At 34.6% G+C, this 144179-nt stretch overlaps 1 protein-coding gene across 1 annotated transcript; it reads right to left on the reverse strand.

The window, feature by feature from the left end:
* Positions 1-55025: 55025 nt before the first annotated feature.
* On the reverse strand, positions 55026-104856 carry LOC150107235 (prominin-1-like). The gene is made up of 25 exons (XM_090391091.1): positions 104739-104856; positions 104025-104145; positions 100810-100879; positions 98835-98924; positions 91662-91867; positions 86075-86137; positions 85425-85488; positions 83505-83590; positions 80716-80786; positions 78236-78388; positions 77732-77864; positions 76864-76934; positions 75049-75118; positions 74512-74649; positions 71030-71164; positions 68338-68391; positions 65816-65884; positions 65158-65226; positions 64177-64263; positions 62539-62648; positions 62391-62417; positions 61280-61306; positions 60922-60957; positions 57684-57719; positions 55026-56205 (listed from the first exon to the last, which is right to left on the reverse strand). Exons 1-25 carry the CDS (start codon positions 104762-104764, stop codon positions 56148-56150), a joined length of 2070 nt encoding a protein of 689 aa, XP_090247217.1. The 5' UTR covers positions 104765-104856; the 3' UTR covers positions 55026-56147.
* Positions 104857-144179: the final 39323 nt, after the last annotated feature.

The raw sequence follows: 144179 nt of genomic DNA on the forward strand, positions 1-144179 counted from the left end.
AGATTATTCTTAGATTCTTGGATATAATCTGAATTGCTCTGTATTTCCATTAAATTGTTGATATGATGATGATGATGATGATGGCGGCGGTGGCGGTTATGATTAAAGACATCGCTGACGTACAGTTGAATAAAATACCGGCGATAGCGGACAACCAGTTATGCATTAGACAATGGAAGAATAGCTGAAGACAATCAGTAAATAATTCATCCTAACTTCTATAAATATATCTCTACATAAATTTCGCCCTATGATCAGCCCAAATATGTTAAATTATTTTAAGACACTTTCTAGGAGATAAATTGTCCATTGATCTAAAGGGCCACAATCTTTCTAGATACAAATGCTATGGACTTTAGATCTATTAATAATTAATATGGATTAAGATCGTGTGGAAACAAATGAAATAAAATGGGACAGCAGAAGATTTAATAAAACCTAAAAATAACGAATTAAAGAAAGAAATTTAATTAAATTAAGTAAGAAATAACTTAGGTCGCCATATTGTTTATTGTTTATAGAAGTTTCCAGCGTAGAAGAGACATTTACAAAAATAATAACTCTGGAATAAGGTGGATTAAAAAAAAAATTCAATTTCTCCTCCATCAAAAATATCTCCTATGCGCATGACAGTTGGATTATGGAGTATATGGGTAATTTGTCTGACTTAGCATAAACTCTGTGAAATCCGTACTGTAAATAAAACATGCATTATTTCTTTTGATAAATAAATGAGTGTTTCAAATGTATTACGTGCTGTGAAAATCAATCAGCTTTCTCATAAAAACAGTGCAATCAAAACAGCCCTTTGCAGTTGAGAGACGTTTTATTGCAGAAAATAATGAAGACATCTTTTAGAAATACTGCTAATTGAATATTGCAAGTAATTCTGAGCCATCACTGTCTCATTTCATACAACTTTTAGTTGTCATTAATAAATATTTAAAAAAATTTTAAATTAAAGATATATTTAAAGATATTTACAAAATAATCTATAATTTATATAAGCAATCAAAATTATTAAAATTATTATAATTCAAATAAAATAATTAAAGAAAATAATGAAATTAATTTCTTTATTAAACGGCTTATTATAAATCAAATAGTACATATTTCAATTGCTAAAGCTATGCATCTTTTCTTCCTGCATACAAAATGTAAAAAAATAACTTAAGACTTGAATATGGGATTGTAGTGCGTTACAACAGTTCAGAACAATGTACAAGATGGGGACTGCTGTTTGTAATGTAAGCCAAGCCAAGTAAGGCAGGTGAAAATATTATGTCTGTAACTTGAATGTGTTAGCTGGTTTTTTGCAGGGAAAAAATCTTTCACCTTCCACACGATATCAGTGACATTATAAGAAAATATTATATTTATAGAAGAGTTTGAGTAGCCTCAGAAGTATGAAGTGCAAGTTAGGTAGGCGACCTGTATGACGAGGAAAGCAAAATCAGAATATGTAAGAAGACTGTGCAACTAATAGATTTCATCTATCCCCGTGTGGTGGCCTGGATAAGAATAGTTCCACTGCAGCCCATGCATGCCGTACTAGGTGACTAAAATGGGTACCCAATAATGGTAATGGATTGCAGTACTGTAGCCAATGAAGTTCTAACTGAGGTTCGGCTATTGCTGTTACCCTCCTGCCATGATAAGAGCTCATAGCTCAATAACACCTTATCCTTCCACTGTCCTCTACAGATAACGGGGAATGTGAAAAGCATTCTTGCTTCGCCCATCTAGCAAAAAAAAAAAAAAAATTCATCTAACCCCGTGTGGTGGCCGGGATTAGATGAAATCCAATCCCGTACGAGGCGACTAAAGTGAGTACCCAGGTAGGGTAATGGATGGCAATGCTGTAGCCAATGAGGTTTTGATTGAGGCTCCGCTATTTCTGTTACCCTCCTGCCATGATCAGAGCCTATAGCGCTCTATTACCCTATCCATACATTTTCTTTACAAATAACGGGGAATATGAAAAGTATTTTTGCTTCACCCATCTAGCCAAAAAAAAAAAAAAATAAATATCTACCCCCTTGTGGTGGCCGGGATAAGAATAGCCATTCTGTAGCCCATGCATGTCGTACAAGGTGACTAAAATGGGTACCCAGGGAGGGTAATGGATGGCACTCAGTATGACCAGTACTAATACTTTCGCACTAGATTTTTAGTGTTCTAGTACGTTCACCAACAGATCTAGTACTTTCTTCCTTCCTTCCGAATAACATTAATAACAACATGAGAGTTAGACATATGAGTTTAATATTTTTATGTTCGTCCCACCAACCCATATGTCATTCAGTGACATAAGCATGATTTCTCTTTTTTCCCTTCCTCCTCTCACTGTTCGCTAATCTCTTCCCACGATCCCATACTCACGCAATGTTACTGGCATTAGCCAGTGAAAATATATTCTTCGCCATTTCAAACGTTTCTCGCGCGTTATAAGATCAATACAACAATGAAAACAAATGGAAAGATTAAATATTTTAATATGAGTAATCACCATTTATTGATGCACAGCGTAATTTGGACCCCATTATGAAGTTGGAAATTTTTCTCCACAATGTGGAGCAAAATTTCCTGTCTTGAGTGTCGCTGCGGGGTGGTGGAAGAGCAGCTTTTGCTGACCCGCGGTTCTTTGAGTGTGCGATGCACCCCTTGTAGTTGGCAGGGTGAGGTCCTCCGCAGTTAGCGCATTTAATATTCTGGTGCATGTGATATTCTGGTGGCCCTCGCCGCATTTTAGGCATTTGAAGTTGGCCTTGCATAGTTTTTGGGCATGGCCAAACCTTTGGCACCTATGGCACAGCTCATCTGACGACTTTTACCTTAGCGGCTCAGTAGAAATTCTGAGGCCACAGATAGCAGTCAGTTCGTATATCTTTTTCTGCATCTTGTCAGTCAACGTACTAGCATCAGTGGCATAGGCTGTTTATCTGACGTGAGCATCCAGCTCACTTTGACTGGGGTCAGGCCCTGTCTCATAAGGTCAGCAGTGATTTCTTCAGGATGACACCTTCGGTGACCCCACGAAGTATCACCGTCAAATTCGTATCACTAGGTAAAGTCAATGTATGGTAAGGAAGACGTTTGTTGTCCATTAGCTTTGTCATTTGTCTATAGTCAGTTACTGAGGCTGGCCAGCTAATAGCCCTAAATTACGAGGCTTCGTGATGTATAAAATAGCAAACTTACCACCAGTGGAGGTGGCACAGCTGTATACATCAAACATTATTTAAGCCATAACGTCCTGACCAACCCCAAACCAAGAACCTTGTGATAAAGGTTCTTGGTTTGTGGTTCAGTATTGAAGTTCATACTAACAATACCGGCAGCATCAAAATCTACGCCGCATACAACCCACCTAACATCCCATTGTTGGCATCTGAATTCCATTCTCAGCTCTACTGACTCCATTATTATGGCTGGAGACTTCAACTCTAAACACACAGCTTGGTTCAGCTCCACAATCAACAATAAAGGTCGTACACTGAACAATTATTCAACACAAAAACTCAATAGCTATAGCCGGACCTACAGAGCCCACGCTTCATAGCCCTGTTGGAAGCTCAGACGTACTTGACATAGTCATCCTAAACGAACTGTTTTCTGACCACAACTCCATCCTTCTTAAGTTCGGTAAGCTCGAGCAACTCACTCCTCCGCACTCCTTTATACCTTGGGATAAACGCTCTAGAATTCTCCAAGAACACATCGGCCCGTCCCCTGTTATTCACAATAAAGAGGAGATAGACTTTGCTGTGAACAACCTAACCAGTCAAATCAAAAAAGCAATAAAGTTAGTCACCCAAACTACAGTCTTTCACCCAATCAGTAGGATACCCGAGGAAATCATGGACCTAATAAGAGCAAGAAACAAAGCTCGAAAAAGATACTGCAACACAAGATAAAACAATTCTGAACTGATTAAATCGGCAAGTCCGTGAAGCTCTTCAAAAGCACCGAAACCATGATTGGGAAACTAAATTGACTAGTTTAAACTAGAGGACAACTCCACCTGGAAATTCTTGAGATCTCTTCGCACTAAAAGGCAATTTATACCCTCCAATACAGACCAAGATGGGAATATCCCATACAGACCAAGAAAAAGCTGAAGTTCTAATAGATAACCTGGAAACACAATGCAAGCCCTCTTATGAAAATTTAAACATCAGTCTTCTCTACAAAATTCACCGCCGTGTCAAGCAAGTCTTAAGGCAACAAAAGGATAATTCAGAATCAATCACACCTACTTATCCAGCAGAAATAACAAGTATTATAGCCCATCTGAACAACAAAAAAGGCTCCAGGTCCAGATGGCATCACCAACAGAATAATCAAATTACTACCCAGAAAAGCTATGATTCCTTTAGTGAACATAATCAACGCTACTCTCAGATTTCAGCACTTTCCCACAGCATGGAAGACTGTCGACATCATTCCTATCAAAAACTCCCAGAAAGCTACAGACCTATCAGCCCTTCTACCCTGTCTTCGTAAGGTCGCTGAAAAAGTTATACTCACAAGGCTTTAATCTGAAACAGACAAGTTAGAAATCATTCCAAACGAGAAATCTGCATTCCGTAAAGACCAGTATACTGCAGCAGATACATGGACTGGTTGAGCAAATCACAAAAGGCTACAATTGGAACCTCCATACAGCTGCAGTCTTGATAGATGTTGCAAAGGCTTTTGACAAGGTGTGGCATCAGCGCCTGCTTTATAAACTCATATAATTCAACCTACCAATTAAGCTAATAAAAATAATAGATGCATACCTCAAGGACAGATGCAAGTCAAAATAAATGAAGTTGCATCAACTAGTCGCAAAATCCTGGCTGGTGTGCTTCAGGGTTTTCTCTTGGTCCCCTTTTATTTTCAATTTACATAGCTGGCATTCACCAAAACCCTAGTAGAACCATCACTGCATTATACGCAAATGACACCGCTCTACTAGCAACATCATTCATCCCCCGACTAGCAATCAGTAGACTCCAAAGCAATATTCATATACTAGAAAAGAGGCTGATGGACTGGAGGATACAAGTAAATCCCCAAAAAAGTTCAGCTATAATGTTTTTCAAAAATAAGATCCAGAGCAAGAAGGACATACACCTATTAGGAGTCAAGATTCCATGGCAGATTGAAGTTAAATACCTAGGCGTGATGCTTAACAAAAAACTTCAATTCAGCAATCACATGAAGCACATTGGCTCGAAGTCATCTAAAGCAATCGCGCACCTCTACCCCATGATCAACAGCAGAAGAAAGCTGGATGTACGTAACTACTTCTATATAAGATAGTAATACGCCCAGTCATCACTTACGCATCTCCTGCTTGGAGCCATATCTCGAATACAAATATTCAAAAACTGCAGAGGATACAGAACAAATGCCTGAGGATGATTCTGGATGGTCCATGTTTCATAAGAAACTTCCAGATTCACGGAGAAGTCAACGTTCCTTATATTTCCTCCCTTCTCCACGATCTAGCAGAAAAGTTCTTCCTCAAGGCAAGTAATCATCGAAACTCGCTGATCAAACAAGCTTTGGACTACAATGAAGCGGAATACTACAAATATAAAAGACCCAAATCAATCTTATGCTCAGCTGAATGCAGCTAATCTCAATGCCCTCACAGGGCGAGCCTAGAGCTCAATAATATTCTACTCAAAGAATCTCCCTCACAGACAAAGGGGAATATGAAAAGCATTAGTGCTTCACCCATCAAACCAGCCATGTTCTGAGTTCCGTGAGATTTCATCTGTTTTTTTAATTTAATTTAATAGCTATAAATTGCGAACATTTATATTTCCTAAAAGGAGAATCAGAATTTTGATTTGATCTACTTTTTTGATGACAAAACATAAATTCTGTAATTCAGTTGGCTGTGCTTAGCTGAATAATTCTGGAACATTGATATCTGCTTGACAATTTTGACATGTTAGAAAATAGCCATCTAATAAAGCGGAAATGCAAGAAACATTTTTTGAAAGCTTCATAATATGGAAGTGAGCTTTCCATTTATTTTTTTCTACTTGTCAAAGTCAGTAACTACTAACTGCATCGGAAATATGGAAGTGGAAAGGATATGACGTCAAAATATGACGTGAGACTAGTCGGACAAAACTTGATTACTGTTAGTTTGTGTCAAAAATGAAGAATAGATAAGAAACGAGATTTTAGAGGGACAAATAGAGGAGCTCATTTGAGGGACTAGGAATGAATACATCAAAACATCTGATGAGCACTTTGACGCATTGTAAGTTTATAAAATCCGTCACATCCAAAATACCTCGATAGCAGGCAATTTGTTACTACTCATGATATATCTGCAACGGGCATAACTTCTTGTTCTGCCCATTAAAACAATAATAATTTCATATTATGAAATAATTTTAATAGGTTTCTGCTTATTTCTGCAAATCGTTTATTATTACCTTAAAATCATTTCTTTTTAAATATTTACATTTTTTTTGCAAGTTATTTTATCTTCAAATTACGTCAATCTTAAAATTCGTGTAGGCATTGATTCTGATATCTCCATGGTAGCTCAACTGTTTGCAGATATTTGCACCGACAGGGATGTTGATAAGCAACCACATCGCATGGATTAATTAATTACCTAATATTTTATAGAGCAATCGGAATAGATGACAAAGTTAAAGTGTATTCTCAAAGATAGAACAAATAAGTTCCTCATCGAGGCGAAGCATTTAAGTAAACAACAAAGTATGCTTTTTGATGCCTTTTATTTTGATGAAAATAATTAATTTTTAATAAAAACAGAAGAATGTTATAATATTACTAATAATTGTTATATTCTTACTTCCTCCAAATTAATCTGTTATCTGTCAGTACTCCTATATTATTCGGTATAATATTTCTGTCTTCTGGAGCACTTCTGGCATCACAATCTACAGTACCTAAATCTTGATCTTATTATGAGTTTTTGTTTTCCTTTCCCATTCGGTTTAAGTAAAACCACTTCCTCAGATTTCAGCTGCTCACACATTCTAGAAAGCTAACGATGCCGAGTTGCCTCCTAGCACCTTCATTTTGTATATCTTCGTTTTTCACAAAACTCTGCGATTCGAGTCAACGATCTGTCGTCTTTCCCTAAACTGCTTTTATTTCTAACTCAACTCAGATCCGTAACTTAACATTGGTTTGAACACTGTTTTGCATACAGCTAATGTAGTGCTTTGACTAATGTCTTTCTTATTCAATGTCTTATCACCTTCTTCCATAATATGATCCATATAGATTAAGAATAACATTACATATAATGTGTTAACCCTTGCTTTTATATCAAACCATCTTTTAGCTCCTTCTTCAGTTCTACCTGCTGACTTAAAAGTAAAATATAGACGATGTATTTCTTCATATAATATCCTATTTACTTCATATTAATGTAGCGTTCTGCATGCCTTTATTTTAGAATCTTATTGTATGCCTTTCCCGGATATAAGGTAAAAAAACCTTAAATATAATGTCTTATTATTTTCCCATGATTTTTCAACTATGAATTCAAGTGAAAATCTGATTCTGACATCTTCGTCGTCTAAGCCAAGACAGAATAAAATCTGATAATATTTATATAAGCATCTCATCTCATCTTATCTCATCTCATCTTCCTTTTCTCTCTTTTACCTTGCAGTGTCGAGGGTTTATTAATCATCGGACCTCAAGCCGTTCACAGGATAAGATGGTCAGCCGTTCGCCCCAGTGTATTCTATTCTATGTCCGTAGTGTTGAGTTCTCAATGCCGGTTTGCCTGCTTTGCGGGATGAAAAACCCCAGAATAAACTGGGGAAAAAACCCTACACTCCACGCTCAAGACCGGCAAACTTGCGGAAGATCCTAAGCTCCTCACGTCACCGACAGGAATCGAACCTAGGACACTGCTTCCCCAAGGCATATGGTTGCGAAGCTCACAACAACTAGGCTAACCGCTCGGACTTATATAAGAATTTATATTAGATAAAATTAAATAAGAAAGTTGAAATGGAAGGATTAATGATTTTTTTTTCCATATCGATAATATTTGTTTCAGTACAAACGTTTGAATGAAAAGACAGAACACAACGATCTAACCACATTGAGGAAATTCACCTCTTTTGTCTTTGTTATAATGTTTGACAACACGTAAATCACAATAGCTGTGTAGGTGTCACACTGTAGAAAAATAAACTAATACTATTCTCCGGAAAAAACCGTTTAGTGCCGCTTCCTTAACAATAAGAAGTTGGATCTCTCCATGATGACCAACTTAATTCAGAAAGCATTTTGATGGGTACAAAAGAAATATGCGAAACATAAAACTGGTGTTTACACAAGGATGTTAGCTATTATACCGGACAACGAATTACAATCTACCATCTAGCACCAAATGTCATAACACTTGGTGCTAGATGGTAGATTGTAATTCTAAAAGATGTGGATGACGTGTCTCCATCTCTAACTGCATTGGTTTATTCTTATATAGTTTCTTCCAATTAGATGGATTAATGGCTGCTGGCTGGCATATATATGTCGGGCAACTAACAGGTCCACAAATTGTAGGTGTAGGTAGAGATGAGTTAACAATCCGTATATTTTTGGTAATCTGAACATTATTTATATTGCTGTTTTCAGGTTTCAAGTGTCCTGTTTTGATACTCATTCACACTTTACATTTCTTTGATCCTTCGAGGAGCGCGTGGAACCTTTCTGAGACAAAACGATAATGAAGATATTGGATGAGAGCAACTACGGAAAGTAAAATGAAGAGAACTAAATCAACACAAAACAGAAAATCTTTGTCATCTTTTTACGACTAAAAAGAAAACACTTTTTGAAGTCCCCATATCATTACTCCTCATTGTTTCACCAAGAGCGTATTATGTGGCTTCGCACCCACTCTTTGTCACATTAGACGGGTTTCAGCTTCATTTTTTTTTCGATACATATCGACATTTCATCTTTTCTTCGGAAGTTCCTTAAGGAAATGTACGATGGACTAACGGCGACATTATCTATAAAACCACGCTGTGTATTGATGGTCGTCTATTGATTAAATGCCATAATTCCTAACAAAGCATGTTTATCTCTTTGTACACTAAGGGAGAGATGGCGTTGTTATCAAGTCATGCTCATCCTTGAATTATATCGTGCGTGTTTTGAAACACTCAATGGAACTTTGCTTCCGGTTAAAAGGCTTATCGATGTAGCTATTATATTCGTTACGACTAGCTTAAGACATTTCTACACCCTTCCTTAATTATTAATTGTGCTTTTATTTTATACATTCAACGCACCGTGGCAGTATAGGAATCCGATATTCCCTAGTGTGTTGTATACGACTATTCATCAGAACGAACAAGAGGAAAAACAAACACAATTTTCATTTCACAGCGCGTAATGATGTTTGTTTGTGCTCTGTTCGAATGTTGCCTAGCAATGAAAACGCACTTTCACTGCTTCAAGCGAAGTAAAGAGGATTCCAATATCAAATTAATAATAAGCGCTTGCATATAAATCGTAAAAGCGAAAAACTGTAAACAGCCTAGCATCCAATGATTGTTAACAACCAAAAGATAATTCTGCAGAAATAATTGGACTGGATCACATTGTTGTCTGCATTGTTAGAGAAAACATTCTCTCATTGAATTGTGTTTTGATAAATTAAGTGCGCATCAAAAGCACATAAAGAATGAGTAAAACGAAGCATTTTAAGGAATATATTAGTAAATATCCCGTAGGCTATATATGCTATATTAGAAATTCTGAAATGGTTGTTAAGTATCCCTAATTAATAAACTTCGATGAGTTATAATGCCAAACTATAACGACTTTCTTGATTGTTATTTCCTGATTTTTTTTAATTGTTGGATTCTTAAATTGGAATTTATAAACGATCTCCTATGATGCATTCTATTAGACTTCATGTTTAACGAACAAATTCATAATAAACTATAGATTTTTAAGAATAGATAGAAAATCTTTCTACTAAAAAGGGTAGGCGGTTACAATAAGGTCACGCGATAATCCAAATTCACCAGAGTTCTGACAGTATCAATAAAGAGAGTTTTAGGTCACCGAAAGTCATCCGTACGCGTCACCTGTCTGGTGATGGCGCAATCCATTAAGCTTCACACGAACAGTACAAATATTGAAAGAGAATCCTTACTTTATCTCTGATTTCTTGAACACCTTATGAGATTTTTATACAAGAGCAGCGCACTACCGTTAGGCCAACATCATCATGGAAGTTTAAATCCCCGGAAGCAATCAACGAATTCCTTCGGAATATACCTGTTTGTTTTCTTTAGTTTTCAAGGAAAACAACGCGCTCTTCCTCTGCTCATCTTCTGGCTGGCTTTAATTTATTCCCATCTGGTAACTATTTTTAGCAGACTAAACCACGACTTTCACACACCCGCTGAGATCGTTTCGTGGAAGTGACGGAAAATCAATACAAGCAGACCTCGTTTAATGCTGACGCGATCATACGATTCTGACATTTCCGCATATCCTTAAGCGCTCCTAAGGAAGAATTTTACTGCAAAGTTCTAGTCTAGCGAGTCCTTTTTTTTTTCTTTTTGATATATTTCAATCCATGAGACAGAAAAATTAAAGATGAAAGAGGGAAGGGAATAATCAGCCAAGAATGCCACTTGGGGGCATTTGTAGCAAAACATCGGAGAATTTTAATTAAATTAAAGCTTTCTGTTCATGCCAAGAGCAGTGGACACTGAAATTACATGCTCAGACTTGAAAAATTACTTTTCTAACAGAGAATCACTCTTATCGAGACATCCCCCTCTTATCACTGTCCCTTTAACTGGACCGCTATCTTCTGATGAAATGCACGTACCAATTCGCATAGAGTAAGTGATTTTATCAAACAAATATATATATTGTTGAACTATTTTAGATAGGTGATTATATTGTGCTACATTCTTTCACTAACAATGCAACTGCGTCATTGTTTAAACATATGCAACAATGAAAGTAATTTTCAGAATTACTAGAATCCGAAGTAGTCGTTTTGATTCCAGCCTTGTCAGCTAGATGGCACCACTGACGTTAGTACTCAGTTTCGCCAATAGGTGTAATTCTTAAAAATTCTTAAATTTTTTTTTAATTCTTAAATTTTTTTTAAGAATTTTTTTTTTTAAACCTTTCTCTCTCCCGATTTGTATATTGCATTAACAAGAAGTAATGTCTTGGAAAATGTGAGTATTGTGCCTTTTCAGTTTCTTAAAAACTCTGACAGAGTTCAAATACTTGCTCGGATGCATTAGGTTTTCTTCAAACTGGGAATAGCTACCAGAAATCTGCGGGGTATTTAATCTCGTTCTTTGAGAATATATAACGATCAGAATGCACACATTTCATTGTTTTTCCAAGTTGAAATTGAAGCGACATCTATTTTTGTGGCTTAAAGTTATTAAGAGGTGGCGTTCCTCGATAATCAAATCAGATGAAAATGTGACTCTCATCAAGAATGTTTTCAATGGAACAGGCATCACTAACTGCAAATTAACCGATCAGTTGGGGATTCCATTTAGATAATAAAGTACTTAGTTTATCACAAGATCTAAACATGCTAGGTTATCAGCGACGGTTCACTTAATTGATGCCAAATCGGCAGGGCTTTCCTCTTTACATATGGTGTTCCCATTTCAAAAACAAAGTTTATTTAATATTTAACAAAAACTGTTTAGATTTTTTTTCTTTCGTATTAATGAACTACATTTCTTCCACCAAAATCTGTTTATTAAGTATTATTACCTAAACTCTAGAGTCTAGACCTTAGTTTATCTGCTATTCGTTTTTTAAACAACTTTATAGTGAAGCATGGCTTTTGTATTTCTGTGCTGAAGATAAAGCTGATTTGGAATATCCACTCCCCTCCTCCCACTCCTCTTGACTATGATCACCAATGTTTTTTATCCTGATTATTAATGAACGGAAATATTTTGAAAATTTGAATCAGTAATTGATTAGCATGAAAAGACGAAACTTTATTTTTACATCATGAAAATTTTCGCCACAGAATGTCACGTGGTTCTTCTGAGAATATATTTCTGTGTGTTTGAGTGAGTCTCTGCCGTTCATGAAACTTAATCATTTAAACAGATTTACAAAACATGGTATCTGAGCAAATTGCATTTATAAAAGTTCATTTTCACAGTCCCGAGAAATTTTTATTTTATTTCTTAGTAATTACTAAACACTAAAAGTGAGATTTTCAAATGATCATAACGAAAGCACTGAAATTGTAAAACAGCACATTTATCTTGAATTAAAAAAAAAGACGTTGAAAGAAATACTTGGAGAAAAAGATACACAAAGGAGAAAAGAAAGAAAGAAAGGCACAAGCAAGTTATCTTGATCGGTTGTTTCCACGAAGGGAAGATTCCAGACATTAATTAAGTGACTGACAAGGCAAGGGAAGCCGCTAAAAAGCCAAAAGAAGAAATTAGAGAGCCGGCAAAGTAACAAGATTTCGCGGACACAGAAATTAGAGAGCGAAAGCTGTTGACAGAATCAATTATCTCTTCAGAGGGCAGAAGAATCCTTACGTCCGTGTCTCCAAGGCCCACGGATACATAAGAGAACGAATAAAAATTCCAGAGTAATTTGGAACAGGGATCTAAAAACGCACGTGCTGCAAGAGACTGCGTACGGTGTTGCTGATGCGTGAAACAGCGGTGGTAATGTAAGAGATTAGAAGAAGGGTCAACTTTATTCAGAGAGAGAGAGAGAGAGTGAGAGTGTGAAGCAGCTGGGGAGTCTCCTAGGAAAATGGTGTTCGAGGGAATTTAAAATAAAACATCGGTGAGGTCTTCTTTTCCTGGACTAACAAATTTGTCCATCAGGAATAAAGAACTGCTTGTTTTATTCCGAATACAACATTTTTACTCATCAAAGGAATCGCTTACCTTGCTTTAAAACGAGTCTATTGGCACACTCGATCCACTAATCTGCATTGCAGCACTGGCGCTATTCATAGTTAAAGCAAAATCCTTACAGGCGCAATTAAATATCTGGAAAGTTAAAATATTATATCATATTATCATCGTTATGGATATTTTTTTATCTCACTAAAATTTTAAATTCGTACAGTGATGACATTTTGACCAGTTTAATGATAGGAATTTTTTTTGTACAGCGATAGATGCACTTATGGATGCTTTACTCTTTACATTTGTTCATCCTGCTCTTTGGTAAGGCAAGAAAAACAAATGAAAATTAAAATTGAAAATCAATGAGTGATAAACATGATATAATTTATTGAAAATTTTCAATCACTCAGATTAAAATACTCATTAAACGATTGCTTCAGACTAAACATTCGTTTTATTCTCGCAACTCCTATCACTGTGAATTCGTAAGCATTCGATTCCCTTTGGTTATTCTTTTCTATCCGAAACCGAATGCTTGATGATATTGCTGTGTTGCCAATAGAATCCAACGAACACAGAATCCTAGTAACTACGACTAAACCACTGCTAGTTGTAATTTCATGTAGTTTGGAAAGATGATGACACTCATTTCAGAAAATAATTAAATAGCAGCTATGTTACATTAGCCTGAACTTGCTACTTAATTTATGTCATGAGGGCAACACAGCCAAAGAATTAGTCGTAGAGGGAAATGACAAAATGGCATCTTATTTAGCAGAATAAAAAACACTCCCTTCTCTTCGTAGGCGACAATTTGTGTTGAATTTTATTATTTGCAGTAGTAAAGCAAAAGCATGTTTCTCCTCTTTATGCAGGCAGTGACTAGTTTATTACAGACACACATCTGATAGGTATCGGATCCATATTAGCCTTCAGAACGCCACGGGTGATTGATGCAATTAATCCTTTCGATAAGTTCCATCAGTCACCACATTTCTGAAAGACAACTGCTCTTTGATGATCATCTTGTTAGCAGTGTCTCTTCCCCACTCACCTACAAGACAAATGATTAACATGAATCTATTCACTTGGTGATCAATGATATTCACTTAGGCCTTTTTCTACTGGTAGCAAGAGGTCTAAAAGTGCCAGGAAACATTTTCCAGCCTATCGCTCCACCATAGTTACGATTAAGCATTATGAATCCATGGATTCGTGTTGTTTTGTTATACAAGGATGAAATTGTGAGTGCCCACATACGTTTATATTTCATTCAGTATTCCTGGCTATACCACTCAATCGTTTGATCAGTTTTTAAATAGTAAAGTCAACTGAACTTTACCATCCTACATATTGCATCATTCATCTGTTTTCGGCGACATGCAACGTTAACGTTCTACTTATCTTGACACCGTTTTTGCTATATCAGTGACAATGTCACTCATGATCGTCCCAGCATGGCTACTCTTTCAAAATGCCAGCTATTTGCTTCCATCATCCCGCATGATATGCCTAGGTAACGACCTTTGCTCATTATGCACACGCACTTGAACGCGAATGTTATCTTATGCAATCCACCTCCAATTTATAGTTGGTATATCACAGTAAATTACTAAATGTAATCTACTGTGTCTCAGCAGATTACATTTAATTGTAATCTATTGTAACTTCTCTAATAATTTGGTCATTGAACGTATATAGGATTTTGTTTACTAGTTTAAGGTTGGTGGGAAATCACAAACATCGCTTGTGAAATTCTCAAAATAACAGTGTAACGCATTTTAAATATCAAATATTTCAATATTTTATACTTAAAATGTGAAATATTTAAAAACTATTCACGAAACAAATCGCCCTTCTCGAATTTTGCGTCATAAGTCCAAACCAACTCAAATATCACGTGGCTATATTCAAAGCTATCCTTCAGTTACTGCAATCCCAGTAGCTGAGAAAAAGTTCAAGTTACCTCGAAGGCAATCTTGAGTCTTATCTACATATAAAAAAATATTTCCATAAAATATTTCATCTTCGATTTCATCTGTTCATGTTTCCATTGAAGACTTCAAATTGAGTCAGTAGCATCAAATACTTCATTCAGATAGGTAATACTAGAACCAGCGCATATGATGTCAAAATCTACCGTATTGCACTGATAAGAAATTTATGATATCCTGAAAATATTTCTTTATTTCAAAGTGGCAGCAAGGTACTCAAGAATGAAGGCATGCAAGAATTATAGGACTATTAGTTTGATATCTCATGCAAGCAAACTTTTATTAAAAATCATGCTAAATAGGATTGAGGCCAAAGTTGAAGCAGAGATGCCCGAGGAACAAGCAGATTTTACGAAAGGTAGGGGCATCCTTTGCCTTAGATAGATCATAGAAAAATATAAAGAATTCCGACTCCCTCTGGTAATGTGTTTCTTAGACTACTCTAAAGATTTTGACTGTGTTGAGCATGTGAAACTTTGGTAAGTAATGAAAAGAATGGGTTTTCCTCAACACACTATCAGGTTGATAGCCAACTTGTATAAGGAACAAGAAGCCACAGTAAGAACAGGTGTTGGATTGACTGACTGGCTTCAAGTTGGAAAAGAAGTTAGACAAGGATGTTTACTTTCTCCTCACTTGTTTAGTATATATGCAGAGGACATCATGTGTGAAGCATTGGATGAGCTCAAGACAGGAATTAGGATAGGAGGTAGATTGATCAATAATCTGAGGTATGCTGATGACACAGTACTCCTTTGTAATGACATGGAAGAACTAGGACTAATTCTTAACAAAGTTAACAAGATCAGTAATAACAGAGGACTTCAACCCAATTCTAGCAAGACAAAGATCATGGTTCTCAAAGGAAAAACAAACAGAGAAGCTCTTGAGAAACAAGTGTACCTTAATGGAGAAAGAATTGAGGAAGTCAGCAAGTTTGAGTGCCTGGGATCCATTATTAATGTGAAGAATTGCTTTTCAGAAGACATCAGAAAAAGATTAGGAATGGCTAAAACAACAGTCAGAGACCTGTCTAAAATCTGGAAGGATGGATCATCTCCATGGGAACAAAGTTGAGGATTTTAAATGCAGTTGTTTTACCAACAGTGACTTATGGATGCGAGACTTGGAACCTAAGAAGTCAGATAAGAAACGGATATCTGCTTTTGAGATGTGGTGTTACAGAAGGCTGTTGAGGATATCATACACTGAAAGGCGTACAAGTGATTGGGTGTTAGAAAAGATTAGTAGAACTTTAAGGATCCTTAAGGATATGGACAGAAGAAAGTTAGAATATTTTGGACACATAGAAAGGATGGAAGGAGGACTTCTCAGAAGCGTAATAGAAGGTAAAGTTTCTGGGAAAATAGGCAGGGGTAGACCGTCAATCAGATGGATGGATGGCGTGTGTGGAGTGACTGATCTTCAGAGAGTTGAGGCTGCCAGAAAAGCAAACAACAGGACTACATGGCGAGGCCTGGTGTGGAACATTACCGAGCATCGGAGTGACCATACGGCATCTGTAGATGCCCAGTGAACACAGAGAAAGAAAGAAAGGTACTCAACAAAAATTAGATTCTGACTGTTCCATATTTAGACTAAATCTTATCTTAAGAATGGGCGACGGAAATATGGACAGCAGAGTGAGAGGAGAGAGAGAGGGGGGGAGGTGAGGGTTGGGGGTTTGGGATTCAGTGATTTGTATTGTATTTGTTCCACTGTCTTGTCGGGATTACCGACAAGACAGAGTCCTTCTATATATGGGTGGAGATAAAGATTAGCATTCTTTCTACACTCTACGTATAATATTAAGTATATATATTCAACAAATGAACACATCACAACTTGAGTATATGTGTGTGCAGATTAAAGCTGCCTAATGTCATGCGATTTTTTTCATAAACTTCATACGACATCTTTTATACTGCTGTAACCTTTGATGGCGCAGTATGACGTCTGGTGTCCTTGCGCCCATGAACCATAAATCACCAAACCAAACTCCATACGATTTTCTCTATAAATCTGCCTACCTTCGTACGATTTTCGTTATAAATACACATAAGATCGTGACAGCAAGATGAAAAACAACAAATGGCGTGGTATTAGATTGACATTATTCTCATATACTTTTCGAACTTCATCCTTTGACAGCTTCTCTTGCAGTCAGTATACGTTGGAAAGCTTCTGAAGGTGAAAGTTGGAGAGGCAATGAAGCATCACTTTGAAACCTGCCAGGCTATGCAAGCTTGATTACATTATAGAAGAAAATGGCGGAATTCCTGTGACTACTGAAGATGTTCGTAATCTGTAAAAGTGACAGGTTTATTGCCTCTGTCAACGCTTAAGCCGACGGTCGGTCGCCTAATTTTCCAATCCTTGTCGCCACTGTTTCATACCGTGAAGCTACGCAAAGGTAGCCTCCACTCTTTGAATTAAACATTTGATTAGTTTGTTTTCAAGGAAATGAATAAAATACTAATTACTATTACACATCCGAGAGAACAAAATATTTTTTCTATTAATCGACTACAGAGTTAAAGAACTATTCATTTCAAAATATTATCACTCCCTTAGAAACTGTATTTTACTCATTACTTACAACAATGTTAGAATTACCGAACTGGTGATTTTTTAAGTTAAAATTATTACGTTTAACATATGAAGATCGAACTACAATAAAAATATAAGTATCAAGTGAACAATGTCTTTATCGAACAATGGCTTTTTTTTTAATTGTTACGTCACCAGAGGTTAATTGTTTCAAATGAATTAATTAGAATTTCGAAGTTTTATGATAATTTCCTAATGGTTACATTTAAAAAAAAAGGAAAAAAAAAGATATAATATATATTTCTTAAAAACATTAAATATATCATGAGAAGAATGTTGCTATTTAAATATGATATAAATATTTAATTTTCATCATAAATAATATTTCTACAACGTTAAAATTCTATTCGCTCTCGCGTTTTTCTCTGCATTAATTATTGATAAGTTTTCAGTCCAATAATTCTTCCTTCTTTTTCACTAAATATTGCTTTACAATGATGATGATGGCAAAACATTTCTGAATTAATTTTTCATAGGTAGTTGGTGTTTTTTCACACGCACATAGTGTGTGTCCTTCGCACACACATTTACACCTCTTCTGCTACAACTCTGCGCTGAAAATCGTCCGAGACTTTTACGCATAGAAACAGACCGTGACACGGCCTATGTTGCAAACTGCACACTATGCGAATGACAGGATTGCTAGAAATTGAAAGTTAATGGTGCTGCCATCTATGGGACATCTAAGAAATGAAGCAACTTTTAAAATATGTTTTCTGTATGTGTAACATTCGTGTTGAAATAAAGTTGATAGAATTCAGTTCCGGAAGGCATTCCGCTTCTGATAATATCCAGAGTAGGAATATCATAAGTGAAGATGAATATGTTCACTTATGAGTAAGAATATCATAGTAGGAATACAGTAGGAATATCATCAGATGAATGTGTTATTCATAGAGAAGTTCTATAATCGTTTAGTTAGATCACATTGATCGAAGCGTCCTTCACCATTAACTAAAGGTAAATTCTCATCAATATCTCTACATACACCTAATATACTTTGGTTTACAAGGAGGGGATTGATGATTGGGAAGAAATCATCGTGCAAATATCCTCTATTTTTATCTTCCTTAAGAAGTTCGAAATTCTAGCACTTACTTCAATTCCATGTTCGATCCAGTTTCAACTTTGATTCACTTCGGTTCAGTTCCATCTGTGGGTGAGTTCTGTTCCATGCTCAGTTCTAAATTTAGTTTAGTTCAGGTCACTTCACTTTCATTCCATGCATAGTTCCATATTTGGTTCAGCTCTCTTCCATGCACAATTCGAGTTTGATTTCAGTTCAGTTCCGTGCTTAGTTGAATGTTTTGCCTCTAGAGCGGGATTTCAGAATTATGTAAATAAATAATAGTGGAAAATACATAAATAAATGAAGTGACAAAAAGTTATAAAAAATTCTTTGGCCCACGCAGGTAACGATGTATTAAGGTTTACACGTTTTGTGGCTGGGAGACAAAAAAAAAAAAAAATTATAAACATAGACACTCATGTCCTGTCCCTTCAGCGGTCTCCCATATCATGTGTTTCTTTATCAGACATTTTGTCTCAAGTGGTAAGCGAACAAAAAATATATCTTAGACTACATCTTATCGTTTTCAGTCATTTATGCACCAAAGCGATTCTGATTAACACCGAAAGTTTTCAATAATTTTTTTTTTAAGTTCTCAAATATAAAATTTCATTAAAATCTATTCAGTCAAAGATTCTCTTACACAAAACAACGAACTCTTTGAGAAAACTCTAAAACGTACATAAAATAGTATTTTAAAAATGCAATTTTCTTTGAAATATCTATGATTTAAATACTTCCATATAGTAGTTCGGAATAATTATTTGGAATCAACGTAAAAAAAAGCTTTAATAATTATTTTCTATTACTGCTTTTTTAAAGTCTCATGTTATTCTGTTGCCGGTAAAACTTTTTCGTTTATTTGCTTATAAACAACATCAAAAAGTAGTCAAAAGACGAATGCGTGATGTTAAGCATGTGAACAAAGCAGAATACAAATTCGATTTGTTTCAAAAATACATACCGTATATGTCGGCATATAGGACGACCGGCGTATAAGATGAGGCCTAAAGTTTAGGCTATTTTTAGGTTTTAAGCTTATGTCGGTTATAAGACGACCCCCCCCCCCAATTTCTTCTTTCTTGTATTAATGCAACGTTAGGTATTGTTGTTATATCCGTTTTTTTTTTGCATAGCATGGCTTAATATAATGTATTTACACGAATTACTCTAAATAAAGGTGATAAACTCTAATTTTAATTAATTATTAATTTAGCTTTTTTTTAATTTTAGGATTATTAAAATTGTTATCATTTAAAATCATGGAATCAGCAACAAAACTAAGAAAGTATGAAGCTTGGTTTAAAATAAGGGTAATTGAGATGGCAAAGCGAAGTAATAACTGAGCTGCTTCAAGAAAGTTTAACATTACCGAGAAGATGACAAGAGAATGGAGGAAGAAGATATTTAAAAAAAAAAAATTGCGAAAGAAAAAATCTGCGATGAGAACGGAGATCACCTGATGACTGCAACTGGAAAATCACGTTGGTATTCGAGCAGAATGGTTATCTTGTTACAAGAAATATGATTAGAGTATTTGCACTAAAGTGATCAAGATTGAATCCGGATGAAAGTGTAGAATTTCAAGCTACTTCAGGATGGTGTAATCGTTTTATGAACAGACGAAATCTGGTAATACGACAAAAAAACGAAAATTGCTCAAAAACTACCAGCAGATCTTGACCACAAACTTACCAGTTTCCATAATTGTATTATTCAATTGAGACAAGAACATAAATTTCTATTGTCAAATATTGGGAATATGGATGAAACTCATATGAGCTTTGATAATAAGCATTAAAACAGTGGAGTCTAAAGGTAGTAAGAGTTGTGCTTGGTTCGAAGTACAGGTCATGAAAAAACAAGGTTTACGGTTGTGTTTTCATGTTTGGCTGATGGAACCAAGTTAAAACCAATGATCATCTTCAAACGTAAAACTAAACCTAAGATAAAATTTCCTTCAGGTGTTTTTGTACATTTTCACGAAAAAGGATGGATGGACGAAAAGGGTGTGAAATTATGGATAAATAATGTGTGGAACACGAGACCAGGCGGCATAATGAAGAAACGCAGTTTATTAGCATGGGATATGTTTCGTAGGCATTCAACTGAGAATACTAAAAATCTTCTAAAAAAATAAACACAAAAATTGATGTTATACCAGGTGGTTTAATTTCTATATTGCTACCACTAGACGTCTGTTTGAAGAAACCATTTAAAGATCACATGCGAGAAGAGTGGAATAATTGAATGTTAACTGGTGAAAAATCATTTACAAACGGTGGATCTATGCGCGCTGCATCACTTGATATGTTGTGCAATTTTGTAATCAAAGCATGGAATAAAGTAAAAGTAGAGACTGTAATAAATCATTTAAAAAGTGTGGTATCTCTAATCTTATGGATGGTACGGAAGATGATCTGTTGTGGGACACTGATGACGATGAAAACGAAATCAATTCACCGGGTTCGAACTGGGAACCATATGGCGATTATTTAAACAAAGAATCTGAAGAACTATTTTCAACAGATGATGAAGAAAATTAACATGAAAATCGAGGTTAATAATTATTATTTGTTTTTTGAGACTTACATCTATGGTAATATTTTAAATAACTTTATGTAACAAAAACTTAATTTGATTTGTTTATAAACATTGCCTATTTTCTTATATAACGATGTATTATAACTACTTAAATGTTCATCCAAGAAATTAAGCTTCCCTTTTTATACTCGCCGTATAAGACTCGACCTGATTTTTCGAGGAGTTTTCTGTAGTATTTTGAGAGTCGTCTTATACGCCGACATATACGGTAAATAAATACAACTAGAATATCAGTCTAATAAATCGTTCCTATGAAGTTCTTAATTATATTCATAATAAGTTGCAGAATAAGTCTCAGTATCCATTAGTCTCTACAAACTAATGGATACTGAGGATTTGAGAGAAAAAGTTCTACAATCAGGGAATCAGATGCATTTTGAAACATCACTCAAAAGTGGTAAAAGCATATATAAATGCGAACAGACTATTTCGTTTATATGATCGAGTTCCTTGATGATCTAAACTTATACCGAATACTGTGAATTCAGTACTAGTTTGGTTCGCTCCAAGATTTATCGGGGAAACTCATCGTAACGAATGGAAAGACCTGAGTTCGAGTTCCATCTAAGACGAGAACCATTTTAAAGGATTTTCAATCGAATATGAGTTAGTCTCATCGACAGTCGAGGGATTTAACTTTGAGAAATTCCCCTCCCCGCAAGAAAAAAAAACAGACAAACAGGTAAAAGAACATAAAAACATTGGCTTCACAGTTTTAGTTGCTTCTGGAACTTTTACAATAATTACTTTTCAGTAATTATTATAAAACTGTAAAATACTTTTCATTATTATTTTCAAATTATTCGTGGGGTTTTACTGAATAACGATGGGAATGAATGCCTACATTCGGCAGCTATAATTTTCATAGCCATGAGGAATTTTTTGGACTCGTATATATAAGGCGTATGACCTATTGTGTATGTGCGTGTGTGTGTGTGTGTGTCCTAACCTCCCACTGTCCTGCAAATATTGACCCGTTCTCTCTAGAGCAGGAAAGAAAATATTTCGATGTGATTTCCTCTGTGGGTTTGGGGCTTAAGGCATAGTTCGTGACGATCCCTTCTTGTTTTACTTGTGTACAAAACCTCTATTGCTAGAAAAGTTTTTGTTTTACTTTCACAGAACAGAAAATTTAACACATGCGGTAAACAGCTTAGAGCAATGAAAGGATAAAAGCTCACTTCAGAAACAAGAGCTCGATATGTGGTTCATTATATGGTGGACCTAACACAATTTGGTCTTTATACATTGTCATTCCAGTTGCTAACAGTGGATATTCATTTAAATAACATTTTTATGAATATCACGACTAGATTGCGTATATATGTTAGGTGGACTTTAAAAAAACTGTTCACTTCCTATATTTAAAATAAAAGAGACATAAAAAACAGAATTAGGTCAAGGAAAACATTACATCGAAACAGAGTACAAGAAACTGGTCGCGATGGAGTACAAATCCAATGAGACTCTTGGAAATAAAACACTCACAACAGATGAGAAAATAAAATAATGGATCTCAAGAATAGAAAAAAAACAGGGTGGGTAGAGGGGGGGATAGAGCAAGTCCGAAGGAAACAAATGTTCAGGGATTCTATTTCGGTGGATAGTTTTTGTTTAATTTTGATATCCACTGGATACATTTAACAGCATTGTTTTCCTTCTTGGCCATTTGGCTCGTAAAATAAAAATAATAAAAACCTTCCAGACTATAAGCACCGAGACATAGGCACATTATGAACATTTAGCTGCATTTGGTCATCAGGCCTTGGAGTACATAATAGGCCATAAAAACCCAGATCCAATTTAAGAAAATCGTAAAATGAGCAATAGAATCTCGTTTTCTTACAACGCCCGCTCTTATCTATCATATTTAAAGACAAAACTTGAGAGGTGCTCTGCTCAATAACGCTACATACTCCACGGTTGTCCTTTGTTCTTCGTTCCCAAAGTGCTCTTACGTTGTTATTAAATACCGTCAAAGCCAGTAGCAAATTTAGTTAGGACTTAAACGCACGAGAGAGTCTTGCTGTGTAATGATTTTACACATACAGTATTCTAGCTATCAGTAATATAGACACATAACTTGTTGAATTTTAGCACTACAGAAACCAGTCTACATAAAACAAGTGCCGGAAAAGATGATGGCTAACCTTACCGTTATATGTTGCGGTGGCTAATTATAGTCAAGTGCTGCGCTGGTTTCCTTTAGATGTACATAAAAATTAAGAGCGTAAACTTGAAATGAGATCTGAGATCAAAAGCACGTGTGCTATAAATAGCATTTTTTTTTGTCATAGTACTTTCCTAGGGTGGCTATTAAAGCGAAACAGTGTTACAGTTGTGAACTAACTTGAGATTAAACAGTGGTAGATTATTCGTTTTATATTCATGAATTCTGTTATAAATCCAAACCGGAAAAGAAAGTCATTCAGTTGAACGAAGTCGTACGAAATTCAATACTAGGCACAACGCCAGTTGTCTGTTCATTTAACAGTTTACTTTTTGGGTGAGAGAAAGCTGACTTTACTTTTGTAATTTAACAGTAGAATAATTATTGAAGAAAAGAGAGAATTCGTTAACTGTTGTAGAAATGAACTTTTAATTCATTCTTAAGAAATAAAAGTAGCATAATTGTTGAAACGAATTCATTAGAATAACTATTTCAGAAGTGAACTCGTATATTTCATTGTTGAAAAAAGTTTCATCGTTATATTTCATTGTTGAAGAAGTGCACGATAAATTTATTATTGGAAAAGTGAACCCGTCACATTATTGAGGAAGAATGCATCAAATTCATTTCTGATTGAACAAGTGATCTAATTAAATTCATTGCTAAAATAATCGTTGAAAATGATTTCATTAGAATAATTGTCGCAGAAGTGAACTAATTATATTAATTGTTGATGAACTAAATAAACGGTTTGCAAAGGAGTGAACAGGTAAATGACAACAATTAATTTCTTTGGAAATGCCAATCAAAAATTGGAACGCTGAAAAGATTTTCTGCAATCTTTCCACTTTCCAATGGCAAATGGGTCACCTAGATTAACCCGAAATGGAACTGACAACTGTACGTATCGGATCAACTGTGGAAAAGCAACCTAAGATACAACATGTCATGTAACGATAAAACTGCGATTCTCAACAACAGCCGCACACTTCCATAAACTGGGTTTTGACTTTTTTTTTTTATTCGTGTGGGGTTTCCCCCATTCCTCAACCGTCCCTCAGGACTGGTTGAGCCCTCCTGATAAGGGATAGTACTATATCCTATGACTGTAGCCTGTGTGTTCATGGGGCCGGTTTGCCTATTTGCGGGATGAAAACCCCCAGATAAAATGGAGGAAAACCCTGCAGTCCTCGCCCAAGACCAGCTAACTTGGCTATGTCTGAGAAAGATCCTTAAGCTCCTCGCGTCGGGAGGGGAATCGAACTCAGGACACTCCTTTCCCAGGCATATGGTTGCGAAGCGCATAGCCACTAGTCTAACCACACGGACAGCGGTTTTGACCAAAGTGGCCAGATACCGTAGTAATCGGGCCTGTAGCTAAGGTACGTATATTTAATGTATTAACAGATCTTATACGGAGTAGGAAGGATATTTCTCTTCCCACAACTCGAGTTTTTATTCCTTAAAACAAGCAAACTGGTCAGAAGTACATATCCGATTTGCAAACACAAGACACTACCCATCGCTGATCTGATTTGGTTGTAATCAAACAAATCTGGTTTCTCAACGTCGGCCAAAAACCACTTTTTTTTTTTTTAAGAAGAAGAATATTTTCTCTATGTTTTTTAACTCTCAAGGTGTCTACTAGTCCGTTTTAAGGTCATAAAAACAAAGTCGACTTTTGTATATTAGAAACACCATTATCATCAAGTGTATTCTTTAGATTACTGTCTGTTCCCCTTTGTACTACTTCTGACTAATGTGCGTTAGCGGTAGTTTCCACGTACGTGCCACTGGGACTGGTGCAACGCAAAGGCATCGCGCCCTTTCTCTACCCGTATGCGATTAATATTTAAATACCTTATTATTGTGTAGGAATTTACGGTAAATGCTACAGATAAATTATTCAAAATACTACGCTGCATTTTCTGGATTTTCCGTGAATTCGTGGATCCTTTAAACACTACTTTTATTAAGCATAAATCTTCATGCACATTTCAATCAGAATTTTTTATTTTTTTCATTCTAAACGCAAACTGCTGAAGACCCAACAAGGATTTTTATTCTATTGCACTGTACACGTGCTTCACTTCTTTTAACTGTGTTTAAGTCTCTAACCCCACAAGTATTATCTCACCTTTCTCCCCCTTTACGATGTACTATTTAGAATTACACCTTTTTAAATAATAATAATATAAAAAAAAGTTGGAAAGTGAACGACTCTTATTGTAATTTTAAGCAACTCACCAGTCAACCTTCTAAGTCACGAAAAGGCGAAAGAAGTTTGCGTGATTATAACTATTGCATAAGTAGACGAAAGAAATTACGCTGAACATGGATTAAAAATACGGTAGAACATAACTCTAAAAAAAAGAAAATCATAATGACTTAAAAAAGCAGAGAAATAAATAAAAGAATCGATTTTTTTCCCTTTTATTGAATAGTTATGTTAGTGAACCGAATCTTTTTAGTGATTTAAAAATCCAGATAACGAATTCTCTTTTATGCTTTTATGTTTATGAAGTGGCACTGACGTCACACAAACTAAATTAGTTTGTGTGACGTCAGTATCACTTTATAAACATCTCTATAAAAATCATCTCCAATATGGTGACCACTCACATATTGGAGATGATTCTCTGTTCCATTTATAAAGAGTATCTTCACATAGGCCATAGTTTGTCTGAATCCTATTTAGTATTGTTCACATTTTGCGAGGTAGATTCGCTTCTGTAACGATTTGATCACCTTTAAAGATGCTATGCAAATGTTCTTCCTCCCACTTTGATAATGGATTAAAATGATTTAGAACTAGTTCTTTTGCTGTTAGTAATGGATGGCAAGATTTCAATCTATTGACGTTAAGAGTTAGGAGATCCTGTTGAATAGGTAGGTTTGGATTACCAGCAATTTTTTTGAAATTCACGGACTAAAGAATTCAATCTATGTAGGTCTGTAGGAATAATGCCTGCGAAAAGAGGCAACCAATAAGTTGGAGTCGATCTAATAGAGCCTGTAATTAATTTTAAGGTATTATTCAATTGAGAATCGATAATCCTTGTGTGAGGGCTATTTAGCCACACAGGAGCACAATATTCAGCACTTGAGACTACCAGAGCAAGGGCTATTGTCCGAAGGGACAATAGCCCTTGCTCTGGTATTCTCAAGTATTCTCGGGTATTCTCGCGGAACACCTATTCACCTTCAGCGGAACACAGTTTGAGAAACCCTGCTTTAATCAATGGAACACTACTACCTAGTTTCCTAAGAAGGCTCCAAGCTTTACGGCTGGAATGAGTAAAGTCCATACCTTTAACTGTATTTACCCATTTTTTCCTTCGGGATATATCCAATTTTTCTAGAAGTTCGCTGCTGTTATCGGTCGTTGTTAATTTGATATCTACTTATATATATAATAATAAGCCTTTTTATGTAACGTTTCTGTGTCACGTTTTTTGTCAAGTTATTTGAAACGTTTTGAAACTCAGGGGCTACCCTGAGTGTCGAGTCTTCAAAATTCGCGTCATCAGAATTCAAAGAGAACCGGCCTACCAGTCCGGAATCGGGGGAGAGGGGGGGGGGGGTTGGATGCTGTAGGCTCCAGGGGGGAGGAGGAAACCCCGCTTTTGAGTTTTCAAAATTCGAGTCATCAGAATTCAAGGAGAACCAGCCTACCGATCCGGAACTCGGGGGGGGGGGGGGAGCCATAGGCGCCAGGGGACGGAGACCCCCCCTTTTGAAGACTCGACACTCAGGGGCTACTCTGAGTGTCGAGTCTTCGAAATTCGAGTCATCAAAATTCAAGGAGAACTGGCCTACCAGTCCGGAACACGGGGGGCGCTGTTGCGCCAGGGGGAGGAGCCCCCCCTAGTTCATTATAAAGTAATTCACATTCTTCGCTAAAACTATGTATATAGTTATGCCTAATTCCGCTAGTAATAGTTTTCTTGGCAGTAAAGCCAAGAAAATTATTGTTTCCTGTGTATAAACACCTATAAATCGATTAAAATTACTACTTATTGGAGATATCCAGCAAATACATTTGCCAAGTTCATTTGCGTATTTATTCCAGTTAGTCTTTTTAAAATTGAAACATGGAAAAGGCATTGATCTTACAAGTTGAATAGAAATACCAGTGTCAATTAATGCCGGTCTATGTTGACTATGAGGAAGGTCAGTTAACACTTTTCTCAAATTTTGCATAGGGTGACCTAAATGATTTTTGCTCACAAGACATAAATTTGGGTTATAGTCTCTTTTCCAGACCGCAGATCTAAAATTTACTTTGTCATCAAGGACTAAATGAAGATTAACAGCAAGTTTTTCACCATTCGTTGTTTCGAGCATAATTCCACTGTTCATAGCGACTATTAAAGTCCCCAATATAAATTGTGGGATGTTCAGCAATAGGAATAATTTTTTCCTGCCAAGATGATCCAGGTGGCTTATAAATATTCGTAATTGTAATATCTTGAACTTTTATCAGCTACTGTATGTATGTTTTTTTCAATATTTTGAGATAGAAGGAAGACTTTTTTAAAACGATTTCGTACATATGTTGGTATATACTTCGTGATAAGTTGCACTAATAGCAGTGTAACCTGGAATGCGACCTTTTTTAAGGCGCTGTTCAGGATCAGCAGCAAGGGAGTTAACCGAAAGCGTTAAGTGGAAAAAACCTCCAGATTACGCACCACCGCAATTGGGTCCTTGTTATTCATATATCATCGTATGTCATCATATATAATTACTATTTTAGAAAGATTAGGATATATCTTGTTTTTTTTATAATTTTAAAAATATATAAAAAATTTTAAATTTTTACACTAAAGTGAAAATATAAGTTACATTTATATTTCATAGAAATATTTAATATATTTAGAATAACGAGAGGTAGGTATGCATAATATCACGTTCATGTGAAACTACTATCCATAGCATTTTTATGCAAAGAAAACAAAAAAAGAGATTTCCTGGGAAAAAAAAAATTAATGAAATGACAAAATAAACACTGCTTATAAATAAATCTCAAGTGATAATTTCACTGTGCATTTTTTAATGAAAATAACTAAGTCATTAATCCTGGCGAAATATGAAACTAAACATTGGTTTTCAGAAATAATTAAATGTAAAAATCATTAAAACTGGAATGCAACGGCTCCAATTGATCAAGCAATGTAACCGAGTCATTTTATCTATGCACAGGCAGCGAGAGAGAGAGAGAAAGAGAGAGAGAGAGAGAGCAGCAATATTTTTTATTCAGACAAAAAACAAATCAGAAAAATACCAACCTTAATCAATTTTCCACCACAACACAGTGCTGGAGAAACACATCTTCTTTCGGTCAATAGCCTCGTGCGACGTATAGTCGCTGATTGGATATTTCTCAGTGCAAGGTGACGGAAAATGCCCGGATGTTTCGCTTCCTGTAGAGAAGAAATGATCCGTTGAAGCTGTTGAATACCAACCCGAAAGTTTACGTATTCTTCTGCAAGCTGCCCCTTTCCCGATATTCAAGGGATTATTACACATCACTTAGTGGGAGGCAGTGGATGTACAGCGGAAATGGCGATGCATTATCTACAGACGGGTACACAATTATTTTATCTCAAGGAAACATGCTTCTAATGAAACTACCAGACTAGACTAGACTGCAAAGAAATATTGACGTCTGGCAGTAAACGTAATTTTAAAATTGTAGATTACGGTCGTAATTATTACTATTCCTTGTTATTTTTAATGGAGTGAAGAAATCAGAAATAATAATTATTAATAATAATAGCTATTTCGTTACAAACAGGAATACGTCTTCTGAATAAACTCTTCTGATGGACACGACTGGAATTTGATAGATTATTTCATTTGCTGATGCCTTTGAACTTCGTTCAAACAAATTCACCAAGTGGTAGGATTAAATGCAAACACGATTTCTACTAGTTGTTACAAGTTTTACGTATAGAATTTTAGGTATTATCTTAAAAGAAAAAAAGGGGGGAAATGGCCATAGCGTGAATATAGTGGTTTCAGCCGCAATGACTAATTACTGGCTTGGGTGTGTAGTTTTGCCATGGGAATGGGGTTTGACGATAGCAAAGAAATCAAACATGGAACACTGTTGACAGAAGTAATTAGTTCGTCATGCCAATTGAGCCGCCTACTTCCACTCTCCTGGCAGGTGTCCAGAATGCCAGTGGCAAACGTGTGCAGAGAGCTTAATTATTTCCACCGACAGAAACGTGGATATTTCTGCCTACTGCAAAGCTATTTGAGTAGGGCTTCCTACAGAAACTTCATCACCTCAGAGTATTTTCAAATAATCTAGGCTCAAATTACTGTGGCGAACTGTGAGATAATGATGTTTTATGGGGAAAAAATGTTAGGCCATTCTGAGATTTCTCAGAATTTGTCTTACCGAAGTAACTACAACGCTTATATGACACACATTTGATTAATATTTATATAATATTATGTTACAACTTCAGTCCATTTTGTTTTATTGTGCTTTTAAATTCTATAATATACTATCATATGTATTTTAACAACAAAAATAATAATAATAACATAAAAAGTACACGATGTAACAAGTTATAAATCTGAATTAAGAAAATATCGGATGGATTCATTAAAACAATAATAATAAAGCAAGCTTCATTTCGAATTATTTAACCTAATATTACTACCATGTATTGTCAATTTAAACCAAAATTAAAATTTTAGTATAAAATCCAGTACCAAATTTCATTAAAATCTCTCTGATAGTTACTTTTTTTTTATTTTTATGAATTATTGAATAATTCCCTGTTTGAACGAGTTTTATTTCTCGATAAGTTATAAACTATATTAGTTATCAAAATACGGACAATCTCGACTAAGTTATAAGTTGATTATGAGGAATTTCATATCAATACATACCAAAGACAAATAGAATGCATTTAGAATGACCTCTTTCAACTGCCTTTTCTTTGCTTGCTCCGAGTTATATGAACTAAATAATTTCTATTTAGAAGTTTACTCATTTACAATTTTTAGAAATAACCCAAATTTTTAATACAGTCAACTATGTTATCAGTTTAAACTTGAAATGAAGTGTCGCCCATACCCCTGAGCTATGGGCGACACTTCGTTAACAGCAATGATGTACGTTCTATAGTAACCAGTTGCATTACATCAGACTCGTTTTAGTTAACAAACGAAGCTCTTTCATTATATGGAAACAAAATAAATAAAAAAAAATAAGCCACACAACTGCATGCTGACATTCAGTTTCTCTACGTATATTGGCGGAATTCTGCCAAATGTTGTTAATAGCACTTATGACGTCATTGTTGCAACTGCTTTCATCGCTGATAATGAGCTGGGTTGGATAGATTTTACGACGGAAACAACTAAGGCTTATGAGGGAGTAATGCGTCTGGAAATTGTATGATGTGTTCTTCATCTGGACAATTTCATTCGAGGGGAAAAATGAGTTTCCAAGAGGAAAAACATTTCCAATCCAGTATGAGACAAGATGACTTAGTTTCATCTGAAAATCCATTATAAAGGTTCCTCCCCTGACGGGAACATGTGCCCTTTAAATATCCTCAGTGGAGTACCTTTTTAAAGGGATTTTGCAAAAAGCTTTTAGAGGGTCTTTTAAGAAGCTTAAGGGACCCTCTAAAAGCTGAGGAGTCCTTGTACAGTTTGGATTATCCTTTGGAGCGATGTATAGAGTTGATGTTTAGCGAATCAAGAATAAAATAGAAAAACTATTATGTTATGTGAATTTCATTTCCGTATCTCCATTAATAAAGTTTTATTAATGTATTATATTTTTATCGATATTTATAAAATATTTTTTGCCTGGATTTTATGAAGAATAATTTTAGAATTGTTTTCAGGTACCCAAAGTCATACCCAAAGGTTTATATATACAATATTTATACTGCACCGTAAAACCTTTTCATATAATTATATGGAGTTCATCCTGGACTAGATGAGGAAATATTCTTGTCCTCCTGAATGCGGCACATTCCAAGTATAACCTGGAAGGATTGTACCAGAAAAAATGATTTCAAGTTTTTTTTTTAATTATCTTCAAGTTTAGTTTATTTTGTAATGGTCTATCATTACTCCATCAGGATGTAAAGAAAACTTCTAACAAATTAAAGTAGCATTAAATAAGCAGTCTGAGCATTATTTTAACAAACATCTAAAACAGAAGTAAAATTCAATTGTGTAATTCATCTGTCAGCTTTTGTGTTCTGTGACTGCAACAGCTTTTAATTATTGTAAGTCACTGAAACTCAAAAGGCATCGGAAGGTGTTTTATATAATGTACTCCAGCAATTGATTATAGAAGTATTAAAATGTGTTCTGAAAATTATACCAAACACAAAAGCGACACCAGGTGACTATTAAATCAATAAATCATGATATACAGTAGAAGTACAGTTTCGCAAACTTCAAACCAAAACTGGAATATTCTTCTTTCTCTTTGACTATATTAACTTACCGTAAAAGCCATCGTTTCTAAATTTTGTAACCTTGGGAAAAAACACACCAATCGCTTTTTATTTTTGCTTTTTCAATCCAATCGGCATTCGGGGAAATTGTTTTTACTTTGTAGAGAAACCATTTCCTGAAGAATTTGTGAAATCCTTGCGAGTGGGTTTTGGGGGCATATTTAAATCCTTTTCTAGATTTCGCTGTGATTGCTGTGATTGTTTCTGTATTTGTTTCTCTTCGACACACACTTCGCTCCCCAAAATCTGGTCCTTCCTATCTAAACTTTCAATCGCTAGGTGAACCGTCCCTCCCTCTGAATGATAAACTAAACAACACACGCACACAAAAAGTGTTAGTCACGAGCTACGTCACTATCCATCAGTTACCTCTGTACGAAGTGTTTCTCAACGAATCTGGAAGCGGAAACAAAATTTTAAAAACAGTTCATTTTCTCAGTGCTCGCGAATTGCTTCGAGAAACGGTGTGACACGTGAATGACACGCGGGAGAGGGGGGGTGGAATACTGGTGGGGAGAAGTGCATCACATTTGCTCGCGGAAGGGAGAGGAAAACTAAGTTAGCCAATATGGAACAGCAGGAGTTGTTTTTAGATAAAGGTTTAGCGACCTTTCGCCCCTCTTGAACCTTTGCTCATCGGGATGGGATTCTTTCAGTTATGGAGAATAAATTGAGCTCACCGCCAGCAAGATAGCCCTTTCTTTCCTCTCTACCGTCACTTTAAATTCTCTTTCTGCTGTATACCATTAGAACGGCACTGACAACAGGTGCAGTTTGCAAGAAGGGTTCTTATATGGGCAGTAACTCATCTGGTGAAGAGTCGAAAGAGCTCATGGCTCATCCACGAAACATGATTCTGTGTGAAAGTGTTTAAATCCTTTGTCATTTATATGCGCTGTTGATTACTAAATAAACTGAATGGGGAAATAACTGTATTACTAGAAATGCTGTAGTCAATAGAATACAATGAGATTTCCTTGACATATTATAACATTAAAAAATGTGTATTGTTAATTTTCTTTTTCATATAAATAAGGCTTTCTTCAGGTTTCCAGAATGGCATTCTAACCACTCAGCCCAACACGTGGAAGGATCGATTGTATAGAAGCTCATCAGCAGAGCAAATGCAACTCCATTTATAATTAGAATCGCCTCTGATGTTGCATAACACATCCTTTAATTATTTCGTTCTGCTTGTGAAAGGTAGACAAGATGAAATTATGTGTTGTGGATGTTGAGGGTCCTTACCATTAAGTTACTTATGGATTGTTCATCAAACAGTTAGCTGTTAATAATTGGATTAGTAATAGCGTCCACTAAATGCCTACAGCATCAAGGAACTAATGACCAGAAATTCAGGATGGAATGGTGTTAAATTATGTGGTAATAGATTGCTTAGCAAGTTCAAAATGATTCCAGAACTCAATTTTAATTAGCGATTGAATATGTCACAAAATAGTTGTTTTGGGCAGGAGGAAATCTATGACGAAATCATTATTACAGCGATGCTTGAAGAATAGGTTTCAAAGCACTACAAATAGCTCAGTAAAACCAAAAATTGCAATTACAAAGATATGCTGAACACCACATGGATCCAAAGTTTTGTTTTGTGAAAATCTCATTCCATCAACTACAAGAACACATACAAAGCTTTAAAAGATTTGATAATGCAATTTTGTTATAAGGCTGTTCTAACTCACTTTACAAGCGGTTGATATTTCGGAGCACAAAGATCCTGAATGAAAGTAAAATTGCCAACCACAAAATCTTCTGTGGTTTTTATGCTGAACTTAGCATGCGAAAAACGTGCATGCTTTCCATTATAGTGCATACAGTTTAGTATGATGACACTTAGTGTCCACCCTGATCTGAGTTGTCTTTGAGCACTTTATGATCATTAATTTTCTACACCAAAAACTGTTATTGAAATGAAAGTCAGAAAATGTATATCAGATTTGAACTTTATTAATTGATATATTTGATTAATTCCTTAGAAAAACACTACATGATTAGTAACTACTTTTTCATCATTTAGCTCTTAAAATTACAAACTAAAAAGTCAGAGCAAAATAAAATAATAAAAATAATATGAAAATGTTTCGATATAATTATATAAAATAAAGGCATGAATAATCTTTAAAAGGAGTTTTGCTCAGGCAATTACTGCTACCGATGCAGAAAACAACTCTTTCAAGAGACTTTTGAGGGATTTCTGAATCTAAATGCATTTGGTATCAGAAGTCTTGAGAAAGTGTTGTTTTGTTTACCGAGAGTTTGGAAGTTTAAAGTCAGGGAAACTACAGTGTTTAGGAGATGCAAGTGAGAGTAGGTCCAGGCAACCTCACAGAGGTTAGTAAGTGGTAGAGCGATCAAATGGTTCGAAATGTTTCACCCTAGGTTCTTAATTTTAGTGGGCTAAGTAACATAAGATGTATGAGAGGTTGCGGGATGAAGGGGGATATTGCAGTTGATGTATACTAATGCCAGACGTATTTGAAATAAGAGAAGGAATCTGTGGCATTGGGTTGTGAAACTTGACCAAAAGCTATAGGCATTGGTGAGACGTGGCTGATATGGGCACAGGAATAGAATGCAAACGATATTTTCAGAGAGGGCACAAGGAACTGGGTAGGGTTGGTTGCTAATGATAGCAGAGGAATGGAAGCCAAAAAGACTACAAGTATATGGAAAGGTCAGAGATTCATACGACAGTTAATTTCAGGCTATCTGGTGAGACAGAGGCTAACAGGAAGAAATATGTATTGGTTGCTACTATAATGCAGAAGGTTTACGGGAGAACGTAGATGACATGCATTTGCAAATTAGCATGCTGATTGCATGTCGAATAAATATTATTGGAGATTTAAACTATGGGAACATAGATTTGGAGGAAAAATGGTCACAGGAAGATAAGGAAATGGAATTTATACACCTGCTTAGAGACAATTATCAGAAGCAGGAAGAGAGGGGACATGATTACATGAAACCTGGGAGATTACAAGGTATGCAGAATGTTCTATGAATATGGAATATACGTGGAATTACAAAGCATGAAATTATGATAAGCTGAGGAATCAACTTTCAGTAGTGCCATGGCATAAGAATTTGCAGGTAGAGTTGGTGTTGGTGCATGGGAGGTAGTCAAGAGATGTTTGAAGAATAAAAATAAAAAAAAAATAAATAAATAAAAAGGTTGTGGAAGGATTATTAAACATCAAGAGGGCACGATTAAAATTTTTAGGAAATCACTAATAAAATTGCAAAATTACATAAAGAATTTCAAGTAACCCTAACCTTAACTTCTCACATCAGACTATTCCCATTTTTGCAATGTTTAATGGAAACATAAACTGATACGAATCAGCGCATGTGTTGAGACATAAATAGGATAGGCAGAAAAATCATTGAAAATTAGACGAAAGAAACACCTAGGAAATGAAAAAGCAAAACGTATCCAGATGTAAAAATTCCTCAGTGGCCAATGCACATGAAGTGAATTTTTCCTTCAGCTCTTCAATCAGTCTGATACAAAAGGCAGGAGCAATGATTTCATTACTAATTGCATACACGCCATTCAAGCATTAAGAAATGTATATATATCGACCGTTTCAAATAAAGACGAAACCCGTCGCAACCCTCTCTTTGAAACCCTATTTATCATTGACATCTTGTAATGAAATACAAAAGAATAATCAAACCTATTTATGACAGTAATTATTTATTAATATTTTCTAATATGCATACATATAACATAAATGAAATTTTTAAATCAATGAGACACCTGAGCTTGGCGTTGTTCCATTATGTCGGTTGTGCGAAGTCTGATTGTAGATAGGCATACCATCAAATCTTCTTACAAGGTAGCCGCGAGCTGTTCTTGTTTTTTATAGTGTTCATTGCAGAAAAGTTCTATAGTTTTTTAGTGTTCATTGCAAATATCAAATGGAGAAAGGAAAAAGTGCTTAAATTGCCTTTTTTTATGATAATGAAATATTCACTTCGAAGAGACAACCAGAATGAAATAATATCTGTTGTTGAATGTTTAAGTTTCAATCCTCTGACATTCCTTATTTCTGTTGGCTCGTCGTTTTCTGTAGTGCTTAAATTTGCCAACTGACACGCTCCTAAGACAAATGGATCTCTTACCCAATGTAAGGATGACACATCATTTGAGGGAAAATATTCAACTTCGTAAAATCGGATCTATAAGATTTTTATCCAGTCTCCAAGCTCTTGTCAGCTCAAACATTTCTGCTATGTTTACTCTTCTGATTCTTGCTTCCCAAAGTTTTTCTTTGAAAGCGTTAATTTTGTCGATGCAAAGAAGAATATTTTCCTGCTCTCCCTGCATATTTTTATTAAGAATGTTGAAAGATTGAAAAAAAAAATCAGCAAGGAATGCAACCCTATTGTACCACAGGTCATCGCTAAGAAAATCAGCTAACTCAGATTGCCGAATTGTCAAAAAAGTTAGAAGCCCCTCTTTTAGTGTTCACAGAACCTTGAAAGAACTCGCTCTCGAGATAACCACCTCACTTCTGTTTGCATTAGCAGCTGCGTGTGAGAACTTTCCATTGAGGACATAGTGCCGCAAACAATCTCGATTGTAACGGTCTACTTTTGATATAATTAACGATTTTTACCTCGACTAGTACTCTTGTCAGCTCAGGTAATGATTTTCAAACCAGTACTTCTCCGTGCAGAAAGCATTGAGTGAAACAATTCTGGGGTTATTTTGTTGAGCCAGCGTGACAAATCCCTTCACTTCCGACATAGAGCTAGCAGCATCCTTACCAATATTAATACGCGACTGCCAGGATAAGTTGTGAGAATTGAAATAATTATCAACAACATAAAAAATGTCTTTGTCGTTTTTTGTTTCCGGGAGTGGTTGGCAAAATAAAAATGTTCTATGATATCAGTATTATAAATAAAAGTAATGAATGCTAGAAGTCGAGCTTTTCCAGTGAGTAAGTTGATTCATCCGGCTGAATAGCAAACATATCGACTTCTTTAATGTGAGCTATCCCTTGCAGCTCAATATCTTGAGACATATCCTGAATACAGGGCGTTATCTGACATAGGGATTTTTAAAATCTTCTCTTTTCATATTCCTCAACAAACATGATATTTACGATTTTGCCGCATGTCGGTATGCCGGTAAAATTACAGATTTGGCGATTGTGTGAGATTTCATCTTTTTTGGCAACTATTACAGCGTCAACGTAACTTGCTTCTTGCTCTTTCTCTCCGATATTGTCACACATGTCGTCCATTTTTTTTCCTAGCGAGTTTCATCGAGTACAAGTCTTTTGAAGTATTTCTCGCACAAGCGGGAGCGTTTTGACTACAGATATTTCTTCATTTTGTTGGGTTTTTCGCCACATACAACACGCGTGGGACGTGGCGGATTATCTTCACTTGAAATAAAGCTGAACGACAAATAATCTTCATTGTACTAGCAGACAATGGTTTTAGATGGATTAACAGCTCTTACTACTCCATTGTCATCTAATTTTTGTTTTTTAAGTAGAAACGTGTCTCCATGTCGAATGGATTCTTATAAAAAAAATAAAAAATCAGCCAAAGTCTAAAAATATTAATGAATTAACTCTTACCAGTTAAAACAGTTAAAAGAAAATACGAGTATCGCTTGAAATGACTGGTTTCGTAATACTTTAAAAGAGCAGCACTCATAGTTTCATTAAAATTCAACAGCGTTGAAGCACAGTGAAACAAAGCTTACAGAACTGAAACCGATTCAGCTGTGTCGGCGAAAAATATACTCAAAGATTTCAGTTGTCCACTGATTAAACCAGTCTCTTCTTTGTACGGCCCCGACGCTACAGTGTATGCGCAGCGTATGCTATAATTGTCGCACAACTGGAGAAAAACCCGTACTCATATAACGATGCATATCTATTATTAATAGGTATAATAAATCTATATTATACCCATATAATCCGAAATTTTATTCATTCTTAAGAATTCCGTTCGATGCAATATAAACATTATGACTTCTTATACACTTTGTAGGTAAAATTCGCAAAAAAACTTCTCTCACATCAATTTTGTTTTCCTTTATAATCCTTGCGGCACGCTGGTTGAAAATCGCTGTGTTAGCGTATAACAGAACTTTGGAATCTAATATCGCTGGTGATGTGGACACGAAGGTGGCTGATGGACAGATATACCAAATAATATACTCGAAGAAAGAGATGAAGCTGGGATTTTTGGACAGCAGTAGATAGGGAGTTGAAGTTTAGAGAGCATATTGCTAAGATTGTCGAGGTACTTCACAAGATTAGTTGGTTATTGAAGAACACACTAACAAGAAGAGATAAAGGAATTATCATTCCTCTTTATGAAGCCTTGATACACCCACAACCTGATTACTGTGCTGAAGTCTAGTTCCCTTGGTTCCTGAGAATGAGGAAGCGGTGAAGAGGATTCAGAGGCGAGTGACCAAGATTGTGAATGGCCTGTGGAAAACACACTTTCAATCTATGAGGATAGATTGAAAGTGTGTGCATTGCAGAAGATGGTTGATAGGAGAAAAAAGAGGGGATAGGATAGAAACATATCACCAAAAGAATTTTATAGAATCGATGCAAAAGAAATCGTAAAAAAAGCGCCTCCGTAACTAGAAAATAATGATATTTCTATTAGTGGAGTAAAGTAACCTAAAAGCTAATTTCATCAATCTTCATTCTCGCTGGATTTTCATTTTCCATTACAACTAAACTTCGTTGAAAATTTAATTTTTATTTGTTTGTCTTGTGAAACTGAAAGAAAAACTCTAGTAAGAGAACAACCGTTTCACCCTTTCTACTACTTGTACACTAGTTCATATAATTCGTAAATGCCGAGCAGAGAAAGGCTATATCTTTTCATTTTCTGTTTTATACATTAAAATATTGTCCTATTTTGTTGTTTTAAGGATACTTGCGACATAAGACTGAATGATATAATCACGTAATCACAAGAAAGATATTTATTTAACCAAATATTTCGGTCTGGAAATAGCAGACCATCGTCGGTGGTATTACAAGAACAGTTTAAAAAAATATACAAGCTAGAATACTAACAATAGATCGTTGAAATTAGAACTAATTTCAACGATCTATTGTTAGTATTCTAGCTTGTATATTTTTTTAAACTGTTCTTGTAATACCACCGACGATGGTCTGCTATTTCCAGACCGAAATATTTGGTTAAATAAATATCTTTCTTGTGATTACGTGATTGATATAATCACGTATTAGTTCTAATTTCAACGATCTATTGTTAGTATTCTAGCTTGTATATTTTTTTAAACTGTTCTTGTAATACCACCGACGATGGTCTGCTATTTCCAGACCGAAATATTTGGTTAAATAAATATCTTTCTTGTGATTACGTGATTATATCATTCATTGTCCTATTTACCATTACTATCTTGGACAAACTGAGGTTTAGAAGCATGTTTCCTACCATTACCGCAAATTATATACATACCAAAATTGCCTCGTATATTTGCAACGTATAATCATTTAGCAATAAGGTGCTTACTTGTTCGGGTAAGCATCTATATAATGGACACATTTCTCATTTGGTGGAATTTGCAGTTGGCTAAACGATGTGTGATTGAACTGCAGTGGTCGAATAAGAATCTTTGAAAGAGATTACCTAAACTATTGAGCCTTGCGAGATATATTCTGCTAATAGATTATGATCGGGACTGTGGTTATTTGTTGAATCGAATCGATATTTACCCATCTCGGACTTCCGTAGCACTACAATTGCACTTTTCCATGAAAACTACAAATTAAATCGTTCGTTTCGGCTTCCTTCTTTCCTTCCTTAATAGTATAGGAACCTGGAAAATCAGTTCTAAAGATAGAACATAAATCTAATAAAATATTACTCTTGAGAAAACTTCTAGAACAGAGCAGTGGAATATGCCGCCCTTTGATATTGCTAAAGATTAGTAAGAATCAGTTGCAGAAAGTTTTTCATTTATCAGAATATAATTTCTTGTTAAGTAAGTATAATTTACTTTGTAACCTAGATTATTTTAATATGGAGGAGAGGGGTGACGATTACTGAGTTTCTGAATTGTGACTGCCGAGGACGGACGTGATCATTTCTCTCCGCTGGATAACTGCATTTTATTAGGCTTTACAATTCCACTATGGGAGGTGTTTCGTGATTCTTTCATTGCATTGGCTCCAACCCAGCTTAAATTCCTACTATCTCCCCCTCTGCACGAAGAGGGGGAGATAGTAGGAATTTAAGCTGAGAGGACCAGAGGTGGATATTTGGTTTCTAGTGTGCTGAGCCAAGTAAGATCACGACATTACTCCTCCCTCCTCAACACTACTACACCTCTTGATTTCTGCTAGTAGACTTTCCCAGTCTACAGAATTGTACTGGCGCATCCCCTTATGGATTGTGCGAGTAATTGCGCTATCACCATGAGTGAACTTGATCCAGATACCTTCATAGAGTCACTCGATAATGGGTTGGCGCTCTGCTGAAAAGCTTCTAAAAAGGTTCGAGCTCAAGTGGCCGGGTTTCCGCAACTTATACGCTTTGTCTAAAGATGAAGACGAGGGAGAAGACACTGCTCAAATGGAGGAGAAACTAGATTTGGTGGTCTCCGCTCCCTCCGACAGCGGAGAGACCCATGCACGCAAGGAGCGCAAAACTATTTATAAAGAGCCATCCAAACACATTGGAATGGAAGAAGGCTGTCCCATCTCCTATTCCTCTGCCTCTCCCAAGGAGAAATTGCCGATCATTCTCCGAGAGAAACAAAGATGGACATCATTAAGGTGTACCACGACTAATGTTCAAATACAATACACTTCAGCAAAGAATATGGAAGACGGCATTAAGATCCAGCCCGCCACCGTTATGAACTAAATTGGAATATGGAAAATATGGAAAACTGAAAAAGTGTTAGACTCAAGTGGTTTGCATACCACACCTTCTTCCTCGACTAGGAGAAGAATCTGAAAGTAGTCCTCCGATCCTCCGAGGTGTGTTACAGAGGATATAACTGGTGAAATAACTGCTGATCTCTGCTACCTATTAAAATCAGCAGAATGACTTAAGCTCACAAGAGCCCGATGCTACTAGCCCTAGTGGAGATCCATAATGCGTATAAAAGCATTTATAAGTTAAAATCAATTTGTGATTTTAACTTCGAATTACCCCAGGACCTCTGAGAAAATGAGCCTCAACTGGGCAATGCGACCGCTGCCTGAGGTTTGGCCACTCTCAGAAGTTATGTAGAGCGGAGTACAAATGCCTAACATGCGGTGAGAGCCACCCCACTCACACCTGTACCAAGCCAAAACCACCCCACTTAGGTGCGCTAACTGCGGTGGCCCTCAGCCTACAATCTATAGCGGATACACTCATCATCCAAAGAATAGACGGGTTGAGCCAAGCAAACAATCTTCTTTTTTATCCATAACGAGTTCTTCTAGATCTTCGACTCCACAGCCCTTCATTAGACAGTATAGAACTACAGATGCTCATCTACCACAGTCTGAGACTTCCAAGAGATTGAATTGTCATCAATAGACAAGGAAATATGCTGACGTGGTCCGCCCAAAGAAGACATCACAGGAGTCGAATCAGTCAACAGCACATTCAAATCTTACATCTGTCATCACAGCCTCTCTGGCAAATATGTTAAGATTTCAGCAACTTCAACCCTTCATTGTCCTCAACATAGAGATTCTGCACGAAACTCAATACACCCTCACTGCACTCATCGATGAACAGACTTACATTCACCCCAGCTTCTCTGCAGATCATCGGGTGGAAAGAGAATGCCTTCAAAAAAATATTAGAACTTCAAGAATTCACTCAGCGATACAATCCAGATATCGTATTGATAAAGAGACCGACGGACAACCTCAGACTCAAAGGATATCAACTATATAGAAATGATAGGTTCAATTACAGAGGTGGCGGCACTGCCATCTTCATTAAAAACTACATCAACCACCATACATTAACCAACCCTTCAACCACCAATCTCGAGATTACAGGAGTAGAAATTTTCGCCAACTCTGCCGGTAAACTAAAAATTTATGCAGCGAACAACCCACCATTAAAAACCTTGCTACACTCAGATCTGAATGCCGTCATGGGCACTCGTGAACCATGAGTCATTATTGGTGAGGACTTAAATTCAAAGCATCCCGCATGGAACAGTAGAACTATCAACAAGAATGGAAGCATCCTTTTCAACTACTCAGCATCAACTTCGCTGTTATGGCAGGTCCTACTGAACCAACCCATCTTTATCCGATTGGCACTGCTGACATCTTGAATATAGTGATTCTGCAAAATATTAAATTTCAGTATAGCCTTAAATTATTGAATGAATTATCATCCGACCATAACCCAATTCTGCTTCAGCTGGGAAAACAGGAACAACTGTCTCCTCCCCTAACTCCTTCATATCTTGGGGAAAATTATCAAAAGTACTCCCAGAACACATCGATCCTGTTCCTCATATAAGATCAAAAGAAGATGTCGAAACAGCAGTCAATAGTCTCACCCAACAAGTTAATTCAGCTATAACGGCAGTCACCTCATCCACAACTATCTCAAGCCTGGTCGTTTGCCAGAAGACATTATGAACTTGATTACAGAAAAAAATAAAGCAAGAAAAAGATACCACAATACTCGCTCACCACAAGACAAAATAATTCTAAACAGATAGATTAAATAGTACAGTGAGAGACGTTCTCAAAGCTCACAAGGATCAACTGTGGGAAAAAAAGTTAGCCTCTATCTCACCTGCTGACCACTCTATGGAAACTACTGAGGAATATCAGAAACAAAAGGAAAACTCTTCCCCCCCCTTCTACAATCAGACCTTGGCCTTGTACATACAGATGCAGAAAAGCCAGAAGCCATAGCAAAAAGTCTAGAAAAGCAATGTAAGCCTGCATACAAAAACTTAGACCTCAATCACTTGTACAAAATTCATCAACATGTCAGATACTCATTAAAACTCCCTGATACCTGTGCTAATTAAATCGCACGCACTTCACCAGCGGGAAGCAATTTCATTATTTTCCTTCCACTTGGAAACTTACAGATGTAACTTGGAAACTGGCATCAATATATTGAAGCTGTTTTTCTTGACATAGCCAAATCATTTGATAAGATTCGGTACTTTTGATTGCTGCACAAATTTATCTCAGCCGGCATCTGATTGAAAATAGTACACCTAATCAAGTAATGTCTTCAGCATAGATGCATGCAAGTCAAGATAAATGGGACGACTTCAACCCAGCGACTTCAACCGTTCCTTGGCTATAGTTGCACAAGGATCCTTACGAGCTCCAATGGTGTTCTCAATATATATGGCAGCTATTCCGCACAACCCAATGCCATCTATCATGGCACTCTATGCAGACGACACAGCAATACTAGCCAGATCTCTTTGGCCACATCTTTTTACCAAAAAAAAAAAAAAATCCAAGAAAACCTTCTAAAACTAGAGAAATAGTTCTCCAAATGGAGATTACAAGTAAAACCCAAAAGAGCACAGCCATGCTCTTCACTAGAGGATCGATATCTCCCACAGGGGACGTCTTCCTGTTTTTCTTGGCAGACAGAAACAAAACATCTCGGTGTAATACTGGACAAAAGACTAACTTTTAACATCATATCAAGACCTCCTGTGCAAAGGTGTCTAAAGCCATTGCCCAGCTCTACCCCCTAATTAACAGGAATAGCAATTTAAGCATCAGAATTAAACTGCTTCTATATCAGCTGATGATTCGTCCAATTATCACTTACGCTTCTCCAGCCTGGGGCCATACCTCCAATACTAATATTCTCAAACGGCAATGTGTGCAAAACAAATATTTAAGTATGATTCTAAACGTTCCATGGTTTGTCAGAGACAATCAACTTTATCGAGACACAAATATCCTTATATCTACCTATAATATCCCTTCAATCTCTAACAACAAGGTTCTTCCTAAAGACGCCTACTCACCCCAATGAACTGGTTCAGCATGCTATAAACTATGACGAAATGGATCTATGCAAGTACAAAAGACCAAAAGTCATATTAATTTCTGTAATGATGCTTAATCTCCATGCCCCTTCAGATCGATCAAACAGCTCATAAATGTTTACCCTCATTATTCCCTATCAGATATCGGGGAACACGAAAAGCATTAACTTCGCTCTTGAAATCAGAAGCGTTATGCGTTATATATATATATAGGAGAATATGGGAAGTATGATAATTCTACAGTAAACATCTTTGGTATCTCCTCCCTATGCAATCAGATCAGGATTTAGCGCGCGCGCGCGCACACACGCACGCACACACACACACACACACACACACACACACACACACACACACACACACACACACACACACACACACACACACACACACACACACACACACACACACACACACACACACACACACACACACACACACACACACACACACACTTTAAATCTGATTAACCTTACTTCGCCAACAGAAATAATTAACATCATCAAGTATCTCAACAACATAAAAGCCCTATAGGTCCGGATGGCATCACAAATTGCTACCGCGAAAGCTATAGTGCATCTCGTCAACATCATGAATGTAATCGAGTACAATATTTCCCTCTTTTCTGGAAAATTGCTGACATTATACCAGCTCACAAGACGGACAAAGATCCGCATTTGTTTCAGAATTTCAGAATTATCTTCCCATCAGCCTGCTATTCAATCTAGGAAAAATTGCCGAAAAAATTATCCTCTCCAGACTTCAAGAATCAACAGACAGATTAGATATCACAGAATGCGAACAATTCTGCTTTCGTCGGAATCACAGTACAACCCAACAAATTCATCGTTTAGTAGAGTATATTGCTGCGGGATACAACTTGAAGCAACACACCGGTGCTGTATTCCTTGACGTTGTGAAGGCTTATGATAAAATTTGGCACTGCGGTTTTCTTTACAAACTCATCACCGCCAACGTATCAATGAATATGATGCGATTAATCAAGTCATACTTTACGATAGAAAACTGTAGGTCAAAATTAATGGAACAAACTCTACCCAACGTAGAATTTTGGATGGAGTTCCACAAGGATCCTTACTGGCCCCGCTATTATTTGCGATCTAAAAGGCAGTATTAGCTATGTCACCCCGTCTTCACGTTGTAATAAAAAAACTTCAAATAGTATCTCTTAATGTTATAAAAATAGTTTTCAGACTGGAGACCAAGTAAACCTCTCAAAAGGTGTAACCATACTCTTCACCAGAAGGCTAATATCTCCCAATGGGAACATTCATCTGTTTAGTACCAGAATCCCATGGAAAACAGAAATCAAATATCTTGGGTTACTACTAGACAAAAAATTATGTTTAAGTAATCATATCAGTCACATCTGTGTGAAATTATCCAAAGTATCGTTCAACCCTATCCCTTGATTAATCGACGCAGCCAATTAAACAGAAGGAGCAAACTATTAGTCTATCAGATGGTGATTCGTCCTATAATTGCCTCTCCAGCTTGGAGCCTTATCTCCATCATCAACATACTAAAATTGCAACGAGTGTAAAACAAATCTTTGCGAATGATACCAGATATTCCTTGGTTCATCAGAAACGAACAGATTCACTATGATTACCAAAATCCCATATATTTCTTAATTTGTTTGCTCTCTAGCAGTAAAGTTCTTTTCAAATGTGGCGCTACGTGCACCCTCATCAACTGATACAAGCTGCAGACTACAACGAATATGACCTCTACAAACATATTTTACTTTCCAATAATAGGATTTAATTCCTCAACCCCCACAGAGCGAGCTAAATGCTCATAAATTATTCCTACCATGGTTCTTACTCAGCTTCAGACAACGGGAAATATAAAACGAGTTAAGCTTCACCCTTTTGCAACAATATCGTGATGCGTTATGCACCTTTGGTATTTTATCTGACACCCTTTTCAATTGAGGTTGAAAAGGGTGTTTATAGATTTATACAAGTAGCTTAGACGTGAATATACTTCAAGCGCAAACTTTGTTTGTTTACATTGGATAAGCGATTCAAAACATGTTATTCTTGTCAGGTATAATTTAAAGATTAGGGATATTCTGTTATGAATCTAATAATAATTATCACTTTTTTGATTATAATAGAAACAGTATTTAAATATGTATGTTCTACTCTGGAAGATTTGTGCGTATCTGTTACTAACACTCCTTCCACAATAGTAGAAGACTCCAGGATCTTGTCGTACCTGCTTACCAAAGAGAGAATGAAATATTTTTCAAGATTTTTCTTCATGAATATTGAGTTGGATAATCCCTGGTGAAAAACAGCTGTCTGATTGTTTATTCATGAAAGATGAAAAGCAGAGGGAGTCACCCAGCTAGAAACCGACTCCGAGATCCAAAGTTCAAAGATAAAGTTTATCTGAACATCATATCCTGAGTTGTGCTAACATATTGCGGATCTATTTAATACGACATATAAGAGCTGAAAAATCAAAACCTAGTTATTTTTTCCTTTAATTCATATAAGTTTCACTTTGGCTTAATTCAAACAATATTTCTAATATTTGGTATGTATCAGAAAAATGCATCATACTTATATATAGCACTGAACATTATGCGTGATGGCTGATTTGTACAATTTATCGAAATAAAACAAAATAAACTATACATATATAAATCCTAACTCTGCCATCTATTATAGGTTATATCTATTTATCTCAAAGGAGAAAGGAGAAGATCTGAAGTTTCCAGAAAGAAAATCTTGCAACCTTCTTAAGGAACTGGACGATTCACCCTTAATTGAAAAACGGTAGATGGAACGCAAACCTTTGTCTTTATCCCAGATAGTATGCTATATTTTGTGCTTTATAGAACCGATACACATTCTTTAGATGATTTATAGCGTTAATCCAGTGTGCTACTTAAATCATAGCACAAAATGGAATGTTTAGTCAAGCAAGTATTTTTAAGTCTAAATAACAAACTAGATCCATGTTAAATATTAAATTTATTTGGATTGTTTATATTATTTTCCTAGTATGCATATTACGTAACTGGAGAAAGTCCTAAACATAATACTGCTTGTAGTAAGGGTGGTTTGCAAGACTAAGTTATCTGGTCTTAGGCAGAAGTGTTCCTATTCCCCAGAACTTTGTAATTCTCTTAACGCAAAACAAACAAATTTACTTATGAACAACTCCATTTAAGGATAAATTATAGAAAAAAGATTACATCTTAAAGGATGTTGTTTCATTGCCTGAATGAATACCTATTGTATATCAATCCAGACCAAGAAGGACCATTAACCTGTAGAACAGGGAGGGGGGGATTAAGAATTTGATACTCCTCAGATCAAACATGGAACTCGTTTAAGTAACTTAATGTGTGTGTTTGATGGTCGTCATTGATAATCTTATAATCTTGTTTACTACCTTTGCTGAGTACTTCTGTAACGATACTACTTCTGTCAATAAAACATTATTCTCAGAAAGTCTGCATGGTACAGAGGGTCTCCAACCTACAAGTGGAAACACATATAGTCTTTTGAAACCCAGATTCGATAGAATATCTATGTTCTTCCTTATTCCCGTAGTTCTTCTATATTGGGTATGTTTTCCTGGTCGGTTTGACTGTTTTGAAATGTAAAATTCGAGTATTTTCTAGAAGAAAAACCTTTCATCTCTACATGAAGAACAACTAACTAGACGGGATTCGAACCCAGGTCTTTCCATCCAAAGGCCATCCTTAAACCGACCGAGTTATGGATGCTCAAACTATCTGACGCAGTTATGGTATAATAAAACCTAAATGGAAATGAAGATTGAAGACACCTTCTGAAAACAAGTCCAATAATATAATAATCTAATTTTGAGTAAAATGTAGTTGCAACTGTGACTGATATGCCGTCCTGGTTGGCCGAGTGGTTAGCGTATCCGCTCTCCAGCCAAAAGGCTGAGGACTCGAATCCCGCTGTGATCATTGGTGTTTGTGTTTTTCTGTGGAAATACTAGTGGTGGTGGTGGTCGGCGGTAGATGGCGTTGGTGTAGATGGTAATAGCAGTTCGTTGTAGTTGGTGAATTTGAGTGGTGGAGGCAAATTTTTGTACTCCCTGGAGGGTCACGTAATAATAATATATAGCTGAAAACTATGCTGAAACCTGTAATCTGTTATTACTTTTCCTTACAAAATTTGGAATCAAGGTAGTTATAACTGAAGAGTAAAACAGTGAAGTCAGCAGGTAAATAAACTTCAAAGTTAAGCATATATATTATTGTTAGAAATAATCTTTATCCGTTGTTTCTAACGTCATTTTAACTTTATACTCATAAAGGAATTCACACATCAATTAAATGCTATAGCACTAGGAAATAATGAAAACCACCGCAAACAACTAACGCAGTACATAAATAACCACATAACAATACAAAGGTTTATTACATTATTGGATACTGGATGTTTAAAGATATTCAACTTTATAAAGATATAAAGTTGAATAACATGAAAACACCACAACATTTGGGGTAGGTTACAATAATTTTCAAAACAGTGACTTCCTATGATTTACTGCATTCGTATGTAAATATGTAAATATTCTTATGGTGATTATTGCAATTTTTGTTGTATTCTATTCGAGTGGACATTATTTATTTGTGGTATATGACTCATTTCGCTAGATTTGGACATTTAATCTAATTTTTATGATATTCATATGTGAAATATAAAATGCAAGATGCATTTTTCTTTTGTTAAAATGTTAACTTATATTTATGACACGATAACACAATTATATTCTTTATTAATCATGTGCTTGATTTTTGAATGGATCTTATCTACCATAATTACTTTACTTGAATTAACTTACTTTGAACTAATAGTTACTTCAATTAGTTTATACTAAAAGGTTAAATGTAGACATAATTGAAGATTTTAAAAAATGATGGACCTCTTGAAATAATATTTTTGAAAGCGAATAAAAATCTGTGGAGAGTGTTGAACGTAACGCCTATTCATAATCTTGTCTACCACTGCCTAACCCAAAACCACCACAACACAATAACGACTCGATTTACAACAACCTTCACGAAATTTTAAAACAATTTTCAATTTCTTCTTGGCAATATTTAGGTATGATATGCTTTTTTATGTCTTGCTGATGTTTTCTAGTACATTCTCCAAACAGAGTCAATCTCCTTCATTATTACTGAATAAACAAATAATATTAGAAATTCCTAACAAAAACAGTGTTAAAGTGTCAAAAGATATTTCTTTTTTTTTTTAAAATCCTATTCTGAATTTTAGAACTTTTTTGTAAACTCCTAGGAATTTATCAAACCATAGAACGTAAAACTAATGTAATAACTGATTTTTAAAGCACTGTTTTTTTTGTAAGAAATGTAAATTGGAGATACTGGCATCAGATTTCTTCTGAGAAATTAAATAATCCAATTAAGACCATTAATCTCGGATAATATCGATAATATTCTCTAAAAATCTTACCAGTGATCCATAGAAAATAATACCAATTGTGAGTTGTGCAAACCGCATTCAGAATCACGAAGAAAATAATTAAAAGCATACTCACCGAGTTTTTTCAATTATTTCCATATTGTTTTTGTGAATGTTAACGTGATATCTCTAGCAATAACCAAATATTTTGAAATTGAGAGAGGATGAAAATTCACCCTATCTATCAATGGTTTAAATTATGTTCTGTTCAGAAGCATCATTGCTACTTACATTCCAACGCTAAGAACAGTTTTCGGATTATCAGCATAGTTTTAGATCAGTGCAGAAAGTTTTCTGTAGTGATGGAAAACGTGATGCGATGTATGTGACAACATACACAACTTAAGTACAAATTAAATTATTCACTGCATCTAGTGAATAACTTAATTTCTATTTAATATATAGATTAACGCGGTAGGCTATTTTTAAAATTATGGTTTTTGGTCTTGGATAAAAGTTAAAATGCTATTGTGTGACATTCTGCAGAATGATGAACATTTCGTTCGGCAGATGGCAGCACCATACAGCCTATTTGGACAACTGCAGGTAGTCATTCTTCAAATTCATTGTAAAATGCAACCTTTATCCAACTGATATGTAAATAATGTATCAATTTACTTAAAACATGTAAAATATTCAGTAGTTGTTTGATATAATGAGTTTTCATTTAAGTTCTGGGATGCAACTCCAGATGGTTCATCCTGGATAACGGTAAAGAGCTAGAACAATTAGGCAGCTGGATATCTTGAATAGGATCTCCTCATATTTGATCACATACAAATATACATAAGTAATTAGTTCATCTCAATATTACATGACAAAGACTCTGGAATCTACCTTAAGAATCTACTAAATTAAAGAGAGTATAACCAGAAGCAAAAGCGATTATCTTTTATATATATGTGATTCACACACGAAAGGCCACAAGACCTATAGCCCATTAATACTGTGTGTGAGCAAAAGGAATAGAAGAAAGGAGGAGTCTGTTAACGTTTTGCTTGAACAGCTGAGGGCTCTAATATTTGGGGAAGGCAGATTGGGAGAGACTGTTCCAAAGGACAGAAATAGATGGAATGAATGAGGAAGCAACGAAATTGGTTTTAAGAGTTTTAAGATGGACTGTAAAAGGGTGTTAGTTAGCAATGATTTTGAAAGAGAGCGGAGGGAATTAGAGTGCCCAATTCAGCAGAGCACTGTCCATGAAAGTATCTGTAGAAGAGGCAGAAGGCAGAAACTGAAGGTCGCTGAAAGAGAGAGATCATTAATTTTGCCCCACTTGGATATAGCTAGGAGATTTGAGTTGAGGTAATTGGTCATAGTGGATCTTGAGGATTCTAATACTTGAGCACAACAATGTTTGTCGAATGAAAATGAGGAATTGAGTGTGCTGTCATCGGTAAAGCTATGGATAGGTTTAAAAGTCTGAGAGAGCAGGTCGTTTATATATAAGAGGAAGAGAGCGGGCGAAGAACACAACCCTGGGGTGCTGCTACGTTGATAGCACGTAGTGAGGGTCCATTGAGAAAGTTGGCGTTCCAGTTGCAGACCATAGGATATGTTTGGTGAGTAGCTTCCTGTACCAAACCCGATCAAATGCTTTTGAAATGTCGAGGACAATCACGTGAGTTTGAGGACAATGACGTGAGTCGAAATGGCTGACGATGGCTCTCGTTAGCCTTCCCCAAGGATCTGTAATCGTCCCATTGCTATTTAATTTGTACATAGGATATTTGTAAACGTGCTCTCTATGCCGATGATATTAGACGCAGTACATTACTGTGGAGTTTTGATCTTGATTCCAAGTATCTTGGCATTATTTTGAATAGAAGTTTATTCATATAATAAACATCTTAAAAACGTGGCTGCTAAGCTGAGGATGGAGAATAATATTCTGAGTGAGCTGGTTGCTACATTCTTGGGAGCATATAAATCTCCTCTTCGCGCTTCTTCACTGAGATTGGTATACTCGACAACCGAATACTGTTCAGATATTTGCTTGAACAATCGATACACAAGTAAAATCGTAACAGTATTAAATCATGCGATGCAAATAATATGCGGTACTAAATAATAATATTTGGTTAACCGATCAAGTGTTGATCAATTTTATTATTAACTGAACCAACTAGTTTCGCCACACTTATCTGTTGGCATCTTCAGGGCACTTACATATAGGTTTAAACACTCTCATAATTATGCGTAACTGCAAAACTGACAAGAATAAAAACTGACTAGAATAATTACAAATAAAATAGTATCGAACGTGAGTGAAACACATATCGCGTGTACAAGATCAGCTAGCTGTTGCTGAGGAACTTTCTGTAGTTTGTATTAAAGTTCATTTCTTCAGTTTTTAAACCCTAATCAGAACCTTAAAAACGGAAGAAATGAACTTTAATACAAACTACAGAAAGTTCCTCAGCAACAGCTAGCTGATCTTGTACACGCGATACGTGTTTGGCTACATGCTGCAGCCACTAAGGCAATTTAGTGGCTGCAGCATGTAGACGCTGATAATTTGACCTGTGTTCTTATTTTGTAACTTTATTTCTTTTTTAAATCTTGCAAGTTTTGCATGCGTGTATATATTTGAAATCACCTAATTTTGTATGTGATGCCATGAGCTAAATAGATAAATTTAAGTTCGGTGTAGCAGAGTCAACATTTGGGGCAGCATTTAGGTGGGGAAAATAAAAACAAAAAAACCTTTATTTTTAAGTTTTCAAGTCATTAAAATAAGCATACCGTTTTTATGAAAGTATGTTTTGTATATTTTAAAAGCATGCGTTTCGGAAAAGTAATACTGAAGGATTCTGATGAGTCCCTCAGTATAATTTCGGTGATATCTGAAGGATTCTGGGTGTCCTTCCGATTCTCTTTAGTTAGTTTGCAGATCGGAAAGATTCTCAGGACCTTCCTCAGTTGTGTAAACTCAATTAACAGGGTCAATATAATGCGTGTATGAGAATTTGCAAATAATGCATTTGAAGTGAGCTCAATTGAAAATATTTTTCATTTTTCAGTAAAAATTAAATCCCTGGCCTGTATTTTCATTATAACTTTTGGATTTCAATAAACGTATCTTCGACGTATTCGCTGAATGCAAGAATACAGAATTATGATTTGTCCCTTGTAAATAACGAACTTATTCATAATTTATGAATATTGAAAGATTTGCTCACATGTAAAACTGAACCTGAAATATATCTTTGAAGACAGAATAGGTGTATTCTGAAAATTTCTCTTTCTAAAACTTTTAGTCTTATAAATGCAATGTATCAAAAATAAAAGGAATAATTTACTATTGTTAAATTGTGAATGAATACAATTCACTAAGGAATGTTTCATTCATAATTTGACAAGTTAAAACCCTTGAAAAGGAAATGCTTGTATTTTAGTATAAGTTGTATATAGCCTGACAAATATTGGATACCGTAATTAGCGTAAAACTTGTGAATATTCCCGTGTAAAATACCTACTAAATTGTATGTTAGACAATAAATTTGTTATATACATATTTTCTGTTAGAATTGATAAAAGAATTACTGTGTAAATTGCATATCACCAACTGAGATTACAAGGTCAAAGTACGCGGGCAAGACACCGGATTAGTAAGTTGCCTCAAGCGGTCACGCGCGCATACGGCACGTGGCGACCTAAGTTTTCAGGGATGACACTACGAAAAGGCAAGACCCACAAGTGCAAAGGAATAAAGTGTCGGGTGAAAATTTAGGGTTACGAGGAGTTCCGGTAGGGATTGATATAAAAGGGCTGGAACCCCCCCCCCCCCCAGGAGGTTTTTTGTCTGGAGTCGCTGTTCTCTCTTGGTGGCAGAAGTCGGAGGTGTTGGGTCGTGGTTAGAGGGATCGCGGATTCCAAGCCCTACAATAAGCGAATAGAAGGTTTTCGAAGCAACGGGCATCTCCGGAAACGATAGTGGCCAAGTAGCGTGCCTTATGGATGCAGAATCGCCTCGCGCTAAGAATATTCTAGGCATAGATGATCGGTATGCAGACTCCATGAGGACCAACCTAAGCTGACAGGAATTTTAGCCTTAACATAGAGGGAAAAAAATGTTTGGAAGGAAAGGAATCCAAGAATCGAAAGGACAAACATGAGGAATCCTCGAGTTCGGTGTAGTAAACTTTTAATCAAGTAATGTGTGAGAGGAAGATAATTGTAACTTAAGAATCATAGACCTTCATAAAGTTTTGGGACTCTATCTAAAATTAAGACAGAACTGTGATAATTTAATCGTAGTCGGTGAGCAATATGTGCTCTGTATTATAATTGTACTTGTGCTGATTGCTAGCTATGTTTAAGAGCTGTAGAGATGTCTAATCCAGACAGCTTGATTAACTCCTAAAAGTCATTATTGGTTTTATAATCTAAGAATGCGATCTTTGAACATAATGTTTTTGTAGAATTAATTACTGTGTGATGTATATTGATTAATTTTACTTTGTAATCTAGTAGTACAGTGATAATTGAAAGTTCTTTATTCTGTATGATGATCATTATGTTAAATAAACCTTTTTCTCTTATTAATTTGGTTGCCTGTGTCTAAGAATCTGATGCACCACCCATAAATTATTCGGATCTAAGCGGGAAATAATTGTTAATTAAGACCACGACTGAAGACATGGTTGATTATAGAAGGTATTGATAATTGATAATTTAGTATAGAAATAGATTAGATTAACCACGTGAATATCTGAAGGTTCACTTCTTGACCGAGACGTTTTTCCAATCTAAGCGTTCTGGGTGGCTCAGCGGAATAAATAAATTTTCCCAGAACCTTAAGAGAAGTTAACTTCAGAAGCTTTGTTACTAAGGTGTTGGCTTAACCTTGAGACAATCTCTTTGTAGATCAAACTCGCGCACGTGATAATCTAAGGGGCTGAAGTATATAATTGTAAGACAAAGACAGACACATTATAGGCGCATATTATTCAAGAGATAGTTAAGTAAAGGAGTTAAACTATATTAAGCAAACATTACCTACGAAGACACATCATAACACTATGAATCAAAGACTATCTTATAGCATTCTTCGCAGACATCATTTTTTGAATTATTTCAACTACTGATTCTCATTATCTGTTTTATTTTATATCTTTTTAATGCTGAAATATTCTCCGATTCGTCTTTCTCTCGGTTCAAAATGTGGGGAGTAAGGGATACCTACTCATACCAGATTATGTTCTTCGCCTCATGTTAGAGCCTCCGTAGCTCAGTCGGTATAGACGAAGCCCTTTGTTCGAAAGACCTGGGTTCGATTTCCGTCCATGACATGAGGAACCTTTATCCGGTTTCTTTCCACTAAAGGTGAGTTAGCCGGTCTCATACGGGGGTAGACAGTTTTATCCCCGGAAATTAGGGTTCTTCGTCCCTCAAAACAGGTAAACCGACCCTTGAACACACACACTTGGTTCTTTGTAATAGGATTGTGAAAAACTGTTTTACATGGTCCTATTTCAATTTCAATAGATTCACTTCGAAGGGTGACCATATTTTGCATTAATAGAAAGAAAATTTTCCTGCATGTAATATTTCTATAAATAGTTTATTTATTTATTTGTTAATTCGACTCAAAGATAAAATTTTATAAAATAACTATTCAAAGAGTAAAACAAATATCAACTTATTTATTAACAAACATCACAGTTTATATTACATTAAATAAACACACCATTGATTGTCTGTACAGGCCCAAAAAATTACTATTTTTTTTCTGATTGTTGTTCCCCTCTTAGATGCAAACTTAACTTCATGAGACAGAGAGAGAGAATAATGGACTTTTGGAGTAATATTAGCCTTCGTATTTTGATTCAAATAGACTCAAACAATTCGAATCATAAATACAAACCACATTAATTTATGTAAAGTACCAATATTTGATTGTGGACACATCACTAATATATTACACTTCATTGTTAAAAACAAATCGGAAAACCAAGCTAATATCCACTTATTATTTTTCCTTAGACATTTAAACATCATTGTATATACATCAAGATATTTACAAAATATAACTTTGTATACGGCGGCAAAAAGTTGATTGAAATACATTCTTCTCCGAATATAGTTTACCAAAATAGCATCTTTATGTATATCAATAATTGTATTGAATAATATAAGCACGTACACACAAGAAAGTGTTTACAAATAACTGTATTCTTTTGATGAAATACTTTATAAAACGTGACGAAATAATTTAATTCTGTGAAGTGCTGCCATCTTGTGTCAATAACTAAAACTGAAATTATTATTCGAAATTATAAAACCAAAATTCAGCAGAGTATATATTAAATAATATAAACATATATTTGACTTCCTTCTATTAATTGAAAATTAAACACGGGAACAATTTTTATAAGATTAACATACGCTTAGCTTCCATAACGACAAGTTTCATTTAATACATATGCATATTGTTTTGATTAACTATTTGATATCAAATATCAAAACAAAAAAATCGAATTTATTCTGATGAATGACTAGTATAAGGCTTTTTGTCTTCCTGAGCTGTTTACCTATGCGTACACATCCACACAAACTCAGACTAGACAAAACGAAAAACAACTCGAGGATAATCATTTTTCATGTATATTTGACATGCTGGATGAACTCCCTTGTCTGTGTGTATGTGCATGCAACAGTTTAATCTCTCAATTGTAGGCAACTGATTGAGTTTCCACAGAAATATTTTGGGGGTTATACGAAGGTGATGGTTGCAGGCGGATTATTTTAATAATATCTCTTGTCGGGCGCTTCATGTCCATAGGGATAAACAGAACCTCGAGGTCTGAAAAAAAAAAAGGTATTTTTTTTACAAAACCAAATAAGTTAAAACAAAATAAATATGTTTAAGTTACAAACACGAATGTTTCATATTTTAATTCATAATTTTGATCCACAGAAACAATTATTTGATTACATTAGATAGTGGGATAATCGCAAATGTTTAATAAAATCAAACTTTTATCAAATTATTACATCTTCCCTGTTTAAACATGTAAATTTTCATAATCACCTGGCATTTTGTTTTAACAATAATCAGACTTAGAAGCTTTTATTCCACAGTACATCGCTGCCGTGGAATGGAAGAAGGTGGAAGAGAAAGAAGGGAAATTGTTACCATTGGGACTCGATGCGGACTGTACTATTTAGGAAATATAGGAAGAAGAGAGAGTTCCAAAAACACATCCAGCAGAAGGAGCGAATAACAATGAAGAAACTTCAGTCAATGATTTTAGGAGTAGAATTTAGGAATTCAGGAAGTAGAAATCAATGTTTGTACAGATTTGTGATTTGTATAGCTATCTAGTGAAAGAATGTGACACCTTGAGTCAAAGAAAACAAAATTAGGAATATTACACAGCAAAATCTTGTCAACAGTGATTTGGAGATCTTATACACAACAACCAATAGTCGAACATTATGGCGACACACAGTATCTACAGCATTAAAAATCTGAAACACTACATAATGCTACTAAGAAATTACTTCAACATCACCTATCGAAACAACAGAAACACGTATCATATAACAGGATCCACAACAACTCTTTACATCCCCAAACCCTTCAACAACTCATACGGTTCTTTTGTGAGATCACATGTGATACCCACGCTACTCAACAACCTACCAAAAAATTTAAGACACACAGACTACTACTACAGAACATTAAAACACGAACTATGGAATCTATAACAAAACAGTTAACATAGCATTAACACTTATATACACATGACAAATCACCAGAATCCAATGCCTACATCCCAATGCATAAACAGTACCAAACAAAATAAATAGTGAAGGCTAATCCTACTCTCTTCATAAAAGCTAACCCTAGCTTCGAAGTATGGGGGATTAGCATATATGTGTATTTATATTTAAAGAAAAAAATATTAAAAAGAAATAAGGTATTTTAAACTACGTACAGAATTTTGTACAGAGCAGAAAATGTAATATCTCGTAATTGTACTTATGGAAATACTCTGTACGATAATACTAGAAAAAAATTACTATTATTAAAAAACTTATTATATATAGAAATTATATCTATTGTTATTGTATATATAGAGTGTAAAAATGCACACAAGATCTGTAATAATCATCATATTGTTAATATTATAATAATATATGTTGTAAACAATTATTATTATTATTATTTAAATAAATATTATGTGCGTGCAAGTATCTGTTAGGCACAGTTGTGTTCATGTAATGTTAATATTCATATCAGCAAAACTCATCAGCGAATAAAAAGCTTATACTTACCCCCGTTTTGGCATTGCACTATTCTCCGAATTAGCTCTAGAATTAAAAAATAAAAATAAATATATATATATATATATAATAATTAAAGATATATAATATATATAATTAAACTGTTATTTTAACATGCAGTTAAAATACTTTAAACAATACTAGAAAAATACATTCACTATTGCTTATAATTATAGATATCTTTTTAAATATAATTTTACATATTCTGTTTATTTTTAAGTCTAATATCATTAGGTCTTCTTATTATTCTTTCCGGTCTCATGCCATCTCTTTCTTGGTCTTCCGATTCTTCTTTTTCTACTAATTTTGTATCTGTATAATATTTTTGGTAGTCTGCTGTTATCCATTCGATTTCAATATTCTATCCATCATTTTTGTTTATACTGTCTTATGTAGTAATTAACAGATTTTATATTCGGGGAGTGTAAAATTTCTTCATTTGTTTTACAGTCCCACTTGGTATATCCAGCTTTTTATCTCATAAATTTCATTTCTGCTGTTTGAATTCGTTTTTCATCTTTCCTTTTTTTCTTGTCAATGTTTCACTTCTATATAGTAAAGATGGTTTTGATAAGACAATAAATAGTCTAATTGTAGTGTGTTTTTGTGATAGAGATAACTTAAATATATTATTTATTATGCCATTTACTTTGACAAAGTTTGATATTTTGGTGTCTATGACTTTTTCTTCTTCGTATGATAAATCACATCCAAAGTATTTGAAAGTATTTACTTGTTCTAATATTTTATTATCTATCAGTATTTTACTTTTTATTAGGTTTACTTCTTTTGCATGCCATTATTTTTGTTTGTTTGTTTTTTCGATATCGTCATATTATATTTTTTTGAGATATCATTTAATGATCTTTGTAAATCATCTTCTGATGTAGCTAATACTATTTGATCATCTGCAAATAATAGTATCTATTTTCATTTGGTTTACAAATAACCAATTACTGTTTCCAGATTGTTATAATTATATATATATATATATATATATATATATTGAAAAGCAGAGGTAAGAGGGTACATCCTTGTCATACTCCTTTTGATATATCTTTCCATTCTGAGGTGTGTTCTAATTTAACTGCTATTTTATTTCCTGTCTATATTTCTTGAATGGATTGTAAAAGTTGGTTTGGTATGTTTAAATCGGTTAATACTTTAAACAATTTTTGTCTACTAATTTTGTCAAAGGCTTTTTCATAATGAATAAAGTCACATATGTTTCTTCTTGAAACTCTCTTCTCTTTTCGATTAATAATTTTAGAGTAAATATTGGATCTATGCTGGATCAGTCTTTTCGGAAACCATTTTGTTCTTCTAGTAGTGTGTCCTCTACAATACTCTTTAGCTTTTAATATTCTTGCATATATTTTATATCCTGTATTTAGACTAATTCCCCTATAGTTATTACAGTTGTTTTTATTTGCTTTTTTATAGATTGGGTTAACCAGTGCTTTTTCCAAGAGTTAGTTTTTCCAGACATCCAAACCATATTAAAAAATTTCAGAAGGCTTTCATTAAATTTTTCACCTGCATTTTTGTATAGTTCTATATTTGTGTTGTTTTCTCCTGCTATTTTCCTATTTTCATCTTTATTGTATTTTTCAGTTCCAACACTGATATTTTCTATTAGGTCATTCTTTGTTTCATAAAATTTTATTTCATTGTTCTCATCTGTCCAGAGATTTTGGAAATAGGTCACCCATTTTTCTAAATCTATTGTTTGTATTTTTATCTTTTCTTTTATTTCTTTATTCATATATTTTATTACTTTACAGGTTTTGGATTGTGGCTTAAATATTATCCTTTTCTAGTTCTGTTATGAAATTGTTCCATCTCTCTCTCTCTCTCTCTCTCTCTCTCTCTCTCTCTCTCTCTCTCTGTGTGTTTTTTCCTTACTTTTTCCTTATTTTGCAATTGCAGTGTTTCTTTTATACTTTATTTCTGCTTCTATTGTTTTGGAATTTAGCCATTTCTGGTAACTTTTCTTCTTTTTTTTTTATTAAATTTTCTATTTCTTTGTTCCAGTCTCGTAGTCCTCTATTTCTAATCCAATTGCGCTTTATTCCTAAGCTTTCTGTTGCTGTTTTTGTGAGAATTTGTTTCAGATTTTCCCATCCCTATTCTTTGTCACTTGATTCATGTGTAGTTTCTGTTTTTAAGTTTGTGCATTTTTGATATTGTTGTCTAAGGGGAATGATCCTGTAATGAAGAAATTTTGTAACTCGATTGATAAGCGTTTTCAATTTTATGTAGTTTAAGCCACTTTGGTTTAAATCGAATTTTTGCTAATGCCATATAATGATCAGAGTTTAATTCAAAGTCTGGATATGCTCTTACGTCTAAAATTAGCTCTTCTAATTTAAATTTTGCGATGATGTAGTCAATTACTGATTTGCATCCTCTGGCTGACTAAGTATATTTATGTATTTCCTTGTGTTTAAACACCGAATTCATTATTCTCATATTATTATAAATGAAAATATCTAGCAGTCTGTAACCATTTTGGTTACATGTATCTTAAATTTACACTTTTGTGTGTAAATGTAAATTTACTGCTAGTAATAAATAGTTTTGTCTGTTTTATCTTTGGTATTCTGTAATTGTTTAATTTGAGATTCATGTATCATAATCATTATACTTGCTTTTGCTCTTTCTGCTTTTTTTTACCTCACTGTAGATTTGTATATAGGTGTTTGTATCTTTTGTGCTTTTTTGTTTCTGTTATTATATATATCTTTATGTATTTTATTTTGTATGCGATGCTTCTCACATTCCACGTTGCAATCTCTGTTATGTGTTGGATTCATTATGTGCTGAAGTTTCCTGAATATAAATAGGCGATTATCTAAAATTTTTGGTGCTGATAAGTGGGGCAAACATCAGCTTCCATTACGTCATATCCAACTCAATTCTATAACACACATACCATGTATACGTGATTGATTATAATTACTAAATATTTTATTTTATAGAAAGCGCATATAATTATTCTTATTGATGAATTGTGGACATAAGGCTGGTTCTCTCCTGAGTAAGAAAAGCAAAGTATATAAGGAAAAAGGATGCTCGTATTTTGGTGTTATTATAATGGTGCATTATATTATATTGTCTAATAAAAACTAATGATTAACGAAATAATTCTAGTGCTCTAGACTAGAGTGAGGATACTGAGGAAATGGCAATTTATTGCAATGCCAAAGTCATCTATAAAGATACTTACATTGATTTTGGAACGGAATAGCTATCTTGAACTCTTCTAAAGAGAAAAGAAAACAGTTTCAATATATACATGTGCATTAAAAATACAAATATAGATATTTGCATTTATCCACAGCAGTTTAAAGGGATCGATTTAAATGCATTTTTACAGTTTCGTATAATTTATTTCGGTCATCACATTCACATACGAGTTTTATTTTAAATTCTCGTTTCGTTAAATATTAAATTATGTATATTTTAATAGAGTCAAATTAGAAAAATTCCTAAGGCTATTAACATAATTCTTCATGGGTATTTTAATAGAAATATTGGTTAGGTTGATTGTTTGTATGATCGAATAAATATTCATAAATACTTACAGTTTCGGTTTTCCATCTACCGAGGACCTGAAATAAGGAAAAAGCATTAAACTGACGAAGTATGTATTAAATCCAAATATTTTTTCTCTATGTCTACAGAGGATTATCTTTAGAAATAGATAATCCTCAAGCATTAGATTTTGATTTGCGTTTCAAATGGAAATCACTCCGCATCTAAACAATAAGCAGAATGGTTATCAATATATAAATATTATCTGCACTATTCTGCTATGCTCAAAGATACAATCTCAAAATAATATGAACAGAATAATTTCGCTACGAAATAGGATCTTCAAAATTTTATCATACACCTGAACTCAAAAAAGATAAATGCTTTTATATCTTGAGTTGCACTCCTATACTAAAATAGCTTAGGGTTTTGTATAGTTTAATATGAATTTAATTATAATTATTAGTACCGGTTACGTTTTTGCTATTGTTTAGAATCTCCGTATGATAACATATAACCCACCCTTCGGATGAAAAGTCCTTACAAAGGTTATCGTTGACATCCTAGACGGGAATATAATCTGGGTCTTTCGGCCGAAAGTTGTGGGTGATATGATACTGACTAAGCTACAAGGCTTCTGTTGACTGAACTTCAATACCTGTAAGATCTGAATTGAAATACAGTTCTAATCATCGAAAAAAGGAGGGTTTTCTTGTCTTTTTTTTTCAATTAGTTTCCGAGTTAGTCGATCCTTTGGAAAAGTAAAATAAGATTTTTTTAACCGCAACTTTAGGGAAATCAACCATAAAACGCATGAAATATTCGCTTGTTAAATCTCTCTAGGATTAGGAACAAGATATGGCAGCAGTTACTTGTCATATTCTTGAGTCACTTTGTTCTATGCGTGGCAGTTATGAATACTACAAATCTTTCAGCTATTGTAAAGAGGTCGCTGCCAAACTTTTTTGAAAAATTAGGTCCAGGAGTGTAATGTACTCACTATTTGTTATCCTGAGGCACAAATTCATGTTTTGTTTTTAATGCATATGCAACTGTTATTCCTAAAGAACTGCACTTCCAGAATTTTTTAAAAAAAGAAATCGAGTGTAGATATTAAGTTAGAATATATAAATACAGATTACATGTTACGTTTTAACTTACATTTCAAGAGAACTGATGTCCGGGTCCCTAAAATGAGTAAAACAAAAGCAAATTAAGCATAACTGTAATCAATAACAATACAAAAAAGGGAGAAAATATATAACAAATTCAAAGCTAACTTGGTAATATCTTAGTATTTAGTACTTACCATTCTGAGTTTTCCGTCATTCGTAAATAATGTTTGGACAACTTGATTGCCACTATTAATGCCGGAAGAAATACGACCAACCACCATCCTAGGCCAAACCAGAAGCCGTTCTGAAATCAAAGTACCAATGAGGAATGTAAGAATCAAATATTTGACAATAATGAATGAATTTGAATATGGATTCTAGTATTGTTTAAAGTATTTTAACTGCATGTGTGTATATGTCTATGCTTGGAGGTAACGTTACTTACAGAGATAGATGGTAGCTCCGTAGATATTTAAAAACTGTACATTGTTAAGACGGATGGCGTGGGCAAGAAACATGGTTAGGATGATTATTGTAGAGGCTAATCGCGATTCTATTTGTAGAATGGCGAATATGGTAAGATCTTAGTCCAGCCAACTTTGATATTTTTAGTTTATTTTGAAGCTCTTTCTGTTTTATGATTCTGATGTTTACATCATCTTGTAATTTGGGGTAATATGATCTCTAATTAGCGAGGCAAGCATGAAGAATGATTAGATAAGTTTGATATAAAGAAATATGTAAAATCTCTCTATGCTGTGGAGAAAGAACAGCTCAATGATATTTGATATGTTATATTAAACTAAGTACACTTTTTAAATCCGTACCTTGTGGCAAATTGGAGAATATTCCCGTGTGACCAATAATCGGTATAGGAGATAATGATTGGTCTTCATTTGGTTGATTCAGAACATGGTTGACTTGGTCTTCTATGAATTCTGAGAAGTCAGTCATATAATTTTTTTAAGCATCTGCCTACAGGTATTCTAACTGCAATTCGCAGACAACGTTGGTAATCGGCCTCGGTGAGGCATGCAGAAGTATACTTTTTATAAACAGGATTACCACAATAATTTATTTAATATTTTAAAAAAACATTGATAATTCTAAAATGAATATCACATTTCCTCTTCGTCGTCCTCCTCCTCATCACCATCATCATCATCCTCCTCAGATTCCTGACAAGCATAGATGATATTATGATAGTACTACATGAAAAACTTACATCATTACTAACCTCTGATCAAATATTTTTCTCCAAATTAATCTGTCAAGACTCCGATATTATCAAATCTTATACTTCTCTCTTCTAAGGTACTTTTTACTCTATCAATACACCTAGTTCTTGATCTTCTTATGGGTCTTTTTCCTACCATCTTACCATCAAACACCTGTTTTGCTAATCTTTCCTCTCCCATTCTGTTTAAGTGACCATACCAGTCGAGATTAGCTCTACTAACACCTGCCGGAATGTTAATAATGTCAAGTTCCTTCCTAATACCCTCAATTTTAATGTGATACTGCCATTGATGCCATCTGTTCACTCCACTACCCTTTCTCAGAACTGTCGTCAGAGGTCTCCACCGTCTTTGGTCAAGTGGTTTATTTGTAACCCACCTCTCGGATATCCATATATTGTTATTTCTATAATAAAATTGAACCGGAAAGTAATCATGATTGACCATGAGAAAATAAGATAATTCATATTGAGAAATGTAATTGATTACAATGTATTAGGTCCCTCATCGAAGGATTTTTTTTTAATTCTATAAAAATAAGAAATGCAGTCGACATTATGTTAATTAAACTGGTTATAATCTGTTTTTACTTACGACAGGCTGGGTGATGTATTCACAAAAAATCCTTTTCGTCACAACATAGGCGCTGTGCAACGGCTTACATTTTCCAATTGTCTTCACCTGTAGGTAACATACAAGGGGAATTTTTCTTTAAAAAACAATAACCAACACATATGCTGAGTTTAAGTTACACTCACACACACGCGTATGTGTGTGTGTGTGTGTGTGCGTGTCCTGAAGTTTTTGGTTTTATCAAATGTATTTTCTAAATTATTGATAAATTCCTATTTATTATACTTTGTTTATTGTTATCACTGTTGTTTGTTTTACCACAAATATAGCATTAGTATATCATCTTTCCTGGCCATTAGAATTTAGTGCTTCTTATTTGATAACTTTGCACATGTTTTAAGGTATTACAGTTAATTCTAGGATCCGAAGTGTTTTCATTTTGTTATTTTGTTTTATTTCATTCCTTTAATGATCATTTCCGAAAGATGAGTTTAATTAAAGATGTCTATGTGCTTATTTTAAGCATTTCATAATAAATATTATCAATTTGGGATTATTGATTTTATTAATTTATGATTTATTTCTTTTATTTCATATTGTCATTATTGTTGTTTTTTTTCTCCTTCAGATATAAAATGTTTTCTTCAAGTAAAATGTTTTGCCGTTATTATTTTTCTATAACTCACATGTTTCCACATACATATTTTTTTAAATTCGGATCAGTCTGAATTCAGTATTTGATTCATTCTTTTAATAAGGATTATCAATCGCTTGTGTGTTATATAACAAATATCATATTTCGATTTTTTACAGTAATCTGCTTGTAATATTTTCATTTCATGAATCCTAATTCAGTGTGTTTTCTATTCTTATTATTTTCTATTGATTTTTTAAAATTATTCATATATTGTAATTTGTATCTATTTCTTTTAATTTTTGATATATTTTAATAGTTCTTTTCAATATTCTTAAAAAATTTTAAATTTATAAATCAAAGCTTACCTTTGGGTTGAAATCTTCGGAAAACCTTTTTCCAATAAGAACTATGGAATTTAGATATTCATCCACTAACTAGAAAAAAGAAAAAAAAAACATTAAAAATAACATAGTTTGATGTAAAAAATAATAAACTGTATCCGTTTAAGTATAACAGTACTTTGTTGTGAAAATAGCAAAAGAATAAATGCGGTTTGATAGCTCCCACATTAGACTGTTGCTCATTTCGTCTTATGGTTTGTTTCTACAGCAGTTTCCAATTATCCAGTTCTTAACCCATCAACGTTCATAATGCAAAGTTTTATAGCTGGAAAACTGATTCACATATGAAAGTATTTAGCAAACTTTACCATATTCTCCAACAGAAGTGGCAAATTAAATGCAGCTAATAATTGAAATATATTTACATTTCTATCAATGTAACAACCATTTCAACTTACAACTACTTAAAAAAAAGTGTTGAAGCATAAACGTATCTGATTATACAAAACTAATCCCTTAATTATAAACTAAAGGAACAAAATCTAAATAATAATAATAATAATAATGTACAATTCCTTATGACAGCGTAACATTTATTTAATAGTAAGAAAAATACTGTTTAATATATTAGTCTATTAAGCAAATTTTCTTTCAGGAATTAAAAAAAAAAGACTTGGCTTACCTTATTAATGTGTTCCTTAAGTAGGGAAAGAACTTTATCCAAAGTGTTCTTCAAAAATTGTATGCCATTCTTCACATGATGGAAAGAAAACACTCAAGTTAGTTTCTTTGGTGTAATAATATAAAGTCTATTTGTTTAACTGCGCGACAGAATACAGTTAATTTTTCTAAATGGCGTAATGAGCATATTATACAGTGAAGTGTGCTCCGCGTGAATGAAGATATGCGGACAATGTTATTGAATAGTGTGAAGACAGCAATATAATCAGTGAAAATAACATAATTGCAGTATGCTAGAACTCAAGTAATTAAAAATAAAAAACTAGGATGCTTATAAATTAATAATTCATTGTTGGGCACAAAATTAAAAGTGAAACTTCCGAATAATAATAATAGGAATTGCATTAAGGCAAAATACGCACTTTGAGGAAACTCTTACGTCTATTCATTCAGATTTTCAGTTGATATACGAGATGGCAGTAGGGAAGTAATGCTTCCTATTTTGTTTTTCCACCATTGCGAGTGCGATACAGAGATTTAAATATCACTGAATGGAGAGGAGATGTGATTTCTTATTCTATCACCTTGCGTAAAGAGTTCAAAATGACAGCTCTGAGTGATGCACGTATGGAAACAAGAGAGAGAGAGAGAGAGAGAGAGAGAGAAGGTGATTGAATTCTTCACCGCAGAAGAAGTGAATCCGATGCTAATTCATAACCATCTAAAAAAATATGCGGGAAGAAGAAACTTTTCAAGTGAGAATAGTTAAATTCTGGGTTAATCTTCTTGCTTGTGGATATTTGGATAAAACACACAGAATCAATTTATTTAGAATGGTACATGAAAGCTTTACAAAGATTAAAGAAACACATTCATGGAGTTCATCTCACTAGAAACATGAATTAGGTCATCCTTCTTCAGAATAATGTCCAATCTCACACCTATTAGCTCACAAGGGATGCCTGAAACATTTGCCTAAAGTGATCTTCCTCATCCCCCTTATAGCCCGAATCTGACATCTGCTGGTTACAACTTACTTCGCTTTCAAGGCGAACCTTTAAACCATTCCATTTTGCAGACTACAAGGAACTTGTAGTCTGCAAAATGCTATTCTGAAGAGTAAACGTTGTTAATGGATCCGAATACAACTTCTCGCTCAGCGATAGCAAAAGTGTATAAAGAATCCTGGAAACTGCTCACAGTTTGACAGCTCCCAAAACATGGAGAATTCATCTATGTAAAAGCCATTGTAAAATAAATTATATTCTCTGATGAAAAAAATAATAATACTCATTAATTTCCTACCTTCCCTCGTATATACGCAAAACATACTTTGCTGTATGTGTGTGTGTGTGTGTTAAAATTTTCATATTTTTCCTTCCCCATATCCTAGAGGAAAAATATTAATTACTCAGAAGAAATGAAAGCCTGTATAAAAACAAAACCAGCAGTGAACACAAATAGAAATAATAATAGGGCTACATAATAAGGGTCATTATAGCAGACTACTTTATATTAAGTACCGTTACTGTGGGATGTTCAGTAGTACAGCATAAACCAGATCTTCTTCCTATGATAGATTTTAGGCCAAGTGGCATATTTCGGTTGCAAGCCATCTATCAAGAGATAGATCTCTTAATTTTCCGATTTTTTCCCATTTATTTTATATCTGTATTGTATTTTTGACAGTCTGTTATTACTCATTCTATTTAGATGTTGTCCCCACTTTTTTATCTATTTACTTATATAATACTTAATCGTTTTGTATTAAGGGATTGTAAAATTTCTTCATTCCTTTCATAGTTCTACTTGGATTTTCTCACTTTTTCTGAGAAACCTGATTGAATTCGCTTTTTATCTTTCTTTTTATGTTTCTCTTCCATATAATAAATCTTAGTTTAAACAGGATGTAAAGTAAATAATCTGATTCTGGTGTGTTTTATAAAAGTGAACGTTTAAATATATTATTTATTATGCCATTCACTTTAACAAAATTTTATATTTTAATAGCTATCATTTTCATCATCATATAAGTCACATCCCAGGTATTTTGAAAGTATTTACTTGTTCGAATATTTTATTATCTGAAATCAACAGAGGGAAATGGACAAAATCCTGTGAAGTGATTTGTTCTTTAAACGATTGAAACATAAAATGATTAATCTATGAGAAAGGAGAAAGCACAGGAATTATTATACATAGCGAAAGTAAGTTAAACACAAGCTAGTAAGCCTATTTAGCTGTTGCTAAATTTTGCTTTTACTAGTGCGGAAAATTAACGCAAAGACATAAAATAAATAAAATAAAGCCGCAAAATCTTAATATTCTTATAGTAATGTTATAAGCTTTCTAGGTTAGGTCTCTCCGCAAGTTTTAAATACTGTCTTAAAGTGCTATTTCAGTTTAGAGACAAGAAACTATAATAGATTAATTTAAGTATTAGTTTACTTATGAAGTATTTAAGAATAACATTTCTTACAATGTCAGGAAACATTACTATAAAATAACGAAAAGTTTATGTACCTTTAGCTCTCCCACCACTTCGGTTGAGGCTGCAAGTTTGTTTTTTAATTGGAGCTATAAAAATTAAACAAAATTAAGTGCATGCATTTTCACCTTTGAAATTTAAATTAATTTTATATAAAAATCATGCTATTTATAATTGCCTTTTGTATATTTGAAAATTAATTTCCTTATTATATTCACTTGTTAAGTTTCCATAGTATAATAATAGCAGAGAATGACTACGTTGGGATAATAATATTGCGTCCTGTAAAGGTCGCAGAGATCATCCGATTTGGCATCAATGTGTAGTTAATGGAAAGAAGACTGAGACTGATTTGGTGAAGGATTGCAGCTGAAAAAAATGTGAACGAGATTATGAGCCTAGTTACCGAGAGTATTGGGTTGTGTTGCTTGCATTATGCAAGCAACGAAGGCTGGTCAAGTCCATGCATTATGTTTCTTAATTGCTTGCGTTCTAAGGGTATGATTTTTCTGTTTTCCGGATTAAAAATCCAAGTTTCTGGGAAGGAAAACCCTGCTAACTACGTATGAAGCCAGTAAACTCTACTTGAGTTGAAAATTTCTTCTGAAGGTTCCTCCCATTCTCGACTGGTCAGTCACCTAGAACAGAACTGGCATCTAGAGGGTAACCGAGAAGGCAAACTGGTCGAGAAAAAGCTCCAAAATGTTTTGGCCGAATGTCGAGGATTATGAGATACATTGATAAGCGGATTGGCATTTCGATTTAGACCACTACTAAGAGCAGATATTTCGCATCACTTTCAATATAATCAGAAGAATTAGAACAGTAATTACTTTTGTGTATGTTAAATTTCTCATAATGTATGTAAACCCATGTTTAATGCAATCTTTATGTCATATGAATGTAAACAATTGTAAGTAGCAACAAAAATAGTTCGTTTTAAACTATATGCATTTGTCGTTAAGGGTGCACGTTCCTGCACAATTATCTTAATTTAGAGAATTATTTAATTAACTATTATGGAAAACATTACATCACGTTTTTTATGAGTTACAAATCATCATGGACAATGAAGCACATCTGATTGTTGTTTTGTATGGATCTAAATTTTTTTCTTTATCGACACAAAAAGAGATCGAATAAAAAAAAGTGATTGTCTTACATTTTGATCTATTATCACGCCTCTCACTCGCGACATTCATATTATGAGGCTAATTTTTAAATAGGATTCACTTCGTGTTGGATTTTTCCTTTCATTAAAGCTAAAAGTAACTTTAAGTTCAAAATATTGTTTTCAGCACTTTTGTATCTTTTTCCTAGGTGAACTTATCTCTCGTGCATTTAGTACTTTGACTAAGTTAACAGTTTAATGAACAGAAAACCCTTCAAGGCTAAATAACAATAGCTGAACTTTTATAAGTAACTCAGCCTTCTAATTAGCAGTCTTATAATTGACGATGAAATTCATTATCACCTCAAACTTTCCATAAATGTTCAGTCTACTGTCTGGCTCAATTCCCATGGTCTATTGGTTAGACAGAGGGCACGTTGTCCAATCCAGCATGCAGGTTGTCTAGGTCATGTATAAATAAAGAAAACCATTGCTTAGAATCCTGCATAAAGACAGAGACATTACCATACTTCACTACTTCCAAACTGATAGCTAATAAAGTTTGATGACAGAAAAATGCCATTTTTCTGTCATCACATAATGTTTCCTATCGTGCTGCTCAAGGCACAAGTTTAGCTTTGGCTTGTTCTTGTTAGTCTTACATACCTAAGATTGAGCAGAGAAAAAGTAAGCAGAAACTGATTTAAGCATTTGGCAACCGCAAACTAGATGCAAATGTCCAGCAGATTCAGTTTTCTACATGAAACCAAATACCTGATGTATTACGTAAACATTTACACATTGTGATTTTGTATTTTAACGTAAACTTTTGAATATGAATATACTTTTGTTGTTGTTATTATTTTTTTAGTACTGTACATTACAAATTTATCTTTTCATAAGTTATAAGTTATTCTTCTCTTGCAGCTTTGCATATTCATCTATCCAGGCAAAACCATGATAAAAAAACATGGTATACTGTTTGATATATCTGTATATAGCAACGCAGTACTTATTGCAGTAAAAGAATAAATCGCATAATGTATCCTTGTACTCTAGGATTTGAATTGCAGTTGTGTTTGATTGTACCATATGACCGAAGGGTGCTTATATTGTATGACAGCTTTGATTGTCGGTTTAAATTCGTTATGGCATCGATGTTCTTGCCAATGTCATATATTTTCTTTAACCTCTCTACAGGCCATGGTGGATGACATAGTGAGACCAAATGGCACTTCTTATCCATGCTATTGAATAGGTGTACAGAATCGCATCCAGATTTTGTTGGACTCTATAGACGTCTTAGCCGGTTGGGGTGTTGTCGGTAGGTTTCGAGCATCAATAAATTTTCATTGTCTGGTGTGAGATTACAACCACGCTTATTGAATAATCGAAGTAGTTATAAAAACGTTCCAATTTCATCATTAAAGCAGGAAATTGGATATTTAAACCTTAGTCTACCACTCAGTAAAAATATCAGGCATAAATAAAATGTATACCCACAATAATAAATAAATAAATATATAATGAAATTTCAATCACTACAACACAGAATAATTTTAAGTTATAAACGTGGCGTTTAAAACAGTTTTTTGAATTTGGATGAGAATATTTACCAGTGTAGAGCCATCGACTGCCTTCACTGTTTCGTTTATTTTCTCTTTGATGATTTTGAAGTCTTCTTCCGTCAAGGCAACGAGTAACTCATCTCTGATTTTTGTTAGGCTTTGAAAAGTTGTATCGCTTTCAAGCTGTAAAGAGAACATTAATTGAATACTCGTATACTGCTTACTCATTAATAGGAAAACATTTTACTAAAATGTTGCGTGTATGAATTTCTGAACCTATGGTTGTAGTGGAAATCCGACCTATCAAACATCAGCCTACTTCCCAACACAGCAAACAAACCAATAAATAATAACTAACCGGTGTCATCTTCAGATAAGCTTGACAAATAAGCTTCGAGGATGAAAGCCGAGAAATTACATTTCATCCAAGATCAACGAAAAAAAAAAGGAAAAAATATTCATATATTACATTTAAGCCCTGTAGTTATAGCGCTTAAATACATTAAATCAAATTGTAAATATATATAGCTCAGTGTTAAATGTAAAAATGCTGTTAAAAAGTAATATTATTCTGCCGCAGGAACAATAAATTACCAACCATAGTAACTATTATTAATACATTATACAGAAAAAAAAGAAAAATGTTTACGAATTTCATTGTTACAAAAAAAAATCCTCTCTTTTTTCTAACCTGTTGTAAATATGTAATCATAATTTTAGTAATAAAAAAGGATAGAATTTAAAAAAAAATGTAATCAGTGTATGTATCATATATAATGAAATGTATAATAAAATGTATATTAAATTAAATATAATAAAAATATTTATAATATTTAATTATAATAAAATATTAAATAATAAAAAATATTAAGTGATACTTTCAAGGAGTCCAAACACTCATCGAGGGAGGGGGCCTGCTCTACAACTCTCCATCTCCACTACTCAATCCAGCAGCTACACCAACGGCATCTACTGCTCACCCGCACCACTAGTATTTTCACAGACCATCACAAACACCCATGCCCTCGGCGTGATTCGAACCAGTGGCTTTTTGGCGGTAGAGCAGATATAATAACCACTCCGCCAACTAGGCCGACATTATTCAGTATGTTATTATAATGTTATTATATTATTCATTATGGATCACATTATGCAGGAAAGCGGTATTAAGCCTGATATCAAAATTGGAAATGCTAATTCCAGCTCTTTACTTTACGCAAATGATGTTATACTTCTAAATAAATCCACTAGAAGCCTGAAAGATTCCCTGAATAAATTGAATAACTGTTGTAATAGATATGGTATGAAGGTCAGCAATAAAAAGACAAAGACAATGAAAATAGGCAGAAACATTGAAAATATCAACTGCATTGTGAATGAAGAACGTATAGAACAAGTAAAACATTTAAGCTACTTAGGTAGGATTTTTAGTGAAGATTTTAAATTAAATATGGAAATAGACAACAGAATCAATAAAGCTGGTATGTTAGGGGTCAACTGAATAAATTCATATGGAGTAAGAGAGAAATTAGTTAGAACACTAAATTAGCTGTATACAAGACAGTGTTCAAACCAGTTTTAACTTATGGATCCGAGAGCTGGATCAGAAGTAAAACACTTGACCAAAGACTAGAGACCGCAGATATGAGAGTCCTGAGAAAGATTATAGGCGTGAACAGATGGCATCAATGGCAATATCATATTAAAAACGAGGATATTAGGAAAGAACTTGAAATTGTTAGCATCCAGGAATGCGTTAGCAGAGCTAATCTCAGGTGGTACGGTCACTTATACAGAATGGGCGAGGAAAGATTAGCAAAACAAGCATTCTTTTCCTCTGGGTCTTTTTTTGGCAGGCCGGGGGGAAAGATTCGGAGGAAGACCAAGATGTAGGTGGATTGCAGTAAAAAGCGCCTTAAAAGACAATATAAGATCTGATCATGTTGGGGTCTTGACAGATAACAGATTGATTTCGAGGAAAATTGTAGATAAGAAGTTAGTATTGATGTGTAAGTTTTTCATGTAGTATCCTTTTAGAGTATGTCAGGAATTTGATGATGATGATGATGATGATGATGATGATGATAATGGAATTATATTTAACTACCGAACTATAGATATTTGCTGCCAGATGTGTGATAGCTAAACTATCCGAATGAATACTCAATAGCATTATGTTCAACATAAACAGAGGGGAAAGGGAGAATTTTAAGACAGTTTTATTAGATATTTATTTTATTTTATTAGATTTTATTTTTATTAAGATGGGAATTTTCTGAGAATTCCTCGATGGAAACCCAGTCAAAGACTTAGAAATGTTGAGTGCAACAGAACAGTCTTCTCCAGTCTTTTCCATATGGCTTGGGCAGAGATGGATAATGCAGGTAAGTGAACTGCTGCTCTAGGTCTTCATTGGCGAAATCGTTATTAGTAGGACACCCCAGGGTAAAAGAGAAGGAAAGGAATAATAATAATAATAAGATATATGGTATGTATGTATATATATATATAATTAAATAAATATAAAATTATTGCAAAGAGGAAAATCTTTATTGTGCCCAAAGCACGAATACACTATAAGTTTACAAAAGCCATTTAATGGGTGGAAGTTTTATAAAAAATAATGTTATTGCTTTTATCCTGTTGGGTGGATGCCAGCTGATTATTATATTCTAGTTCAGGAGCACATATCTTAGGTTCAGTTGACGGGATACTATCATGACCAGAAACTTTTTTTAGTATCCAAGTTGAAGATTCTTTCTATGTCTTTCTGGTTAAAGGCCGCGCTAGGCATGTTATCTATTTTCCCAGTTTAAGATGGATTTGATACGTATAGTAGTTTACTAAAAACTAAAAGTAAATATAACCTTTACTTTTAGTTTGATTTTAGTAAACAAAAATCAATTTTTCATTCAACGTTTAAACAAACCGTTTAAAAATTGGCAAATTAGCAGAAAAAGTCTTTAACTTGGCAGTAATCGACACGAGTGCAAAATAATTGCTCGACTAGTTGATATCTTCATTCTGAATTTTTAACGAATAAAGAATGTTAATTCATAAAATATGTAAGCAACTCTGCAGTTTTATTCGCATGAAAATACAATACGAGAATTCACTGCTTGCAGTGTAGAAGAGAACGGATTTTGTATTTACATCAGATAATTGACACCTAGGAGAATCGAATCCAATGTGTTTTTCATCCCCTCCCTAATCTTAAAATATTCAGTTTTCATTCCGGTTAATGTATATTTATCTTTAATTGATATTATTCCTTTTATATTTAAATTTATTAATTTTGTTACTTGTTTTTATCATCATTTTTATGCATATTTCTTCATTTAATTACACATCGGCATAATTATTTAACAGTCAGATAAAATTTAGCGTATTGATCCTCTGTAGCGATTGTCAGAATGAGAATGATATGCACTTATGTGTACTTTTCCTTCAGAAAAATAAATAAATAAGCAAAGTGATGTAATAACAAAAATACACGTATTGGTTCCTAAGTAGTAATAAACGTTTCTTACCTTCATCTTGATTTCCTGTAAATTTTGTAGCAAACCATCACAAGCATTTATAATATCAACAAATTTGCTTGCAATTTTATCGGCAGTTTTCAACACATTGTCAGTATCAAATTCGCCCATTTCGTTTTCAATTAATTCCTAAAAAATAATAAAAATTATGAAAATTAGATTTTATCAATGAAATCGAATTAAGAACACAATTTATATGATTTGTATAGTCGAATAATCAAAGATGTATTATTAAAAAAATAAATAAAATAAAAGATTTTCATTCTAGAATGAGGACACTGAGTGAGTATACTTTACTTACTAACTTTTATACATTTCTAATATCGTGTCGAATTTATTCAGAATGCTGTAGACGTTTACATTATATTAAGCCTTCAAACTGAAGAATAATCATCGATATTTTAAATATAAGAATTTAATTAGCACAATCTATAATACGTTTTATACAAAAATATATAAAAACTACATTTGAAAAAAAAAATCAATTATCAAAATTATACATGACATAAATTTCAGAACTTTTCTTACCTCAAGATTTTCTATTCGACTCAAATTTAATGAGAGGGCCTCAACTATTGGACTATTATTAGCGCATTTGCTATAAAAGAAAATATGATTACTGTTTGATTTATGACGACATCAATAATATAATTATATTTAGTAAAATACACATCAGCCATAAAGAAAACGAGAGGGATTATACTCAGTTTACATTCGACGAAGTAATATTTCTTATCTTATCTCGCGTGTTTCGACTTTGTGCTACTGTCTTATATTATTTAGGAAGAAAATGAAGTCTAGATTTAGAAAGCAGGACCGGTTCGATGTCATTGAAACTTGTATTAAATTTTATATTTCTCCGGTTGTGTGAATAGCTCTTCCTGTTCAGTTACAGTGCGCAAAAAAAGGCAGAAGTTGAATATCGTTGTTTACATTTAGTACAAAACTAAGGAGGTTATTACGAAAGAAAATTCAACAGATATTTTAGAAAAGTCATTGCTTTTAGTTTTGAAATACTGAATTTGAAAAACAGTCTGAAGAAGTGTTTAATTATTTCTGTGCAGTCACTGCCTGTAAATCATGAATATTTCTATTATCTGTTCCTAAAGAAATTTATTATAATTTTCTTCTGCAAGAAGGACGCGCAAAATTGGATTTGTAGGATTATGCTTAGAATGCTCTTTTCACGTTCCGCAATATTGGCATGTGATAATACCTCCTCCCCCCGAGGGGGGGGTATTATCACATGCAATTAGACGCAGAACACACGTGTATATGTGTGTTCTGCGTCTAATCAATGCTGAATAGAGTGTAGAGTTAATTTCAATTCAGTCGCATCTTCTATTCTGCCTCCCCCCATTAATCTAATCTTCTTGGCATCCTCTTGTATGTTGTTGTTGTCCTTCATCTTTTTAATATGACCAAAATCCGCTGAGGAGAACTCAGCCTTTTTCCTCTCGCTCTAACAAATTTTCCACACTCTTGGTTTATTTCACTCGTTACTTGTGTAGTTCTTATTCATTTAGCTATCATTTGCTGTTAAACCTTTCAATTTTGCTTCCATTTAAAATAAACGTTTAAATTTTGCTTATTAAAATGAAAAATTTCACAAATCTTGCATTTTTGCGCCATGTGTGTGTCCTGTAAATAATGATTAGAGTAAAATATGGACGAAGGTTTTGGAACCTTAGATAGGTTAAGAAGTTAGGTCTCATTTTTTACGCTATAGACTAAACATTATAATGTCTCCAGTAAGGGTGGTGGTCTTGTACATGTAAATAACAACAGTCTAATAGTTATATCCAAATATTGATGGAAATATTTGACTATTTTGCCATCTCTATTTTAATTATTGTTATAGTTTATACTTAAGTCAGCTTAAACTGCGATTGTTATTCTAATACGCAGTTTACCCTGGTTACTGAACCTTCTCGGAATCCCCCCAAAACCATCCATAAATCTGGACGTCTATAGACATCTCGCTAAACCTGGATACGATTCTGTAACATCCGTTGAATAACATGGAAAAGAAGTGCAATTTGGTCTCACTATTTCATCCACCTCTCTGGTCGGGAAGTTAAATCCCAACAAACGATGTGTTATGCGCATTATATCACGAGAACTGTTGGTTTCATTTTCTTGGACCTTCCCATTAAGAATGATATACAGTATATATATATATGACAACAGGATAGGATTTAATTATGTTTTATTTAAGTTTGCACTTCAGATATGGTCACTTAAAATAGCATCCTAAGCGTATTTAATTACATAGTTAAAAGAAATGCAAATATTACAATTTCACAAATATTTACTATAATTTCGTACGATTTCTGTACTAACCTGATCACTTCACTGGGAACAATATTTTGCAGAAACTCATTGCCATGAGTTGATATCAACTTTGACGCTATCTGAAAAGAAATAAAATCAACAAAGATTAAGGATGTATTTTAAATTTATTCGATCTCTAGAAAAAAATTTGAGAGGAAAGTATTAGTTAGACAATCTCCACATATTGTCATCGAATTTTCAATAAGCCTTCAAAAATAGAAATAAAACCTAAACCTATACGATCCGCTGATTAAATCATAACTAACATCGAGTTAATCTCGGTGGTGTTGTTTTAATCTGATGAAAATACAATTAAAATCGATTTTAATCTGGTGAAACTACAGATGAATAATTATTACAATTATTAAACGCACTGCGCATATGCAAAATATTATTGAGCTAGACTTACTGGTTTTATTCGATGTATTGTCTAGTGTCATTTACTGTAAAGCTTACTTTACTTCACAAAAACGATTTAAAATAACAACACATGGAAAGATGACAAATCATCATACATCACGTGTCAAGCAGACTCGATCTACATGGAGGACAAAACATCTGGTCACTACTCCTATTTTCAGTTTGTCAAATTCACGATCCACTGTTCGCATCTTTCATAAATTTCTCTCTTTCACTTCACGTCCAGTCACACAAACTAGTAAGTATCGCTTATTTCACAAACTAACTAGTATCGCTTATTGCGTTTGAGAAACACTTTAAAAGCAAAATAAAAAATAAATAGTATAAAACATGAAATCATCAATTATGTTAGATATATTTAAAAAAAAAAGATATATCGTTAAATAGATATTGTAAAATATTTTAATTAGTTCTAAATTTTCTATAATTTGACATAATTATTCAATAAAAGAATTACTTGGTTCACTGTAGTCATGTCATCTTCATACAATGGATTACATATGAACAGATGAGCAGTGCTTCCAACTGAGAATAACGCCATCAACAGAAGCATCAAAAGGAAGCAAAGTATCAAGTATATATACGAAGCTCTGTCAAAAGAGAAATGCAATAAAATTTAATATAATATTTGTTAACTCCAGATTATTCTTAAATATAGCAGATTTATTTATTTCGTTTTATAAATTTGCAAAATAAACTACTATTCCTATTCGGATTCTTCTATGTATCAGCAAGTGTCTTCTTCCTTCAATATATAATCACCTAAATTACTTCTAAAAATGTGCTTGCTTGCCTTACGAGTTTGTTTCCGATTTCCCCACTATTTGTTCTTTACTTCTTATATAATATGGCAAATACAGAAAAGCAACCATATTCGAAAATTGGAAAATAAAAGACACTGTTATCACAAGGTATTTGCATTTATTAATAAAATTACGAGAAGAAATAAATAAATACTTACAACATTAAAAGATTCCCACCAAAATTGGAGTAGGAGGATCTATCGTCTGCGTATCTTTTCTTGTCATGGCCACATGCTCCACATATTAAACCAATGAATAATACAGTTGTTGGCAAAAGAAGGAGCAAACCAAATCCTATTGCTCCCCACCATCTGTCGGCAAAAAAAGTGATATTCTTAAACCAACTGTATTTCAATATATAATTATATTCTCTTATTTTATGAAAGTATATTTTTTTGTCTATATATATTAAATCACAAACAAACATTACACGTCAATATTCTTTTTGAAGGGGTTGTGGAATTCATCTGCCGGATGTCTTAATGTAAATATTTCATAACGGCTTAGAAGGAAACTAATACAAGCCAGATGATGCAAATGTCACAATCATACTGAATAGAGCTTGGATTTTGAAGAAGAAATTTTGAAAATGGTATCAGAAAACAAAATGTATAAATAGGATGTTTACACCACAGATAACCATAATCACATAAAATTGAACATTCGATAAAATTGTTAAACTGGAATGTCAAACATACGGAAGATTACAGTACATTTAAAATGATTATTGTTCATATGTCAGAAACCGAAAATCATAATTATCCACAATACTTGCAGAAATACTGAGTTCATTAAATGGAACGTATAATGAACAAAATAAAATAATTTTGTTTGCAATGACGGCAAGTTTGCTAATTAAAATGTTCCAGGATCCGTTGTTCACATCAAATTATAACATATTATTCAATGACGAGAAATGAACTCATCGGAAGAGAAATGGAGAAAGAATTCGAACATTTTGTTAAAGATTATTTTCGTTTCCACGAAACGAAAATCGTCTGACTCACTGAATTATAGATGAATATCAGAACTATAAAAGGACGGGAAATTGTCATTCTTCTTACCGTTTTTATAACGATAACAGAACAGGAAAACAATTCCCCTATTATCTCTCTCTCTCTCTCTCTCTCTGATTGTGTTTCATTTATTAAAAACCACAAAAAAGGGTTACCATAAAACCATGATAGGAACATAATTTTTATTGACGATTTCATTTCAAGATTTATCATATCGACTTGAAGTAAATGATGGTGGCAAAAACAACTGATGGGCGGCATTGTGGGCCTTTTATTGGTTCCTGGTCACTATTCCACCGTCATAGGTTTAACAATACCTCAGAGATTTTGGGCTATTTTCTTTAAACATGATCAACAGATGGTTGTTGGGCGGTGGTGTTGTTTGTAACCCACATTCTAGTTCGTTCCGAAGATGTGCTGATTGATTACGGTCAAGTTTCTTTTCGGTCCCATCTAGTTATTCCACATAATTTCCTCTCATCATGTCGCGATTACGTCTGCAACATGGCATTGAGCATCGTCATGATACTTGGGATTATTTGGGAGGCCAGTAAAGTGTGGTGACCTTCATGTCCACAAACCACGCAGTTACAGCAGCATCCTTATGACACAGTGTATTGTCGTGATGAAAGAGACAATGGTCAGTTTCGTAGAAACGCCACAAAGCAGGAAGCATTGCAAATATTACGTTATACTGAGTGTAGCATATGACTACTCGCTACTGGAGGTGGTCTAAAGTGGCTTGAAAAGTTTCTTGTTTCTCTCTAGAGCAGGATTTCCAGATTAAATTAAAATAAATAAAAATATAGGCAAATGAATAAAATAAAATTAAAAAAATTAAAATCTTCTCGTATTCCAGCCAACGTGTACTGGGTGAGATAAGAGCATTTATTGGTTTGAATCCTTTTGAGATGAGAAGAACATTAAAAAAAAAAACTTTCATGGATGCCACATAAAAGATGTATCAGCGATGTACCAACCTTCCACCAATGTACAATTTCCTACTGTACTACTTTCTCTTCGATCTGTTCAATTACATCAAACCTGAGAGTCATCAACATAGACTCATTGTCGTAATGCATCCCATCCCAAAATACAGACACCATATTCGTTCAGATTGTCCTGGAGACTTACAACATTATTTTCACTCCTCGTAGAACTGCACAGCCCTTTTGTTCGCGGGTAAATAACTACATATCACACTAAAGGAATCAAATATTTTTTAATTTGTATTCATTATTGCAATATGAATAAAATTCGTTTTCATTTTGGAAAGGCTAAATAAATTGAATTAATTTAGTATGTCTCCAACAAAAATTTAGATATACGAGTACATTTCTGAAATTGAATCGTGCACTAATTTATTCCATAGTTTTGAGTACAACACAAACTATTATTAAATATTTGCAGACTACATCAGAATTATCTTTCGCTAGTTAAATGCTATTTGGGAAGTTAGAAGTTGCCGGAAATTAATAAAATTGTTTCTCACTTTTCATATACATACAGAGCCAGCATTGTTCTAATTGTTTCTATCTGTGAATATATAAGTAGATTTAGCGGTAGGGGTAATAATAATTTCAAATTAGTATGTAATGTAATATATATTAATAAATACTTACATCTTCCTTCCGGTTTTTGTTTCTTTATAATCATCGTAAAGGTTTCTTATTTCGTCCACTTTCTTGGTGAACTATGAAAATTAAAAATAAATAAATAAACAAAAAACGTACTTATTCCCTTTTGTGTATATTAGAGATATTTTGCATTGCTATGAGATATTTTCATTGCTTGGAGATATTTTGCATTGCTATGAGATATTTTCATTGCTTGGAGATATTTTGCACATCTCAATGGAAAACATGTTGAATAAGGTGTTCCGGGCATCGACTGGAACACTAAACTGCACAAAAACATTCAGAAGTGAGGCTCACACTATAGGTTTCCATGGTATGATCGCAATACGATAGCCGCACATTACCCGAAACTGCCTGCAGCGTGGTGTTCAGTGTTCACTTATACGCTCTTTGCACCTGGAAATATGCCCAGGTGCAAAGAGCGTATAAGTAGGATGTTTTAAGCTTAGAAAGCTATGTTATGACGAATGACGCTATATACCTTCTACCAAGCAGTGGTCATAGCGGATTCTCTGTGAACCTCTCTTATCGGCGTATGTAAGAGAGGTTCACAGCGTATCCACCAACTATGAAATTTGGAGGTGGCAGTGTGACGGTATGGTTTGGCCTAGGATCTCAGTTTGTGGGGTCCACGAATATTGAATCACGAGGTATCTGAACATTCCGAATAATGCAATGCTTCCTGCTTTGTGGCGTTTCTACGAAACTGACCATTGTCTCTTTCATCACGACAATACACTGTGTCATAAGGATGCTGCTACTGTAACTGCGCGGTTTGTGGACATGATGGTTAATACACTTTGCTGGCCTCCACAGAGCTCTGATCTCAACACTATTGAACATCTGTGGTATGAACTGGAGAGTCAGGTGAGGTCAAGGGACGTCCGCCCGAAAATAGCCCAGGACCTGATTACATGCCAGGAGGGATGGTCCAAAATTCCCACTGATCGCTTTCGTACGCTTGTGGAAATATGCCCAATAGGAATCCTGCGGTAATCGCAGCTAAAGGAGATCTTACATCTTATTAAGTTGACTGCCATATATATATATATTGGTTTTATTTACTCCATTTCCCAAGTAAGCAAACAGACAAGTCAGTCAAGTTTGTGCCTGCAAGTGTTGCAAGTCTAGCTGATCCTGTCTTTAACATATATTATACCCAAGGTAAAAAACTTTCTACATCTATCTCTCATCCTGAGATTTTTATTTAATAAGGTCAAAGCACCTTATGGTAACTTGTTTTGGTAAAATACTTATAAGCTCTGTATTACTTAAAACTTAGTATTTCTTAGCCTGGCTCCCACTAATGTGACCTCAATAAAGGTTGAAACTGGTCTGGGTAGTGGCCCCTTGCCTTTAATACATAGCATCGTACATCTCCTCCAGGAGATGTGCTTTGCATTAAAGGTAAATATTAAGAAGAGTGATCAGAGCTTATACCACCTTTACCACGAGTTGCCTTGGTGTTGCACTACGTACAGGATCAGCTAGACTTGCAACACTTGCAGACGCAAACTTGACTGACTTGTCTGTTTGCTTTCTTGGGAAATGGAATAAATAAAACCAAGTTTATATTTAAAATAACTTGGTATCTTTCTTTAACATATATTATACCCAAGATAAAAAACTTTCTACACACACACACTGAGTGGGAACGTTATTACGAATAACTTCCCATTTAGGAAGAAAATATACCATTCCTTAAGACGTTGAGTCTTAAGGAATGGTTTATTTTCAAGCGGCCGCAGTTTGATATATAAATCAGGCAGATATCCGATTGTCTGTTTTCTTGTGTTTGATGTATCGGAATGGATAAAAGACGTGACTTAAGTGATTTTGAGCGTAGTATGATTTTCGGTACCACACGTACCGGTGCCACTCACAAACGTCTGATCTTCTGGGCTTTTTATTGGCAAGAGTATTTATAGTGTAATAACCAGGCAACTTCAAGTTAACGGCAGTCCTGTGGACGGAAATAACTCATTGATGCAGGTAGCCAGACAGGAATGTGCAAGGTGTGTGAAACGTGACAGTTCCAAAACCAGTCAAATAGCAGCTGATCAACACCGGCGGTGGTGGTGTGGTCAGAACGTTATAAATTGTCACTAAAAAACACGTGTACTAACCACAGCGATAAGTTTTAATACGTAAATATTTCATCCCAAGCATCTTGGGACATCCTCAGTACAGTAATTCAAACAATACTAGGAATAACATACGTTAGGGAGCATGATTACAATGGAATCTCAATATGCGTTCAGTAGCGTGCTATAGACTTTAATAACTGAAAAAAAAAAGATAATATAATTAAAGAGATTATTAATTTATTACAAACTCATCAACTAGATCTATAACTTGTTACCTTCCCCTAAAGACAAAAATTCTGTTATAAATTGTGTTTATATGCACACACACACACACACACACACACACACACACACACACACACACACACACACACACACACACACACACACACACACACACACACACACACACACACACACACACACACACACACACACACACACACAGAGGGAGAGAGAGAGCTGAGTTTTTTTTTTGTAAACAGCTGCTCTTTAGCACATCAAAACACGAAAGGAACTATATAAAAATATAATTTAATTTTAAACTTACTTTCATAAGTCTCTCTCTCTCTCTCTCTCTCTCTGTGAAACTAATCCTGATCTATATCAATAAATTAAATTAACGTATTAAGATTTTAAAACGTTTTCGAGCTACAGACCCCGTGACAGATAGATTATTTTAATCACCTTTTCAGAAAAATTGCTAATATCTTTTTCCAGCATGTCGACATCCACCTCATCTTTCATGGAACTATCTATTTTTTGTGTAGCATCTATGAAGTAAGAAAAAATAAATTAGTTAATGAGATATTGTTCAATAAACTGTAAGGTATAATTTTTCAAAAAATATATCAGTAACTTTATCATTTTAACTAAAAGCATTTTCATTCCTGTTAATGTATATTTATCTTTAATTGATATAATCCTCTTTTATTTGAATTTACTAATTTTGTTACTTGTTTTTATCATAAAATTGTTATCAAGACTTCTATAATCACTCAGCGATTTGTAATTTTGTCACCAGCTACAATTATCTGCACTTTAATCTTCCTAATGATGCCTAAATTCTGCTTAAAGAAAACTGCTTAGTTAACAGTAAATCGATTTTTTAAAAGCATGCAAACTTCTACAAAATGTGAAGATTTATTTCCGAAAGTTAAAATGCCAATTCGTGAAACATTGTTCATAAAAATACAAATCGTTATGGTCAGAAACTCAAGCGCTGTTGTGTGAATGTTATTAATAGGCTACAAGTATCGTTTATTTCATTATAAACATAATGCCAACCATAATCCTGAGCATTAATACATCGAAGACATTATAAAGAAATTACTGAAAATATTAGTCTGTTTCACAATTGAATGGATAGAAGAGCGCAAATTAAGACTTCAAGCAATATGAATTGGTCACACATTTCAAATCAAAATCAAAAAATATGTGTTCGTGATGTTCATTTTGGTATGTTTAAAGTAAAATAAATGTTTCTAAGAGAAATAAAATAATTATTGTATCAATTTTAGTTAATTTGCTTTTTAAAATCTGTGTTCAGTAAATAAGCCTTCGTAGCTCAGTAGGCATAGACGAAGCCCTTCGGTCGGAAACACCTGAGTTCGATTACCGTCCATTCTCTGAAACCTTTATCTGGTCTCTTTCGACGAAAGTTGAATTAGTTGGTCTCATACTTTAGCTTGCACTACTCTTTTAAGTTGTGCAAGCTAAGGCAACTCCGATGACGAGGTTTGTATTCTCATGAGTTCCTGGTCAAACTTTCCAAACTATCCAAGTTTCCACATATATTCGGATTTTAAATAATGTCATATCTTTAATATCCATTATTTCTATATAACTCTTCTTGTTTTGGGATGTAATTATTTTTTATTTCAACTTTTAATTATTTCATCTCTACTGGAAACAAGTTTTATTACTTTTTGCATTTTGTTTTAAATGTTTGGTCGAAGATGATTCGAGTGGAATGCAATTGATGTGTCTTACTTTCACCTTACCAAAAGTCTCGAATAATAAGAAATTCTCTGCTATCGAGCCAAGTACTAAAGATAGAAATGATCTCTAGTAATTTAAATGATTACAAAGGAAGTGCACCCTTAGAACACTGAAAATAATCGCAGCTACCATATTGAACGTGTATTGAGTTTAGCATATTATTTGCAAGAAGTTGTAACTAAAAGTTCCTCATTAGGGACAGCACCCTTTTAGTTTATCAAGAGATTGCAAGGAATAAAACAATATAGAAATTGCTTTAGAGAAAGCTTGCTAAGATTGATTTTTAGAAACTTAATCGATGATATGGTGGTCAATCGTATCTGTTTAGTGTACTGTGTTAATTGCATGTATTTTTATGGGCAGCTTTCTTGTTTTGTTGAATAAAAACTTGTTTCCGAGAGTAAGATACGTTTTCAGTGCCATAGAAGACTGATTATTTCACTTTCATTGAACATCCAGAATTAGAAAAGCTTCATTTGTTTCGTAGATGGGATACAAACCCGACTATTTCCAACCAAACTGAGATATTTTCAGAAGTTATTAAGATATGTTTTCAAGAAAGTGCTAATCAATCTACTGCCTGCAGTTTGCTTGTTAAATACTTACTTGTTCTCTTTTCCAGTGATTCATTTTTAACGATTTCTGGAATTTTCTCCAACTCTTGTTCTGCCTGAAATAAGTAAATAAGTAAATATATATATGAATATTATATATTTAAAAAATATATTAGCATATAACATACTATTAAATTACGCATTAAATGAAATTCAGCATATAAAAAAAACTGCTTACAGTATGTCGAATAGATCGATTCAGTAAATATGAAGTGTGATATTATTTTTTATGTACTACTTTTTTTTTATTTCCAGCGGGTTTAAAGTGCACTCTCCTTAATGAAAACACGCTGATTGATTCTCCTGTTTATTGTTTTTGTACTTTCTTGATGTATAAACCATACCGAATTTGGTTCACAATTGCACAACGTAACAGGCAAGTTAAAGGCAGACATCGGTTTAAGAGAGCGGAGATTTAAATTAATTATTATTTTAAAAAAAACATAAAAGTAAACATAAAATTTATCCATTTTCATGGCTATTTATCCTATTTTTCTTTTACTCCTAAAAAAACAGGCAAAATAGCCACAACAATTAATATTAATTTAAAGGAGTAACATGAGATATTTAATAGAAATATTATCTATAAATGTAAAACTTATTTATTATAAAATGTTACGTAAAATACATACGACCACTTACTTCGATTAAAAGTCCGTCAGCGACCTCTATATGAGCATTTATACTGTCGACATCGATGAGTTCCTGCAAGGTGGGAAGAATACGTGATTATTACACAACATTTTAGGTACTCCATAAAACAGAAAACACCACTGTTAATTTAATTAAAAATTAACAATAGTCTCTTTAATATTTAAATAAACCTTTTGAAAAACCAGTGATATCTGACGTTTTCAAAATTGCGGCTCCATCCAGAGGAGCCAAATAAGCTCTTTATCGAACTCCGAAAGATCCATTGTTTTTCCCATTGTGATCAACATTATTGACGATTACTGACCAGCAGCATTCTAAAATTGTTGCCTGGAACATGTGGTGACGTACGTGACTACGTTTTGGCATATACGCTGATTTCTAAGATGCATAATGCAGTATCATTTACATATTATATATGTAAATGACAATGGGAAGAGCCTGACAGAGAAATCTTCGGTTGTTTGGTGATGATGCAAAGATAAGGGAGGGGGGGGAATGCTACTAATCAGCATTTACTGGTGATTTTGAATATACTGGAAGTGTGGAAAAATGATAATGACTATCAATTCGATGTTATAGGATATCGGTTGATAAAAGGTTTCACTATGTGGAAGGCGGAGTAAAGGGAACGAGGATGTCCGAGGAAAATAAGTTTGAGCACGGTTAAGAAACGGTTGAGAGCTAAGTTTTTCTCTAACCGTGAATGACTGGAACAGTTTTGTCTATTGAAGTAGCATTGAATGAGTTTAAGAAAAGATATAATAGCTGGTGTGCGTGATCTATGACCTCAATCCATGAGTCTCTGAATCTTTGAAAATCTTACATAATAATAATAACTGTTATTTATTTATTTATTTATACCAAACTACTCATTACCCCTCATGTTCGCTTCATTTCATCTTGGAAGTTAACATTAAACTAATTAGAAATAATACAAAAAGTAAAAATAATACGAAATTAATTCAAGATAACACAAAATCTCTTAACAAAATAATAATAATAATAATAATAATAATAAAGGGGAATAAGTAAACCAAAAAATAAAATTTATCAATTGTTTTTATTTTGTTTTTGTGGATAAAATCCTTCATTTTCCGACGGGATATTTAACATCTCTTTTTCTTCACCTTCGGAAGTCATTTGACCCTAGGAGCCTCCACCGACTGATGAATAGCTTGTAATCTTTCGTCTTTAAGTTTGGAATAACACCCCAGAATGACAGATGTGTTACTAGAAATTGGATCATCATGAAATTAGCAGTAATATCAAACCGTACTAATTTCTCTTTAAATATGATTCATAAATTCAAAAATTTCAACCGGTTTCAACATCAACGACTGCAGCACCATTTGATAAATTTAGGCATATTAATGGATGATCCTTGATTCAAAATTTCAAATATAATTTTGACTGAATACGAGAAAGCTGGCTAGAGCTGTATCCAAAAATCAGCTGAAAATAGATGGAGAAAGAAAAGATAGTTTAAGTTTTGAGACGGAATAGACATGAGTGAAAGTGTCACCAGTTTAGATAGAGGTCAAACCCAATTAAAAGAAAGTCAGGGAATTTGCATGATTTCGGTTCAGATTAACACTATTTTGTATAAAAAAAAAGCATTTCCTAAGAAAGAAAGAAAGAAAGAAAGGGAAAAGTAACTTCTCTTTCGGTTTCCATGTCTTGATTATCATTATGAAATCGAAGTCTTCGATACCTTGTACAGATATCGAGCAAATTACTACATCGAGTAACCGATATTTATGTCACCTGTAAATTACAATTACTCGAAAGATTCTAATTAAAAATTAAATATGGCTTCAAGGATGGAACAACCGCTTTCAAAATCTTAATTTTTCTCATCTTAGATTGGAAAACAAATGAACTTTTGATTTCTACTTAAGATTTCTAAGCAGGAACAAGTTCAGCAATTTTAAAAATAAGTATCTAGATTAATTTCCTGTAAATGTTTCATCGCAATGAATGATTGGTTTTTGTTTTGGAATGATGGCAAAAGAGGGTTTTTGTTTTACTTCCGGTCCTAGAAGGGATTCAAAGTTGGGTATTTCCAACCAAAAGAAATGAAACACAGCTATCAAATCAACGACAACGAGAAAAATCGAATTATTATCGATCTACTTTATCATTACCTGTTCAGTTTCTAGTTAAAAGAGTAATTCTACCAGAATTTCATGGCAAAAAAATATTTCTGGTGTGGTATAGAAGTTTTGACATAAATGAAATGAAATTTGATTCGTGTATTAAAAGTACACCAATTCAAGAAAAATATGGCAGATCTGAAAATAATAGATTCAGATTTTTGTTATGAAAAGGAAACAACAACAACAACAAAAAAAAAAAAACAAGAGAATATGTTCTATTTCCCTTTTAACAGTTATTTATTGACTAGATATTTCATTCCAAATAAAAATTAGGAAATATTTGTATAATGACAACACACGAAATAAATCATAGTAGGACAAGTAATAAACTCGTCTATAAAATGTAATGGAGATGTATGGTTCTCAAATTTAGGATATGTACGAGCAGATTGTAATTCAAAAACAATTTATTATTATTGTTGTTATTAAGAGAAACCTCCAGGGAGTCAGAGACTCATCAAGGGAGGCTACATACTTCATACATCAGCTATCATACTCATTCTTGAATTTATTCACACTGTTTGCACTCACAACATCCAATAGCAATCCATTCCAATCACGCACCACCCTCTGAGAGAAAAATCTAGCCCTTCTTGGCGGCCTTCATTCTCAGTTTCCAATGAAGCCCTCTCGTCCTTTCCCCACCTTCAAAAATTGAAAAATTCCATCATTTGAAATCCTTTATGAACCTTTCAGAAGTTTGTAAGTCTCAATCATATCGCCCCCTCTTTCTCCTGTTTGATAGTGTCTGCAGTCTACAAATTCTCAATCTGTCTTCTTCATAATCAGTATTCCACAATCCTGATATTTTAACACTCTTTTTATCAATCATTTTAACACTCTCCTTTGTACTCTCTCTCCAATATATCAGAATCACAACGGACAGTAAGAGATCAGACCCACGTACAATAGTCCAAGTGAGGTCTTATCAAGGCCTTGTAACTCTGAAACTAACGTTCACTTTACATGTGGACGTTAGTTTCAGAATTGCATTTATCTTTTGAGTTGCATTTGCAATCTTTGCCACATGGGCCCTAAACTTCACCTTCCTATCTATTAACACTCCAAGATCCCTATCCTCATAAGTTTCTTCTAGCCTAATCTTACCAATATAATACGACATTGGATATCTCATCATGCCGAAGTGAATGACTTTACATTTACTGACGTTGAACTGACACCCATTTTCCCATGCCCAAAATTCCAACCTATTCAAATCATTCTGCAAAGACAGCATATCAGCAGCATTCCTGATTACCCTACCTATCTTTTCATCATCAGCAAATAACTGTATGTCGCTTGTCAAATCCTTCCCAATATACTTAATATACAGATTGAATAACAGTAGACCAAGCACTGATCCTTGTGGTACACCACTTGTTACCTTAAACCTTGCTTATTTTGACTCAGAATCCCCGTATACCACTTTTTGATATCTGACAGTCAGCCGTCCTCTTATCCATGCTAATATTGTATAACCCAAACCTATTTTCTCCAATTTATGCAACAGTCTGCCATGCTGTATTCTGTCAAAAGCCTTAGCACAATCCGAAAGTGTCATGGTATATCCATTGTTATAGAATGCGAGCAAGTTGCTAAAACATGACCTTCCCTTAATAAACCCACGTTGTTCATTGCAAAGTAGATACTCACTGTCAACCCATTTCTGAATGCGGGCCCTAACCAATTTTTCCAAAATCTTCACCACCACTCCTGAGATATTAATTGGTCGATAGTTGAAAACATCGGTCTTTGCACTACCCTTGTGCAATGGAATTACCATACATTCCTTCCATTCCTGCGGAATCTTCCCTGTTCGGAGACTCATATTAAACATCCTGTTCAAATGAATGGCCAGTTCAGCTGAACACTCTTTTAGCACACGTGCTGATATTCATCAGTCCTATTGCTGAATTCTTATTCAGTTTGTGCAACAGCTCTAATACCGCGGCCTCACACACCTGCGTTTCTTCATCTAGTGAAGAGGTAACATTGATCTCAATGTTGCGTTCACCAGGTTGATAGCTTTTAACAAAATGGGCACTCATTAGTTGATCAACCTCTTCTGCATCTGTAACGCTCCCGCCATCAGGATTTAGAAGAGTTATCCTTTCATATTCATTTTTTCTTTTACTTGCAGCATATCGATAGAATTCTTGTGGGTTGTCTTTAGCACGCAGAGCCAGTTTCTTTTCATACTCAGACTTTACTTTCCGTACAACAGTTGTGACTATTCTAGCCTGCTGCTTATAACTTTCATAATGGATGTCATCCTTATGCATACGGTATTCTTTCCACATCGTCCTTTTTTTACAAATCTCTTGCTTAATAAGATTACACATCCATTTGACTCCTACTCAATTTATTCTTCGTACTCTCGGAACACATTCTTATATCGCATCATTTAAGTATCGTTTAAATTCTTCCCATGCATTGTCATACTCTTTCCATCCAACATCCGATCCCATTCCACTGAACTCAATATACTGCTCAGTTGGTCATAATTTCCTGCTTTGTAGTTCAGCATGTAACATTTTCTGAATGGAACATTCATAAACTTAGTCACTTCCCAAGTGAGTACCGCATGATCACTGTCACCAACTGGAAGCAGAATAGTTACGTCTTTAACTGAAACGCCCTCTGACACTATAATCAAATCTAACACTGTTTGACCTCGAGTTCCTTCTGTCACATGCTGCTTGAGGAGGTTGTCCAGCAACAGCTCAATAAATGCATTTTCATTCTTCTCATGAGATTCTACTGCTACCCAATCAATATTTGGATAATTAAATTCTCCCATTATGATTACTCTTTTCGCGCTCAACTTTTCTATTTGGTGATGCATTTCTTCATCACCAGAAACCGATCCACCAGGTCTGTAACAACACCCGATTATGTAATTTGTCTTGTTAGATACCACCTCACACCAGATCACTTCAAACTCACTGCCACATTATTGTTAATGTGGCAGTGTTAATGTGGTGGGAAATATTGTTAGTCGTATTACTACATTCATAGGTCTAAACTCTAACTGAATTTAAGTCATCCAATATCATTAGCAACACGCCCCTTCTCTCCTATCCACTCTATCCTTCCTAAAAATACTGAACCCATGACATTTGATACCAGTTAGTAGGTCTGATTCTGATAGCCAGGTCTCACTAATTCCTACAATCTGATTTTGCAACATATTGACTAAGGCAACAAACTCTATGGCCTTTGTTTCTGATACTCCTAGCATTCGTGTACAGACATAATAATCTACCTGTTTGTTCTTTTGTATACTCTTGTTTGCAGTCTTGCTTGACACAGTTGGACAACCTTAGATTTTAGACAATTTAGATTATAATGTTAAGAAATGCACGGCTAACAACGTCAAAAATATTGGTTCATAAAATCAGTAAAGTTTTATTACTTACAAATTTGGGAATAGAAATACCATCCGTATTAATTTTATAATTCAGCGTTGAACATTTATCTGGTGGACTGATGATGTTTCTACATTCTGATGTTATAGTTTCGAATAGGGCATTGAGATCCTTTAACTGCTTTTTCACCGTTTCATCATCAATTTGACGTAATAAGACATTCACCTCACTGGCAATCTTGATTTGCTTAGCAGCCCCTGAAAAATAAATTAAGTTTCTTATCACCTCTTCCAGTGACCTTATCGTTATAAAACATTAATTTGTACAGTTACGATTATTAAAGCGACTGAACTAAATTCTTGACGACCCCCTTAAAACAATGAAAATGCACAGCAAGTTTCATAAAATATCAGTTTTCATTGAGTTGTGGCTAGTTAATAAAGAAAATGATCTAAAATATAATTAATAAGTTAAGTTTTTTGCGCCTTTGAATGGTTCAAAATTATTTCCGAATCCTTCAAGAATTTATGCGAAGCATTTCAAGAAAGATTGCGAGCATTAAGAATGGGAGGAAGAAAGACAAAATGTGAATATGCTGTAAAAATGGCACAGATATTTGGTCCATTCCTCTGCTAAAATAGCAGCTAATTCCAGCAGTAAAGGTGAAAATGTTGGTTGCACCATCAACTGACATCAGTAAGCTTCATATAGCTGCTCCTGAAGCACCAGCTATATGATGCTTAAGTAAATAATGTTTTCGCAGAGGGTTCGTCTGCTATGGACACCCTGAACAGGTTAAAAGAATCCACTTATGAATTATATAACCTGAGGGTTCAAAACTAAAGTAACGGAAAGGGATACTTTATATAGTCTACCTAATGATTTCTTAATTGTAGTTTTCACCAACACGATACCTTCTCATAATGACTTCAGCCCACAGTAGATTTTTTTAGTGTGTTTGTGCTGTTGTCACACAAACGGACCCCACCATTCATTTCTAGTATTGCGCGCAAGCATAATTAGATATCTTTGGCTTTATGCCTTGCTGTTTGTCTTAACATTTCTCAGTAGCATGTGAGAAAAATGAGGGGTACGTAATAACTTTTGCAAAATATATACTATCGTTATTAACATCGAATTATTACTGCCCATATCCGACGCAGAACGGGCCAAATCTACTGCAAGCATAGAGGTACGTGTAGTGCATGAATCATATCTTATTTTTACCAAGCAGATGGATAAAGAAACGTATGGCGTAAACAATATCAGTCGATTGTACTTTTTCATGGATTCCGGCATTGATTTCCACAATACCATCTTCCACCAGGTGGAAATGGTATCATGGTGGAAATATGAGCTATGTTCTTTTAGTCAGAATTAGGGCCAACATTACATTAATATGGCCAGTATGGCCTACTTACAGTTAGCAGCACACTACATGTACATTACAATATAGCACCTGTCCTAGTCAGAGGAGTCTTCCAAAACAGTAACGCAATATTTCAACTTACCACGCTTATGATGGGAATTATTAAAGTTATATTATAGCCTCGGTTCTGCATGTTTTTGTGTAGATTCGTGTTCCAATCGATGCCTAGAAGTCCGCATTCCACTAATGGCGGTTGTTACACATTATCATTTCGCAGCACCCTACAGTCGGTTCGGTGAACGTGGTGAGTCGTCCACACCCGGTAGCACTTGGTTGACTCCATCCGTCTCCATATAAAGTATGGTATCATTGATTGTTGACCTTGAGATGACCCGACTTGTCAACAATTTGCCGAGCAGACATGTCTGCAATATGACATCCTATCACAATGCTTGTTTCAAACTCCGTCAGTTCCCATCTATCAGCCATTTCAATCGGACACAGTTTCGTACTTGGATCATATTTCTCCAATTTATACCAGGTACAACCAAGTGACTCGTTACCTGGAACGATGCATCTTCTCCGTGGAAGTGTCCTTTGTCTTCTTTCCAAGCAGTGTACATATAGAACTTTCATAGCTGAGTTCTTAACAACATTTCCTTTGATTGGAAAGACTCTGGTTTGAATATCCTCTAGTTTATTATTAGGAACCTTTATAAGAGGTTTTTAACTAAGTTAGTTAGTCAGTATAACTGTGAGATGGAATGATTTTTCTCTCGAAACCCATCTCACAGAAGAGGCAAACCGGCCAGAAAAATGCACGCAAATGACAGACATCCTTACCATAAATCTGCATAGAACAGTCTGTTTTTAACCTGATAGTAAATTATCATTAAACAAACAATACTAATGCGCCCTTAAACACAATAATATTTATATATACAGGGTGTTCGGGATAAATTTGACAGTTTCGTAAGGAAAAAGAAAATCTTCTTTGTATCTATTAAATTTAATGAATTGACAAAAAAACATTACAGGCAGAGTTAATTACAATACTATCAACAAGATTTACTCAAAATAACCACCATTAGCATCGATCACAGCTTCAATTCTGCTTCGGAACCTCGAACAAGCTGATGCTACAGTCTCCCTGGGAAGGGCCGCAAAAACTGTTTTAATTTTATCCATTAACTGGGCTTTTGTATTACTGGAAGTGCGATTGGTGTCTTTTTCAACTGCGCCCCATACAAAATAATCCATGGGGTTAAGGTCTGGGGAGTTTGGAGGCCAAACATTTGGACTGGTGAAGTCGTAGAAATTTTCAGACAACCATTTTTGACTTTTCCCAGAGGTGTGGCAAGGGGCCGAATCCTGCTGCCATACATACGGCCTACCATTGGCTACCCTTGTTATCCAGGGCTTGACTACAGTTAGCAACTCCACGAACAAAGCCCGAATTCCAATGCCAGGGTTCTTCAACACCTGTTCCTGCAGATTTGCGAGGAATTCTGCTGTACGAACGCAATCAGATCGTCTGCTAGGGATCTTTCTTCTTGCTACATCCTCGTAGTCACCATTGCAAGTCTCTAGTTCATGCCTGATTGTTTTTACTGTATTCAGGGAGCATTGAGCAGCAGTCGTAATATCCTTATTTTGATGGCGGGCACGAATCATCATGATACAAGTTATTCTCTTCCATGATTCAGGTGGGTTCCAGCTATCCATCCTTTCTGACATCTTGTATATGAATGAAGAAGGGTCCAAACTTTTAAATGAAGAGAAGTGTGTGTTAATACATGTAACTTACGGAAAAATATAATTAATTATAAATATGTCAAATTTATCCCGAACACCCTGTATATATATATATTTATTTATTTATTTACTCTTCCCGCGTCAAACAGCCCCACGCTCCCTTCTCCCTTGTTATAAACAACCTACAGCAGAAACATGAAAAGTGAAGACAAGTGAAGACTAGTATCAAAAAAGGTATGTACAAATTTTTCCTCACCTTTTATTCTGCTATAATTGCCTTCAATACTCACCCATAATGCTCTAAAAATATATATTATTTTTTGAGTAAAAATAGCCAATATACTTAAAATAAGGGACACTCCTAAACAAAAACAGACTATAATAGCCGTAATAATAATAATGCCACTGTTTTAAATTACTTAAATCTTAAAACTGGGATTAAAATTAAATCTTAAAAAGGAGACCTCCACGTAGCCTTTAAAGGAATGCGGGGAACCGACCAGGGCTTCTGACCTAATGTCCAATCCTCACCTTCTCGTGGTGCACCCTGTTGGGTATCTACTTGGATACTGAACGAATGAGGATGGACTGGCAATTTGGGATTTAGCCGACCAAATCGTATTCTTGTTGGTTAAACCAAAATAAAAAATGATGGTACAACATGACAAAGTTTCATGCCGGCTGGGGCGTCGCCCGCTTAAACAAGGCCCCCGTTGTTTTCGCCAGGGAACCAGGGCGAACAGCCAAAAAATCAGCAATTGGAACAAATATGAAAACACACCCCAACTCAACATCACCAGAGTTAAAGATCGGTACTATCAACATAAGAAGCCTGAATGGCAAAGAAATGGAGCTAGCTGAGGAAGTAGATAAGTACCAGATCGATATAATAGAGGTGACTGAAACAAAACAGATAAAAACTGGTGAGATCTTTCTGAGCAATAAATACAAAATGTTATATTCAGGCAATGACAATCAAGGAAAAGAAGGATTAGCCGTAGTATTCAACACAATATACGAGGCTAATCTTCTTGAATGGGAGGCAGTCTCAAGTAGAGTAATGTGGGCGAATATGAGAATGGGGAACTGGACAATGAGACTTATTCGTGCCTATGGTCCCACAGAAGGTTCTACTAAGGTAGAAGGGGAGAAATTTTTTGAGGCTTTAGAAAAAGCAACTGACACAATGAAAAGGAAAAGTTGGTCCTTGTTGGGGATCTAAATAGCAGAGTAGGAAATGATTGTGAGACATACAAAAATATTTTGAGAAAATTTGGATAAAAGAGCAAAGCTAATAATAATGGCAAATATCTGTTGGATTTCTGCTCAGGACATGGACTGGTTATTACTAACACCATGTTCCAACATAAAAATGTGCACAAAATCACATGGAGAGAAGAAGCAAGGAATAGGAAAAGTCTCATTGACTATGTTATTGTTGATAGTGATGTTTTCTGCCTGGTGCAGGACACCAGAGTGTACAGAGGATTTGAAATTGGAAGTGATCACTATTTAGTCTTGAGCAGAATAAAATTGAGTTTCATATTGAAACGATAAAAGTTGAGCAGCTCTCAGATGTGAACTGTAGACTAAAATACACAAAGATTATTGAAAAAAAAAGAAAGAGTTTGAGAACAGGAATCAAACCCTGGAGATTCAGTGGCAAGCCTTGAAAAAAGCCTTGATTGATTCAGCTAGAGAGACATGTGGTGAAGTTGTCTGCAAGGATAGAAAAATTAGAACTCCATGGTGGACACAGGGAGTTAAAGAGGCAGTGAAGGAAAAGAAGAAAGCATATCAAAAGTTCCTGGCAAATAAGTCAGCTTGTGCTCTTAGAGAATACAGAGACAAATGCAAGAATGCTAAACACTGTGTAAAACTAGCTAAACAAAAGTCATGGGAGGACTTTGGCAAGAATATAGAAAATAAAGATCAAGGTGGCAAAATATTCTGGAGGTTGTTGAAGAACCTTAGGAATGGAGGAAAGAGTGCTGTAAATGGAGTTAGAGATGATAAAGTTGACATGAAAACGGGAGAAAAAGATATCCTTGAAGTATGGAGTAATTATTTTGAAAAACTGCTAAATGAAACAAGCAGTGATGACAGCACAATGGTAAAAAACAGCTGACCAGGCATGCAGGCAGAAATACATATCCATACTTGAAGTAGAAAAAGCCATCAAAGGCTTGAAATGTGGAAAGGCAGCAGGAGTAATGATATTCGACCAGAAATGTTGAGGTATGGTGGTATAAGAGTCTTACAATGGCTGCACTGCATAATTCAGAAAGCCTGGATAGAGGAACGAATTCCCGGTGATTGGAGTAGAGCTCTCATAGTACTCATATATAAAAAGGGAAATAAAACTGAATGTGAGAATTACAGAGGTATTTCCCTACTGAGTGTTCCTGACAAGATCTATGCAAGTATACTTGAGAAACGGTTGAGAACAATTGTGGAAGAAAAGCTTGGTGAAGAACAAGCTGGATTCAGGCCAAATAGAGGCTGTCAGGATCAGATCTTCACTTTACGACAAATAGTCGAGAAAGCATGGGAATATAACAAAGATCTGTATTTAAGTTTTGTCGATTTGTAAAAGGCATGTGACAAGGTGCAAAGAGAGAAGCTATTCAATACGCTACAGTTATATGGTGTCAATTGGGCATTATATCAAGCAATACGTAGTCTTTATTTGAGTTGTAAGTCAGCAGTTAGAATTGAAAGAAATACAGGAAGATGGTTTAATGTTAAATCTGGTGTGAGACAAGGATGTACATTATGCTCTCTGTTATTCATTATCTATATGGATCACATTATGAAGGAAAGTGGTATTAAACATGATATCAAAATTGGAGATGTTAATGTCAGCTCTTTGCTTTATGCGGATGATGTTATACTTCTGAATAAATCCGCTACAAGTCTGCGAGATTCTCTGACTAAATTGAATAGCTGTTGTAATAGATATGGTATGAAGGTCAGCAATAACAAGACAAAGACAATGAAAATAGGCAGAATCATTGAAAATGTCAACTGTGTTGTGAATGGAGAACCTGTGGAACAAGTAAAACATTTCAGCTACTTTCACGATTTTTACTGAAGATGGTAAATTAAATATAGAAATAGACAACAGAATCAGCAAAGCTGGTATGGTGGAAAGTCAATTGAATAAATGCATATGGAATAAGAAAGAAATTAGTCGGAACACTAAATTAGCTGTATACAAGACAGTGTTCAAACCAGTTTTAACTTATGGATCTGAGAGCTGGGTCAGAAGTAAAACACTTGACCAAAGACTAGAGACCACAGATATGAGAGTCCTGAGAAAGATTAGGAGTGTGAACAGATGGCATCAATGGCAATATCATATTAAAAATGAGGATATTAGGAAAGAACTTGACATTGTCAGCATCCAGGAATGCGTTAGCAGAGCAAATCTCAGGTGGTATGGTCACTTAAACAGAATGGGCGAGGAAAGATTAGCAAAACAAGTGTTCTCTGCCAGGTTGGCAGGAAAACGACCCAGAGGAAGACCAAGATATAGGTGGATTGATACGGTACAAAGTGCCTTAGACGATAGAAATATAAGATCTGATAATGTTGGAGTCTTGACAAGTAACAGACTGATTTGGAGGAAAATTGTAGATAGGAAGTTAGTAAAGATGTAATTTTTTTCATGTAGTACTATGATATCCTGTACATCCCTTGAGGGTACATGGCAAGAATTTGATGATGATGATGATGTTGATGATAAATCTTAAAAATAAAATCTTCTTACATTGAAGGACAATTTTACTAATCTAAAAGAAAACAAAAGTCAAAACATTTTTCTTACTAAGAGAAAAGTTGTTTTTCATTTATCTTTAAATTTTCACTGCGAAACAGATTACTGATAAGACAAATAAAAAACAACAACTCAAAACGATGATAACATATCTCAACTATTCCACTAATCCGTGGCGAAGGTTTTTCTAGAAAACTGCATTAATACACTTAATGGATTAGAAGAAAACAAAGCAAACTTAAAAGATCCAGAAATGTTTCTAAGAACAGAAGAAAACCTGTTTTCATCAATACTTTATTAACTTCTAAACATTGACATTTACCATTTAAGGCTTGTCCTCCAAGGAATATTGGCGCTTGAAGTAGTTCTTTTGCCTTGATCTGAATAGGTATGCCAACTTCCTTTACAATAGCTGAAAGATAATAAATAAACTAAATCCTTCAGTATGATATTCATCCATAAATTTAGCCAGTGAATGAGAAAGTACTTCAATAACTAATTCCAATAACGAATTTGTGAAAAGATCTTTTCTGATACGTCTTTGTTTCGAAAACTATCAGGAGCAGGCAAATAGGTTTATTTTACCTCAGCAAATAAAAGCTCTTTAGTTCATCTTTGCTAACTGAAGGTTCAATCTTTTCGAGTTAAAATTAATAAAAAAATTATTTGGCGTATTTTGTCTACATTTCAATTATCACCCCTAATATTCGCAAATCCTTCGTAACTATGAACATAGTAAGTAGTGCCGACAGCATTAAAACTACCTGCATACCGATTTTTCAAAAATATTCGCAAAGAATTTCGCCTACTCCGTTTGGGAAGTAAAACGGGCTTTATCTATTTTGTTTTAAGAGATTGATTTCTTTCTAAGTAAATACCTAACTTATCTGGTCAAGGATGGAATAATTTCCCTGGAATTGATCGAAACAAAAGGGCACAGAAAATTCGTGTTTTCGAAGCTTCTGATTCTTGATCACCAGAATAAGTTCTGATGATCTAGCGTAAGAAGCTGTGCATTCACAAGGTATGCCTTCAATAATGTCATCCATAGAAAGGGTGGCAAGAGTGAATACAATAACAAATCAGCACCAGGGCCAGCATCATGAAACTGAAACTAAGCATGATTCAATTTTGCTGAAAGATCTTATCGTATTTATTTATTTACATTTTAGTTTCTTATCTCTGATATTTTGAATTACACTGACAAATTTTAATTTTCAAGATTTTTTCTTTCACTTCCTTTCCCAAAACGCTCTGAATACTAATTTATAGGAGGATGGCTTTTATCGGGATGTTGAGTGTTAATTTTTTTCATTTTTTTTATTCAGTTACACTGATTATTGTGCTGCTTGACATCCAATTCGATTTTTTATTTTACAATTTTATAGGGTTTTTTTCCTCAAAACAGGTCAAGGGGACAGAATAACATGCACATCTACAGACATATTATATTAATTGCTAGATGGAAGATTAAGCTCACCATCTTATCTCTATACTGCATATTATATATCTCAGGTAAAGATTCAAAACAGTTAACCTCCTAGACAGGATGACACTTAACAGGACATGATTAATGTCCGACGATTAAAGCCTCTGTCGATATGGACGAAGTGACCACCTAGGCTTGAATCCCATCTTAGTAAGTGAAGAACTTATATAAGGGCCTTTCAACCGATGGTAAGCTAGCTAATCATTGCAATACCAGAAATGATATCCCTATCATTTCATTTTGGCACTGTCCATCATTTATGCTATTAGATTTGTTGGGAATCGAGAATGTGATTTTGCTCACTCTTTCGTTTATTTGTTTCCAGTGCTTCAATTAGAATCGAACTTTTACTTTATTAAAATTATTTTTATCAAATGCTTCTTTCATTTGATTTCATCAGTAAATAGAAGTTTGGAACTTGTTATCTGAAGATGTATGAATTCATTAAATGAATCGGAAAATGCAACTAGTACATTAAGAACCACGTTGCAACTTAAGGTGTTTTCTGTTAATCAATTTGTCTCTCTTTCATGTTCCTAATAAAACTTTCAAATTCGAAGAGGATATTGTCGAGTGACTAGCACATGATAAGATACTCTCTAATTTTATGGAAGTTCCGATACAGAAGTTTTATATTTATGAATCAAAATTTGCTTCGTATTATCGCAGTTATTTGATTCTTCTGAATATATCCATAGGAAGTTTGAGGAAATTTTTAAATGTTTCTAATTTGCTTTTCTGCTTCATAACGTAAATAATAATAATAATAATATTACGTTGGAAGAATAAATATGTAAAAGATACTTACTCTCATCCGTAAGTTTTCCCTTTATGGCATTGAGTGTATCGTTTAATTGGCTCAACATACCGGTAAGCTCCTAATGGGAAATCATAAAATAAGTGAAATATAAGGATAGAAAGAGTGACAACTCTCTCATTTTTTAATAAGAACAGGATGTTAATTAGATATATAGACATAAATAAATGGTGAAATCGAGATGAAGCGTCTCTCTCTCTCTCTCTATGTGTGTGTGGGGGGGGTGAGATTAAGTTAAGATCTCTCTCTCCCCGTTTTGAGAGAGAGAGAGAGAGAGAGAGAGCGAGATCTTAACTTTCATTAAAGGGATAATAATTATTATTATTATTATCATCATTCAGATTACAACACGGAAATGTTATGTTCTTAATTTTCCTTATAGACCATGAATTTATTTTTAAGTCAGCGATTAAAATCTTTAAACCAAAATAAATAAATAAAATGAGAATTTCTGACAGTTTTGCTTTTGATAACTTCTCTCCGCAGAACGTACTTTTTATCACTTGCTGAAGAAATTACCGAATGCTCATCATCTATCTTACTCAAATCATTCTACATAAAAAATCTACTTTTAAAACATTTAACTTATTTAACTAGTTTCATTTACTTAAAAAATAATAAGGATTTTCAATTAAAATTGTATCTAAATTTCTTAAGGTCCAAGAAAGTCATAAACATACGAGTATTATCCATTGAAGATTCGTTTACTATTTGCATCTTCCCAAATATATCAGTTGAAGATTTTTCATTATGAATATTCAGAAGCCATTTTTGTAATGATTTTCTACATCTATTTTAGGTTTTTTTTAATAAAGAATATTATTTTCAAACCAAACCATGATTCAAACTAACGAGTATTATTTTCAAATCATAAAATTTAAGCAGTTGACAATTCATTATCGACTTCGTGTCCTAGTTAGCGACAAATTAATTTCACTTTGATTTATTTTACTTCTTGTTTCTATTACTGCTCTAAATTAATTAATTTCTCCTTCAATGCAACCATCAAAAAGCATCGTAGAAATAAAAAAAATTATCTTTTACGTATTGTTCCTGTTTTAGTTTCGTTGCTTGTAACTTTTATTTCAACATCATGATGCTTTTAGAAGTTAAATATAAGCCTTCTATTTCTCCAACCACTTCATCGTTTTCAAGATTTTAAACATTTACTTTCAGTTAACACTATTAGAGACTGCCTCCCGGATAAAAAAATCTATCAGAATATTTTGTTTTTCTCAAATTTTATTTAAATAATCGTTGCAAGAGTTAACATTGCCTTCTTGCCCTTCTTCTCATTGCTAATATATTTTTAGCCTAATTTGTTAATCATTTTCTATAATTTAATAATACATTTCTAGGTGTGACAAATTAAACGTATTATTCAACGATTCTCACACTTTACTACATTATTTATTTTAGGAATGAGAATGATAAAGCATTGTGTAAAGCCTTTGGAGTTGACTCCAGTTTCCCATATACCCCTCATGATATTGGACAGGCATGACCTATTTATATTTCCTGAATATTTTTTAGTTCTGATGGAATGTTATCCTCACTGGTTATCAGACAATTTATGAGTGCCGATTCAAATTCACATTTGAATATTTTGTCGTCATCCCTTCCCATATCAAATCTTGTTTTTCCTCTGTAGCCTCTTCGTCTAGATCTTCTCGATGATACAGTTTTTCTAAGTACTCCTTCCATCTTTCCTTATTTCCCCCCTTATCTATATGAATGTGACGTGTTTATTTTTGATAATTGTGCTTCTAGTGTTGTTATGTTTTGGTTCATTCCATGTAAAATGTTATAAGTTTTATCGCTCTCTGAGTATTGGTTAAATCATCGGTTTCTGTGCTCTTCAATATATGACATTGCACTTTACATTTTCATTTATCATATTTTGAGTGTTTATATTTTTCTCACTCTCTCTTCTTTTGGACAGCTTTTGTATTTTCTTATGTATTTTGAGTGATCGATAGCTTTTTAATTATCTATTCTTACTCATACGCAGTCATTGAATGCTTGATAATTGCGTCCACAAATGAGTGCACATGAATTCTGTCGTTTGCTTCCGCTTTCTCCGATTTCATTGTCTGCTTCGGTTTTCTGTTTATTTATAGACTGCATATTGTTCGTGGGCTTTTCCTTGGTTTTCCGTTAGCTTATTTCGTTGCATTTCGATTAAAAAAAATTGTGATTACTATCTATAGCAACTCCAGGGTACATTTTGTATAATTTTACTTTATTTTTGCATATATTTCTTGTCAAAATATAACCTGTTTGATATCTTCTTATATCCCCTGGCATCTTCCAAGTATACTTACTTCATATTTTTGTTACCCCCAGGAATTATCAGATTCAACAGGTCACAGAACTTTCTAAGCTTATCTCCTCTTTCATATCGGCATCCAAGTTCCTAACTTCTAGAGTTTTACCATCTTTTCTTTCTCCAATGACGGCATTGCGTTCAATTTTGATAAGTTTTATTAAATTTTAATATCTTTATACGCTCTTTCTCTTTCATCATCATTATTGTCATTGTTTTCAGGTACTCCATTTTTTGCAGTCTCGTCATCTGAATAAATCATTCATAAAATCATCTCATTTCACTAATTTCTAGTATGGATATTTTTGCCTATCCATTTCTCTCTCTTTCTCTCTCTCTCTCTCTCTCTCTCTCTCTCTGTCGTTCGATTTTCCTAAATTATCTTTGTCGGAGGGTTCTCACATTCAGTGTCACCACGAACAAATAAGTATTCTGCTGGTAGGACTTTAAGTGTTGCCCCCTTCCCAGTTGTGTACAAGTATTGAGTCAATGGGCGCTTTATATCTCTTAGAACTTCCATCCATGTTGCTACCTTACTTGAGAAAAATACAAGTTGGCATTGCGTTTCCTTCCTTGTCCAGCAATAACTTTCTAAGAGAAATCGGAAGCTGTTTCTCATTCTTCATGACTGTTTGCTTACAACACTTCCTGATTATTACTGATCATAATTAATACAAGTTTCAGTATTGATAATCGCAATATATAAAACATTTACCTGGAATCTCTGGAAATCTCAACGAAACTCTCTATTATCTACTCTCTATTTACAGATTTCAATCTGTTACACTTAATGAGCTACAGTTTAGCAATTATAATATTTATCGCATTTATGTTTTAGAACCTAGAAAGGAAATGAAGATTTATAAGTAGTAACACTCACGTCAGTGACATTTTGCAAATACAGATCAAGATCACTCAGAGAACTGTTAGCAATAATGACGGTTCTGTCACCAGTCCTGTGCACTTTCTCTCCAACGATGAACATACATGCGATGGAGGTGCTATAAGAGAAATATATATATTTATTTATTTTTGGTAAACCAAATCTAACTCAGATGAACCATAAAAATCCGGCATTAATTTACTGTATGCGATAACTGATCTTAAATAACCGGACGAAAATTCTGTGGGAGAGATATGAAAGAAGCAAAAATGATACAAAATTACATAATTATATTAATGTTTAAGAAAATATTTCTTTCTCGATAAAATATATATTAAATGACTACACCATAGTTAATAGTAGCCTGTTCCCACATAATCTGTAGCATCAGTATTATTTACCATTATCATAGCATTTTGCTGGGACACCATATTGTAGTAAACAATAGGCACCAAAAGAAAAGATAAAAGGATTTTTATGTGAATCCCTATTGCCAAAATCCTCACGTTTAGCATAGTAAATGAGGCTAAGGATTAGTTTATTTCAAACCTACAGAAATTATTAAATTTCCAAAGTAAATATGGTACTAGTAACGGAAGTCCTCTAATGTAGACTTTTTTCAACAATATCCAATGTAACTATGCTTTCACTTATGATGTAATAATTACTCTGAAAATGAAGTACCACTAGCATATTCACAAGAATACTTACATTAATAAAACAATAAGGACGAACATAACCAGTGAATAGCTCTGCCTCCAGCAATCAAGACTCTTCGTCTGTTTCTGATACCGTTTTGCCCCACACTTGTCATAACAGCAACGGCACACAAGCACAAATAATGCTGCAAAGAACATCACTATTACGAATATAAATCCAAACACGATGCAAATTGTTTGCCCTGTGTTGGCTTTTAGCACCTGTTGAGTAAAATGTGAACGTTATTTTATGGAGTATCTATTACTATTATAATTGCATATAGTGCTGTCAATAATAACTAAACAATTAAATGCATACCTGAAAATGTAGTATTTACAAATGAGTCGAACATTGATGAGACATATTCTCTAAACTTTAACCATATCTTTAAGTTAATACGGATGATTGTATTTTCTTATTTAAGCTTGTAAACGGCTACATAAAACTTTCGAAGAACTTTCATGTGTCCTTTCGAATGCACGTGAATTAGTCGGTCGCATATGGAAGTTTGAAAATTTTCTCATGGAAACTCAGGTTTTCATCAACAAAAGAGATAAATCTGCACAGACGTTTAACATGAGAATATACGCAATAATCAGGAATCATACAAAATTCGCATATCCATAGTTATTTCAACTATAATATCAAATAGCCAAGATCTAAATCTAAAGTATATAAAAATGAAAAACGAATTGAATAAAAAATTTAACTAAAATGAAAGAAACAACACTGAATTCAGTTAATATCTTGGAAGTGAAGAAAAACTCACCTCAAAGACTATTTCTTTAACGTCACTTGCCTCAAAGGTTTTGTTTCTGAAGACATATTTAAGTAGAATATCTGAAACAGGAATGCAACACTAAAGTAAAATTTAAAAAAAAAAAACGATTTTTATCATTACTGACTGATTTCATAGAAAGAGTTAATAATTGGGTGATTTATTGTGAAATGATCAAAAGCCTGTTGGCACATAATATATTGAAAGTTACAGAATTTGCATTTTGGAATGACGTCACATAACAATCACTAAATTCGTTATTCTGCAATTCGTTATTCTTTCACAGTCGAAAATTGGTTTCAAACTTTCCTTTGAGATAAGTGTAAGAAACAGTACAATTTCCTAGTTCTCAGTCACCATCGTTGTGCGGAGACTAATCAATTCATTTGTTTGCAGTGAGTCTATAATGAGAAGCTCCGCAATAGTTATGTACTCATGGATTTATTTGGCTCTCAGTTGGATGTTGAAAACTGAAGCAACGTTCAAATTTATATGGTTAAGTGAATGATCTACGGAAGGTTGTTTGTACGGTGGTAGGGATACGTGTTACATCATTCGTTCTCCTGTTCTACAGACCAAAGGTAGAATTTTTCAAGTTATTTCGAGCCTGTAATAGGCAGGATGGTGGTTTCAAATCGGATGATAAATGTCATCTCTCACACAGTAACATTCACTGAAGCATGCACATATCCCCAGAGGGATAGGAACCCAGAGACTGTTGGCTCGAGAGTGGATAAGTTAACCTCTCTGCAAACTACCCGGAAATAATTAATAAAGAAAGCATAAATATTTTCGCAATGAAGCTCTCTTTGAAAATTACAGATGTTAAGATAATAATTTATTTAAGAAGTTCCAAAGAAAATATTTAATTCATAGGAATAGAGGCAGTAGTTATTTTAAGATTAAATGCCAAGTATCGAGTATGCGTAGGTAGAAAACGGTAAAGCAACAAGTTATATTATCCAACACCGTCTTTTCTTGACGGGCCTCCATATTTCTATATCAGCAATGTTCTTTGGATGAAAAGATCTGAGTTCGAATCGGTCGAGCCCGTTACTTATCTCATACGAGTACGGTGACGTTTTCATTCCTTGAAATAGGTAAACCCTCCAGAAGAATAAATGCAAGTTTAGGAACATAACACGCTGGCGTCATTATTTTTGTAATTTCATCCGTATTCCAGGAACAGAAGTCCAATTCTTGCTTAGGAACGCTTAGGCGCCTTACCACAACACATTAGAACAGCATTCAATGGTTTGAAGGATCTGGCATTTATGTGACTTTAACAGTTACTCGGAGATGAAGTATGGTCTTGGGTGAAATATACGTAGGCTGTTCAATAAGTAATAAGACTATATTTATACAGAAAACAGATTACCTTTAATCGTCATCATTTACATGGTCTTTTTTCGAAGTAACTACTGTGAGACGTGATGCATTTGTCCCAACGTTGCGCCCACCTCTTAAACACATGTGAGAGTCCGTTTTTTGAGAGTTCTTTCAAAACCGCCTCCGCAGCTTTTACACATGCTTTGTTGCTTTCGAAATGGAGGTCTCTTAGTGGTTTCTTAAGCTGAGGAAACAGCCAGAAATCGCGCGGTGCGAGATCAGGACTGTATGGAGGGTGTGGTATGATGTCTGTGTTGTTCTTCTGCAAAACGTCCACTAAACAACTAGCAATATGTGGCCTTGCATTATCGTGGTGCAATAAGAAGCCATTTTTCAGCAATGGACGCTTCCTTTTGACGTGCTTGATGATAATCGCTGCTGTGTTGATCATTGTCTCTGTGATGGATATTGAACGTCTTCCCTCACGTTCAAGATCTTTCACATTTTGCCTTCCTTCCTTAAAAGTTTTATGCCAGCGAAAAACACTTGCCCTCGACATTGCTTCATCGTGGAAGGCATCGCGTATCATGTTAAAAGTGTTCGATGCCGATTTTTGCAAACGCATACAAAATTTAATCGCATAACGCTGTTCCAAGAGCGCTTCCATTTCGAAGACTGGTCACACCTCGTAGGCGCGCCGATGAGCACTTGCGTTTAGTCACGTGACAATCTGCACATCAGCCCGTATATGCCATCTATTAACCTCTTTTGTTAATACATACAGCAACATTTCTTTATTTTACAGAAATTAATATTGCGATGAGTGGTTTCGCCACAGTAAAATTAGTCTTATTACTTATTGAACAGCCCACGTACATTTTAGTCCCCACTTCCAATCTTGAATATTGTTACATAAAGACATTTATACGATTAACACTTATATAGATAGTGCCTAAACTTGGACTACAACCAGAGGAGATGAGAGGGAAAAAATTGAGCTGTTTGGAAAGTGAAATTTATGACCACATCAACCACAGTAAGTCATGCAGATGTTACTAATAACGAAATCCATTTACGTTTTAGGAATCCACACATTGAGAGGTGTATAAATTGATGACCCTGAAATTTTATTCTTATATAAAGGACAATGGTATAATGAATAAGCACGACCGGAATGACTCATGTGTTCAGCAGCTGATTGAGTTAGCAAGAACACAGAATAGGCATAGATGTAACCTATCACAGTAAAAAGGCAATATGCAGAACGTGACCTGAATACATTATTTATCGATATTTCTTATGAAGTGTTGGAAAATAATGCGTTCATCAGAAGTATCCTCATATCCGCATATCAGAGTTAATCCAACAGATGAAATAAGGAAGAAACTTATCGTATCAGCAATTCTTCACGTTTATATTTATTTCAGCGTCCCATTATTTGAATAGGTAATAGCCAATAAAGTATTAGATAACAAATAATTAATAAAATAAATAACAAAAAGTTTTACAAAAACACTTAAATTTGATCTTCTCCGTTTATGCTGTAGTAGAAAACTAAAGCAAATTCACAGTCAGATTGCCTAAGGATTTAGTTTAATTAGTTTACGAGTTCAAACACGAGTTCAAACATGAGTGTGTTTCTCTCAACACACACACACACACACACACACACACACACACACACACACACACACACACACACACACACACACACACACACACACACACACACACACACACACACACACACACACACACACACACACAAATTACATGAGGCTGCAAATATCCATAGAAATTTAATAGTAAAGAATGGCATAATATTAGAAACAAGAGTGCTTTGTGTCTAAAGTTACATTTAGATCTATTAAGGCTTTCAATGTGTATTTTTAGTGGTTTTATTGTCTGATTAGAGCAAATCCACTGTTTCTAACTGTTATAATAAAATGAAAAATAGAAGCCACTCGTTAACATTTCGTTAACTTGACCCAAGAAGGAAAATGAAATCAATTGAATCGTCTCTTATTAACAGAATATAACAAGTACCTGTCACTTTTCCTATGCCTGGTTTCATAGAGTTTATAAAGCCATTTGTCATTTCATACCATCCTCTTAAAATTGCGTCTGATAACCGCTCTAAATTAGATTCTGCAGGCGATTTATTAGAATTGGAATCTGCATTAACTTCTTCTGTAGGACTCCGATCTGTATTAACTTCTTCTGTATGATTAGAATCTGTATTATCTCCTTCTGTAGGATTAGGATCTATAGTAACTTCTTTTATAGGATTGGGATCTGTATTAATTTCTTCTGTAGGATTGGGATGTGTATTAACTCCTTCTGTAGGATTGGGATCTGTAATGTCTTCTTCTTTAGAGTTGGTATAGATACTTTCCGCTCTCACATGAAGGGAACTGAAGATCAGAATGAAGACTAGCACAAGTCCTCCAGCGGAAAGCACACGCATCTTTTACTCCTACGAAAGAAAAATTTTTATAATCAAGTAATTGTAATTTATTAATTTATTAATTAATTAAAAAATAAGTATCATAAGGAACTATGGTGAGTTTAGGTTATTAGTATTTATCCTGGTTTTATAATTAGATAATAGAAAATAATAATATTGTGAATTGATGTGTTTTAATTCTCCTACATGTTGATTATTTCGAAGAAATTAAGGTTTTTTTTTTTAGTTGATAATGCTGTTGTCTTTGTTCTCCATTACACTGGATGCAATTAGCGTAATACGGCCACAGTCGTGTACCTAATTATCTGCAACACTCTGCTACCATTTTGGAAATGTAGTATAATTATAGAACATAGTTTAGTCGAAAACGACTGAACTATGTGCTATACGTATGTCATGACTTTGTTCTATTTTCTTTGTTCTATACGTATGTGATGACTTCGAAGTTGACGCCATCTACCAACAAGAATTTCAATATTCGCAATGCTTGATTTGTTTACAGTGTTGCTCTGAAATTATAAAGCTGAATATCTGAACAAAAATAAAACAAAAACGATATACAATTTATACACTGGTGCCTAAAAGTACGGACGAAGTACATTTTTACATGGATATGAAAACCATTTTCATGACTACAGACAAATGCAGATATAATTTATTGCTAGGATACTAATAAATTACACTGCAGTAAATTTGTTATACATTTCGTACAAATTAAACTGCAATAAGTTTTAGACAAAAGTTTCAGATTTCCTGATGACGTAGTTAAAGAATTAATGCACTACTCGTGTGCGATGTAGTGTCCCATTGCAATACATAAAAATGAATTCTTCGCCTACAGCACTACGTCCATAGCACCACGATTAGCATATCATAGTTCCGTTTTCCAGCACTTATAGCTCGGTGCATCCATGAAGCATAATGCCTCCCCCACACTATGAACCCGGAACCGACGTATCTATAGCTTACAAGAATATTCTCGCGATGGTGAGCAGTACCCCACACTATGAACCCAGAACCGACGTATCTATAGCTTACAAGAAAATTCTTGTTAGCTATAGATATGTTCTATAATGTTAGATTCGATGTCCCACTAATTGTGCGCATGGTAGAGTTTAGCTGGGTGTCTATAATGTTAGTGTGTGTGTGTGTACTTCTTTCCCAGACAAGGGCACACTATTCTGCTGCAGAGAATGCAAGGGCTAGTGCAGATGACCTTAGGACTTCTGCACCACAACTCCAGGTTGTTCCAACAAGCCTTGAAATGATATTGTTTCTCGTTTTAATTTTGTTTGACAGGTTAGTGATGTGACTTTTTATAGGATAGGTCGGGTGAGGCTCGTGTTCTACCATTTTACCACAGAAAGAAAGGATGAGGGGTCGATTCTCCTCTGCATTGTTCAGGTGAAATACTGTGGACACAGTCTTTGTTGGATTTGGCTTCAGGTACCACTGCTTGAAGAATTCTTCCAGGATGTTCAGGTCTGTGTTCAAGGTTGATTCCAGGTTGGCAAAGGACGACACCACTGAAATACGATGAACTGTGGGTAAAGGGACACAGGTTAAAAGCCTTCGGGAGTATAGTCCTACTTGTCGAAGATATCTTGCCACAGTTTGTCGACATATCTGCGTACGTGTGTCAGAATGGAGCCGACGTGCAAGCTGACTGCCGTGCTGTGTCTATTACGTTTGCTGTTATAAGTTTGCAACTTTATTCCGATTCGAAAATTTGAATGTGTAGCCGCATTCTACTCGAAATAGAGAGTTGCACATATTGCCTCAAGCTGGTTCGTCTGAATTTGCGGTTATAATCTTCAGATATAGTGTTCGTCCTTAGGATTTGACAACTGTGTATACTGTAATTTATATTAATTAAGAAGTTAATCAATAACAAAATATTTCACACGTGATCGCAATTTACATGATTACGTTTCATATCAATCGTAATTTCGAACATTAAACTGTTAAGTAAATTTCAGACTAGTGGATACTGAATTACTGAGATGATTCTGTGCTTCCGTAACACTTCACAGTATTGGCATCTCCACCCATTTTCTCTAGCAGAGTGCAGTGTTAAACAGCTTTTCCAATGATATTATGCTTTTTCCCCCCTCCCAATAGTAATCCTACCAGGAGATAATTTATCCCTACATGTTCCGTTGCATTTATATTTATATTTTATAATCCGTAACATTTATATTTATATTTTTGTATCAATATTCATATTTACATTTATATTTTTATTTATATAAAAATATAAATGTAAATATGAATATTTATATATTCATACCTACATTTATATTTTTATCTATCCATATATTAACACCATATAATTCACACAATATCAGTCATTTATGTTAGATTACAAGCACTGGAAGTCGCTCTTATTGGCAAATTTAATTAATGCTGAGTAATACTTTTCGATAAGTCTCTGTTTTGATACTGGCCACTTGTCTCCGGAAGTGATGACATGTATTAGGGGCATCCGAATGGAGTCCAGTAGCTGACAGTCGTAGAGCATGTGGTTAACAGTCTGTTGAAGGCGTGGACTACAAGTGCATGATGACGATTCCAGAATATGGAATCTGTGTAAGTAGTGTCTTAGTTTTCCATGTGCCGTTAGTAGCGTGGGTAAACCTAAAGAAATGGCGTGTCTTTTCAGCCGGAGTCTGCTTCTGATGCATGGCAAGAATTCTTTTGTTGTTGATCCGTTTTTTGATATCTTCCATTCTGCTTCCCACAAGTCTAGGCTTTTTTTCTCTTCTGCGAGTGTTTTTATAACAGATTTTGAGTACTTTTGGTACCCTGTTTCTAGCCGATCGTTTTCTAGCTGCTTCTTTAGCCAACTGATCCACTCTCTCTCGTTTCCTGCTACCCTAGTATGCGCCTTCACCAGCGTAACTTGATGGTTTAACTATAGTGCTTTTACTGTCATTGTGAATTGTTGCTGTCTTTTGATGAGAGGTGTTGAGTTCTAATTTCCAGAGATATGTAAGTGATTGAACTATAGCAAGTTGTTCTGTTTGGTTGTTGGAACAGAGAGGAGTAGCCTAGAGCAGGGTTCTTATATAATGGCCTGTCTGTTGAATGTAATGAAAGAACAACCGACGTTCCCTTCGGTTTTGCTTCCTTCAGAGTATATTTGAAAATCTTCGCTTTGGGAGTTTTCCTTCTTAATATATGTTCTCTTTTCTGGGTGCGGCCACCTACTGTAGTGAAGCGGGCGTTCTTAGTAATTTGGATCGATGTTGTAACTTTCATTATATCTTCCGGAAGTGACGTCATATATAAGAGATAATTCTTGTATTTTCAGGCAGATCGGTGTTAGAGCTGCAATAACGCAAGCTGCCTTGAATGATATGGTCCTGTATCCTTTAATTATACGTATGGCTATAAGGCGTTGAACTCTGTTTAGTTTTTGTCGGTTTATCCTTGATTTTAGTGTATGTTTCCAGGCAGGTGCAGCATAAGATATCAGTGTTAGTATAGTACCGGTATATATAGTTTTCAGTTATATCGTTGTCGCTCGTTGGCCTAATCCCCACTTAATCGTTGCCAACTTAGCTAGGACATTTACTACTTGTAAGCTTTTTTCGGCAATATATGAGATGTGCTTGTTGAAGGTAAATATTTCATCTATAATCACCCACTAGGTATTTTAACTGACTGGGTACCTCGAGAACTTCTCCGTTTAGGAACACCGTTAGAGGTTGTTTTGATTTTTGAGTGAGATGTGGAGCACTTTAGACTTGGTGCTATTGAGGGTAAATTTTTTCTCGCGTGCCCACTCTGCAATTTTAAAGAGTTCTTCTTTGGCCGTTACTTCTAACTGTAAGCCGTCGCGTCCCCGAATCATTATCATCTCATCATCGGCGAATGCTATGATTTTCGTTTCAGGAAGTCTTAAAAGCGAGTCGTACTGGATGTTCCAGAAACCAGGCCTACAACAGGAACCTTGCGGGAACAATCGTTTGATGTTTTTCGTTACAGTTGTGGTTTTTAACGTCATGGTTCCTCTTCTGTTCTGTAAAATAATTTTTTGTAAGGTAGAGTAAGTTTTTTGGGTATTTTAAATCTATTAACTGATTGATTATGGCTGGCCACCACGCACCATCGAAGGCTCCTTGTACATCGAGTGAGATTAGTAATACATCTTTTTTTTTTCTTCTGTAGACTGTCTTCTGTGAACTCTGTAACCTCCATAATTGCGTCTACTGTGCTGGACTGTCTGAATGCATGTTGATCGCTGCTTGATAGGTTTCTTGGGTAGACATAGTGTATTATTCGGTTTATTAGGAATTTTTCTAGTACCTTACCAGCAACGTTTATGAGACTGATTGATCTGTATTTGCTAATTTCGTCGGATGTTTCTTTTAGTGACTTTATTATGGGTATAATTTTAGAGCGTTTCCATACTAATGGAAATCGCTCTTTTTTTAGGTATTCGTTGTAAACTATTGTTATGAATTCGGGGAATTCGACAAACGCTTTTAGGAGTATATCGCTGGTTATTCTGTCTTCTCCAGCATGTTTTTCTTGGATCCATTGATCTTAATATTGACTCGATTTCATTAGTTGCAAATGAGACATCGTCAGGAGTCTCTATGTCTGTTTTCATTCTTTGTCTGTAAGTTTTGTGGATCTCTTTTCTGTTGATTCATCATCACCAGGAATGAACGTCTTTTTCATAATAGCTGCAGTTTTTGCTAAGTTTATAGTAGATGCCGTCTGTTTTCTTGATAGTTGATAATTTATGTGTTGTATTATTCTTGCTGGCTGCTAATTTATATATTCCCAAGGATTCGATACGGTTGAAACTGTACAGAATTTTTTCCATAATTCTGTTTTCGCGTTTATAATTTTGGGCTGATAGCTGTATTTGGCTTTATAGTAGTTCTGTCTTCTGCTCTCTCTCTCAAATCTTGGTTATTGTATGTTCTTTGGTATAGTCGTCTGAGTGCGTTGGCACGTTTTCTTAGGACTGTTGGTTCGTCGTTACACCAAGGTATTGATTTTCTTCCATCGATATTTAGCCTATTGGTTGTTCTGAGTATTTGGTCGTTGGATTTTATCAAACTTGATGAAAGCGCAGAAGCAAGGAAGTCTGTATCGGTTTGCACTAATTCCCAAATGGCTAGGGTTTTGTCTAAGCTGGGCTGTTGTTCGCTGTACGCATTATAGTGATCTTCTGAGATTAGTCGTGAAATTTTCTTTTTAATGCTTTTATAAATTTCTCTAAGTTGGTTTTATTTGTGAAGTATTTGTTGGTATTAATTCGATAGTTTATGTTGTGTATTCCTTTTAAATGTTTGTTACTGATAATGAAACTTAATACGCGATGGTCAGAGCTTTCCTCCTCTTAGCATTTCCATTCATAAACCAGGGGTAAAATAGTCCTGTTTGCTATTGTCAGATTAATGAAGCTGCTTCCTATGGTATTTTCAAAAGATGGACTATTACAATCGTCGTTTAGTATGTGTAGGGAATTTGATGCTATGAACTCTTTCAAATTTTTTCCTCTATTGTTTGTGTTTTCGTTAAACCATAATACCGAATGGGCGTTGCTGTCTACTCCTAGAATTAGTCCGTGGTTGATGGTAAAATCCACGATGTTGCCCATTTTTTCAAGGTCGTATTTTAAGTCAGCGTGATAGTTTAGATACATATTTGGAGCAAAAGTTTTAATTTCTCTGTATGTAATTTCGATAAGTACCGAGTCCTCGTTGCTGTGCTGAGAAATTAATATTGCTTCGACTTCAGGGTTGATCACTAGTATTGCAGATCTCTTTCTTTCTGATTCCTTTGTAAATATTTATTAGTTACTTGAAAGGCCGCATATTTTGTTGTTGATGTTGTAGGGTCTTGTATTAATGCTAGTCCTATATTTTTTCTATTTATGAGTTCTGTAAAGTTATTTACAGCCTTTATAGAGCATTGAAGATTTATCTGAAGGCATGCCAGGGCAGTAGTCCTGTTTCTGCTAGCTTTATTATTGCTTTCCATAAACTGTGTTTTGAATTTTGAGCTGTCTGTAGTTGTTGTATGTCAGGCAATATTTGCTTAGTTGGTTTTGGCATGATTGCTGTCATTTTGGCAATTTATGCAGTTCATCTCGTAATTATTTCGTGGGCACCCCTGAACTTATGTTCTTTAGAGCAGAATGGACAGGTGATTTTCCCCCTGTCTTGTGTATGATGGTGGAATTTATTGCAGTTAAAGCACCTAAGAACATTTATATAGTCTGCACAATGGCAAATTGTCCACAGCATTTTGAAACCAGTTTTAACCATTTGGTCCTCACCGTTGAATCGACCTCAATAATTAAGTTTCTCTTGTTCGTTTTTTTATTTGTCATGATAAATTTCTGTGTCAACTTTGTATCGGTTCTGAAGAGTTCTTCATTCTGATTGAGTCGATTCTGTTGTTCGTTTCAATTTCACTGAGAATATCATATATAATTAGTCTTGGAAGACATTTCTTTCTGGGATTTGCTACTAAGGTGTCTTTGCATTCCTTCGTGATTTCGTTATGTAGCAAGTCTATGTCGGTCTTTTCTTTGGATTCAATTAAGACTCCTCCGTTATTAATACTTTTCATTTTTGTTATTCCAATTTTGATTGTCCTTGGGTCTTTGATGTTCCTTGGTGTTCGATTTTGAAGTTCTTTGATATTCGATTTTGATTTTCCTTGGGTCTTTTTCTATTTTTTTCTTTGATGATATTTTTAGTTTCCCTCGCTATTTAGTTGAGCTATCGGTTTCACTATTAGTTTATAGCATGGATTGTTTTCAAATCCGTCTTTGTTTTTAGAATTGTTTTTAACGACTTGCGAGCATGGCTGAGTAGGCTGAGCTAAGTTAACCTGTTCCTGGTTGTTTGTAGCTGCTTGTAGTTCTATCACTACTTTAGTTTCGTTTTTCATTTGATTGAAACTTTCGTTAGATCGCTAACTGCAGTTAGTATGTCACTTTTTAAATCGTTTCTTAAATTACCGCTTACTTTAGCATCGTTATACAGCAAATCTAGGGCTTTATCTAACTCTAATTCGTCCCGTTCTGCCATCTTAATGTTATTTAAAGTTGTGTTTATTTTAATTTTTATATATTTTATATACTTATATTATATATTTAAGTTGTGCCTTCCTACTGAACTGCTGCGCTTTCTAAGATACAAAGTTTAAGATAGTCTACTTAGAGTTTTCCTGCTTGTTCCTAGAAGTGATTATTCCATTGAATAGGCTTCAGTGGCAACAGTTGGGAGTGGGGGGGGAGGTGTTATCCCTAGCTGTAACAGCTAATCCTATCATGATGACGAGGACGTTGTCCTTGAGGTAGCTGAACAATAGATAGTCTCACCAGCAGTATTCAGTTCATAAAGATAGAATAAAATTTCACTTATACTTGCTTAGAACTATGAAACTATAGAGTAAATTACTCACTGTTAGATAGAGCATTGTACGAGCTATCAGTGGATGCTAGATGCATCCAGATTTTCTGTTCGATACCGCACTAATTCAAGGTAAAAGCAGGAGCGATTTCAGTCACATCCGTTCTGCTCCGAGCATGTGCGACAGTCGTGTGTGTGTGTGTGTGTGTGTGTGTGTGTGTGTGTGTGTGTGTGTGTGTGTGTGTGTGTGTGTGTGTGTGTGTGTGTGTGTGTGTGTGTGTGTGTGTGTGTGTGTGTGTGTGTGTTGTTCTGAAAGGTTGTGAACAAACAAAACAACTACAGATAATGGACAAAAAATGGAAACGCTGAGCTATCGGGTAGCGTTATATCGGTAGCTGGAATGCAGAGTCTACGATTCATCAACAACAGATGCAGTTGATATGACGATATTCAAATATACTCCCGACTATCCTTGGTGCGTGTGTATAAAGGAAACGGAGGCCTGCATTATTGCATTTTAGAATGGAATCCAGTTAGAAATTCAGTGACTTTGAAAAGGGCGGTATTGTTGGAGCCAGGCTGACAGGTGCATCGGTTACCAGAACAGCTGAAATTTCGCATTCTAGTTAAGGAACAATCTCTAAGATTATGCCATCTTGACAGTTGACAGGACAAACATCATCAGCGAAATGTAATAGTTGCCAAAAGTGCTTACTGCAAGAGAGGCACATTTGGGCATTAGTCCGCTGTAATCATGGAAAATAGACGGGATACTGGTGAGCAATGGCGTGAAAAATTCAACACCACTCGTGAGAAATCCATTTCAACAAAACCACTGCGCTTGGAACACAGAGTTGGATAAAACGTGTGGGTTGCCTTACAGAAGTCTTTGATCACGCACGTTGTCGCATCCAATGGTACAATGATCACAGTCAGTGAACAACACAATCCAGAGATGCGATGCGGTCCGAAGAATCCACGTTCCCGGTTTTTTGGTGCAAATGGATGAATACACGTGTGGCGTCAACCGATGGAAGCTCACCAGCGAAAGTACTTGTTTGCAACTATGAATGGTTTTGGTGGTCTGTAATGGTCTTGTGGCATGGTATGGGTCCACTTGTTGTATTGGAAGGCAAAGTGGATGGCGCACGATCTTGAATGATCATCTTCATTTAATGTTGACACACTTTTCTCCAACTATGCGAGTCACATTTCAACAAAATAATGCTCCCATTCTTCGAACAAATGTGGTCTCCCAGTGGTTTGCAGAACATGATGTTCAGGTGTCCTGTATATAATGTCCACCCCAATCGCCAAGCGTAAATCCTATAGAACATTTATGGGGCATTTTTGAGCGAAGCTCTCGAACAACGTTTCCAACACCCTAAGAAGAAAGGTGAATTGTTTTAGTTTCTTTCGGCCGAATGGTGTAAAATTCCTCCTGTTGATATCCAAACACTGACGGAGTCTCTCCTCGAATAATATAGGCTGTATTAGACGCCCACAGCAGACCAACACCATAAAAATAGAAAGAGTCTCAATTTGTTAACATGTTTTTTGTCTATTCCCTGAAGTTAACTTTCGTAAAATCATTCTTTCTTGATTTGCCTCTTTTATCTTAGTTTGCAGTTAACACATTATTTGAATCACTGGAATTTTCAAAACCAAACGTTATTTCCAAAATGACATAAACGTATCTCAGAAGATCAGATATAGTGAAGTATTTACGAATTCTAAACTCCCACGGTTCTGAAATCAATAATAAGTAATTTTATGGCTTAGTCTGTTACTACGCCATAAAATTAACTTAATTGAGAGGGTATCTGAATAAACATTTATTCTTCTTTCAGAGACAGAATCAAACATTACCGTAGCATTAAAATGGAAGAAAAGCCAACGTAAGGTTAGCAGAAGACGAGGATGAAAATTATTTGTGAGAAGTAGAAAGGAGTTTAGAAAAAAAAATTAAATACTGGTAAGAAATAGGCTTTAAAGCTTTTTAACTCCAAACACTAAAGAGATTTAAGTCAATCTAGTACAGAAATAAATAAAATCATTCTAATTTCCAGTTTGATTTACGATCTAATCTCTCAAACCATTCCAAACATATAAATGTTTTAAATCAGCTCTTTCGGTTACAGCCTGAATATATCAAGCAAGAGGATGCGGATGTTCACAGCATGTAATTATCAGAAAGCATATCTAAATGCCTGATCCACCATTCTTTTAGTAAAACAGGTAGCAAAATAAGGGATGCACAGGTGCATGAAACTGAAGTATTAATAATTCATGATAGAAATTATGTAATATTCCCTGCATCTTCTATCTTACCAGAATGTTTCCTTGGGGAAAATTAACAGTAAGTCACATTTCCAGTCCAATGCAGTGATGCAAGATGCATTTTAAATCCATCAGAACATACTCAACATCACAGGTATAAGTTCATTTTCTTATGTGCATTTTCTAGAAAAATGGATATTTATCCTATTATTGGAAAGATTCGATGGTCGAAATTCGACACATTTTAATTACAAATAAGTTAGATGTCTCATGTAGAAATATTTACAGGATATGCTCCACCAAAACGAGGAAGAAAATACAGCAATATTTTAATATACATCCTGCCTACAAAAGTGGGAAAAATATAATACATTCTAATATCGTGAGTGAGATGAGTCAGATAATCTTCGAATTCTATTCTAAAGAACAAACATTGAAGGTGTCTAAGAGAAGATGAAACGAAGACCTTTCTCAAGCCACTTCAGGAATTCAATAAAGAGTCTGGTAATCTTACAGCGGGCAATGAAAATCATCTGTCCCCTAAAGAGATTGACAAACATCCAATGATATAATGGAATTCAAGCACACGAATTGTAGACTGGAAAATGCCGAAATTACCACTTAATCACCCTGACTAGTATACACCGACTGAAATGTTATACTGGCCTCAGTTGTTTCGCCGTAATTGCAGCTAGCAGTTTATTATGTTCTACAACCAACTATTTAAGAGGAAGTTGTGTCTACATACCACAGAAATAAACTATGAATAGAATAAAAAGCGCTTTATAACGTAGACAGTTTGCAACTGTCTACGTTATAAAGAGTTGATTTATATTTTAGAAACTTTGTTGCATATTTTTACACTGTTATTTAAAACTATCTCTAGTTATGAAACTTCCTAACACATATTAGAAATGCATTAAAAGTAAAGAACTATTTCAACATGGTACCCCATGATTTGTCTGATATTGCGGTGAAGTTTAAAGGATAAAATTTAGGAGTTTCAGGAACACAAACAAAAAAATTCCTTATATGAACAAAATAAATAAATTTTGCTTACGATTACAATTGACTCAAAGAAATTATTTACAAGCTGAAGCTTTATAATTTTAAGCCACCCCGAATTTATGCAGTGTGAGAAATTTACCGATCCCATACCATCCTCCTTTTGTCCAATGCTCGTTGGAATGAAGTTGATAGAACAGCACTACTGGCAAACTTTCTCCTTCATAAAATTCTATGCAGTTGTATTTAAAAATTTTTCTTTTATAAAATACACATTTCTAAGATAACCTCTTCCAGTGATTAAGAACTAAACTATCTTTGCTACATATTTTTTAGAAAATGGATAAATATCTATGAGAGTTACAAGCAGATAAAATAGCAGATTCCTTTATTGCCTCCCCCATGATACACAAGAACAAAACAAAATTAATCATATTCCTTGTATCCGGGCACACCTGAAAATAAAATACATTTTTTTAACGTGATCCACACAAGAACATTTCTAAACCGATGTAGCATTTAGGTACAGTGAGTGGAGTAAGGATTTTTTTATTATTTACTATTTGTTTATTTATTTGTTTATTATTACTTTGTTTTTTATTTATTTATTTTTTCATAAGTGCTAAATAAATATACGAACAAACTCCTTATATAGCATAACCTGTTGTTTTGTATGGTATTTTAAGAAATAATACAACACAACGGTTGTACATGTTTTTTTTTTCAACATAAGAGCGCAATACAAGAGATCATTTATTCTATCGTTTACTCGTTCTATCGTTTATTTCTATCGTTTATTTATTCTATCATTTATTTTATCGTATCGTGAGAAATTGTTGTACAATTTCTGGTTGCTGATTTTGGTATGCAAACCCACGTTTGAAATTAAGTTAGAGAAATACTGATTTATTTAAATAGACCAGAATATTTTTAAAATATTAGTTTTCTATTTCCTGTATTTGTTAGTTTCTCGAATTACCACATTACCTCAAATATAGTGAACAGAAAGTTTATTAAACATTAGGATAAACTTTCTTCGAATAAGACCATCTTCTTGCTGTCAGAATTCAACGAATCTAAGACGCAAAACATAATAAATTGTTTCTATGAACTGACTTACCTATTGCTCTTGTTTTTTGCACAGTAGTCCGGAAAGGTACGGATACTAAAGCAGCAAACAAAGTATGGGTGGCGAACAAATAGATAAAGGTGTATTTATCTCCCTCTCTCTCTCTCTCTCTCTCTCTCTCTCTCTCTCTCTCTCTCTCTCTCTCTCTCTCTCTCTCTCTCTCTACAGATAGTCTTTATCACAATTTTGATAAATGATTAATCCTGTTCAGAAAAGGACATCACTCGAGCACCATCAGTGGAAATTCCAACACAACTTTTCCTCCGTATGTTTGCCTTGCATATAAAATCGTCCAATATTCTGAACAATTCAGGTGCTGTGGCTCTTTTTTTTATTGGTTTACAAAACAATAACTCTTCATCAGCTGAACTGATAATACATCACAAAATAGAACATAAGCAATCAAATGACAATTCGTAATACCGTCTTGTCAAGCTGAATTGAGATAATTGGGCACAAAGCTTCGACAAACGTTGTTGCTTCATTTTGTCACATATATCACCGATTTGCCGAGCCACAGTATCATTTGATAGAGGTATGCACAATAGTTGTTTAGTAAAATTTTCTCCAAGCATAGTTTCCACAATATCAATCGCAGCTGGCAGAAGTAGGTCTTCTCCTATAGTGTGGGGCTTTTAGCACCTAACTATTTTATATGCAACTTTGTAAGAAACTAGTAAAGCTTTTTCATTTACATACAAAGCTTTTTTTAACGCTAGATTTTTGATTTTCAAAACATTTCAGTTTGGCAGCAAGGACCTCTTGAGGTTGTTATACAACTACAGTGCATACCTCTATGAAATGATACTGTTGCTCGGCGAATAGTTGATGCATGTGAAGATATGAAGCAACAACTTTTGTTGAAGCTTTGTGACCAATTATTCTCAGTTCAGCTGGACGAGCAACAGATAGCAACAAGATTGACATTTAATTGCTTATGTTCGATTTTGCGATTGATTATCAGTTGATGAAGTGTTATTGTTTTGTAAACCATTAAAAAAGAAGAACCACAGCACCCGAATTGTTCAAAATATTGGACGATTTTATATGCAAGGTAAACATATAGTTGAAAAATTGTGTTGGAATTTGCACTGAATGTCTGAAGGTTTAAAAGTCCACAAGCCCTTGTGCGGGAAAAATCCCTACAGTATATTTGGACACATTCCATGATTCATAGAAAGTTTTTGGCTGCAAAGGAAATGAGTCCTGGTTTAAACATTGTGTTAATGTTTAGAACAGGCCTTCAACAGTTATAACGTGCAATATGCTTTAGCAGACCTACGTGCGTGTACGGGAAAAGTTATCTGTGTTTGTGTGCGTCATTTAAATCCTGAAACATCAATAACCTAATTAAGTAGAGCATTGCGGTTAGTTATCTTTGCAGAAGGCAACACCCGTGTTGGTTGCAAAACGAACATGTGAGTCACCACAGATCTCACTCACGATTTTACCGCATCACCTTTAGGTGAAGGATTCGAATCTGTAAGTACTGTAATTTTTGATAAAGTGTCGGCAGCATGATTCGGTGCGTGTCCATTTTCTCTTGAGAAATGTTGCAGGTGGCGAGAACAAAAAAAGTTACACACGTTGTAGGCCTTGATGTTTTCTAGGAATGATTACTTTCACTTCTCAATAAGTTTCAATTAAAAGCAGTTTATTTCTATAAAAAATTTTCAGTATTTTAAGGAAACACAGACTCATAAAAACTGCAGTTATACAGTGATACAAATCAGACCGTTAGTCCTAATTATTTCTGCAGCTAAAATGATTTCGGCAGTAGTTTATAAACACTGCATGGCTCTTCCTATGCCTAAGATTGGAATGTGAAAATGCCAATTCATTTTTATACTTTCACTGTCATTGTCTTAAAAATATTTTCACTTTGTATCTTTTCTTACCATTAATTCATTTTTCATAAATGCAAATAATCACCAAAATCAATTTAGTCAATATGGAGCACGTCCAGTGGCGGATTAAGGATAGTTGGGCCCCCTAGGCAAATTATATTTGGGAGCCCCCAAAAAAATAATAAAAATAATGAAAAAATAATGAAAACACGAAAAATCACGCTAAAAAGTTATTTTTGAAACAAACACCTCACTCTTACACGATTCAATAACAAATGAAGTTAAGGAGCAGCCAGGCGAAATTTCCTGTCTCGACAATGTAATCAGTTTTCGTGACCTCGAAGCTGTTAACAGCGCTATGCGCCGAACATTGGTAATGCGGTTTAATTTAAAGCGTAGATAGTGCGTGCTGTTCAAAATACGTATTAAAACGTAATAATTGTTTTGAAAAAATGTTCGCTTAAAATAATCAAGATTTTTATGATGTTTACTGAAAACATTAATCTATTTTAGGAAAATGTCTTGGCTTGGGGGACCCCAAACCTTGGGGTCCTAGGTACGTGCCTCATTGCCTTAATGGGTAATCCGCGACTGAGCACGTCGCGGATTATCCATTACATATCATTGATATGTAATGGGTAATCCGCGATAGAAATTGATATGTCGTGTTACATATCAATTTCTGGTTGAAGTGTACGTGGAAGTGCCGCCCTCTTACATCAGGCTAGTTTTCAAAAAAAAAAAAAAAAAAACCTCAGAACTGGAAATAAATAGGTAAATGAAGGAGGAGTCTTCTCTTCTCCTTGTTTTCTATTATAAATATTACAATTTGTTAAGATTAAATAAGTGTTGATTTCTCGCTTTTTAATTTTTTATTGAATTTTTAAGTCCTAGCAAGTTGCTAAAGAGCAAAGAAATGCTCAGAAAGAATATCATTAATGGATTATAAAATTCTGAGTAAAATAAAAGCAGTTAGCTTTTTTTGCTGAGAATTTTTCTCATACATAAATGCTTTCATTTTAGTTCTGCTGTACTATCATCATAGTTTCTCTTGAAGAAAAATACTCCTAGACTGCTTGCGAACCTGAAGAGAGAATTTAACAAGGTTTTTAACAGGATATGCGGCATAAACTCAGAGATAAGCCCCTATTCCAGACGACATTCAAGAACAAATTGCATATCGGAAATGATAAGAAAGTTTGATTAATAAAGCGATGTAGGTAATCTGAAGATCTTACAGGCAGACGTGGACCTTGCTAAATTAAACAGCTAATATTTTTTCTATCTGAGAATTCACAATAACAGAATGTTTGGATATAAATGAACAGTATAAAATATCTCTTTCTTCATTTGAAATTATTATAATTAACGAAGTAGTAAAATTATCTTTTCATTAACGTCATCTTTTAAGTGATAGCGATGTGAACGATTAAGAACTACGAGGTCCTGAATTACTCTCTCTGAACTATGTAATGAAACTTCGAGAGAGTTTCATTGCACAGTTAATATTTAAAAGGTGAAATGCTTCAATGTCTTGAAATTTTCTTGCTTTGAAAATTGCCTGCTTAACGCCGAACATTCTTTGGCTCAAAGCAAACTCATAGCATTTTTGCATAGCATGTAACAATACGGAAATATGTTTATTTGGTATCATTATTTCCATATTGTGACATGGCCTCGCCTACTCCCCGTATACGGGAATAAAAAGGCGTTAGCTGATTTTTTTTTTTTTTTTTTGGTATCATTATATCATTAATATTTCAATTATATATAGGAATTTTTCACATTTTCACTTTTTATACATTGTAAAATATTGAAGTAAATGTTCACACAAGAACATAATACGTGGCACAAGAATTTTCCATGAGCAATAGCGAACTATTACTTCCAACATTATTTTAGAGGCTTCAGAGGCAAACACATGGATTACATCAAATTATTCCGTAAATAATTTTTAGAAAAATTTGAAAGAATAAGAATATGACGCCTGAAGATTAACGAAGAAAGGCGAAGCACCTATAATTATAACGGCATTTCTTTACATAAATTTATTTACGGAGTTTGCTAATATTTGAATTCATTTCGCAAAGTATAGCATGATGTGCTCACTTCAATAGCTACTAATACAATTCTTATCGACAACTTACAATATAAACCGTCATGACTTATGTGTAATATCCATTCGAATATGTATACCTTCCCTGTATTCAATTCAACACTGTTTGACTATAACCACCGGAATTAGAAAACAGTTCCAATACTGATATGACCATTTTTACTAAGTGTTAGGTTGGGGGAAGTGGAATATAATTTCTTGATGTGGTATATATGTAAACAGAGATTTGTTCTTCGTCTGTACTTCTGCCATTCCCAACTTCTCTCTCTCTCTCTCTCTTTACGCAACATTTAGTAAAAAAATGGATTTAGATCTCAGTATTTACTAATAAGATGGCATAGTAATACACTACATAAATCAAGTTGTATTCACAGGAGTTATTAAGCCATCATAAAATCGTGTGCATTTTTATTTCACGTGTCATTCCGGTTGTTCGAGATCAGCATACCTGCTTTCCAACTAACAGGCTGGGAGCTCTAAAACACAGTAGGTCGGAGGTGAAGTGATGAATTTGATTGCTTGGCATGAAACACGCCATGATTTTGAACAAGAATATGACTAAGCATGGATGGTTTTCTCAAGCCACGTATATTTAGTTGAGTTTTCGGATTATGTGACAAATATAAAAAAGAATAATAATGAAAAAACACATTGCCCATCAACGATTCCAGTACTGTACGTTTACAATATTACAAAATTTTACAAAATTTTAAACAAATAGTTCTTAGTTGTTGTTTTTTTATTGTTATTTTTATTTCATTTTATTTGTTTATTTATTTGCTGATGAAAACTGCTAACACCTTAAGAAATGCAAAAATCTTAAGTTTAGAATAATAATCGCTTTTCGTACAGTGCTGGGGGAGGAGGAAAGGGTAACATTGGTTATCATCAAATGCTTTCATACCGATCATGAAAAGAAAAAGATATTCGCCTTATTGCAGAAATAGTTCGGCTAGTTGATTACATTGATATGATCATCGCACATGTTGAAGAATATCTAAAAAACGTCATTTTCTTTATGGTTGTAAGAATAATAATGATTGCTATGAAATTAAATGGGTCTGCTTCATTTCTTCATCTTATGTATTGGAAGTACATACGAGGACTATTTCAAATATTCTTCACCCTGTACTATATGTTCTGTTTCACAGAACGTATCGACATAATAAACATTCAGTTTTATCACGGATAAACCCTGTTTGGGTGAGTCTTCTATTATAGTCAGAAAACCTTTGTTGATATGTTTTACGAGTCGGGTCATTTGATCAGAAACCTCGTCAGTGGTTGTGGAGCGAATCCCATGGAGTAGCTCTTTGAACTAAGTCAAAAGATTGACATCTCTAGAATTCAAGTCAATATTGTATGCGAAGTAAAGGAAGTATTTATCATTCATCCAAACTGGTCGATTAAAAAAAGCTACTTTACGTGAAAAACGAGGAATGGGCAAATTTTGGGAAAAATTAGAAAATGTCTAAAGTATGGATGGATGTCAAATACTTCCTTTACTCCACGTACAACCTTGACATTAGTAACGATTGTTTTGTGTGTGTCTTGGTGCGCGCGCGCGCTGCTTGTGGTATTTTGTCAGCCGTTAGTGTAGGACATACATGTAACAGCAACTTTTTTTGCTTTTCAAAATTTCAGTCAGAATTCTGAAAACAAGTGTGGTTTAGGTGCTTGCTTCATTTAAGATTTCATTAGATGTTTTGCTCAAATATTTATCCAGAGACTGTTAACCACTAACCACTGGTGTGTCATCTGTAACTGTCAATAGCCTATCGCTTCCGAGATTATATTTAATACTTATCCAATGTTCAGGAGCTCGAATGCGATCCACTGTGACGGTGTTTTTTTTAATGTTTTTATTTTTGTTTTTCGATGTGCTTAGCTTGTTAATGAATTATTACTGCATGACTTGAGTAGAATTTTCTTCCAATTTGAAGTCTTATTTCGCAGAACTAGAACATCAGAAACAGAAAATGAGCACATGGCGTGTTTTTCTGAGTCCATCTTACGCCTGGATTGAAGGTGGGAACTATTACATCATTTCACTGGCTACGCATGCGCTGCGCAGAACTTTTGTTATGACCCTTATGTTATAAGCCGATGATAACTTACTCAAAGAAAATGACAGTTTATGTTATTTTCAACACAGTTGAGAATGGTATGTCCAGTTGCCTTGATATTGTCCCAGCACTGCTGGACCCTTGTACATTATTCATTCCGTGTTCCACGACAGCAGTTGGAACTTCGTCAACTTTTGAAGGAATAATCCGTTGGTATCCTTGTCCTGACCTCACTGTAAAATCGTGAGGTCAGGAAATAATTTTTCTAAGATTTGTTACTGTCATTAGACCTTTCGGCCTATCCTTCAAACCCTGGAATTCTCGGAAGTGCGACATTAGAGTCGCCTCTTTGACAGCCATGTCTAAATCTTAATGTGTTCCTGTTACTGAAATTAATTTTCAGTGCTAAGAGATACGAACCCATTTTCCCGTTAAGATTTTGCTATTCATGATCATTAAATATTACATTTCCTCTTTTTATCATTGAGTGTTATTTTGGGAATAAAATCAAACTTTCGTATATTATGATAACTAAAGCATCGTCAACTCTTTTCGAAAAATGCAGAATGACTTGTTTGTGTTATTTGATGTTATTTTAATGATTTCATTGCTTGCTTAGTCAAACCCATTTAGAGAAATATCAAACAAATGAAGTGTTAACAATAAATTTTAGAAATGCAGACATCAACTAGGAAGTTATCCGGTATATGTGAGGATCGGTTGAGTTATGTAAAATGCATTTATTCTGTAAAGGTCTGAGATTAGTTTTGCTGCGTTGTGTAATATGTTGTGCAGTCTGGTGATGTGAGTCTTTGTAGTTCAATCGGTATGGAAAATGTTCTTGAACTGGAAAAACCCAAGTTCAAATCTTGTATAACTCGAAGAATCTTTATGAATTCTCCCAAGGACGAGTCCTTTCTCCCGAAAGGACTATTTTTCTTCACGCAAACAAGACAACAGGACAGAAGAAGATACGCACTGAGACTGGATAGCGTCATTCCATGATACAATATGAAACCTGCTTGAGATAGCATGATAGCATCGTCCCTTTAACTAGATATCACAAGTTATATACAAGAAATATATCCGGTGAAAGTTTTTATAAAAGCAATACGTATATGAGAGTGATTTGTAGGATAATCCCACGCATGAAATATTGTACATTTATCGTAAATTAATACTGTGAGTGGTCTAAAGGTTAAATAATCTAGAATCTCTACCTTAAAATACAAAGCATGGAACATTTTCAAGTCTCTTCTGGGTTCTAACAGATATGAAGATGGGCGCACACCGGCGAATGAAAATCACCTGCTATCGAATTATGTTTACTAATAGTATTATTTCAGAATGTCTTTTATTTACAGAAAACACAGCGTCCGTTATACCTCCAAAACAAACTCCACAAATTACAGAAAAGGAGATTTCGTGTTATTGCCCCATAGATTAAATTATGACGAGACCCTTTAAGTACAGTGATGTTCTATAGCAGGGGTGGGCAACCTTTTTAAGTGTGCATAACAAATTCGCCAAATCTTTGATGCAAAATTTTCTCACTGCAAATCGAAAATTTGGGAAACTTATTATTAGTTGGTTTCTTTTAAGTATTGTGAGAACCTTTTCAAATAATCAAAAATGACACTAAGCGGTAAAATCAAAGAATAGTGTAAGAGTGATTATTGTAAGTCATGTAAGATTGAATGAATATAAAAATTAGTGATGGAAGTTTTACTTAAAAGTGCTTCTACCCTGTCCACAGCATGGATATTATTTTATTTACCGTTAAGTGTAATTCTAGCTGCCATATACAGCCATACAATTTAACGACGTAATTTTTAACATCAGCAAAAGATTAAACAATAATTTGAATTTTTTTGTTTTTCTTTTTTTTTTTTATAAAGATCTATCAGACATACGTTTTTTCAAGTTTTTCCAATATATTACAGTGCACAACCTCATAATCGTTTTACTTGACTAAAGGCAAATTAAATAAAATTAAATTAAGGATATTCTTTTATTAATTCTTAATCCCTTACGAGTAATACATAAAAATTGCAGATAAAATAAAATGTTATTTTACCTAAATTTTAAACAGAAGTTAATCTTTACCATTTTTAGCAGAAAACATCAAATCAAAACTAGAGAAAGAAAAATAGTGGGAGTTTTATTTATTTAGAATAAATTAGACTTCTGCATCAGTGATGACAAGTAATTTTTTATCAGGTTTATATTTTGTAACCTTTATGCCCTACTAGTTTCATCTGTCTTAACAAAGTTCATCACTGAGAACAATGATTCACAAGAATGTGTAGATGCAAAAATGGATAATAATGCTCTTTCAAGGGTTTATAACATACAAAAGTTTCTGTAATAGTAATCTAAATCGTTAGTACCTCATTTTCCATAATTCTCTCTGTTACTCTCGTCTCTAATCGCTCCTTTTCAATATTTTCCAGGTCAACTCTGAGGTCAACAAATGCTTGCCTCCAAACTGAGCTACTTTGAAAATTAATCAACTGCATTTTAAAATCCTCCATATTTATCCACGAAAACATCTGGAAGTTTAATAAGTTTAATTCTTCCAGTTTTATAGTGTCTGGAAACTTAATGAATTTTGCAGTCTCTTCTAATTCTTTGAACTTAACAAATCTCAGAGAGAACCGCTCAGCAGTTGACACAGTGACATTTAAAAATAGCTTGCGAAGACATCGGCGATCTGTTTTGTCATCCTCTTGGAGATTATTGATGCATTTCTTTAGGTTTGGAAAATATCTAAATCTCTCACTGTCTACATACCTATTAAAAACTAGTTTAATTTCAAATGCCTTTTTAATTTCAAATGTCATCAAACATAACATCAAGAGTCTTACCAGAGCCCTGTAGTTTACGGTTCAAGTCATTTAAATGGTCGGAAAAATCTTCAAAAAAACATCAGTTTACAAACCTACACGATGTCATACATTTCTTTATAAGACATTTGTTGATTAGCCAAAAACAGATTTATCTCCTCCAGGCATTCAATAGATCGTTTGAGAACAAGACCTCAACTAAGCCAATGAACATTGTTGTATATTATTAGTCCTTTGTACTCCAAATCCGCCTCATTCAATAGATTCTGAAATTATCTTTTACTCAACGCACGTGCAGAAATGTAATTAACAACCTTGGTTACTGTTTGCATCACTTCTTAAAGTTCCATTGGGCCAGCTTTTACACATAAAGTCTCTCCATGTATGATACAGTGAAATCCTATCAGTGTATGACCAACATGTTTTGCAAACAGATAAATCCTGCTTCCTTACTAATCATGTTGGGTGCACTATCTGTTGTGACAGAGACTACTCTTGAAATAACAATTTGTCGAATAGATATTTGTTCATAGCTTGTTTAGATATTTCAAACCCAGTGGTTGAAATATCCAAACATATCTAAAAGAAATATCTAACACTTCACTCAGGTAGTGTTACAAGGTTAATCATAACTTCGCATTCTTCGTCCACCCAAAAAAATCGAGCAAAGATTGCTAGCCTAGCTGATGATGCAATGTTTGTGCTCTCATTAACACAAATAGAAAAGAACTTACATGAAGCCAAATCTTTTGTTAATTGTTCTGCTGTATTCCTTTCCAACTTACGTATCCTATCCTTAACCGATTTTCTACTAATAAACAAATCTTTAATGCGCTGAATAATTTTTACCTTTTCTGAAAGATTGTCAAAAAGTAAAGGAACACATTCTAGCCATGCTTCTTTAATATACTCTTTTAATTACTCACTGAGTGGTTTTCCATGGGCAATAACTTTTGAAGCCTCAAAACTAGCAGCAAATAAGTTGGAACTAGGCCTACCTGAAATAAATTTCATCAAAGTATCGGAATGGTTTTCGTTCTGCTCACTTCGTGAGAAAATAATTCTCTTTGTTCTTGCTCACTTTTATTGCTTAAGTTCTTATGGACAGTTTCATAAATGTCTCTTTACAGAAGTCCTACCAACAACTGATTCTGAACAGCAAATGCATAATGCTTTATTATCTTTCTTAATCATACCAAATTGTTCAGTGTAGTATTCTTTAAATTCTCTAAATCCTCTTCATATGTTTCTGCTGATGGTTGTGACATTCTGTACAATTTGTAAAGGGCTGGAAGCAAATAAAAATATATGATAATAGTATATTTATATATATAGCATAAATATGAATGGGAAGGAGGAGGAAAAAAGAAAGGAAGCCAAGAAATGAATAAAGCAAAAGGAAAGAGGAAAAAGAGTAAATTACAACTGAATGACCAAGTTGTACAACAACAAGGTACATGCAAAATATAATTGCTTTCTTCATACAGTTTCCAACTTAAATGAAATTCGAATCATGGGGTGTAAAAATGTGGACAGACACGTATGGACACTGACAAAAATTATATATATATATATATATATATATATATAATGATGGTAAAGGAGTCACACCACGTCTAGCTGCCTGGCGAATGATGCAACAGCAGAATTGGACAAAACTTCTACATCAGTGTATCGCAGAGATAGATGCCTTGGAAATATAATGTAACATTTTCTTATTACTTATTATTAATGAAACAGTTGATAATATTTTTTTCTTTATTGCATTTTTAATTGGTATTTCTCTACTTAATAAAATTGTATTCTATTAAGTTAAAATATTCAACTTAGCGAAGATATTGGAAATGTATTTATTTATTTAATTATTTTTGAAAGTGAGCCCTGGGTAGCGAGCCAGAAAAAAGTCGTTGGCATGATACGTTTGGCATGCGTGCCAAGGATTCCCCACCCCCTAGTATAGGAAGTGAGAGATTCGCTAGAGTTCCAAGAATCACTTCCCCAAAGGCAACTATGTCCTTAAGAGAATAATGTATCTATTTGCGATGTTTCGATAGTGCTGTGATTCAAATTGAATTAAACTGTAATTTTTTATTCTAAACTTGTCAATAATGAGACGTGATCTTCAACAGTCTTTTAATCTTATAAATAAATTATTTTTCGAGGCAATGCAAGTTTGTAGTTAACTTACTGTAGTTAACAATAAGTTAACTACATTAACTATAAACAAGTTTGTAGTTGACTTATTGTATTAACTTATAGTTAATAGTTTAATACTATTATAAATTTAAAGCATTTAAAATAAGTACAGTTATTACATAAATATTACACACTACTTTCTGTTAATGAAAACAACTGGATGTAGTGGACAGGCATTGTCTGTCTGTAACTACAATTAAGTTACAGACAGATATTATCTGTCCGTAACTTAATCATAGAATCCCTCCGACTTCCTGAAAACACGAGAGTAATCTTATTATACTTGACTGTATTTTGATAACTATCATGCGTAACAGAAAAGCACCTAAATATTGTATTTCGAATATACACGCTCTGTAAATGGCAACATGTTTGTGAATAATAATAATAATAATAATAATAATAATAATAATAATATACACTTTCCTTTAGAAGGGCTTGTACCTTAAGTAGCAACTTGAAAACATTCAATAATAAGCAATTATTTATTTATTTATTTATATATTAAATAAAAAATCCACCATAACTTTTGGAATTAAAGGTCGATCTCCAGCGTTAAATAAACTTTGGAATTCAACTAGTCTTCTCAAATTAAATTAAAATTATTAATATAGAAATATTGTTAATGGTGCCAGTTAAGTTCTCCATCAAGCCCCCCATACCTATATCAACTGCGTAGCGAGAGTAATATGAAGTGAGAGCTCATTATTTAATAGAGAATGATTGAAAAATCACATAACTGTTCGTATTTCGGATGGGAAAACCTGATATTTTCTATTACATAGGGGATGAAATTTAAAATGGAGTGCCTTGATTTGTTATTTTTTTCTGCTATTTTATTTGTTATTGTTTTGTTGGCTGGTTGGCCAAATGGTTAGCTCTTCCACTTACCAGCCAAAAAAAAAAAAAAAAAAAAGCTGCGGGTTCGAATCCCACCTAGGGGATGGATGTTTGTGATTGTTTGTGAAAATATTAGTGGTGGTGGATGTGGACAGTAGAAGACGTTGGTGTAGATGATGCGATTCACTGTAGTTGGTGGGTTGAAGAGGTAAAGACGGAGAATTGTAGAGTGCGTGCCCTCCTTCGATGAGTCTTTGAACTCCTTGGAGGTGTTACGTAATAATAATAATAATAATAATAATAATAATAATGCTTTTTCCTTCAGTTATAAAAAAAATTCCTTTTGCTGTTTTTGCATCTTTTTTTTTTTTGATTCCTCAGCCACTACTAACGCACAATTCTTCCGCAAGTTTCACTTCATTCTTTCATTCTTCATTTATATCAACATTAACTTAGAGGATCAGTCTTTAATTTCAAACTTATGCATTTCTTTCCTCAAGCTCCGTTTTCTAAAGATTAATTTTTATGGCATACATATCTTCCTTACAGAATTTCTCATTTTGCATTTAGCCTAAACATACAAACTAGTAAACTATAATTCTAATACAAATGTAATCCTAAAACACCTTCTAATAGAGTTACGTTGTTATCTGCTCTATGAGTATACATTCTCCACAGACAGCACTTCATTCATTTTAGTGAGTACATCAAAAATCACAAGGTCCTAATATCAAGAGAAGGCTTTGAGTAATTTCAATTTAATTGTATCGGAAGTCATCTCATGAAATTAATGGGGCAACGTCACATTCGCACTTTAAGTAGATGATGCCGAGAGATTGAGCTGCAGTGCTCCCTTTTTATATGAGAACCCTCCTGAAGAGGTGAGCAATCGGAGGTGCCCAATAAACAAGCCAGTAAAAATTTCAATTAAAAATGGGCGCAAACAAACACATTATTATCGAAATTGTTGCCTCTCAACAATGGGAAAGTGAATGACAACAATTCATCAAACGAACAATGAAATAATCAAATAAATGTAACAAACATATTCGCAGTAATCTGGTATGGCTGCCGTGCTTGTCTCCAACGTTCCTGCATTATCAGAAGAAATTACTTCCGCCGTTAACACACTACTAGATCTCCCTCAAGACAACGAAACAAACCAATCTAAGATCAGAGTAGTATTAGATTTATATCGCAAGTGGGAAATTGAGAAAACAGGTAACTATGAATATGGTTGGGACGAATCAGCCATGGTGAAAAGCTTAGAGGAATATGATTTTCAAAGAAGTGTGATTTATTCTCTGGCCAAGGTATGCTTTTGGGAGAATATTAGTGATACGAGTCTTGTGGCTGAAGTAATTGTATGCATGAACGAATTAGACAACTGCAGGGAACTCATGACACAAGAGCTCCTTTACGCGACTGAGATAAGTGAGTTATGGTCATGGCCAGAAAAAGACATTCCTAATAGTAGAACAGTGCAGGAGACCCCGCTGTCTTATTTCCTCCGAACGGCGAACGTCTCCAAGTTGACCTTTGACGAAGGCACTTGCTTCGTCGATATCTTCTGTCTTGAAAACGGTGTCTTCTTTTACGATTTCATGCCCAATGAAATACTGCTGGTGCTGAGGTACGGAGCTACGATTAACATCGACGAATTATTGTTGCAGTATTCGGAAAACGTAGAGGTTCACATATGCAATTTTATCGTGAAGTGCATGGAGAGTCTGGTGTTGAATGAGCTCAAAGATTCGAAAGAAGAAGAAATCAAAGCCTTTCAGGATAAAACGAACTGTGCCCAGCTAGCCCTTCGAGTGGCTCCTCAACTCGCACTCTGGTACTTGCAGACCGCCATCGATTACGAGGTCATGTGGAGAGATCAGGCTGGCCTGCCATTTGAGGAATTCTCTGCAAGAGAATTTCTTGATTTGACGTTTCCATGGTTATCCTTGTTGAAACAACGGTGTCTGAATCCGTGTGAATTAACTCATCTTTGCAAACTGGTCATTAGACGTTGCTTGCATGTAAACTGGCAACTCCCCAATGGCATCCAGTGTCTGCCTCTCCCCCAGACTTTGCGGACGTATCTCGATCTCTGTTGGGATTGAAAGTTCAAATTTCATTAATATTTTGGAAGTCTGGTAGCTAATTTGTCTTCGTCGAGATGTTTAAATTATTTACGGATTTTGTGTACGGTTCTGTGTATGAGTATTAAAGAAAAACTAAAGTATTATATATATAAAACGTTTACGTCTTCAAGCCAATGATATAATTGATGAAATATATATATGATAGTTCTTGGATATTATTCATTATGATTTTCAGTTATCTGTGAAGTAGATTACTGTTTCAAATAATTTAAATATCAGTTAAGCATTGCTTTTATAAATTCGTAAATTTTAATATAAGTTCTAGATAGAATTAAACTGGCATATCTTTTCAAAAATTGACTTTCGTATAAATTGAAGTTCACTTATTGATTTAGCATTCTTTTAGGCACTTAATGGTCTCCTGTTGAGTGTACGAGCTTGGACTAGCCTATGCTATTCACTCAGCCATACGGCTGGTGGGAGATGATCATGAGCAAAGTGATTTCCCTTTGCCTTCGTTGATGCAGTATATTTTCTAACTGTAGACGTATGTTCACGGGACCGGTTTGCCTGTTTTGAGCGATGAAAAACTCGAGTTACCGGAAAAAACCCGTCCACCTCCGTATGAGACCGGTTAACTCATCTTTAGTCGAAAGATTAAAGATAAACCAGATAAAGATTCCTCACGTCACTGACAGGAATCGAACATATTGTGTAGTATACGCTTGTTATTATATACAATAATAATGGTTGACCCCTGACAGAAGAGAAAGTTTTGGTATTGTCTGAAGTTCCTGGTTATACAGTTTAGTGTTATTGAGCAGCTTCTATAATTGTATTTAGAGATGCTCACAGCATTCTTCGTAATACAGCTAACAAGATTCTGTATTATCGCTTAAGTTATTTTCGAAGAGAAACCTTTATCTCCGAATTTAACATTTTCTGAGATAAAGTTTGTTATTTATTGAATAATTAAAAAAGTTTATGAAAATAATCTTTTTGCTATTAGAGAAGATAAAATAAGGCTTGCTCTGCTTTTTTTCCTTTTGCTTCAATCACACAATAAGTCAAAATAATTTAGCAGATTATGGATCATGTCTCTAGTTGGGATGAGGACATTACAAAAAACGTTTAAGGCTTCTCATGTTTCCTCTATCCCAGGTTACCAGGTCTTCTAATGATCCATAAACCCAAAGTGCCATTAAGGCTTAGGATATATTGACTTATAAACTCTCTAAGCAGATTTGCATCTCACCCTTTCCATTGATAGGAATGCTACTCATATTAAAAATTTACTGAAAATGTGAAAGAGTTAATTTAACCCTAGCATATCAGAAACGAAGTGATAATCCTATCTCTGTGCATTTTACACGAATATGTATGTGTATTTTTCTGAAGGATATTGTTTTGTTGCTGTTCCTGAAACTCGTAAATTTAGGCCCTTTTAACCTATCACTGGAATATCGGCCGAATCAATAGTTCTGTAATTTTAATGCATCTCGAATATGTTTTAGGAAGTTTCAGATCTAGACATAGTTTTAAATGTCTAGATCTGAAGGATCTAGACATGTAAATCTAGATCTAGATTAAATTTAGATCTAGATCATTATAAGAGCAGTTTAATATTTTTATGTTTTATTTTTGGAACAAAGGCAGGATGCAAACTGTCTACTTCATAAAGAGCGTTTTATTCTATTGATGAATAAAAATATAATTATGATGCTCTACACAGTTGGGTGTAGAGTATAATAAACTGGTAGTTGGAATTGCCGCGAAACAACTAAGGCTAGTATATCATTTTTTTTGGTCTACTAGTCTGGGTAATTATTTATGCATTTTTTTAGTTTACGATTCGTGTGCTTGAATTCCACTATAACATTGGATGTTTGTCAATGTCTTTAGGTGGATAGATGAATTTCATTAGCCTATATAAGATTACTGGGTTGCTTACTGAAAACCTGAAGCGGCTTGAGAAAGGTCTGCGTTTCATCTCTTCTTTGAAATCCTCCATGTTTGTTCTATAGAATAGAATTCGAAGATTATCTGGCTCAGGTCACTCACGATATTAGAAAGGGTTATATTTTTCCCACCTTTTGTAGGCAGGATTTGTATTAAAATATTGCTGTGTTTTCTTCTTCTTTTTGGTGGAGCATATCCTGTAAATATTTCTACATGAGACAGCTAACTTATCTCTAATTAAAATGGCGCTTTAGTGTCGAAATTCGACCACCGAATATTTCCAATAATAGGATAAATGCCAATTTTTCTAGAAAATATACCTCAGAAAATTAACTTATACCTGTGATGGTGAGTACGTTCTGATGGATTTAAAATGTATCATGCATCACTGCATTCGTCTGGAGATTTGGCGTACTGTTAATTATCATGAATATTAATACTTCAGTTTTATGCAGCTGTGCATCTCCTTTATTTCGATACCTCTTTTACTAAAAGAATGGTCGATCAGGAATTTGGATATAGTTTCTGATAATTACATACTTGGCACATTCATATCCTCTTACTTGATATATACTGGTAATAAGAAGGCCGTTATCTATTTCTTTACTAGACTAAATGAAGCTCCTCTTTAGTTTGGTTAGAATACTTTAAAGACTGATTCTAACGAGTATTTAATTTTTTTTCCTAACTGCTTTGTACTTTTCACAAATAGTTTTCATCTTCGTCATCTCATAAACTTTCTTTGGCTCTTCTTCCATTGTATTGCTGTGATAATGCTTGCTTTCTGTCTCTGAGAGAAGAATAAATGTTTATTGGATACGATCTCAATTAGGTTATTTTTTATTCTTTTTATTTTTATATTTGGCTTAGTAACAGACTAAGTCATAAAATGACTTATTGTGGATTCTAGAACCGTGGGAGTTTAGAATTCTTAAATACTTCATTATATCTGACCTTCACAGATACATTTATGTCATTTTGGAAATAAGCTTTGGTTTTGGGAATTGCAGTGATATCTCAATAAGGTGATATCCCAATGTACAAACTAAGCTTGAAGAGCCAAATCAAGAAAGAATGATTTCACGACAGATAACTACAGGTAATAGACAAAAACATGGTAATAGATAGTGACACGTTTCAATTAATATAGTGTTCAAGGTAAAGACTTCGTTAGTGTTTGGACCTCAACAGGAGGAATTTTACGCTGTTCGTCATACTGAAAATAAATCAATTCGCCTTTGTTCTTAGGAGGCAGGAAACGTTGCTTAAGAGCTCGCCTTAAAATTCCCCATAAATGTTCTATAGGATTTACACCTGGCAATTGGGGCGGCCGATAGACAGGACACCTCAACATCATGTTCCGCAAACCACAGGGTGACCGCATTTGCTCGATGAATAGGAGCATTATTTTGTTGAAATGTGACTGGCTGAGTTGGAGAAAAGTCAACATTGGATGAAGATGATTACTCATGATTGAAAGATAACGTGCAGCATCCACTTTGCCTTCTGACACAACAAGTGACCCACATAATTCAATAAGAGAATTACAGACGACCAAAAAACCTTCCGCATTTGGAAAAAAGAAGCATTTGGTGAGCTTCCTGAGTCTGACGCCACACACGTATTCATCCGTTTGCAACAAAAAGTGAGAACGTGGATTCTTCGGACCACATCACATCCCTCCATTGTGTAGTCCACTGCTTGTAATCTTTGTTGCATAGGATGCGACGACGTGAGTGATCAAAGGCTTGTGTAAATCAATCCACACGTGATATCGAACTCTGTGTAGTTCACAGCGCAGCGGTTTTGTTGAAATGGGTTTCTCACGAATGGATTACACAACTGCTCAGCAGTAGTCGGCCCATTTTAATGATTACAGCGCACTAATGCTCAAACGTCCATCTCTTGCAGTAAGCGCTTTCGTCCACTATTGCATTTCGGTGATGATGTTTCTCCTGTCAACTGCCATGCTGACATAACCATACAGACTGCTACCCAAGTAGCATGCCGAATTTCAGATGGTCTGGTAACGGATGCACCTGTAGCTTGGCTTTAGAATTTTCAAAATCACTGAGTTCCGAACTGGATTCATTCTAACAGGCAATAATGCTTTGTTTTTGCTGTGTTTGGTGCATCGTTGACGCTTCATTGCACCTACCGATAACGCGACCCGATCAGTGTTCAGTGTTTCCATTTTTTTGTCCATTACCTGTAGATGTTTGTTCACAAACTTTGAGAATAACACACACACACACACACGTCACAAATCGTGGCACTAAGCAGGATAAAAGGCAAAAGGCTGCACTAAGCGAATTGTTGGAAGGAAGATCTTATCTTTTCATTAAGCAATAAAGTTGTAAACTTATAACAGCAAAACGTAATGGACGAAGCATGACAGTCACCTTGCAAGTCGGATCCATTCTAACACAAGTACGCAGATATCTCGACAAACCCTGGCAATACGTCTGCAAGAAGTACGCCTATGCGCCCGAAGGCCTGTAGTCTGTGTACCTTTACTCACAGCTCATCGTATTTCAGTGGTCGTATCCATAAAAATTGGATGACTCAGGAGAATTCAACAGTGGCTAATGTATCTTTACAAATGAAAGTCGGTGTAGTCTCTTTCCCCATTGTAGAAGACACTTGATCTAGCGTGAAGCGGTGCTTCTTATCATCGCTAGAATGTTCTTGAAAGGGAATAGATACGTCGGTGCTACGGTCAAGGCGGGGAGAATTATACTTCATGGATGCACTGAGCTACAAATGCTGCAAAAGGGGACTATGACATGTGAACCCTAGCGCTATTGGCGAAGAATTCATTTTTATGGATGACAATGCTACACTACATCGTACACGAACAGTCCATTAATTCCTTAACTACGTAATATAATTTTGTGTGATATAATTTATTAGTATACTGGCAATAAAGTATGTCCGCATTTGGCTACGTCATGAAAATGTTTTTTATATCCATGGTAAAAATTTAGTTCGTCCTTGGATTTTAGACTGTGTCCAAAATCCATGGGTAAATTACATTTTTACTTCACTCCGCAAATCATGCTGTAAATTCACGAAACATACAGATAAGTATGTGCAATACTCCGGTCTTATTAGGCTTATTTGCATCGGGTGTAATTGAGAACAAAAACGAAGCAATAACAACAACAAAAAAAAACCCTTAATTTCTTCGACATAATCAACATATAGGAGAATTAAAACACATCCATTCAAAATATTACTATCTTCTATTGTCTAATTATAAAACAAGAATAAAGACAAATAAACCGAACCCACACTAGTTCCTTATGGTACTTATTACCAAAAAATACCATATGCAAAACTTGCTATAGAATATAACTTATTACTTGATTTTTTTCGTAGGAGCAAAAGATGCGTGTAATTTCCGCTGGAGGACTTGTGCTAGACTTCATTCTGATCTTCAGTTCCCTTCATGTGAGAGAGCAAAGTGTCTATATCTACTCTGAAGAGAAAGATCCCAATACTACAGAAGGAGTTAATGCAGATCCCAATCCTACAGATAAAGTTACTACAGATCCCAATCCTCCAAACGAAGTTATTACAGATCCCAATCCTAGAGCAGAAGTAGTGTTCGATTTGGATTTGGGTTAGGATTTGAGCAGTTGTGTATAATTTATATTAATTAAGAAGCTGATGAATAACAAAATATTTGACACGTGATCGCAATCGTATGAAGGCGTTTCACACAGAATCTGAATTTCGAACATTAAACTGTTCATTATATGTCAGCCTTGTGGATACTGAAACTTCTGAGATGATTCTGTGCTTCCGTAACACTTAAAAATATTGGCACCACTACCCATTTAGAGCAGTAAAGTACAGCGTTTAACAGCTTTTCTAATGATATTCTCTCTCTCTGTGTGTGTGTGTGTGATGAGAAAAAACACACTCATTATATTCATAAATACAGCATAAAAGAGAAGAACAAATTTATTTTTTAGAAAATATCTTATTGGCTATTAACGATTCATATAATGATACGCTGAAATAAATGTCAACGTGAAGAATTACTAACATGATAAATTTCTTCCTTATGTTATCTGTTTGAATCAACTCTGATATGCATGCGCCTGAACATTTTGCTGATGCATGCATTATTTTCTAAATAATGCATGCATCAGCAAAATGTTCAGCAAAATGTTCAAAATATCGATAAATAATGCATGCATCAGCAAAATGTTCAGCAAAATGTTCAAAATATCGATAAATAATGCATGCATCAGCAAAATGTTCAAAATATCGATAAATAATGCATGCTCTTTATTCATGTCACGTTTTGCCCTCATTTTGGCGTATTGCCCTTTTATTTGTGAAATCTATCTACAAAACACTTCTGTGCTCTCCCGAACTCAGCCAGCTGCTGAACTCCTCTGAGTCATTCTGGTTGTGCTTATTCATTATGCTGCTGTCCTCTGTATAAGAATGACATTTCCATTTCATCAATATTATATATGTTTCAATATGAGGATTCCTGAAAAGTTAATGGATTTCGTTATTAGCAACATCTGTATGACTTACTGTTTTTGATTTTGTCATAAATTTCACTTTTGAAAAAAACTCAGATTTCCCTCCCCCCCCCTTCGATTAGATACTCAATGAAATGACGTTCACATTTCAACGGGTGTGCAGAGCCAATACAGCACAAACAGTTTGCATCGTGTTTGGATTTATATTCGTAATAGTGATGTTCTTCGCAGCATTATTTGTGCTTGTGTGCCGTTGCTGTTGTGACAAGTGTGGGGCAAAACGGTATCAGAAACAGACGAAGAGTCTTGATTGCTGGAGGCAGAGCTATTCACTGGTTATGTTCGTCCTTATTGTTTTATTAATGTAAGTATTTTTGTGAATACGCTAGTTGTACTTCAATTTCAGAGTAATTATTACGTCATAAGCAATAGGCTGTGAGGGTATATTTACACTGGGTATTGTTGAAAAAATCTACGTTCCAGGACTTCTCTTACTAGCCATATCTACTTTTGAAAATTTAATAATTACTATAGGTTTGAAATAATCTAATCCTTAGCCTCTAAATGTGAGGATTTTCGCGATAGGGATACACATAAAAAATTGCTTTTATCTTTTAGCGTCTATTGTTTATTATTATATGAAGCCCTAGAAAACTACTGTGATAGTAGTAAATAACACTGCAGCTACACATATTGTGGGATTAGCTTACTTTTAACTATAGTGTAATCATTTAATATACATTTTATCGAGAAGAAATATTTGAAAGAAGTAATACCCAATAGCGTATTACTTCTTTCAAATCTCGCCCACAGAATTTTCGTCCAGATATTTAAGATTAATTTTCATATGGCGTAAATTAATGAAGTATTTTAATGGTTTCATCTGAGTTAGATTTAGTTTACAATAAATAAATAAATATATATTTTTTTCTCTTATAGCATCTCCATCGCATGTATGTTCATCGTAGGAGAGAAAGTGCACACGACTGGTGACAGAACCGTCATTATTGCTAGCAGTTCTCTGAGTGATCTTGATCTGTATTTACAAAATGTTACTGAAGTGCGTTACTACTCATAAATCTTCATTTCCTTTCTAGGTTCTAAAACATAAATGCGATAAATATTATAACTGCTAAACTATACCTCATTAAGTGTAACACAGCTAAATCCGTAATTTAGTAATAGAGAATTACTTTGAGCTTTTCATTAAAACTTATGTTAATTATGATCAGTAATAATCAGGGAGATCATGCCATATTTTTAACTTTACTACTTGGTAGTAACGTCAACTTGCCTCATCCTTTCGATTTTCCAGTTACTACCAAATTACAACCAAATACTCAGGTGTCTCATCCCTGGGAGATTTTTTCCCAAGTGATCGAAAGCATAGAAATATCGCAATTTTTATTAATAAAATAAAAATATTAAGACACTATCGAATTTAACTTCCCGAAAATGAGTCCTTGACTCCCTAGAGGTCTTAGATAATAATAATAATAATAATAATAATAATAATAATAATAATAATGCTGCATTCCGAGATAGATGAGTGATATTCATCCCAATGGAACATATTCATCAATGCCTTCCCCCCCCCCGCTATACGATCATAATCAAGGAAGCAACTAAACTTTCAGTATTTTTTTATAAACCACTCCAATTGTCAGGGATGATATGGATATGCAGCGCGATATTGGGCAGCAACAATATTCTTCTTGATTATATGAATATCTTATCTTATCAAAATCAAATGAATATCTGTTCTTGATCAGATCACCTACAAGTGACAACAGTGTGCTAGATGGTGGTAGGCGAACAATCATGAAGAATGAGAAATGGCTACTGACTCTCTTAGAAGCTTATTGCTGGACGAGGTTGACATTCCAATGCCTTCTTTTCAAATGCAGTATTGGTGGAAGTTCCAAGAGATATAAAGCGCACGATGGCTCATTATTTGTATACAACAGGGGGGGGGACTAACAAGGCCTAAATTCGTACCCATGAAATCCTTATGTTTATTGGGACAATGAATGTGAGAATCCTCCGACAAATGTAATTTAGAAAACTGAAAAATAGAGATAAATGGATAGGCAAAAAAGAAATTAGTGAAATTAGATGATTTTATGAATGATTCATTGAGATGACGTGACAGCAAAAAATGGAGTCACAATAGTCCTCAATGAGAAATATGGAAGAAGAGTAAACAATTCATAAGCAAACCAACAAATATAATAATAATAATAATAATACAAGCGTGCATGGCTAACAACAGTGGCAATAATGATGATGAAAGAGAAAGAGCATATAAAGATATTAAAATTTAATAAAAGTTATCAAAACTGAACGCAATGACTCATTAGAGAAAGGAAAAATGGTAAAAACTTGAGAAATTACAGACTTGGATGTCGAAATGAAAGAGGAGATAAGCTTAAAAAGTTCTGCGACCAGCTGAATCTGTAATTCCTGGGATGAGGTAACAAAAATAAGTAAGTATAATAAATAAATAAAGTAAGAAATAAGCTATCGTAACGAAGGAAAAGGCCCACGAACAGTATACAATCTATAAATAAACAGAAACTGCAGATGACATTAAAATCTGAGAAAGCGGAAAG

Source organism: Typopeltis vanoorti, chromosome 4, assembly GCF_054136105.1.
Source record: "Typopeltis vanoorti isolate ZY-2024b chromosome 4, IOZ_Tvanoo_1.0, whole genome shotgun sequence".
In the NCBI taxonomy this organism is placed as follows: Eukaryota; Metazoa; Arthropoda; class Arachnida; order Uropygi; family Thelyphonidae; genus Typopeltis; species Typopeltis vanoorti.

Excerpts from the sequence above, each read along its gene's own strand:
- LOC150107235 (XM_090391091.1), bottom strand. The coding sequence starts at position 104,764 with ATGTTCGTCCTTATTGTTTTATTAAT. Across the intron at positions 83,591-85,424 it reads ATCACTGGAAAAGAGAACAA|ATGCTACACAAAAAATAGAT; the intron begins GTAAGTATTTAA and ends CTTACTTCATAG. Across the intron at positions 62,418-62,538 it reads ATGACGGAAAACTCAGAATG|GGACCCGGACATCAGTTCTC; the intron begins GTAAGTACTAAA and ends TACTCATTTTAG.